The following is a 144179-nucleotide window of genomic DNA, read 5'->3' on the forward strand; positions in this document are numbered from 1 at the left end:
AATACAGATTGTATTGCAGTCTACGTCGTACCATTTAATTCATAACTATATTCAGTTCAATGAATATTATTTGCATTGAAGGTATCTTAGGTATATTAAGTTGATTGATACGACGTGACGTAGGCATTATTTTCCTTTTGCGAATCTGTCGATGTTAGTAAACATTTGCTAAGTATATCCTATCCTTGAACGAGCCCCAGTTGATATCGTTGCCTATCTAAGTAGTGACATAAATTCTTTATAAAACAGTAGACCTCGAAGTCTTATTACGTTTTAACAATGTGGGACTATTCATGATTTAAATTAGAAGTCTCTTACATCAGCTTATTTGCGCATCTATTTCTCCGATTGGAATTTTGAAATCAGCTATAATTAGACGATCAGATGCTCGTTTGCCCTTTTCTACTATAAACTACATGTAGCAGTAGAAATTACGGTATTTAAGCACATTTTATCATTATAATTTAAAAATTTACCTCTGATTAGATGGTAGAGTTTGACAATGGTAGAGAGCTCGCCCGGTGAATACCACGACCACCTAGAAGACAGGCGTGATGTGGAAGCAATTCTGCGTTTCGTCTGATGAGTGTGGTGCCGGAGGCCCAACTTTAGTCCCCTTTCCTTCCCATCCTTATGTTTATCAGAAAAGGAGGACAGGAAGGGGAAATATACTGTTTATGTTCGTTTCCACCTTTGTTGATGAAGGGTAGGTAACGCATTTCAAATTGCGTCATTGCAAATGTCTATGGGTAGCGGTCGCTTCACCATCTCCGCGGATTCAGGTGGCCGCTTGCTCGTTTGTCACTCTATGATATAAATATATAAATATATATGTGGTAAATAGCCCATATAGGCTATAGGCCACAGCTATATAGCTCAATAAGAAAACCATAGACCAAGTATTTTTATGAGATTTTTATTCATTTTAACTATTTTTATCTGTTAAAAAGGTTACATTCAATTTGATCAATCAATTTGACAGCAGTATTGTTATTTTATACAATAATTGTTGTTTTCCGTTTATTTCAAGAAGCGGTCTAAATAACAATGGTCCAACTTAAGCAGGTCTCTATGAGATTAAAATCAATCCACAATATACAAAAGATTACAAAAACAATGAAGATGGTATCAGCTAGCAAGTAAACATTTCAATATATTTAATACTGTTTACAGTGGGTTTACACCTTTGGTAAACGTTTATGGAAGCTGAGAAATAGAATAAATAGTTCCATAATTTGTTGGTCCTTGCAGATTTACAAAAGCGGAACGTGAGTTGCATGCAGCGCGTGCGTTTGGCTTCGGTCCTCGCAAGTTTTATGTATCAAGTCAGCTGCAGAAGGAAGCCCTTGATAAAAACGTGAAGAAAGAATGTGACAGTGAACCACCTCTTCCAGCAGAAACAAAGAAAGAATTAAGCAAGGACTTCAAGCCTCGCGTAATCTATATAGCTGTCACCTCTGATAGGGGTTAGTGAATGCATTACCTAAAAAATATTAAGACGGCGATATTACTTAAAATAAACTACTACTAGCAACGCTTTAAAATCCATGCAATCAAAATTTAAAAAAAACATTATCAAAGTTTTACTTCTTTAAATTGAAATTAATTTTTATAGATTATATTGCCCGTGACTACGTTCGCGTGGGATTTTAAAAAAACAAAAGTAGGTAGCCAATGCAATCGTCTATATCCCCTAGATCTTTGCCAAATGTCATTAAGATCCATCTATCGATCCATCAAAACTTTCGCATTAATAAAGTAAGTAAGAAGTTATATAGAATGAAACGCATCATGGATGTAAGATGTGAAGCTGTCATGTACTTCACTAATTGGTCTTCGGACCATTGTATCAATATAATTTCATCCATTATTAAGTGATAATGTTTATCTGAGCGAGATAGTCCCATTGACCTCAGAATGAGGCACGCGCGAATTCCCGTACGCGTTTCAACAAATAAGTACTGTTTGGTATTCCCAATAGCATATAACGTCACTATTGCCATACATTCTTACGTCATTCGGGAATGGTATACATATAAATTAATAGGAAATAAAACGAATTAATATAGTGAGTTCTTCGAGACTAAATTCTACATCTGCGTAAAATTGCCACTAAAATTAGTGTGATATATATTATTATCATATGGTAGTATATGTTACTGTTAGTTAACTATATTGTGTCAATGCAAACATCATCATCCACTTGCCCTTATCCCTTATGGAGGGTCGGCACAGTATGTGCTGCTCTTCCATACATCTCTATCAGCCGTCATAACTGAATCCACTCCTTTCTTAAGCATATCCTCTTTCACACAATCCATCCATAGTTTCTTCGGTCTCCCTCTTCCTTTGTAGCCATCAAATTGTGTGTGTGTGTGTCAATGCAAACATAATTATTATTTATACATGAAGGGAAAACTTTGTGACCTATTTTAAGGAAATTTCGCCAACAGATAAAAGTGTATCAATTAACGTGGATAAAAAGTTGTTAAAGCTATTCTGTCTTATCAATTGAATAGAAAAATAAATGTATAGTCGAATTTCGACCAATGGGCAACCGCTAATATGATCTTAATGAAGCTAATATTTTAATATTTAGTAAATTAAGCTTCGTATATTTTTTTAATCCTATGTAAAAAAAACTAGGAGTTTTAAAGATGAAAGCACTGCTATACTTAAGTAACGTTATCTTGTTACATAATCAAATGACAAGACAGTAAAAGTAGCAGTTATGTAATCTTAAGTAGTTTTATTGCAAATGGAAAGTAAACTCTAAGGAAAATTCTACTATTTGAGATAATAGATATATAAACAATTCATCACACAATGTATTTCATCACTCTCTTTATATGGAAAACAATATTAAATAATCTTCTTCTCTATGGCCATTTAATTTGTAAAGATTAAGGCCTACAGAATAAGATCATATAATTTATTTTGTACTTCTGTTTTTTACAAAGAGTATGTGAGGGACAATATGTATCGACACAAGTGTTATAGCAGTCGAAACTCAGTGTTGTGTGTTATGAGAACGTACAAAGGGTTATCAATGGTTCAGGGGCGCGGAGACACGTAAGGAAATGCTTTCGGTGTCAATAATGACGACATACTACGACTCTCAACGTATGTAAAACAGCAGACCCAACTATCGCAAGAGTAATTATAAAATAAAAATATCTAGTAGTGGCTAGTAGTGCCTAGATTTATCAGTGATTAGTTATCGGTAAATACCAACAAAAATGTTTACGATGTTTTTGCCTCTTAAGCGTCAATGGCTATGCTGCAATGGGTTTTATATTTTATAACAAACTGTGTAATTAATATCAATTGCGACGCTTACCGCCGATGGTTTCTTGATATCTACTTAACAATTAGCGCAGTCCGGACTGCTTTAGAGATATGCAATTACTTTCATTTTATAAACCGTACTCAATTATAATATTATTCAAACTTTATCCTAATCTCGAACATGATATAAACATAATTTTAAGTATCGACGGGTCTTAAGGTTATGCGGATGTGGGACACACACAGTCCATTCGTTATTACTTTCACGATCAGCCCTGATATCACCTTTACAGACATGTTCACTTATCTCGCCTAAAAGTTTTAGTCTTCTAATACCTATGATACTTATTGAAGGCTCAAGATTCAGCGCGAAAAGAAGTGTGCGTTCGCATCCATGTACACCCGTCACAACTAAATTTGAGTTCTACAGTAACATTCTTGTTGTCAGGTTTATGCGGTGGTGTCCATACAAGTGTAGCTCGCTTGATCAAGTGTACACTGGCTGTACGCAGTGCGGACTCTCCGAATCATAAGATCGTCTGCATCGGTGACAAATCGCGGTCGCAGCTCAGACAAATGTATGGTGAACATATAATTTTATCTATTAAACAGGTGAAGGTTTTGTATGTATTACACTATCACATTATGAAAATATATCTCCTGTAGTAACCATACTTCATACTAGTATTATAAATGCGAAAGTTTCGATGGATGGATGTTTGTTAGAGTTTGTAGCCTAAACGACTGAACAGATTTTGTTAAAATTTGGTATAGATGTAGAGGATAGTCTGGAAGAACACATAGGCTATTCATTTCGTTTTTTTTTTTTAATTTCACGCGGACGGACTCGCGAGCAAAAGTTGCTACTAAATATGATTTGTGATTATTTAAAAAAGGAGTAGTTGTTATTTATTTATTTATATAGTACAAACAACGGACAAGATATAATAATAAAAAGGAAAAGATTACACGATACACGAATGAAAATGTATCCATTACCTGTAAATAAAATTTTGTTAGAAGGATAAAAAACATCACGTTTAGGTTTCGATAAATATGGAAAAGAAGCAAAAAAGATAAATTAAAATTAAGTGTATATATATGTGACTTTGAAATTGAGCATATATGTTACGATTATATATATTTTGTATTAATTAACAATGTAGGTTAGTAAATAAATAATACTAAGAGTTAAAATTTTCACCAGATTGGCCGCATATCTCCTATTTTCAAAGATGCGTCAATTGTAGCGATGGCGATCACACAGTCCGGTTATAATTATGACGTAGCTGAAATATTCTATAATCAATATTTCACGCCTGTTAAGTATGTGACAACAATCGTACCTGCGTACAGCAGGAAGATTATAGAGGTGAGTAACAATAAAGCATCAAATCCATATAAATGATGAATATTGAGGTAAGCATTTAATTTAATTGTTTGAATTTCATAACTGTAATGTAGTAGTTTGAGTGTTTATAGCCTTAGCCTCGACTTTATTGGTTTTACTCAATGTAAATTAGGAGACTCTGGCGGTCAATATGGGTCAGACAAACTTAGATATAAAAAGTAGTCCAATGGTTTTAGTTAACTCATCTACCAACACCCTAACCGCACATGGCCCTTGGCTAGGGTTTAACCACGAGGCGATACTAAATGCCGAGTTGAAATAATTCTTTATTTCCAACCTTCGTCTTACTCGCTAGTCCTGACAACTCCCTCTGACATTGTTTTTCTCATCGATCCCTGACATGCGTAGACGAGTCTACGCATGCCAGTTACATCGCCACAGATTATAACCTGAAAACATCTCACCACCAGTTAGCACCCAAAATGACCGCATTCGATGACATCGAGGAGGACCAGTTAGAGAGCTACGCGGAGTGGACACTCGCTGCATTACTATACTACGCGTTGAAGCAAAGCGCCGCTTCTGAACAATCGTCTCGTATGTCCGCTATGGACAATGCTACGAAGAATGCAAACGAGATGATCAAGAATCTATCCCTGCTGTACAATAGGACTCGACAAGCTGTCATCACGAGAGAGCTCATTGAAATCATATCAGGTGCTGCTGCATTAAAATAAAAGCTATGTGAAAAATCCTCTAACGTATCGATGACAGGCTATACTATACATACCCATAGTACCTGCCATTTGGATTGACGCGTTGTCAACAAACCCACTCTTCAGTACCACGTGCCAACACGAGACCTAGTAACTCTTCGATATGTAAAATTATTTTTAAATTTGCTAAAAAATATGTAGTTAAATAAATGAAATAATTTCAATAATGTCGACATATCCTTTAATATGTTTACAGAAGTGATAATCTTTGTTTAAGAAGTAATCTAATATGATTATTTTTTTGGTAATAGAATTTAAATAAAAAACGATATTGATACAAATGAGAGATTCTTATTTACTTTTGAAATGCATAAGTTACTAACATCAAGTACATGAGTTTTGTAAGGTTACTAGTAAATAATAATTGCATTGTTTTAACTTACAAATATTGTTAACGTAATGTTTTTTGATGAACATTTTAAATGAACATTTTAATGATAATTATATCTAAATGTCACTGGTTTTATTAATTTATTGGTTCTAACAATGTCAGAATTTATAAAGTCTGTGATTACAACTTTATTCAGGTAAATTTGTTTAGATATGTTTAAAATTTGAGATTTCCATTATTGGAAATTCTCAATAAACCTGCATTTGAGTTCTACCACAAAAGACCACCAGCAACAGCTTTGCAGCTTGAAACGAGCTGGTTGTGAGAAAGAGAGATAAACAGAAATTCGTTCTACACTTTTTGGTTTTAAACCGGCAAACATTCCTTACTCTTTTATTTCTTACAAAAAATAAATTTGAATATCTATACTTTTGATTAATACACAATATCATACTCATAGTTGTAGATCAAGGTATATTAGCGTAGATTTAGTATGAAAAAAATTACACTAAGGGGTTGCTGAAGTGACCATTGAAGGATGTAAAGTGTGCTAGAGAACTTGAGATAGTTGCTAAATCAATTTTCATCAATGTGATTCTTGAAGATATTTATCGTAAGCCGCCTGATCCATCAATTTCTTTAATTCTTCTGTCCCTGCTAGCTTCAGACGGAATAGCCAGCCGTCCTCGTAGCACGACTTGTTGATCAAAGATGGCGTGCTTTCTGCTTTGTCGTTCTTTTCCGTCACCTGAATTACATTTTTGGTTAAATAACCATTTTGATTGTGAAAAACAAAAAATAGAAATGTTTATTCTAGTTTTACAAATACTTAAATTAAAAAGTGATTGCTCTCCTTTTAAAAATATTTTAATCAACGTTTGCTTCTGAAAATCGTTAGCATTTTATTATCCGTCCCTGTGAACTTTTTCTTTGATTCATTACTGACATTTAAATTCCAATGGCTCGAATATTTCATCAAAAGGTATGATTTCAATAAAATTTAAACAGCTTTGACTATCGTTGAAATTAAAAAAATGTATTTATCCAATCACATTCAGTTCATCATCGACAGTCTTTACTACCTACTGTTAGACATGTGCCTTATCCAATCTCTTCACAAAATTTAGTTGCAATTCCAAAACATTTACACTACTTTGGCATTACTTTCTGCAACTGAGATTGTTTAATAGCTTGCTAAGGAAGACAACTTAACGACTGTTCGCATATACTCTTACTTTTATAATAAGTAGGTATAAGAACTTACGATTCCTGATATCGGTGAGAATATCTCGCTTGCTGCTTTCACGCTCTCGAGAGCCCCGCATTCTTCCCCCGCGGACACTTGCTTGCCTACATCAGGCAATTGGACAAACACCACCTCGCCCAGTGCTTCCTGGAATTTAATACCTTGCTTTTTATAGCTGTTCATTTCAGTCTAGATATGTAGTTAGTTTAAATCAAACGTCACACAACACTGAACAAAGGCACACGGATCCTTAAGAGACATTCGTAATAAGTGCGTTGAAATTCATAGAAGTTGTAAGGTTATATACACATGTAGTTTAATAAAAAAATACTTATTTAAAAGACATTAGAAATACAAAAGAATGTCTTATCAGCGACCTAAACACGAATGACCCGGCCTTTGTGACGACTGCAGATAACGATGTCTTAAGAGGATCTTGTGTCAATTGATGTATTTCGTACATATGTACCCGATGCTACTGACCTCATACTTATGAACGGATGCGTACAGACCTGGCCAATACTGCGCAATTTTCGAACGCTATTTAAATAGTTAAAAGTTTATGTTTTAAACTAATTCGATATATGTAGGTACCTGTGCATACTGGGATATGCCGACAGTGCCAATGTCTCCGTTCACTGCTACCCATTCATGCTTCTTTGTGTAATATCTCGCTACAAACAAAACAATAATACATTTTAAAATTACTTAGAATGTGTAAAGCAGATATTTTACGCACAGCATAAGAATTAGTTATTCGCAACAACAAAATTAATTCCTTACATCTCTTTAGCTAAACTAGGTATCTAAATAGATAGAACAAAGTCCTACACTAAGACCAAGGAAGAACAGGTCCCCCCTTCCTACAGAATCAAAAATTTTGAAATAAGTATATAACTTTGACCATTTTAATTGTAGCTGCCCCTTCTAGACTTAGCATAGATCGTTGGTTAGCGACACCATAATAGTTAGTAAATAAAAAAATACATCGTTTTTCTGTCATCTAGGAAACGTATTTCCAATTCGTACAAAATTTGTAACTACGTAAGTTTTAGAGAAACGCTTGGTTTATTTGTTGAAGTACAAATGTGCATAGCTAAATCTAAACATACATTATAAACAGAAGTACAGAGTCAAAATCGTGAAGTTTAAATGACAAATATATAAGTTCATCATTTGGTTGAGCAACCGCTGGGCCATGTTTATGATGCTGATATTGAAACTTTAACACATAGGTTGAGAACTATTGCGCAAAAGATAACACCAAAGTTTAACATGTGTCCTCAAGATAAAGCGATCGAACTAATTATAATAACATTATTTACAGGTCTATAAAATATAAAAACGATGTAGTTAATACAAGGTGACATAACAAGTAAGTAATTATAGCGCCAATGGTCCAATGGTTAAACTTTATGGGCTATCGGACTAGCGGTCGTGGATACATATCCATTTGAGTATTGTAGTAAACCATAAACTATGTCACATCTTACTAATATTATAAATGCGAAAGTTTAGATGGATGGATGGATGGATAGATGGATGGATGTTTGTTAGCGTTTGTAGCCTAAACGGCCGAACGGATCTCCATAAAATTTGGCACAGGTTTAGAGCATAGTCTGGAAGAACACACAGGATACTTTTTATCCCGGGAATAGTTACGGTTCCCGTGGGATTCATTAAGTTAGTTTTTAACGTTTACTCGATCATTCTGTAACGGTTGAACATATCTTATTGAAATTTGACACAGATATAAAACAAAGTCTGGAGTACACATGGAATAAGCTTCATCCCCGAGATATGTCCGGTTCCCGAGAGATACGTAGTTTTTTGTAATTTATATAGTTCGTATGTTTTCTAATACCACGCGGACGAAGTTGCGGGCAACAGCTCGTTTCTAAATATATATGAGTAGTTTCAAGAAATATTATCAAGATCTTGCTTTATTTTATAATAAGAACAGACAAAAGCTTTCCTGATAAATATGGGAAGGGTAAACATGCAATATTTACGCAATAATAACAAACTAATATATAATCAATGAACTGTTACAATCATACAATCGCGTTGCAGCATTGCCAGATAATTGTGCTCTAGATAAACAAGTTTACGAAATACAGCAGCTAAAGAAGTAAGATGTTGGTTGCGTATCACCATATTTTTCTACGGATACTTGAATAGTTGTCTCTGTATGTTCAATATGAGGGCCAACAATATTTCAACACTAGTGTCACATCAATCAAGCTCATAGATCAATGTTTCGCTTACCTTTTTGACCGACTTCCCAAAAGAAGGAGGTACTCAATTCGTCGATATTTTTTTTATTTTTTTTATGTGTGTTACGGCATAACTCCGCCGCTAGTGGACCGATTTTGATAATTCTTTTTTTATCCGAAAAGTAATTCTACTTTTCATGAGTACGTTTTTGTTAAATTTTAAATTTATCGTTATTATCAACAATTGTATTCGATTTGTGTATCGCATCATTGAATTTCTAAGTTTTTTTTTATATATTATAATGTGGCAATCAAGCATGCGGCCACCTGAAACCACCGATATGGCGAAGCGACCGCTGCCCATAGACATCCGGAAGTGCAAATGCGTTGCCTACCCTTAACCGATGGTGTCTCCACCGTCCTCATAAGGAGGATATTTCCTCTCCCTAAACGTCTCCTCCACCGTCAAATTCACTTTTCCCTTCCTTCATCTTAAGAAAGTAGTGGAAAGGGAAAGGGACTAAAATTCCTCCGACTGCACACTCATCAGACGAAACACAGAATTGCTCCCACTTCCTGCCTGTCTTCTGTGTGGTTGTGGTAACTTTATTATGTATACTTTTGCTTGTTTTTGGATACTTTTAAGTTATAAGTTAGCCTTATTCTCTCATATGGTAGAGCTAATGTTATAAGAGTACTTATACAGCGTAGTTAAACTAATTGATGTACAGTCAGCTGCATAAACTCACGTACAGTTATATAATTTTTGAAACTTGTATGTAACTTCGATTTGAAAACTAGGAAAGCACGTATTTCTATACGTGTAAATTTGTGATCGGATACATTCGAATTCATAGAGCCTTTTATTTACACTAAAGGGTTACACAAGTTTCTGACTGTAAATCTACGTAAAAACTAACATTTGAATAAATAATGCTCTTTTAGCCTACCTCAACACGTTGCATATAGAAATCCTTAACAAGTAAAGGTGTTATAAGATACAAACTTTATGATGTCTCTCGCGAGGTACTCTAAGCCGCTATAAAGTTTTGTTTAGAACTGTACGTTACCTTTATTTTCAGTGCTGTACTGATGGTGTCGAATGCACACAGTTGTAGGCCGGTATTTTGTTACTCTAGCTGCTATACGAATTATGCTACTCGTCATCGTTATTAATTTTACACTCCTGTAATGAAAGGAGTATAAAGATAATTTAATAACGTAGTTAATTCATTTATCATTATATCATCACTATCAATAACAGTTATATTATAATTAATAAATTTATCATATGTTACTATGAATCACTTACTTAGAGGTTCGTAAAAAGTCTGAAGTGTGTAAATGAGTCGTGCGCCAAGCTCCGATCTCCCGGACTTAATGAGTCGCCACCCGGGGCTCAGAGATAACGATTCTACTCAATGTCACACGAATTCAACGACACCAAGATATCGCTTAAGAAAACTTATTGTCGCGTACATTAAAGTTGATTTCGTTCTTACTATACTTCATATCATACTGAGTGTTTATCCCTTACGGTGATCATTGTATTAATGAATATTCCCATCCTTTTCGTTATATTTGACGAAACAAGGACAACAAATCTCATCGCAGTCACACAATACACAGTCTTATTTACTGCACCATAATGGTCAATGTTCCTTACCCTCTGCGGTGTTCACGCGTGCACCACGGTTGAACACCACGTTGTCGACAGGGACGTGTCTTGCAATCTTCAGATTGCTCGCTGAACGTAAGTTAGGACAACCCTTATAATACTGATAATGATAGAGTTTTATTATATTATTGATTTGATAGAAACAAAAGCCTATCTGTTCTTTCAGACTAACCTCTACGTCCATGCCATTATTACATTTTATATTGTTTATTTTATATTGTATTAGGCTTCTTCAGGTATCTTTTCAAACAGAATGTTGAATTATTTGTGACTGAGGTTTGTTAAAATGTGGTGGTCTTTAATTTATAAGAAGAGTAACCTCCCTTTTTAAAGTAGACTTTATGTAGCCTTGATAATATTACTTTGGATACAGGTAGAGTAAAGACAAATAAAACCAACAATTTTCGAAAACTACCTTTATTACATCAATAATAATAAATGCTACATAATAATCAAAATAATTCGAATTGTACTCTAAGAAAGAGTTAAAGAAAAAATATGATTAAACTTTTAACTGTGCGGCCGAACTTAGATGTAAGCACTAAAAATATTATTTGGTCAGAGGACCTTATAATGCACAAGCCGCGTGTCCTACTGTCATTTGGCTTTGTAAGGCCAAATGAAAAATAACAAAACTTATTTCAAATAGCAGGGAGTTGCCTGCGCAGTGCTGAAGATGGCGCTCACGGCGGAGAAAGTAGCCGCAGCGCCCCCTACTACGCCCATCACTATTATTTCCCAGCAAATTAACTTCATCCATCCAGGTGCCTCACTGGAAGGTAAAATAAAAAAATATTTAAAAAAAACATCTAGTTTCACCCCTATAATACTTCGGAGAATTCTTGCTACAAAGGGCTACTTTTGACTGCTTGGGGTAACAACGTTTAAACTAATTGATGTTTTTACCTACGTTTTGGACAAGTAAAGAAATTATTTCAAATTAAGTACATCTAATTTTCTTTTCTGTTGATGTCAGTTTTTTATACATGTAGTCTCAGTTACCACCAGTTAAGATTGCAATCAAGAACGAAAATAGAATGTGAATTAACTTACGAAGTCACCTCTCCTTGCCTCGGGGGCTGGCTGGTGAGGTTCAGGTAGCAGTAAGGGGGCAGAATGAATGTCAAGAGAGCGACAGTTGTTCCCCCCACTAGCGCCAGTATGGTGTAGAACCGTGGCACGCTTTCACCGATGAACATGATCGCCGCCATTATGGATACACGGACAAGCGTGCGGTATCCGAGAGAATCTGTAATTAAAAGTAACACTTTAAGAAAAATGACTTTTATAGACAACTTCTATTGGTATTAAATATTTTAATTAAATATTTATCTTCATGACTGAATATTTTTCAACCAGAGTCATTGTATTTGATATTTGTATTTTAATACAAAAAAAAATGTATTTAAAAGGTCACCTCTAGGAATGTTGTACAATTCCTCCATTTCTTGACAAACAGGGTTTATTATAATGATGAAGGCAGAAAGCAGATGGACAGCCATGAAGATGTTACCAACAAGGGTCAAAGGAGTGGCGGTTAAAGACCCGGTAATGTTGGGCGCAACTGATTCACCGTAAACGGCGTAGCCTCCGATAGCTATAGGCAGGTACAATGCAAGGATAGCTGTGGAACAAACAATGGAAAACATACATTAAAAAAGTATAAGGCGCCTACAAGAATTTGACAAGCAAATATGTAAGACGTACAATTTGCCAAGAGCGTGTGTGTTTTTAAATAAACATTCTCACGACGCTTTCAAAAAACTAAACCAGTTCTACCATTTTGCTGTTTTAATGAATCATTAAGTTATTTTAAATTTAATTAACAATATGGCATTCGTTATGTTTATTGTCGAAAACATAACATAAATAAGGAACCGGATTGGTGACTTGCAAATTAAGCTAGCAATTAATAACATTAGTAATGTCTGTAACTTTTTCTATTATTATTTAATATTTCTTACCTATGAAACTGTAGTGAACACTTTTGCCGAATTTAGATTTGTCAATCATATCGTTCTGGATAGTTGGGAAAGTAGATGCCCCTCCAAATGCAAACATGATGGTACCAAAAGCGAGGAAGAAGTCTTGGAAGCCATGGATACCCCAGCGGAACACGAATGGTTTGATATCGTTCATCATTTGAATGAAATAGAGCACGCAAGCCACTATAGTCGATATAAACGCTATCACTCCCATGAATCTGAAAGTCGAAATAAATACATTTGTACTATCTATAGTCTAATATTATTATTCTCTTTATTAAAACATTCTTGAGACATTGTACACTATTTAAAAAGCATGGCTCTACTCGTAGTCCGTAACTTATAAAAGTAGTTTGAAGGTATCGACTATTTTAGACCCGTCGTTCGATATTATTAGTGGCCGAGAATACGGTCTGATAATTCACTTACACTGAAGGACCCTCTGACGGCCCTTTCTGTCTAATGCCTTGGGCGGTCACTTAACTGCCTTTTTTTTACCCATTTTTTCTACCTACTACTTCTTTGTTTTCCTCTTTCATGTAAAGTACATAAAACTTTCATTGATTACCATTTTTTACATAAATATGTTTGTCAGTATTACATTTGACCGACTTTTAAAATTTATTTTTTTAATCGCCTTCTTAATATAATATGCTCACGCCCTGTCATAAAAGGTAACGATTTTAAATCAATATTCAACTAGTTTTCATAGGATTTTAACATTTTTAGATAAGTATCTATTAAATATTCATCCGAAGTAAATAAGTTATTCATGTTTGGCAGCAAATAGGAGGCTACAAAATACTTCGTTAGAAACAAGTTATGTCATGTTTCACTTAAGTTTTAGTGGATTTAATTGGCTTATCTGTACTAATATTATAAAGAGGAGAGATTTATATATCCGGATTTTTGTATGTATGAAAATAATTTGAAAACCGTCTCTAAAAATTCTTTTACCGTTAGAATGCTATGTTATCACTGAATATAATTGTTATTATAATATATAGCAATTCCACAGAGCTTACTTTTCATAGCTAAGAAATAATTATTTGTTTTAATTTGTATTGTAATTAATAAAACAATAAAATAAGTTTTAATATTTTATCATCATCATCACAGCTCACTACGTCGACACTGAGAGGCTCGAAGCCTGCCCTAGTTAGGGGGCCTTAGCCAAACACGTTGGAACAATACGGGATGAGTGACTTCACACATATCTTTGAATTGCTTCGCAGATTTGTGAAGATTGCATCACGGTATTTTCCTTCACCGTAAGAACGTCGGGCAAATGTACATATGAAGTTCGTGAATTCGAAAAACATATTGGTACATGGCGGGATTCAAACCCAAAACCTGCCGACTTTCGGTCAAGCGCTTTAACCCCCTAAGAAAACGACGCTCTCGACGACTCAACATTTGAAGTCATTTGAAATGTAGGTGAACCGCTAGCTCGGTCCCTTTCATTCAAAATGTCGGCACCAGCACGCCTCGTGGTCGGCACGGCGGAAGCGCGACGGAAGCGCGTCGTTCCCTCGTGTGTGAACGCCTCGCCATCGCGGCAGCGGCCACTATTCTAAACTGTCCAATTCCTGTTGCTAGCGTAACTATATTTAAGTCTCGTAGTTATTACCCTTAATCCCATACTTTCTTTCGTTGTATTAAAAAGTCATATAAACATCCTTTAGTAGGAGACGGCGAGATTTTTTGTTTTATGAAACCTGTTATTTATATATTAAAAAGAGCTACAGCAGATTCTTTAAAAGCGATGATACGACACACCTAAAGGCTAAAATGAATGGAAAAAAAGGTTCAAATAATGTTAATATTGTTTTTGAAATGTTCACAAGCTAAATAAGCTCAAATTCTTGAGTAATCGAGATATTATATAAAAGAGTAAACTGATTCATTGACTTACTTACTGATATGTATATCAACACACTCCGCTAACAATAATAGGTCTAGAGACTTGAAATATAGTACACACATTTTTGTTCCTACAGAAGCGATGGACGAGTACTCGTCGTCAGCTGGCAACGAGGGACTTATGATGTTCCAAGCCGGAGCATGACTACTAGTCAATCATGCTGGCCCAATGATGGATGGTTAACTTCACACTTACTTATTTTTGAGTGTCTCCGTAGACAGCACACGATGAACAAAGAAGTTTTATTATAAATCAATTGCTTGCGTTGTGTGGAAATATAAATGGTTAGTGCTTACGGAGCGCGCTTGCGAGGACGGCGAGGCAACGCCTCGAAGTACTGTCGTCGGGTTGACGACTTCTTGTCGCTTCGACGGCGGCGTCTCGCGGACCGCGCAATGGCGACGCGCGAGAGCTCCGGTGGTCGAGTCGAAATATTGATGATCGGGTTGACGCCTAGCGGACGCCTCGCGAACCGCGCGGCGTCAACCCGTGCCAGCGAAATATCGCTAGTAAAATCCACAAAATGTGACGAAACATATAATAACGTGTCAAGCACATAATAAATCAATAATGATATTGACGTCGACACATTTCTTATCGAATTACCTTGGATGGCTGATTACTTACGAGAAATCTTTAGGTGTTGCAAAGAGCATGAGGGGTGTCATTGCGCCTGCTACAATCATATACCAGATGCAGAAGGTGACGGTGGGCACCAAAGGCAGCACCAACGCCTCTATTATCTGAGCAGCCAGTAACAAGTATACGACGGCCGCTCCAAACAACGACACGATGATCGCAAGAGACACCGCCGCACTGAAATATCAAACACAACATGATATATTCACATAAACTTTTTAACAATTCCTATATATAAATAAAGAGATGATTCGTTTTCATTTTCATATTACATATTTAATAGTTACAAACTGAATTATTTTCAGCTGCACATTATATTAAAAAAGGAAGGAATAGGGAGTGATTGTTTAAATGCAATTAAAAGATTTGCCTATTAAACGCACACTTTAGATATTTTTGTACAGATGTTCAGCATTGAAAGCCAAGAAATACGCAGCGACACTGAACCGCTGATATCGAACAGCATGTTTAGTCCATAATTATGTTCGAAAACCTTACCGTGTTAAGCATAATTATATCAAGATTCCTTTTATCCTCGACACGTAGCTTCGATTTCGACGCATATTTATGTTAATTTAAAACTAACAGGATTATCTTGATATCGTTATAGTTTCACATTAGATTCTTTTAATGTATGCAGAATAATTTACGAAGTTTATCGAATGTTATATAAAGGAATCGTGAGAATATAACCTCCATGTCTTTCCCAAAGCCTGATCAGCGATGATGGCGTACGGGTTCCTCTTCCTGCTCCTCATCTCAGGATCCCGACCCTCGATGATGGACCAGCAGTCGCCTAGACGACGGCCACTGAACGCGGCCATTGCCGCCATCAAGATGATTATTGGGACACCGATCCAACCTGGAACAGTTAAACTTCTTTAATATATATTCTATGATCATAAACTATTTACCTGTTTTACTTTAATTTGGTTTACTTTCAGATTTATTGTTAAAATAATATTAGCAGGTTATTTTTTGTCTGTAATTGTAAAAGTGAAAATTTGCCTTTTAATTTCGCTAAAGCTTATATAAACAAGCACTTAAAAGAGGAAGCCATACTCAGAATGCATACATACAATCCGACACAGCGTAAATTGGTATAAAGTGGACAAACAACATGATTGTTCAATGAAAGCGCTTGATCCTTCGCTTTGCCAATAAAAACTTACGCCAAGCAATTTAATCCAGATGAAGCAAAACATGTTGAGAGTATTATTCAAAAGCAACGCAAGAGTGTTTATTTTTGTGCATTTGTCGACTTAAATAACAAAACTTTGTCTACGAGCTCAGCTGTAAATCAATAATCGGTTTAAATTAATCTCCACCTGCGAACACAAATTAGGAATGACAGAAAAGGAACGCAAGTAATACTAATGCTGTAGTTAGAACTAGAAATGCGGTCACCAATCTCGGTCACTATGGGATTAGAAACTGTGTGATAAGGAAAAAATAGAAAAGTAACAATGCTTCAAAATAGTCACGTGGTATACTCTAAGTCAAAGAAATAAAGATTTAAAACAACTCAATTTTTATTTTTAATTATTTAAATGAGATGCATTTTACTGAAATTTTATTTATCATTGTGTTATTTGTTTAAGTCAATGACCAAATCTTATCTAACATATATAAGAAGCGGTGGGTATGTATGTGTAGCCGAAACGTTGTGCGGTGAAGGTTGTCCGGTTTCGGCTAATGAATAGTAGACGACTGAAGGACGGGATGTAATATTATACTCATATAACTTTGAGGCTTCATTCGATACCACGACGTTCTTGAATGCTCATTTAACGTTTTCTTATATTTCATTTTCTATAGTAACTTTTGCAACTCAGTATACAAAATACCTACTTTAATATCTAGATTGTGTCTCTCCGTTTACTGGTGCAATTTTTTTAGAGTATTTTAAGTTGTTTTGTTTTGGAATCAATAGATTTCATTATATAGTTCAAGAGTTAGAAATCGGAGTAATTTACAAGTCTCGCGTTTGAAGTATACTAAATTCCACCAAGAAATTATTTATTTATATATGTATTTTATGTTAAAATTATAAAAGATTTCCCGGTCTCGTCAACCGTGTTAACAGTCGTAGGGCACTTCAGCTCTAACATGTATTGTTATCAGTCTACATTAACCGGTTTAAGAAAAGAACCTTTTTAAAAACTGACCGATATAAACTCTAAGCTTTTATGAGTATGGTCGATATTCCTTTGATAAGGTTATTACATCTGTGGGCGTATTCATATTAGATAGCGATAACATTTCTTTGATTCATTAAAGTGTACACTCTGTTCACATGATAAGCATAAAGCGGACGCACAGTTTAAACCAACAAAGCTCTCATTTTTTAATTTGAACTGAAATTGAACTCAATTAAGAACTATAATTTCATTACACAATTTTCGATGCTCTATTATGTGAATTTAACTTGTGTTACTGTGTTTTTTAATTTATTTTTTGCATCTAATAACTCTGTGACATTGTGTAAAAATAAATTACCTGATTATTTGTAAAGGAGCCCTAAATTTTAAGATGTTTTGTTAGAAAACATGTGTTATTTACTGTGCTTGTCCGTAAAATAAGTTAGAATATTTATGTTTTATTGTCTAGGCAATAACTATACGTCTCTAATTATAATGTGAATAATATATCCATTAACTTATCTGAGAATTTATGACAGACAACAAAAAGACGTTAAGCATGTTTCTAACTTACACTAAAAACCTTGGATATTTATAAATAATCATATTTGTTACTTTAATATTGAAAATGCTTTTAAAACTACACCTTATAAAGCTACCGACCTTTAAGTTAGTCAAGTTGCCCCCATTAAATTAAAAACCATTTTAAGTAAAATTAACTTTCTAAAGTTAACCAATTGAGTCTTCGTAATAATAACTGGTTAGTAAACAACTACAGTTTATCTCTACCATTTTCTACATAAGTTTAAATTTGTTTTCTAAAAGTCAGCTTACTTCAGTATTAAATTCTAACATTCGTATGGTTTCGACTGTAAATGTAACAAGATATGTTGTGCTAATATGTTGGTGATGAAAATAAATAAGTCATTGAATAATTTTATTAAGAATTCTGTTACAATTATATATCAAATTACTCTTACATTATACAGGATGATAATAATCTGTTTAAAACTTCACATTAAAGTTTAAAGAACATATGAACTTGCATTTCGATTGGAGGGAATCATATCTTTGTCGCCGCTATTTCAAAAAGAATGAAAGAGACGTCGATATGTGTAGATACAAAGTTAGACTTACTACTAATCTAAATATCGTTGTTAAAATATGAAGTAGATACAAAAATGTATCTACAAAATTGACCTATTCCTAGTTGAAGTATAGGGTAAGGAAAGTTCAATTGCATGTCGTTGTGAAATGTTGCAGGTGTTTTTTAAAGTAATTGCTGATGTCCACTTGAACAAAGGTCATGTTTATAATCGATTTTAATAAAAAAAGTTCACTTTGAAATATTACAAGTTCAAAGTAATTGGTTCCTAGGAAATAATTAAAGTTATTAATTAAGAAGTTTGTATCGTAACCTAAAGTAATATTTAATGCATCATTAGTGTATATTATAATATTAAATATTTGTTTTCCCCTGAGTCTATTTCGACCATCTTACTTAATACTTTATCGTACTAATATTATAAATGCGAAAGTTTAGATAGATGTTTGTTAGAGTTTGTAGCCTAAACGGCTGAACGGATTTGGATGAAATTTGGCATAGATGTAGAGGATAGTCTGGAAGAACACATAGGCTACTCAATATTGTTCTTTTTATTACATGCGTACGGAATAGCTAGTAATACTATAAATGGGAAAGTTAAGATAGATGGATGGATATTTGTTAGAGTTTGTAGCCTATACGGCTTAACGAATTTCAGTGAAATTTCGTATAGGTATAGAGGATAGTCTGGATGAACACTTTGGCTACTCACTATTGTTTTTATAATCCTAAGCGGATAGAGTTGCGTGCGAAAGCTAGTGTATTATAATTATAAAAGTTTGGATGGAATTTTTCGGATTTTGGGGTGGAACTTAGGAACTTGATTTTATGGTAGGAAATCAATAACTTCATTTGAAGCTTCATTTATGGAATGTATTGAAAATCTAGACTGTTGAAATATTAAAAATACGTTATAAAGTTTTAAATTGGTGCATTTTTATAACAATAATTAACTAGGAATGTGTAATTTAATAGCTTTCAAGGCTTGCGTTGGATATCGATATTAATACTTACTAGTTATATGTTATAATTTATTATGAATTGAGGTCAGGAAACATGCACATATCAATAAATTGCTTTTGTTATCGAAACTTGATGCTTATCATGTTTACCTGAGCTACAGCTATTCGTAGTAAAGTTGTATACGCAAAAAAAAGAATCAACAGGCTAGAATCACACTTATATATATATTAATTCGTGGTTATCTTTCCAATGCATTACAAAGGACCCACAGATTTCATAAAATTCTAGTCTTTGCAGTGTTCTTTTGCAATATTCCCAGCATTAGCTATCAAGTTTGAATGCCGCTAAACATATATTTTTAGTATTGGTATTTTAATAATTATACTAAAAGAATATAAAATAAATAAAGCGACTCTTGGCCACATTTGGAAACTGTCATTATATCGATAAGCGACTACATTAGCATAGCGGCTCCGTCGGACATGTTTTAGTATTCTATTCCCCTCACACTTGGGACGGGAGATGAGACAGCATGTGCACTAATAAAATCTTAAGTGAACTAAACAAGCAATAAATGTTAATGTGTAAAAAAAATGTTGAAATATTCGCCTTCAGTGGGTGGGTTTTAGAATCTTAACGTGTCGGTTTAAAACTTGATTGAATAATTTAAACTTTCCATAGATTAATGGGTTAAACCTTATTTGTCACGGAACGTGAGTTAATATAATTTAAACCAAATCATTCACAAAGTTATTTCATAATTACTACTTTATTAATTAAAGCCAACAAGGGCATCATCTCTATTGCCATGCTAAAAGAATCAGCCCTTAAAGCTCAGATAAAAATCACTCAACGAGAGAACATACAAATGTTCTTACCTTATACATGTAAAGAAAAGTTTAAAAATAAAACAAACATGGTTTATTAAGATCATTTTGTCATTAATCATACTTCGCTAAAGGCATAAAAATTCGCTTTGAAATCCTTGGTAATATTGAAGCTTTGCTTGTACAAAAAAAAAACATTTGATATGAAAACGTCACCAGCACCATAAGAATATTACATGTTCATTGGCAAAACACTTATAAATCCCGCGCAGAATATTTGCCGATGTCTTCTTCTGACCACTGCTAAGTAACATGTAACGTTAGGAAGCCTTCGTAAATGCTTTAATTATTGTCTCTAGAAGACAGAGGTAACATTCTTTTATTCAGGTATTTAGCCACTATGAATTCATAGTAACATGAAAGTTAGTTGAACCAGGGTTTTTTTGACCGACTTCCCAAAAGAAGGAGGTACTCAATTCGTCTGTATGTTTTTTTTATGTGTGTTACGGTATAACTCCGCCGCTAGTGGACCGATTTTGATAATTCTTTTTTTATCCTAAAGGTAATGCTTGCAGGTGAGTCCCATTTTTTTGGTTGATTTTTGGAGTCAAAGACTACGACTTAGTTAAATCGTTTAGCTCAAAATCGCGCGATGAAATTTCGGGTCTTTTTTGCATTTTTTGCTTACGTAGCTACATAAAAATGATGTATGGAAGAATTGTAGCCCTTTAAATTTTCTTCAAAATGAACGTTACACCAGTAAAATCAATCAGGTAAGTAGGTACGTATCGCTTTGTAGGATACAAGGACAGCGTATTGGTACTTGGATGTCCTTTCGTATGTTCAGCCTATAATTTTCTCCAACTGTACTCGTTTAAGTATAATTATACGTCAGCTGGGTATAACTTCTTATTCTCACGACTGTTGTGCGGTTTAACCATGTACAGTTGGAACATTTGTCGGTGGTCCATTTAAGCTGGAGACATTTGTACGTTCTGTACAAACGATGACGCGGAAAAATAGTTAGGTGAATGCACGTTTTAATCGTATCTGTATGAAAATAGATCGCTAAGTGCATAAGACTTAATGTTTCTTATTATAATTAAGTCGTTTGCGCAAATCTTTGCTACCTAAATGGGTATTTCTAAGAAGAGGCTGAGTTTATCTCGTTGCAAGAAACAAGGCTATTTTTCTTTAAGTGGAACACAGTGAATTACCGCGACTGTTCACTATGCATAGAATCTTATGCCAATTACTTAAAGTTTTACCAGTTAAGTCGTTAACACTACGTACTACGAGTACTAAGAAAACTTCCCTGCGTCGGATGATAACCAATAAACTATGGATTTCTATACATAGTCGTAACAGTAAACATTTGGATTTAATTTATGCATTTGTTTTTTTTTACAATTGCATTTTTTAATTAAGAAATGTGTGTAATTTATACTTCCTTGTTCATTAACAGTCATGCATTTACTATCATCACATAATCAGCAACCATTGTCTAATGGATGAATAATTTGATGAATAAAAGTATACTTAAAAATGAGGTAATTATGTATCCAATATTTTTTTTTATTTTTATACACAAGCACTTCGCGTACAACGCCTCGGAGAAGCGAGATTTTGGCCATAAATACGTAATGAAATTAAATGGTCAAAGATGAAGACAAAATTAATAATGTAATTTAACAACGCTAGACTTTAAGCTATTTAATAGCTTAACAAGTTACAATACCAACCATAAAAAACAAACCCGCCTACGACGTTCTCTGAACTTCTTGGTAAAATGTTATCACTATCCGATCTATGGTGATTTATATTAGCAAAGCGTTTAGGACAAACATTAGCTATTTATAATACAAAATTTACCAGTCTTGACGAGAGCTCGGGGTAGCGCCAGCACTCCACTACCAGCCATCTCACCGGCCACCAGCAGCGCCGCCTGGTTTACCGACAGCCCTTTGCCGCCTTTTTGAATCTCTTCACCATTGTCATTCTAAACAAAATAATGTATTCCGATTAACACCAGAAAACAAAAAGCTGAGCTCGAGAAGATAGGGGTTGGAAATGCGGTAGTTATACGAAAGAGCCTTCACACAAGCAACTACATGCAGCTTCAAGAAGGTAGCATTTATCATGGAGACAATATGCCGGTAGCAACTCGCCCACAGCTTGAAGCTGCTGCTCCGGATCACTTGTAGCTGTTCATGTATGGCTGCCCTTAAGCTTATTTCTAGGAGACAAAAGGACGTCTGCCAAACAATAGTAGGCGTTCACTAAGTAAAACACAAACATATTCTTCAGATCTTAATATGTTTTTAACAAATTCTTCAGCAGAAAAATTCTGTTGCTGCTTGGATGTATAAATTGTAATTAATCTACATGTTGCGTAATCATTTTAAAACCTGATTCTCTTTAATATTACACGATCTCGTCGGAGTAAAACAGCTTCTTGTTAAAAGCGCTTCAGATTTTTTCGATATGCATTTATTTTATTTATATATTACAACTGACAGATACATTTTAAATTCTAAATTCAATTTCTTGCGAACATTCGACATACCTACTTATATAATACTTTTATACAAATAATACTTTAAAAAAAACGCCAATCATTTTCCACCCAGGAATTATAAAAATTAAAGTAATAAATCGTCACGAACTTTTACAGATCTTATTGGACGCTTCACATTCATACAATGGTTAATATAAAAAAGTAAGGATCGTAAGTAGCTCTTGTCACATAATAGCAATTGAAATTTAATTACCGACGCAGTTAATAAAGTAATTCAGTGTAATGATAAAATATTACACAATAGTTAAGAGGTAAAATAAAAGAGTAAAGTATTAGAACATGATTTTTTAATATCCTTACCGTTTTAGTTATCAGCGGAGTTGACTCCGATGCCTTTGAGGTGCTGCTGCTCATAGCTGCCTCCAGATTACTCTTCTTTGACATCTTTCAGAGATTCTAGAAAAAATGCTCATTTTGAGTTAACCGGAAAATTTTAAAAAAACTTTGTTAAGTTATTTGTAAAAATTCAAAAGAAAGTTTTCAAAACAAAAATTAATTGCGGTTCGTTAGTGACCGCAACAAAAATAATACCCGGTCAGATAAAAAAACAGGTTTCCCGTATGAGAAGTACCGATACTACTACATAAACTAAGAAATAAAAATTCTTGTTATTTGTTAAGAAAATTATTTTAGAAGTTTAATCTTACACGTGGTCTTTGAAGTGAAAATAGGGTTCCGAGGGAATACAACGTCCTACACACAGCGCGCCAACAAATCAACTGGCAAAGGCAAAGCGGCAACGGCAAGTCCGAACCAAACTGACCAGTTATATAGCAGTTAAGCCCTATTTTCACCAGCGTGATTACCCGTACGACTCCGCGCGACTCTTATTTTGTAAACTAAACAATGCACAAAGTCCTCTCTAAGCGCCATTCCACTAACAATAACACTACTTTATAACTTGCAACGTGGTCTGCCTTCTTAAAAATAAATACTTAACTTCTTACCTTTGATTATTGTATTTTTTTAAACAAAATGTTTATAACTGATTTACTATTGGTGATTTTTGATTTAAACGTAAAATATAAAAATAGTCGCTTGCGGTCGTTGTATCGCGGCTTATTATCTAATGGAAAAAGACATTAAAAGGCTGCGTGGTATTAGCGCAACTCACTCGCTCACTCCTGTTTTATTCCCTACCTTCTTTATGAAAAGTAAAGCATTGGATAATATTCTATACATATCAGTTACCTAATAAATAATTAATTTCATACAATTGGTTTTGCAGCCTTTAAATTTAAATTACCAATGTTTCTGAAACATAATGTAGAAACGAAAAAGTATTCAAGTCTAGGAGCTTTGATTTGTGACCCCATATCATATTGATATAAGCTCCGAGCTCTTAGATGGGATGGATGGATGCAGTGTGCTAGTGTCGATGATGATGTAGAAGGCATTATCACAAACCTAACTATTGCTATTAAAAGAAAGCCTCCTAAGAAGCTATCTATCTATTCTTGGAATCGCTCGTAAGAAACAAACACTTCAACAATATTGATAGCTTTATTAAAATTGAAACTAAAAATCAAATTAGCAAAGACTAAAGTAATTTATAACTGATAAAGTCAATCTTAAGTAGTCCTCTCAGTGTAGATTTCTCATACATCTTCTAGCAACAAGACTCCATTAGTGAGCATATAATAACTCTGAGTGGGGCCGTACTTTAGTGAGGTTATACATAAATAGTGCAATAAACTACAGCGACACCTCTATCTTGTTAGTAAGTGTGTCATACTTGCGTATGTTTAGGTGCATTTAGGTTACAAAGTTGGCAAATAATATAGTAAAAACTATTTGTCGGATGTAAGGTTGATTCTTAAACCTTGGTTAATCATGTATATAGCTGAAAAGACTAGAAAATCTAGAAGGAATTATACTATTCAGAACAGTTGACAAGGAAGGGAGGCGTAACAGTATGGATTTAAGGGGCTCCATTTGATAGCTTAAATTACAGTTAAATTTTGAAGATAGTGCAGAGTAAGGCGATGTGTGCTGTTGGGTTAGAAATCCCGTGTGCCATGCATCAAATGAACCAGTTTCATATGATTCATAATCATGAAAACACTGTAACTGCTTGTAAATAATTGATTAATTTTGATCCCAGGAAGTACTCCCATTATTTTGTAACTCCTCTTGGCTTCAGAATATATTAAAATTCCAGGTATTATGTTTGTCAATGCAAATTCTTATACGGTAACTATTAATAGGATTGCTAAACATATAACTTCAAAATTCTGACTTTTTTAATGACATTACTATTTGCTAATTTCTTAGATGTGTATTCCTGGAACATTAAATAATTCTTACAATTTGATAAAAGTTTGATCAAATCGGTCAAAATTAAATAGGTGAGTTCAATTATTTTATATTCAACATCTTATAAATGAGCTTCCGCTCTTAGACTAAATGACCATGACTTAGACTTAGGTACTAAGTATCCTGACATTTTTGCGCACGTCTCTCGTTCCTTCCACATAATACATAAAACATATGCATAACTTACTTTTAGACTGCATACTTTGTCATAACAAAAAACTTATTCCTCTTGCAAAGTTTTTGCGTCATGCTGGACTTAGGCACGCTAAATATTATTCGTAAACATTTTTCATGTTTTTCCTTAAGCCCCCTTCACACTTACTATTTTAACTGTACAGTAGAACTGCAGTTATAACATAGTGTGTTTAGCGGCCTTTAGATTTATATATGCTAGGAGTAGAGATCACGTCTAAGTCAACAACGATCAGTTTAGGTCCATCCATTATCTCATCAGGCGATAATTGTTGCTGTTCCAGTGTCAGTCAAACAATGCCAAGCGAAATACGTCCTTATTTTAGTTGCGAATAAATGCATGTTCAAATTATTATCAATCAATGCGAAAATCCTAACCCTACTGCACTAAAGTACTAAAGTGCTTCGTAAGTGAGCTATTCGCGCCTGTGACCGAGTTTTAACAAAACGATATCCTGTTGTGAGGACTGTCCTGATGGCTCTAATAGGACAAGTGAGCCGGACTAATATAGGCTGTTAAGATCAATCTATTGCTGCGCACATATCCCAGTACATACAGTATTCAAAATTTTTTTATTCAAATTTAAGCGTATAAGTAGTTATAACTTTTGCGTCAAAGGAGACAAAATATTCAGTATTTATAAATGCAAAATAGCAAAATGTACGATTGACGATATCAGTTGGGATCTGTTGCAGACAACCTTGAGATAAACTCCGTTCGGGAGCACAAAATCAGGAATAGATTTAAATAATAATTTTAAGAAATAAAAAACGTGCAGGAACGTGGAACAGCATAGTTCAAGGTCTTGCTTTATGGTTGTTTTTAATGTATTAGTTGTCTTAAAAAATAGTAAGCCTATTCTGTACATTACATTGGGGGACCGGAAAGTAATGTCGCTTCTGCGCATGTCGATATTTGGGACATTTTAATCTAAAAACAATTAATTTTTATCTATCCGGGATTGAAAATGCCCACTAGATGGCAAAAGGTTATTAATAACGAGGGTGATCATTTCATGACGTCAAGTCACGAATTTTTTTAAATTTATTATCCTAAATGTAATATGGTCACCATGGGCACAGAGGGGAAAAATAGTACAGTTATTGAGGTCTCGCTCGGCTTCAATTTTTCGAAAAAAAGCTCTATCTCATGAATTTGCTCTATAAAAAAAGTTATCGTATCTTTAAATTAATTAACATTCAAAAGTAGTAATAATAAAATAACAACTTAATTTTGTTAAGTACATACGAGTGCATTATAGAACTAAAAATATGTAGGTAATTTACGTTGTTTTCTTTTCATTACGCTACTCTATTTCTTCCTTTTTTTATTCCGGTTAAATGTTTATCCAGTCAGTAATATATATTGTAACATTTTTAATAACAAATTACAATTTAAAAATTGCTTTTTATATAAATAATAGTATTTAATATAGATTGCAGTCTTAAAATCAACGTCATTTAATAAAATTTAATAAACTGAATACAGCGCCATCTATTGGTCGATTACTTTTAACCACTATGGATGTGACCACTTCCAACCTTCGTGTAGTTAGCCCCTCGCCTTCTCTATTTTTACTTTTTTTTACGCAAATCGTTTGAGAATCGTTTTAGAAAAAATGAGAGAAAACAAATATCGTTTGAGAGTTCTTACTTTTTCTGTAAAAAATATTTGAAATTTCGATATTAGAAATTTTCGAATCGATTTTCTTTTTCCCGGAATTAAAAATGAAAGTAATGGACTTAGAAGGATCAAATTTTTCTCATCGTTAGAGAAACGTCTCCGAATGATTGAGAAAAGAAAAGAATCGTTTGAGAGTTCTTAGTTTTTCTGAAAATGATTTTTGAATTTTGAAGTCGATAACGTTCGAATCGATTTTACTTTTCTAAGAATTAAAAATGAAAATCATGGACATGGACTCAGAAAGATCAAATTTTTCTCGCCGTTAGGGAATCGACTGAGAACGATTGAAAAAATCGTTTGAGAGCTCCTACTTTTTCCCAAAAAGAAAGCATTTGCAAAAATATTGGTTTATACTTAAAAATATTTTGCTCAAAGTTGTTACATTTCCTATTTCACATTGCCGTGACCGAGCCCTTAATTGTAACGTGTTTTGTGCAACTGGAAATGTGGCCTTCTTGACATAAATTACATATTTACTGACGTAATAAGGAAATTACTGTGTGTACCCAGTAATATATCAAAAAGTAATTGTCGGATTTAAAACGCAGAGTTAAAACCACGGGGCATACGACATAGTTCTTACTGCGCTTTGATTGTAACAACAATCATTAAGATTTCTATTATTCTTTTTCTAACCGACAAACTAAGTCTGGGCCATTTCCTAGTTACGTTGTAAGGTACAAGTACTTGCGTTGTCGTTTTCAAAAGAAAAGAATTTCGTGGATATATTACTTTGCTGGTAACCCTAAATGCTCAGAGGCGCCATCCTGTTTATGTCAAAAAGGTACAGCAATACCCTTGCGGCACTATACTCTATACCACTAACGATTAGCCTGTATAGATCAGGTCAGCGGAAAGGTGCGCGGAGTATGGCAATTTAAATTTTAATCGATCGGCTAAGCAAGAACCAGGTGCAACAGGTACAAGTTAAGGTAGGAAATATTTTATTTTCTCTTTAATTATTACATTAGTTAATACTTTCGGCAAAATTTTACAATATGTGAACGTTCCGAATCATGCAAAGATTGCATTTACATTATTCCGAATATTATTTTTAGTGGTCGAATAAAAAATGTTCCATATTCTCACGCTAACCATTTAATATAATCGAAACGGGTATTTTTACCTATTATATTCTAAATCGTACAAATATCAGTGTATTTAAACGCAGAGAGTTTGTATGCATCTTGCATTATGAGTTATTGATTTTGATTTGCGTTTCGAGCTGCGAGCCAAGGGGCGTTGTAAGATATAGAGTGCGCAGTACGAGATAACAAAGAACGATCGCGTAAATCGTCGGACCTTTAATAGCGTGTTTTGTCTTTCTCTTACAATTGATATCACAAATTAATTATTTATAGGTCCTTATAATTTGTAACATTGTAAATGCGAAAGGTCCTATGCATAGATGTTTGTTTCCATGAATCTCCTGAACAGCTCCAGGGATTTAAATGAAATTTACCACAGAAGTAGAACATAATCTAGTACTCACTGGATACTTGTAAAATTTTGTGTTTGAATGCGCTGACACAGATTGAGCTGTGAACTAGCAATTCAGTCAGTGAACTGCCAATTTAGTCAATAAATGGCTGCTCTAAGCTTCAAGTGTATTAAATGTGTTCAATGTGTACTAAATATTTAGCCGGTGCAGAGCTGGTTTGCATTTTACACATTTTGTTTATTGCAAAAAATCCTTACATGTGTTTTTGAATGTTATCGCAATAGACACATTGTATAAATAATTATTTTTCTTAAAGTCTAAAACATGTTAAACCTCAATGAATAGTTGTATTTTTTATTTTATTTATTTATTTACAAAAATTGGAAATAGGTATTAAAGATTCAACTATCAGAATATCCATACAAAGTCCATTATTTTTGAATGTTTGGACAATAGGAAGTCCATTGCTTGCTTTATATTTATTTTTTACTTTGCATTTTTTTCAGTTTTACAATTTTATATTAGTTGAATATCAAATGATGTTACAGGTGAACTGTTAATACAAGTTAATCTGCAGAGGATAATTGTACTATGGCGGGAACATTGAGCCACTTAAATGGCCTCAGGTCTAGTCATATTCTACAGCAAAACGGAGTTTGGGACCCACAATTCGTAAGAAATGTGATTATGCGGTCATTACAAAAACTGAGTCCAAGAAATAGAGTGTAAGTATTATACATGAATTGGTAGAAATGAAATATAGTTGCTCGGTGAAGGTTCTACTAATCTGCACCCTCTGCAAGCTCCCTGGGTGCACAATATGATTGGATGTTTGTAAATTGTTAAATTTCCTTCACCAACAGGTTGCTTATGGTTAAATTATCACTTATGTGCATCACATCCTAACAACAGATTGACTGTAAATTTGTTGCCAGCAATTTAAGAAAACAATTCATATCGCTGGCTATATTCACGTATATGTATGTGCAACAAGATGAAAGGCTAATGAAAGGAAATATCCATACAATTTGGCAACTTTGGCTTGTTGTGACTATCTTGTCATAACATTTTTACTCATTTAATTTCACACTCTTCAGTTTTTAGAATAATGTGATTATTTTTTACCCACAAGTATTTGATAATACACAATTTGCATTAACTATAATAAATGATCAGTTATAAAAGAAATTAAATTGTTATATTACTTTACTTTAAAATGTAGGAATTTTGGTTATGTTATTAAAAATGTGTTATATATTGATTTAGGGCTTGTCGATTTGACACATTGATGGAGTTCATTGTGAACATCTCTCAGCACAGTGAAAATTGGCTGACAATAGTCACCTGTCTGATGGGGCACATGCCTGTTGATTCTAACACCACTGCCGCAATCTTAATTATTATGCGCGCCATACATGCCCCAGATGTGGCTACAGTCACAAATGTAAGATTATTTGTTTAATTAATTAAAGTTTATATTATTCCCTTGAACAAGAGATTAAAATGATATAATTTCAGCTCCTGACTAACCGATTCAATTTGGGCCAGCGACGCGCTTTGGCGCCCATACTGGACATTGAGATAGAGAAGAACATCTGCATTGTTCTCAACTGCTTAGCGGAGAAATTCGTGGGCAATCAAAGTACTCTAGTATTCACTCATGATGTTTGCAGCTACTTGTGCAACATCTTTGTGAGTATTAATTATAATATTAGAGATGAATATATACTTAGTTGCATGTTGCACTATATGTAGCTGGTGAGCTGAACTGTGCAGTTCAATATCATGACCATGTAGAAGACAGATGTGGTGATAGAGGCCAAATTCAACTTTTTATCACACTATCATTCTCTAATAAAGGAATAGTGCAATCCAGAGAGATTAGGGAATGAGTAGGAAAAGGTAATAAGGCAAATAGCCTGGAAAAATGTCATGAATTAAATAGGGGTGCCACTATCATTCTTATGGCAACTCCACTTTCATTAAATCGCTACTTTATTTAAGATATAAGCTTATATTTTAGGGAGTAAATGAGATGTTGTTTATTTGGTTTGTTATATAATTGGACTACTAAAACACAATTATACTCTTTTTGAGATCACAATGGTCAATATTGTTCAACTTTGCTGCCTGGTTCTAACATTCCATGTTGTGTCACACCTTTATTTCTTATTATTTTCAATGCTATTTTAGCATAGTTTTAATAAATCTTGGAAAATACAAAATACATATCATTTGGTAGAGTAATGATGCCCTTGCTACTAACGAGATGGATACGTAAATAGGGGCAGGATTGTTTACCATTAAAATTAATAAATAAATACAAAAGGTATCAACATATCTCACTGTATGCTACAAGATTAGCATTTACAGTAACATGTGTTTGTACCTTTCAAAGTAAACAGTAGCTTTTTGAATATTTTATGTTGTCAGCAAGTTAAACACATAATTTGATGTGAAAAATACGAAATGACCATTATATACCAGTAGTTTTGCAGTTCTTTCATAAACTTTGAAGGACAATAATAATGTTTCGTCTTCGGATTCTGCTGAATATCTCTGATATACATAAATGTAACTTCTCAAATAGAGCGGCGGATTATAATTCTGTTTACTTTTTTTTATAAGAGAAGGGTCAAACGAGCAGCGTGAACACCGAGATGTTCATCGACGCCCATGGACATCCGCATGGCTTAGAACACATTTATCACTACAATCAAAAAATAAATATTTAAATCACACAAAAAAAGACCACTATTGTCTATATAATATTGATTGACACTACCAGACACAACTTTTAACTTTGACAAGTAATAGAATATTGTTGCTATTATGAAAAAATTACATGATAATTTTATTTTATAGGTAAACGATAGATTTCATAATGACGCAGAATTACAAAAGATAGTTTTACTGACTCTTGAAAAATTCTCCGCCATCGCAGAGAACAAGAAAAAGGTATTAGACAAACTTGCAGAACTAAATGTCAATCATTTACCTAATTTGGAGAAGTTCTATACTGATACTTCTGCTGATGATGGAATTTGGCGCGAAATTAGATATTGCGCTCGGTGGACCCTTGATAACATCTGTGAGTAGAAAATGTTACTTTTTAGTTTGCATGTATTACTAGACTTTGGGTCGGTGAAAGAGTAATTATTATTGAATACTTTACATAATATAGAAGATTTGTGATGTTTAGTAATCAACGAGACAAGTTTTTTTATTCAATTTCGTTATAGTTTCAATTTGATTTGACTAAAGCGAGAAATGGTTGTTTGTATCAAAGACGTTACAGGACGGACACAAACATTGAAACCTATTGTTATCTTAGAGCTGTGCATGTGAGGTCTCATGTCAACCATTTAGCTTGTAACCATTACTACGTATATAAATAAATTGTAGATTCCAAAGAATTAGTATAATCTGTACTGTAAACAAGCTCAATACTTGTGTTGTATAATGTTGTTAAATATCAAATATTGAAAATATAGTATAAACAAATTCAATAAAAAGAAAATTCCAATGTTTTATCACAATCTAAGCACAATATGCTTAATAAAAGATAGAGGAGAAATAATTGCATACATACTAAAATTGTTTTTCTTGTACAGATGTTTATCTATGTTTGTAAATATAATTTGTTATGACATGTATTTCTTACAGTCCCAATAAATGGAAGACACCTATCATATGAAACGGTGGATACATCAAGAACAAATGCTATGTTTAATAATAATGAACCAAGCCAGTTTCTGAAGTACTCGCCTGACCTTATGGAAATTAGGAATGATACAATACAGACTCAAACATTATATGGGACTTGCCATGTTAAAGATGGAAAATGGTATTATGAGATCAGCTTGATTACCAATGGCTCCTTTGTTATTGGCTGGGCAATCACCGGCGCCGACATGGTTATTATGACTTTTCTATTTTTTTAAAAACTACCTGTACCCGGCAAGCGCTGCAATTACATTTTAAATAATACTATTTAATTTAGTCACAATGCTATAAGAGTTCCAATGAAGAGATAGTAATTTAAATATTATATATACAACTTTTAGGTCCCAATCCTGTTCAGAGATTGACAAACATGGTATCTTTGCTTTATACAGGCTAACTTTTTAATAAAAAAAAAACTAAACAAACAGCCGTTGCCCAATTCTAGACAGTAATTTATCTCTGTGTCAGTTTTCATCCAGATCCGATTGGCCGTTTTGAAGTTACCTGCTAACAAACATGTGCACCTACTAGTGTCAAACTGGTGCAGTTGTGATACAAATTGTGTAGGTTTTCGTGGTGTAAATAATCACCACTTTATAAAGGCAACATAAGTTGTGTTTGCGAGCATTTGGGACAGCTGTTTGTGTGAGGTTAGTCAGGAGGTAGGTTAGCGTTCTGGTGCTTGTGGTTTCAGAGAAACACCGATCACTTCGTGATAGTCGCGCAATTAGATATAAAAATACTAATTTATATTTCTTTATTATTTCACAGACTGCATCAGTCGGATTTGAGGAATTTTCAGTGGGCTACGAAGGCAGCAAGAAACTAATGTGGTATTTTAAAAATGCCTATGTTGTTGGCCTGGGTGTCTGGAAGAGGGGCGATGTCTTAGGTTGCCTTCTCGACATTACTAACAAGACGATCACTTTCTTCCTGAACGGGAAAGAATCCATCGTCACTTCTGATGATTTTTTTGCTCCTACTGAGTAAGTTTTTTTACTTGCACATGAGTTTTATTACATACGTGTATGAAATTTATTTAATTATTATAAATATATCTCAACACATCACCACGAAATATAGATTGATGTGATTAATACGATTTTTTTTCTTTTAATACTACAGAAATTGTTAGACGTTTTCTTTTAAGCAGCAAAAAGTAATCTTAACTGTGATATTTACATGTTGATATATTTCTTTCAGGGAAACAAAAAAATTCTTCCCTGCGATAACTATCGCTCCATTTCAACAGTGTGTCGTGAACTTGGGCAATAGGCCGTTCCGCAATCCGCCTGCGGGAGTAAGATTCTCAACTTTCAACGCTGTTGGAGAACTCAGTGTTGTCCAAAAGAGGGTAATTATGTATTCCTTATGTTGTTGTCAATTGTTGCTCGAGACTTCGTCAAAGTGAATAAAAATTAACCTAAGTTACTCATAAGCATAGCTCAACAACCCTCCAGTTCCAGCAGTTTTAGAAATTACCAAAAAAGAACGCGAATCTGCCGATCAACGTAAAAAAAAATTTTTTTCCTTTGCAAGTGAATGAACCGGAGAACTAATTTGTCTTTCAACCTTTCTCTTATAAAGGATGGAAAGGTGAAGGGAAGGGGAACATTCTCTTTTCATGCGTAGGCAACGCATCCGCGAATTAGTTCGCTTCGCTATTTCGGCGAATATGAGGAACCACTTGTATGTTTAAAATAAAATATGCAACTACTTGTTTTTTTTAAATTGTTTGTGTCTGTTATTAAGTATTTTACAAGGGTTTTGTCTTTTTTTTACTTTTATTTGAAGTTTATCATATTGTTAGTACGTAAGTCAATATTTTATGTAAATACTAGCTTTTGGCCGAGACTCTGTTCGCGCGGAATTAAAAAACTTAGTATGTAACTTACGTGTTATTCATTTTTATTTCATAATTCATTTTCATTACATATGTAATTATAATATAATATAATGTATTATTATAAATCGTTTGCTATTAGAAATTTAGATACGCCGTTTTTGAGAAAAATGATCATATAATATCTTTTTTTTTTCGATATTTGTGCGCAGAAGTTCGGAATACCTCGCCGAGTGCTGCAACAAGAAGGGATGTACAATGAGATTGATGACACGTGTTCCGTTTGCTACGACCGCGCCGCTAACGTCACACTGCTGCCCTGCCAACATCGGTAAGGTTTCATTTTATATCTAGCTGTTGCTCGCGACTTCGCCCGCGTGAAATTAAAAAATATAGCCTATGTTACTCACTGATAACGTAGCTTTTTAGTAGTGCAAGAATTTTTTAAATCGGCCAAGTACTTTTTGAGTTATATCAATACAAATCCTCTTTATGATTGTATAAATTCGATTAAAACGACGCAGCTTTTAAATGTGTCTGCGAAAAGTCATTTAGTGGTACACGACTAATTCTAATCTTACGGTTATTTATAAGAAGGGGCTGAGTTTGTCTCGATGCAAGAAACAAGGCATTTGTAAGTGGAACACCGCGGATTTCCGCAATTGTACGTGGCCGAGCTAATCCTAATCCTTTGAAAATTTCATCTTTTTATATGTTGACATATACTTCTTATAATTATTATAAATGCGAAGGTTTAGATTGATGAATGTTTGTTAAAGCTTGTAGCCTAAACGTCTGAACGGATCTCCATAAAATTTTATATTATTGTTTACATTTGTCAAATTATCAATAGCAAATGTCTAAATGACAGGATATGACAAACCTTGACAGTCTTGCTTCCTTGATGTTGGCAGCAACTTATGGTCTCTTTCCCACATTAGTGGTGGATAAAAACTATCCAAAATATTTACCCCCTAAGTTGAATGGCGTGATAGTATATTAGGCTTTTTTATTAAAAAAAAAAGAATTATTTAAAAATATGGTGTAATTGCTGACATCTTAGGCAATAAAGAAGTGTGTGTTTACGCTTTATTATAATATAGTATTTAGTATAGACATTTTTATCGGTTTCAGAATCCTTTGCCGTGCATGCTCAATAAGGATCTGGGTTTGCCCCATCTGCAGGTCCGCCATCAACGAACGGGTTTAAATTCTATTCTATTAATTTTTTTTGCCACATTTATATTGATTATATTACTATACCACTATGTTATATATATGATTTGTTTATTTGATAGTGGAAGGCTAAGATTTCCCTTTACTCAGTGAAGATTGGTTCTAAAAATTATGTTAAATGCAAACTGAATGCTTTGTTTATGAGTGTTTGAGTTGTATCCTGATGTATGTTATCGTAGTTTAAAATCAAAAAATCTAAGAATAATGTAAAAAAAAAATCTTTTCAATTTCGCCTGGTGGCGTTATCTAAAACTAGTTATAAAACTTAAGTACATTTTAGCCATTTAGTGCCATACCATATACTTAAAGATATTTTATTATTATTGTATTATTTAGGGGTAAGCATCGAGCCCCTCAGTGTATATTGTTTATAATTTTTTATTACTTATTATTTCTAAAAACTTAATGTTACTTAAGTTGCCTTTATGATTTAAATCTAAGACTGATAATGCTTATTATTAAATAGTTATTTTTTAATTGATTGTAATTAAATTTTTCCAATGCATTATTAATTATATACAATTACATTTGTAAGGAAAGTACATGTTCATAAAACCAATGGTTTTTCTGGTAAATTCATAAAATATTCTATTAATATGGTAAATGTAGTTGCATGGTATTTGATCTATACTTGAATAATAGCAGTAGTTTGAAACTAATCTTCATTTTACCAAAAAAAAAAACATTTGTAAGGAAAATACATGTTCATAAAACCAATGGTTTATCTGGTTCATTAATAAAATATTCTATTAATATGGTAAATGTAGTTGCAAAATATTTGATCTATACTTGGATAATAACAATATAATAGTTTGAAACAAATCTTCATTATCTCTTAATGTAAGTAGTGTATCAATAGTCATTTTTCTGATTACCTTTTAGAGTCGCCAAATTGTTAGTTTTTAGTGAATAAATATGCTTATTGGAATGTGTGACTTTTATTTCTTCTTCAATAATCAATAAAGGTTTTTTCAAGCTCTGAATCAATAAAGGTTTTTTTAAGACAGAGGTAAAGGAAGATCATCTACAACCTTGCAACTTGAAATTATATTAATTATAATCAAAACTTTGCAACAAAAATAAAATGTTTGGAGAAATAACATCCATTTAATATGATTGATAATATAAATATGTTAGGAATAAATTGCAAAATTAATATACATGAAACAATTTCAATTTACTTAGTTATGTGATAATTCAGTTTAACTAGTGTAGCTCTGACCTATTCAAAAGTTCATAGACCAAACCCAGATCTGCCTTGTGACTCACGATTTGCTGATGCGAACGCAAAACATAACTATGCAGGTACGATCTCCTTCACACGTGAGGTCTATAGGTCACCAATTTTAGTTGAGTGACTGATGTCTAGGTTTAACTAAATAGTCGCAGTTCAACTGTTTAGTTTTGATTCCTATTGTTATGATGTATGTGTATGTGATTAACTTTTGTAGGTTTTGTTTTAAGGCAAGTTTTAATCAGGATTATTTTAATATTCGGGGACTAATAGCTATGTTATAAAATTCACAAGCGGCCTGGGTCAAATTAAAGAAACAGAAAATAAATCGTAAGCATTAAACACTATAAAAACAAAAACCATGAATAATAAGCGAAACGTCAAGTTGGGCGCCAAGCGCCATTAATAACTGACAGCTGTAGGGATTGATAACTCTATCATCTATGGTATTCCATTATACACTCTTTTACCAGACATCTGTATAACGTATGATTTTAAAAAATACTGTAGTGTGTAGATTAAAATTAATGCAATATTTCACATATACGCGCATATAATAAACCAAAATCAATTAAAAACATATGCAGTTACATCTAAACATAATAATTCTGTACTTTATATCCTCTTTGGTTTGGAACGTAAAATTTTAAGGCGCGGTCAGCGATGCGCGCGCCGTTTTATTGATTAGGTTCACCTAGGGACGCTAGACTGGATACTATTGATTGGCGACCTGTTAACTAAATATAGATTTATGTGGGCGGTACATGTTTACATAGGCACCAGGACACTAATTATTGGAATTCACTTACATTTGTATATAAAGAAACGCTATTATACACCTACACAAAATTGAAAAGTACTGCATAATTTGTGTATGCATATAATTAGTAGAGCGTAAATTATATGCTTCGAGCATATATTTTATGCTCGAAGCTATCGTTTTTAATGCTCATGCCATATTTGTTAAATTGATTTTTTATCTTTCTAGTCGACATTTTTTATTGAATTACCACATTTGTCTTCTCTTCTCATATTTTACCTTTTAAATTATAATTTCGATTATAAGGCAAAATGACTGATGAGCCAATCATATAACTTTAGAACTAATTGTTTATGATTCATTAATGTTGTATTACGTTTCTGTACATGTTGATGTTAGAAGAATTTGCCAAATTAATTTAATATTGATCGCTGATTGTTAAAAGCATTCATAGTTGTATTGGATGCTGCTACAAATTATAGTAGGACAGGCAGAAAGTGATGCAAAGGGTTATATCTTGGATACCCATACCAGGTAATCTTAGCAGTGTGGGTACACAAGAAAAATAAGAAAACATGTTGAATCTCCCAAATCTACTTTATTAAAATCATCAAAAATAAATTTTACAAAAACAAATAAAACTGCTCTTCTGCAGAGAACTTGTTAGGTTTTCTTAAATTATTATTATAGTAGGTATCTGACAAATTGTTGAATAAACAATTATTAAATCCTCAAACCATTAGTTTCTACTTCTGATACATCTAAAATAATATACTATTATTCCTCTTTGTCATAAAGAAATGAAGATAATTAGTTTTTAGACAAGTATATCAGCTGTTGTAACTCAACATAATACAAAAGAATGACATTTTATGATAATTACTAAAACTTCGACTTATAAAATACAAAACAATGCAATAAACATAAAAAACAACAATGGTAGTGTCAGCAAAATACAAAAAAATATATAATTCTTAAAACAGGATAATGAGAGAGTAGAAACTACACTTAAAAGTTTAAAGTTACACTTAGTCTTAACTATGTTTTTGAAACATTTACTAAATTGTTATGACTTACACATAGTAGATGAGTATGAGCTTGGTTAAATATTGGCGACAGTTAATTGCCATCTTACACTAACTTTTTATTATATAGTAGAAATCCCAGCTTACACAAGTAGGAAATAAATAAATTGTGTCAACTGACTTCCTTTAAATTTTAATTAGTTTGAAATAAGATAATCTTATAAATTTAAAACAATAATCATTTAAAATAAAATGTTAAAATATTCTATCCATCAATTCTTGGAATCATACAGGCTAAAAACATATCAATCATTTTTAATTATAAATTAATCACAATAATCACAGAAGGAAACATAATTACAATAATACTGAATCAACATATTCTAATAATGATGCTGGCGAGGTATTGTAAGGATGCATATTAGTACAATCCTTCTCCAGCATTGCGCAATGCCCACACAAACTCTTCATATATAACTTCCCCATCTTCTTCTTCTTGAGGGGGCATCAGATAATCATTGTTCTTGTAGTAGTCCGTCGGGAGATGCATAATGAACTTCATCAACTCCAGCCTGCATGGAGTATCATCTTCAGAGCCTGAAAAATATTTCACATTAGCAATCAAAAGTTTTATAAAATAAAATTACACATTAACAAAAGAGTTAATTTTATTTACCGAAGACATATGTAGTAGGGATGAAACCCTGTTCCGGAGGGGGGCTGTCTGCAGTCGGCACAAGCCAGGTAACAAAGGCGCTGAATTCTTCTTGATAGCGAGTGAGGAAACCTCGGATCTGCGCAAAGTGAATCTGGCCACGCCCATCCTCCATTGACACTATGGCTCCTCGGCGCATGTGCATGTTCTGCAAACAAATTAGTAACTTAAAAGCTATTTTCTGTAGCTTCTAATGTAAACATTATTCATTCATCATCTCTGCTTCTGGTTTCCATCATCCAGGGTATGCATCATATCAGACTATGCATCCAATTTTTCCTAGCCATTCTCCGATATACCTTTCTGTTCAAACTTAACATTCTAATGCTTCTTTTAAACATACACTAAAAATACTTTTTTTTATCCCTCCCTTTAATTTGCTACAATGAAAGTTTATACAATTAATAAATTGAGGATTTATTAATTCTCATAGAACTTTTTTTCCATTTTATAGTATTTCGAGGTATTCCTTTTTCAAAATGGCGGTTTTCCTTTATGAAGTTTAAACTTAATATTTAGATTATGATTTATCTACATATTTAAAAACAGCTTTAAATATAATAAAATAACCGTTAAAATCAATATAAATAAATAATACATGGTTTTCGAAATGTTGCGCTTTTTATGTGCTGAGAAAATTTTAATTTTCTTTTAACCGGTAAATCTAAATCCAATGTCGTTATAGGTGATGTATTAATTTCATAATGATTGACTTACCCGATAAAATACAGATTCACTGTATTCCCCGGCAGCAGGAGCATGAAGATGTTCGAAGAACACCGGGAGCCGGGAGCAGTCTTTGCATATTTGGCCGTTTGCCCCAATACGCCAAAGTATGCCGCTAGCACTATTACAACTCACGCAAGTTGGTTCAGGCATCTTCGATATCTCCCTGTTCTCTCTTTACTTTATAGTATCAGCTGAATTCAAACAAACGCCTCCGTTCCACAGCAATCCCAAAACCTGTGTGATCGTAGACAATCTGGAAAATCAATAGATGAGCAATGAGAAACAAGAAACAATAATCAATAGCGTTATATTTGCTGGTATGGATTCAAAACTTTTTGCCATAAAAACTATAACTCATATCATAGACGTCATAAAAATATTGTAGTCAAGCAAGGATGTCTATGGAATTCTAGCGCTGTCAGAGAGGCGCTGCTATCGAGCGGTTCTGTCAGAAAACATTACAGCCTTACAAATAAATGCGGTATAAAGTTTGTTCTAATATTTACTTATACTTAGTTTATTCCCAAGTTTAACTTTATACCGCGTTTGTTTTTAAGGCTCGTAGTCTTTACCTCAACAAAGTAAATGGCATGTAATGATAGCGCTAGTGAGCTATCTTAATTTAGTTTCACTTGTTCCCGCCGCATAGAGGTCTAGAATCTCGGCGTTCATAGATATTTTCATCTGATTACTTAGATAACAATTGAAAACAAAAAGTTTTAATGCCGAGGCCGAGGTCTTCGAGGATTGATAGGTTACTTCGGAACTGGATCCAAGGTGTCGTCAGCGTTTTTCACCAGCAGCATATTTTAGAGCGCGTCAAATCTTTACCTATCTATGTATATTTATTTGTTTGGCATATATTTTGCTTTTTCAATAAATTTTAGTTAAGTAGTAACTTTTAAATTTAGAATTATCTTTAATATTGCAACATAAATTAAATTATCTTCTTAAAGATCTTATAATGGACCTAGGCAATCGAACTGTACCCTGCTTTTTTTGATGATATATCTGCAGTAAGGACTACTTAAGTAACTATTTAACGACTCTGAGTACAGCAGAAAGCAATTATAAATACTTTCAAACAAATATGTATTAATGTCAAAAAGAAAACATTTTACAGATTTTTTTCTAACCTACTAATAAAAGTGTATCTGTAAGAAACTTGTAAGGTGGAATCGCTAAATTGGTTGGCGCTGGTCCTTTGCGTGCCCGTCCCACGTTGTCAAAATGACTGCCATGACAAGGACAATAAAATCCGCCGGCCCAGTCACCTGAATTCGGTACTGGGACACAACCTAGATGAGTACAAATGCCTATAACCACAAGCCACTGAGGCTTTATCGTACGTTGCTCTGGAGTTTCGGGATCTCTCAAAGAAGACAAAGGCGTTTTGGCTTCCAAGGCGATGTCAGACTGGGTCCTGTACTTCACAAAAAGTGGCTTCCCTCGCCATTTTACTGAAAGACATTGTCCAGGCGTAACTTTCGATATATCGAGTTCTATCACAGACATAGCGATAACATCAGCTGGAGCCCCCATAGTATACACGCAGTAAAGTATATTAGCTTTTGTACCGTATGCTCCGCACATCATACCAAAGAATCCGATGGCATATAGCATTCCTATCTTATTATCTCCGGAGTGCCATGTCGTCTTGTTTACATCTTTAAATTGTTTCTTTCTATCATAATCGAAATTCGGAAACTTGATGTCACGATGTAGATAGTAAGGATTGATTTTGTGATATCGTATTTGCGTCCAATTAATTAATCCAAACGAAGTTATTTTTGTAGTCGTGTAGAAAGGTTGAAGTTTATGTGTAGACTTTTTACATTTTTCCTCTTGAACGTCTTTATCTAACAAAAAGGTTGGGCTAACAGAAATTCGATGTGGTATTTTCCGTTGTCCAAATCGTATAATGCATTTGTTTGCTATAAAATTCATCATAGGTAATATCTGCTATACTTAGTTTGTAAATATATTTTGATGGATTGTTTGACAGAAATCAATGCCAATTAGATTTTTTTTTAATCGACAATAATAAACATCAATAAATGACATAGATAAGCGACAAACCTCCTTTCATTTATATGTACATATTCCAAACTTAAAGCAAAGCCAAGAATATGAAAATCTTGGCCTTGGTGCGCTGCACCCATATGTATACCGATGGGCCGATTGATCTATTCAATGTTACGACTTGAATTGATTTTTTGCTATTTAAGTGATAATTAACTTAAAAATAGAATGGAAAAATGGAATCGATCCAATGGGAAAATCGCATTGGAGATAATCCATCTAATGGGAAACATCAGTTTCAGTCGGCATCTCTATTGTAATATATGTATGCAAAAAAATAGTTTTTTTACTTTTTTGTGGTGAAGGTTTTTATATTTCAGGCCAGGCTATACACCATGATTATGTTACTTGTTATAATAGTATTCTTTTTTTTTAGTAGATTTCGCCCGCGACTGTTCGCTTGGAATTAAAGAAAACAAAAGTACGTCTACGTGTTCTTCCAGACCATGCCCTACATCTATGCCAAACACGAACAAACATCATTCTAAAATTTCATATGTATTTATAATATTAGTAAGAATAAAAAGTGTGATAATTTTGGGAAATTAAAAAAAAAGTCAAAACGTTTTTCTTAATGCTCCGATGAGTTTTCACTGCCAAAACACAATGTTGTAAAAGACATCGTTCTTTTGAAACTCAAGTTGTTTTTATGTGTATGTGTTTCGCCAGTCAAAATTCATTGTAATGCGCATGTATAGTGTTTCATTTTTAATAGACTTCCAAAAGGAGGAGGTTCTCAATTCGTCTGTATAATTAGACATTATGTCTAAATTCTAATATTTAAACATCTCATTAAAAAGCAACGCACTTGGACCTGGCTGTGTGGTCATCCGTATATTGGTAACTTGGAAGGTTATGCAATCTGTGAAAGTTGCAATCGCCGGTCGAGGTCCGAACATAATGTGCGCGTTGTCAGTCGACATACGGGCGGTCTAGAGAATTGGTAGCGCCTAAACACTACGTGACTATCGTTTACATATGTGAATTTTCTTACAAGTGAGTTATCCTTTTTTTTTATATATATCTCTTTAACAAATACTTTTATAAATGCATAATTTGATTAATTCATTATATAAATTATCACTTACTTTTAGGTACCTTTAAAATTATGATTGCGACTTATGTAAACAATTTCTTGCAATAGCGATTACATAGTTTTAAATTGTATTTTTTGTTTTGTCTTTGCAAACTTTAAAAACTAAAAATGTGTGTTCATCAGTGCCTTATTGAAAGAAGTATCCTCGAGCATCACCTCGATCTAGTATGAAATTAGATGCAAAGAAATATTGAATATCTAAAATTCATAAAAAATAGTAATAAAACATTAGCTTCATTTATGAACACAGTCGTAATGATTATCTCAGTCCCTAGTAAAGATTTAGTATGAGAGAATTTGATACTAAGAAAACGTTACTAACATTCTCGGAAAAAAATCGTTAAAAACAAGTGTTAAATTACAGTTAAAAAAAATGTTCGCGTAATCATAACAACTACGATTTGTTAAGCACTTTTCGTAATTGTTAATTGTGATTAAAACTATTAACTTGTAACAAAAATGCTTTTGGGCGTTAGAATAATTTTAAAATATAAACTACTTTTGTCTTAAGTAAAATGTACTATAACAATGCGATATCTTTAATATACATTCCTTGTATCTGTGGAAAATTAATTTTGTTTTGCATATGAGTATATTACCACTGCGAAATAAAACCACTCGTGAAGAAAGATAGCAACAAAAATAAAGCAAAGAACTAAGAAAACTATTGGGAAGCCTTTTATAAAACACATTTTAAAAAAGAAACATGAGACAGGAACACTGATAATAGCAGCTAGGACCATACAACACATTACTACCAAAGTAATTGCTCCAAGCTTAGTTACATATTTCCCTTTTGTGATAGTGCCATGAAGGGTAAAATATCCTGCAAGAGTCAGTAAAAATGAACTAAATCCGATTAACAGTATAAGTTTCTTTCTCACACATTCGTTAATTTGTCTGTTAACGAAGTTCGATAGAATGCTCTTCTCTGCGAGGCCGTATAATATAACTCCAGCCAGTCCGGTCAACCCTGATGCGAGCTCTAAAAGAGCTATTAGAAATGTTCCGACACGTAAACTTAAACAGCCAAAACACTTCTGTACTTCAGGGGCTTTGAACTTGGCAAATGACTCTTCCTCCATATTATAATTTTTGGGATAAGCGTATGTTTATATAAATTTATTTGATAATTATCCTTTAGACATGTTTACTGATTTGTAAGAATTAATTTAGGTACCCAAAATGCGTTAAAATTATTTACATTATGTTCACAATGTCAAACTTACATGCACACAAACATAAAGGAGACATTTTTTTAAATTTCATAGTTTTTTTATCTATTTCTATAGTTTGACAACGTTGTATATAAGGATTTTGTGACACTTTTTTTGGTATTGTCAGGTTGGCGCTAGTGTGTTATCATAATTTAGTTCGACATACGCCCACCGGTCATATAACTTGGTCGGTTTATAAACATACTGGCTTTCGGCCGCGACTCCGTCGCGTGGAATTGTCAAAACAAAGTTAGTAGCCTTATGTGTTTGACCAGACTATCCTTAACCTCTATGCCAAATTTCATGCAGACCCATTCAGCCGTTTAGGCTACAAATACTAATAAACATCTAAACTTTAGCATTCATATTATTAGTAAGATATAAGTTGCATTGGTAACTGAAATACCCAATTGTACCTATTCACAGAATTGTCGTTACTTCCTTGGCTAGCTCTCAATCTTCCACACACGAACATACCATGCATTAAATAAATAATATTAAATATTAATAATAATTTTTAGCCCTCTAAAAAAAGCATTTGGCACTTTATTACTTACTTACTTAAAAAAATAATTATTCTGCAGAATGCTGTCACGTTGTCTTCTCTTTGTGTTTATTGCGGGTGCACTGTCGGCGCCAGTGGACGAACCGATACGAGTCGATCTACCAGTGTACGAAGCGTCGCAACAATCAGGTGCCCACCTAAGCGAACCGTTCGTGCCAGAGAATCATCCCGAATTTAGAATTAATAAAGAATCAATCGTCGACAATTTTCTCTCGAACAAAAACACCGCTACATTAACACAAAGCAATCCTCCGGTAAGATATCAATTGTACATTTGTTACCGTGGGTTTCTATTATTGAAATACTGGTATAAAACATTTTATCTCAGTCTAAAAAACATACAATTGTGTTTAAAAAAGAACGTGTTTTTTGTACAATTTTAGATCGGATCTGTGAATTATGGAGGTGGTTTGTTGTCGGCACCAGTGACTACACTAGAGGGCGCATTGCTCGAAACCGAAGGTTTTGGAAGCAAGACCCTCTCGGTCAATGAAAATGTACAAAATCTTGCTGCAGGAATCTTCCAGGTATCTCTTATTATTGTTAATGTTACCTTCTTACACTTTTAACGTTTCTGTAGGGTCGCAGTAGGTAAGTTTTATCCATATCGCTTCGCTATCCGTCTTCAAAACTAAATCTAAAAAGGAAGGTGATACCTGTCCTCCTCCTAGAATAAAACTTTTAAACAGAAATAAAAAAAAAAACTTCGAATAATACCATAATCTTGGTAGCTGCCCCTCCTCTACACCTACTGTAGTTTTTTCCGATTTTTTGTTCTTGTAACCAGCCACGTCTATCCAACGTAATACGCCCGTAAACTATATGTTGCTAAAAATCACGCGTATCCTTTTGGCATGACTGGCGTCTCTATCGCTTCTTCCACATCCATACTTCGACGCATACATATACCAGAAGATAACGATTTGATCGATGTATTTGCTGCAGCATCTTTTTACAATATCTACGTTCAAATAGTTAAATATTATTCGTATAGATCCCTTTTCAACTTGACACTTAAATTCTATGTGTTGATGAATAAATTAGAATCGAATTAGAAATTGCGTGCAGCACGCATGTACCCTAGAACGGAAGGAGTTCATTGTCACACAATGTAAGTGCGAAATTGCATTGTAGATTTGAACCTTGAGGACGGTACGTTATCATCACGACTTAAAAAGGATGTGCTTGCCAATGGATGATAAATGAGGCGAAACTTTGTAGTTTGCTAATTCCATTTATTATTATCTGTGCGTAGTTTCCATTGTCGATAAGCATAAAAACATGTTTTTCATTTTATCAATTACAACAAGAGGCATGAAAATGTACTAGTAAGTAGTTAGTAAATATAATTTTGTATAGATGTTGCGGTAGTAGGATACCAGTCAATACAAATCAAGCTATTCCTATACTGGAAATTTACCTGAAACTTATTTTGAATTAAAACAATGAATTCCATTTCCTGATACATTGTTACTGATCCTTCGAGCAGTTTTTAAGCTTATCGTGATATTAAAACGATGAATCCTTTAATTTAAAATAAATCTATATTAAACTTTAATGTATAGAATTAAATAATCTTTTATGTTTTGGTGTTTTGTAAAGTTACTAAGTTTTTTACTTAATTTGTTATGATTATAAATTCTATTTCAGCCAAAACCAATAGTAGATACAATAAAAGAAGAGGAAAAGTATGGCAATAATGGCGATAAATTTTATAGTGCAGGAAGGGCCATCGTCAACGGCGCAGAAAATGTTTCAAATTTCGTCAATACAGTTCTTGAGGTTTGTTGTCCAATAAAAATACTGGTCATTGGTTACATTTAGGTTAGTTTGCTTATTTAAAATAATTGTCGTCCTATAATTCCATGTTAATAATTTGCATATAGTGTTGGACAACTTGCACAAAGTGAATATGATTGTTTGTATAATCTTATTTTTTTTTAGGTTTACCGAAATAATAGCACTCCTATATTTTTTTTTTGGTATTTCAGGTGCCAGTCAAAGTTTTTAGAAACCTCACTAGGAAAGCCACGGAAAAATTGAATCATTTAGGAGGAAGACTCGTTGGTTTATAATTTAAGACTATAGAACCGAATGTCAAGTTATTTATAAGAACATTAAGGGTGAGTTGCACCATATCGCCGGTTACCGTTAAAGTTAAAATTATTTGTAACAGTAATATTTGGAATAACCTTAAAATTTACTAAGGATGAGTTACATTAACTAACTATAAACCTTAACCAGCACATTCCCGATGGTTACGTCTTCGGATGTTCATGATATTCGCTACACCAGTTTTGCGCTGGTCAAAATGACGTCATATTTGACACTAATCATAACCGCCCGATTTTGGGCGGTTATAGTTAGCGTTACGGTTAGTGTCAGTTCGGTAGTGTCAACTGTCACAAGCTCTTATCTTCAAAAGCACAAATAATGGAAAAAGTAATGGAAAAAGAAAATCTCTACTATTATCCTATACGTAATCCAGAAGAATAAAGTCTTGCGTGCTCGGAAATAATGGATTTCCAAGATGGAACTCGAAATTTGGCCAAACATTCAGTTTGGACAAATTTCGAGTGTCTAAGGCCATAGCAACAGCGCTTGTCCCTTTTCTCTTATTTAAAAAAATGTCCTCCATAAAAGGTCAATTTATAATATGCATTGACAGGACAATTTATAATATGGAAAATAAATAAGATGCATTTATATTTGTATAATTTTATTGCTTCATTTTTGCTACATATTTGAGTAGTAAAGTAAATACAGTTTCAATAATGGCCCAAACTAGTTTATTTTCACAAGAGTTTGCCATTTTCTCCATCTTCGTGGGCAAAAAGTTTATTTCACTATAAAATACCATGCGTATGATACATAAATATAATCGGCGAAACATGAATTTCCAAACATTTTAATTTACGTAAATGTCATTCTTGACACCAGCTTGACACTTTAGTGACATTCAGGTTTAAATGTTTCCATTGTAAAAACGAAAAACACATAAAACCTCTGTGAGAATATGTTTTTGCACTTGTAACCCTATTATAACTTTTACGATAACCAGCGATTTGATGCAACTCACCCTAAGTACAAACCATTAAAGATTCAGAAAATGTACAGTGGTATATTTTCATAGTATAGTCAAATAAGGATATCTCAGTCGATGACAGTGGCGCTGCTGTCGTGATCAGTGTTGTTAGAAAATATGTAAAAGATATTATAACATGACGGCTACTGCACCAAAAGGATCATTATTCTTTTTGACATTGTCAGAGTGGCGCTAGTGAGCTGTCATAATTTTGACATTACCATTGGGTCCGATCTTGTCAGTCTCTAACACTGATCTGTATAAATGGATAGATGTTATTTAGAAATGATAGCTTTTGCTTCTTTATATCGACTATCGACAGAATAGCACCTAAAGTTTGAGTTAGACAACTCTTATCGCAATCATCAGCGCCAAAATAATCAAATACTGCAGTTTATAGCCTATCCACTTATAGAGGTCAGCTAAGGTCTTTGTGTTAAGGGATCTTTTGACGCATACCACTGACATATTATAAATATGTAGGGTTTTCAGCGAAGTCGAGCGCAGATCATTTTTTTTATTGATCTGAACAATAGAATCTAATGGATGAAGACATCAACATAATTCGGTCTTAAGTGATTATAAAATTTAAAAATAAAACAAATCATTAAGAAGTACTTTATTTCATAAAATCTACTCATAACCATTTTTCTACATACATTGTATAGTCATTAATAGATAAAAATTACAATTTAAATAGATAACAAACCTTTTACGAAAACATAAAAGTCCACATACTTTAAAAACTAAGGTGACAAAGTTGCAAATACTAAATGAGGTTTAATGTTACGCTCTTGGCGGTTTCTTTAATTTAATATAAACAAAAGAAGGTCCAATAGAAAAATAAACCCGTGAACATAGATTGATTAAAAATAAACTACAAATATATCTATCATAGTACGCTACATGTCTAAACTAACAATTCTACTTGTAAGCAATTTTTATTTACAAAAATCCGTTTAAAAAATGTACTGTTCGTTTTAGTTAAAAAAAAGATTCTTCGTTAATCTTAAATATTGTAACTGTACTGATTTTATGACTCAAAGATTCGCAAACTTCTAAGAGAATTCAATGTTATAAGTAGATATTGATTATATGATATTTAAAATTACTACTGAATTATTCTAAGAATTGAAATATTATATTGATAATTTTAAAATGACTACTTTAAAAACATCCAGTTATGTGATATTATGAATTCGAAAACATTAATTCTACTGTTTCTAGGTAATTGCATAATAATGATTATTCTTACGACCGCATATATAAAGAAACTATCCAATAATCGATTATTCATAGACATCCATTAATATTCCTAATAATAAAATGTCGTAATCATAATATTAAATCGAATTGTCATATTAATTACTAAATACATATGAAATTAAATAAACAAATGGTTATAATAAATCATTGAAACTAAACGAAAGGAATATACGAATAAAAATATCTCATTTTCATTTACAATTTGTAAAGAAAAACTATAATCAAAACATAGATTAATAATACATTTTACTTATCATTATAAGTTAAAATCTAGATAGCAGTGAAGTATACAAAGATAATACATGTATTTTAAAACAGTTGATTAAATATATAGCCCTTTGGACGCTAAAATGCCGTCAAAATATCTAGATTGCACGGAAAAGACAGGCAGAGTAACCCTAATCATTTGTAAATCATCGCTAAGGGGTGACAAAGGGTTAAGAATTCATTCAATAAAGCATCACTACGTATTACATTAACCATCAATCGACATGAAACGCCAAGTAGATAAGCAATAAAGTTGATTAAAAAATCGATTTAAAAATCGATTATCGACATTCGATCGGGCGATACGTGTTTATTCATCGTTAACGTAATCGAGCACCGAGAAATCGATGTGTTTCTGGGATCGTGTGCGTCATGGACGAGTCATCTGGATTTTCTGGACAGTTTCGATGTACTGCTTATTATGGGCCTTCACCTTGTCCTTGATGTTGGCAGGAATTTCGCTGAGCAACGGGAAGGGGATATCCGGCACATCATTACGGCGATAGAACAGCATATACGGGGTGTTGCAGGGTCTCAGGAATTGTATCTGGTCTTCATTGCATTTGGTGACGGTGTCGTCGTTGAAGAGATGCCATCCATCTTCAGTTTTGGCGAGGGTGTAGTAATGTCCTGAAGACATGGAGGAGCCCTCGTGGACGATGGCAGCATACATTGTGTATACGTTTTGAGTCTGTGCGGGCACAGTGGGCAGAGACACCGAGTGGCAGTACACAGTGTTCGACATCAGTTTATTCTGAGTAAGCTTCTTCATGTCGAATCTGGAATAGAATTACTATATTAATATCATAAATGGATATTTAACCCTTAGGAGGCCTTCATCTGAGAGGGGTCAATGCAAAATTAAATATGTAAATAAGAAATTGAATATAATGCATACTTCATTCAATCCACTGACTATTAATAACTGCTGATTTTTTGGCGCTTCATACATGGCTACTTAAAAACGACACCTACATTTTGATTATTTCAAGCGCCACAAAAGTGCTCTGATCTTTATGAAACCCAGTCCAAACGAAAAAAATTGCAGATTCTGAGTACATATATGTTCTGAATATCCTTGAAACAATCAAAATGTAAGTGCCGTTTATACGAGTATATCGCCTAAAATGGCCGTTGAAACAAATACCCTTCCACCTGTATATATATTTTTCTCTGATAGAAATAAAATCTTACTTGAAGTTCTTCAATACTATGATGAGATACCGCGGAGTATACTCGATGACGGCGCGACGTTCAACATCGCGTTTGCATCCACAGGCGGGACATTTGTATCTATTATCTGCAGTCAGAAGCTCAGTAGAGCAATAATAGTCGACGAGGCTCTGTATAGTGTGTACATGATCTTTATTAGCCTCCGGGAACGCGAGCGTGAGATCACGGAAGACATCGCGTGTAGTCGACATACGACTGCAAATCAGACATCTCGTACGGGATAGTATCACACCGCCGAAGATGTGATCAACGAAAGAATCCCGAGTCTCGATAATTGGGGGTGGTTCACTTGTGCGTTGACGCTTGCGACTGTAACTATATCCCTTGCGGGTACGCTTCCTAGAAGCGGTAATACCTATAAATAAAGAAAGCAAATTTTTAACCTGTTAAAAGCAAAAAAAACATCAAAGCAATTTTGTTAAATATCAAGATGTATGTTAATCTTACTAATATTATAAAAGCGAAAGTTTAGATGGATGTTTGTTAGAGTTTGTAACCTAAACACCGGAATGGATTTCGATGAAATTTGGCGTAGATGTAGAAGATAGTCTGGAAGAACACATAGGCTACTCAATTTAGTTTTTTTATAAATTCCATGGGGACTAAATCGCTGATGAAAGCTAGTTTGTTAATAAACATTTATATAGGAAATATTACCAGTGCTGCTCCCGGCCACTGGCTCGTCATCCGCGGGTGCCGACATCTCGATGGGCAACAGTCGGACAAAATTATCATCGTGACTGCAAACGAAAATGACAGTTTACGTTACAGTTTAAAAAAATAAACTCACACTCACATACATCTTTATTAAATATCAACATTTTTTTATCCCTTTAAGAAGTCCCATTATTTTATCTTCCCCTAACACACAAATATAAAACACAGTGTAAACTCCGAGCATTTTGCGAAATTATCTACATTAATATTATACAGAAGAAAACTTCAAAACTACTGGGCCGATTTCATAAATTCTTTCACTATTAAAAAGCTACATTTTCACTGAGTAACATAGGCTATATTTTATTATTATATTTTTAATTTCACGCGGACAAAGTCGTAAGCAACGCTTTACGGTATATTCTTATTCAATTCGATAGTAATTTGTTTTAGTAAAACTTTCTACGGAGTGTTAAAATGTATCGATAACAAGGTAATCGAACCAAAGTGTGGTATTTGTAGCTTACACTGTAATATTTGTTTGATATTTAGAATTAAGGATCGATTATTGGGTTCAGGTATACGAAGACCGGACCGAATGACTGAATGAACAACTTACTTGGCGTTGGACAATGTGAGCGGCGGAGGCAGGCGCCGTCTAAAGGTCATAATGATCGGCGGCTGGGAATAATCGTGGTCGATATCCAGTCTACGCTCGTACGAGAGCAGCAAATCGAAGAAGTACCTACGAAACATTTTAGAATTTATTTAACATGTCTATTTAATTATACATGCAAATAAATAATTATTTTATTTCCAATATAAACAACACCCACCCCAGGAACTCAGAGGTATCATGTTGTATATGCATGTCGAATTTCATTGAATTCATTGTCTCATAAAAGTCGCTCGGGTCTACTTTAGTAGACACCGAGTACTTCATTTTGGCGAAAAGCTCTGCCAGCTTAGCCCAGTACGCCCGATCATTCATGTGCAGAACCACATAGTTACTAAATCTGCAACAAACAAAAAAATACTATTTGTAAGACGACCAACAACAATTTTTCCAATGTTGATATAACAGTAATTAATAAACGGGAAAAAAATAGTTCCATACTAACACAAATACACAAATATGATTACGCAAGAAAACAATAAATAACTCGCGGACGCGATCATGAAATTTCGAACATATGAAGTTATAAGGGAGTGTTCACATCTAACAAGCGACGGAACTCGCGTTTTTTTCGCGATGTCAAGTGAGTTTAACCAGTTTGAACCGGCTGACCACGTCCGCGAGTCCATATGAACAAACACATTAAACCTATTTAGCTGCGCTTTCAGTTTACAATTAAAAATAATAAACAAACAAAAATCGCTTCAAAGTGCACTGCAAGAATTTTATTCAGATAATTTTTGATCGCACAGTATACACTTAATAGAATTAGATTGTATGGATTTAACATGAAGAATAAATTTCGTACACTTATTTGTACAGTATTCAAAATAGTCAAATGTTAGCTCCTTGTAACCCCTCTTGCTGAATATTCTCATCAATGTAATGGTAACTGAAACGCTACATGTTCGCGAGCAAAGCAATTAATAAATACACACTCAGACTGTACACAAACAGAGAATTGCTATTCGCGTAGAGAAATTATGGTTGGATAAACAAAAATTAATTTAAAGAGCTAAATAGCCCGATTCGCTGAACTTCTATTAGACTTTGCGGAATACGAAACGAACGTTGCAGTAAACATTAACCTTTAAAAATAAAAGATCGTAGTGGCGCTAGAGGCAAAAATGCAGCGGAAGAGATAGCTCGCAGGGGATGTGATTGTGGCAACTGAAGAATCAGTCGAAAAGCCATCGTTTGCAATCTGCATATGTAACAAATAACAGATAGAAGCTACGCTGTACACAATAAGGATAACATTTAATCTGAGCAAGGTCCATCTTTACTGTTGTGACGGCTTTTACATACAGTCAGATGATAATGCAACTAAATATAAGAAGTCGTAAATTCCGCTATAGCATTTGGTTAGTTTATTAAAAGCGGGCGCACATTTTTGACTAAACAACACACAGCTGTTGTGAGATTGTCGATTGTTTCGCAGCCCATTCAACTGTTTAGTTGCACAACTAAAAATGTAACCTAATAGGAATCAAAGCGAGACTAAACAAATGTGCGATAGTTTAGTGCGCACGCTTTTACTCTCTCTAAATTTATAAGTAACACGAGGAACACAAAAAATATCAAAACCGCTATTATCGCATACAGGCATAATTAAAATTATCAAGCTAAAATGAATGCATATGTCCACCAAAACAGCGTCTGATAAATTTCTTAGAGGGTAATTGTAATTTTTTAAATGGAAAGTGACATACGAGCAACGTAAACAACCACGTCCATAGACAGTGGTAGCTAGTAGTACATGGTGCAGGGTCGGATAGGGTAGAGAAGGCCAGCCCGTCCGGTGCAATACAACGACACAGAATACAGGCGTCAAGTGGAAGCAATTCCGCGCTCCGTTTGGTGAGTGTATGCTGAATTTCCAAGTGGAAGAATAATTATAGTCCTTTCCACCCTTTTAGTCAAAGGAAATGATGGAAAGAAAAATTCGATTTCGCGGGTGCTTAGAGGCATGGGTAGAAGAAAAATCTGTGAATTCCTTCTCTGTTTAGCAAAGTAGTTCGTAGGCAAAGCATCTTTAAATGCTGATATCTATAGGTCGCTGCTCTCGCGGTCTAGCAGTCGCTACACTATTTTATCGAACTCTAATGTCCGCTTGCTCGTTTGATTCCTTATAAAAAATTATCATCCGGTACTACGAATCTGATATTCTACAGGAAATACATTGAAATTAACTAAGGTAAAGTTACATATACACAACATTAAAAACAGAAAAAATCACACAAAAGCAATAAATAATACCTTTACTGTAAGAGTGTACTCTTTCCTAAAATAAAGACAACGCATGTACTACTCATTACTTTTGTTTTATATATAAGGCGATCAACTACTCGTTATTTTACCTCTCTTATAAAAAATAACAAAATAAAGAATTTACTCACCCTCTAGTTGCCAGCAATGCCTGCATGACGCTGTTCACGTAGCACGTATTGCCCCTGTTTAAGAGGCCGACCTTGCGTCCGACCGTCAAATCGTTAGCCGCTGCTGCCGCCGCCCCCCAAGCCGGCAATCTCAAGAACTGGCTACTCCTACTGGCCATATGATGCTCCAAGCACGCAATCTGAATAACATTGAGCAATTTTAAAAATACAAAAAACCAAATGAACCCGATTGACCGTAGTTCTGTTACTTTCGGCATAATGCAAATTAAATGACATCTCTCTCAAAATCGGCCGCTTAGACTGGCATAGGTTACAATGAAATTGAAATATACGAACTCACATACATATGTCATACTTTCAAGTTATGCGCTAAAAGACTGTATAATTATAAAATCCTTTAGCAAGAATCGCTAGCCCGCAAACACGTAGTTCATTAAAAAGAAAATAACTATGGAACTTACTTTCGACCAAAGAAAGCGACAGAAGCCGGGCGAATGTGTACCATTACCACAAGGATTGAATAGATAGCAAAGAACTTCAAAGCAGATACACAAGTCGAAGAAACTAAGTTTGAAATTCCGCAAACTCGTGTCAGTTCTCGGAATTTTTATAGGTATAAATTCATTGCTTAAAATTTAATGCATTAAAACTTAACCAACAATTTCTCTGACAACTCGAATGAATTGAGACCATGCTTTAATAAGTTATACAAAGAGATTTCGAAGATTCGAAAAATGTAAAATAGATATAAGAACTACTTTTAATGAAAGCATATACATAAACATCCGCATCCACACCGGACCTGGTCTGACCACGACTATACATAGATAATTCGAAACATTTTAAACTTAACATGATTGAATATTCCGAGAAAATTTACACTGTATTTTAATAAAGTGTAATTATAATCAATTTATTGCATGGAATCAATTTCATTTCCGTATATAATTTAATGGAGAATTGAGGACTTGCCCTCGAATGCTCCATTATAATTACATTTCCAGTGAAGTTTCCCGAAACTATAGAATATGATATAACCGTATTAAAACATGTTCGCAGTATGTAATTGTCTACAATACGCGCATTGTCTACAATTTACATTTGTTTTTACGAATGTACATCAGAAACTGTAACCAGTGTTGAAATCACAAAAAGGTCTGTTATTGGTATGCAAATATGAATTCATCGAAACATGAAAGCCGATGTCAAACGTCCATTAATTGCTTTATGCATACGCTTCAAAGATTTTTCGATTTTAAAAATACGTTGGCATGAAAAATCAAGTTATATATTCTTATATAGAACTTACAAGGAAAATTTTTTATTTTCATTCGTATTCTTATATGACATGTGGGCGTTAAGCTCCGCTTCTAAAAATTTTACTTATAGAATGTACTTGTTTGAAAATGTTTAGTTATTTTTAGATTTGTAATTCCCAGACGCAATTGTACCTTTGATATTGAAGTTATCGACAGACTTTTCAATGAATAATATTTTCGATTCAAATTCAGTGTAATGTCTTGATATAAATAACTCCAGCAGACGTTATTACATTGAAACATTAATTTGTAATTGTTGTGTATTTTTTTATAACGATTCGCTAAAAGAAAAAAAATATTGGTGACTTAAAATTTTGTGACAAAGAGCGCGCGCGCACCTTTGATTAAAGTATCGCACATCTGTTATGCGATTGTCGATCGTTTCGCAACAAATCTAACTGTTTAGTTGCACAACTAAATATCGAGTAGTAAGCGCACCTCCATATAAGCAAATAGGAATCAAAGCACGACTAAACAGTTGTGCGATAGTTCTTTTTCCATCGAAGTGGAGAGAGATCTTGCAAAGATACCCTGCTTTCTGGCGAAAAAATATTGTGTGACTGGAGAGTCCTGGGATATGCAGAGGAACCGAGATTTATAATAATTTCCTTTTATTAAGTACTCTTCAGAAGAAAGATTTCTACAATATTTTAGTTTTTTTTTCTAAAAACAAGGTTTTTTTTCTAAAAACAAGGTGTTTTTTCTCCACAAAGCAGGGTATCAATTTCAAAATGACAAAGAAAATCATGCTATCAATTTTGTAAAATTAAGTTTTTTGTACAAACAGGCTAAGTAGCACCTTTCGATCAAATAACATTAGTACACTTGCATTATTTTACATATCAATGGACTTAAGGAGACTTAAGGTGTCAGAATATGGTTCATCAGTCGATTGCAGAGTTTCGAACCCACGACCGCTAAATCGGTAGTCCGTCTACCAGCACCGCACTACAAGAAATAATTATCTTACTTCATATAGTGCGCCAATATCCTAATAGTCTGGTAGGCGGACTACCGATTTAGCGGTCGTGGGTTCTTTCTTTTGGGAAGTCGATCAAAAATAAAATGTAATTATAATTAAATTAAAATAATTGTTAAATCAAAATAACAAAAGAAAAAACACAAAGACATTAAAACAACAAAAAATTATTGTTAGCCTTGCATTTACCGACGGACAACAGAACAATCTACAAATATGTGCCCAACACGAAGACACTTTTTAAAATAAGCCGCGAACATAACAAGGAATAGTTAATTAAGTTCTCCTGGATCTATCACGAAAGAAAATTCCTTTGCCTTAAATAATTATTGTCTCGCCTTGTTGTAAATTACCATTTAGTTTGAAGCAAATAAAATGAAATGCAATATAAAATTTCCTTTACCGCCTCGAAGTTCTAAAAACTTTTAATAAAAAGTACTGTGATTTAATTACTTTGTTAAATAGTTAAAATCAAAAATTTATTAATATCCTTTATTTATTTTTACAAAGGCCGTGAAATAACTACTAAATTAAAGAATTGGTAAAAAATTACTTTTCAATTCCATGTTAATCCGGACAACTTCACTGGAACCGCCGGCCGATACAGCAATGCACACAGTTAATTTACAATCAGCCGATGCACTGAGATATTCTATAGATTTACTACTGAAACCGTACGCTCAAAGCGATCAACACCGAGCACGAGAGGACGATCCTCGTCAACGGAGGAGAGGAAGCGTCTGCCGCTGGTGCGACGTAGTGCTTGCGAGGCGAATTCAGCGTCGACATCCCACCTACACGTCATTCGGTGCGCAGCGCGATTGCGCAGACCTGTAACTAATTAAGTTCCGACCACTACAAAAAGCTCGCCGCTCGCTATCGTTCAACTTTTATATATGCTGTAATAAGTAGTATTTAATTTAAAATTCCACGAAGCCTGACCAACTCTACAACTATACTGCTCCGGAAAATACGAATCAAATCACTCTTCAAACACGCTTCAGTCGTTTAGTCTACAGGTGGTCTATATAAATCGCGGAACGGTCATACTTTTAGAACAATGAAAAAACAATACCCTCTTCAAACTGTAAATTCCTATATTTTTTTTACTGTCTCGCTGTAAATTAATTAAAACCAGTTACCGGACGCAAAATGTCTAAAGCAACGCGGAAAACGTGTTAAAAGTTAGTCTGTTAGTAAAAGCTTAAAATACATGTACGCTAGGTCCATACTAATTGATTGTTTGAAAACTTGTGAGTTCACAACGGACAATCGAACAGGAAACCGTATTGCTCAAGTTGGAAACTGTGTTTCAGTTTTTCTATTACAGAATAAATATGGAATTTAGAAAAGGTTTTCGCTCGGTTGTCAGACCTTATTAGTCTATCCGTACACGGATAATTATTATTCTAATCTTACAAATATGTTATAAATATTAGATAGAATATTAAAAAGTAAAAAAGCTGTTAACACTATAATCTTAAAAATCGATGCTTCGAAACTAAAGCTTATCTAGATATAAAAAAATAGCACATGCAGTAACTAATTTAATGATACAAATTGATTTGTAATGTGCGCTAATGTTATCTACGTCTAAAATTATAATAAATAAATATTTACTTTGTAAACACATCATTAGAATACCAGACAGAATACAATCTCAATTATAAATGCGTAGTTAGGACATTCGAGGGATGTGTCAATGATAATTTAGACCATTCATTTCCGAGTACCGTTGGTGGTATTTTAATCAGAAATTCACTTCAGTTGTTTCACGAATGATCCCAACTCGAAATTAGTGCTTCAATTGTTCGACCAGCTTACCGCAGGGATTTTCGGATAAATGTTAACCATACTGTTCTAGTTGCCGTGAATTCCAAATGTCATGACTCCTATATATTAATAATTGTTAGCTCCGTTCTTTGTTTCCAAAAGGAAAGAGATTTAGCACTATTTTTTAATGCATGATACTTCCGAACCACTCACTGAAAATCCTTAAGGATTTTTACACTAATAATATGCGTTGTTTTATTGTTTTTCGTCCAATCTCAAAATTTCTTAACCAATAGACCTTTTTAAGTAATAAAAAATATCTATCATGGAGTAACCCTGAATAAGCTTTTTTAATTTAGCTTGTTTGAGCTAGTTGAAGACGGGAGAGATTTTTTTTGTATCGGTTCATTGACACGTCAAAAAATGTTTATGCCGAGGGAATGAATGCTGGTTATATTTTATTTTTATGTTTATAACGAAAAAAAGTCTACTTTTAAAATATGGTTATATACAGCTGAGGCAGTGTTGTAAAGCTTTATTTTAACCTACATTATGTTTGCGATTTAATCACTCACCACACCACTGTATCTGTTGTTGAACCTGACAAGGTCCTGTCCCGACAAGGGCGCTCTGAGATGGTCTACCATCGCTGTAGTTATGTCAACGACATTCTGCAATAGCTGCCAGCTCCACTGTCGGCTGTCAGCTACTAGGGCATTCAGCACCTCGCCCAGATATGGAGTGACCTTCAACGTTGAATAATCTTTGACTTGAACGATCTTTACTATACGCGTTAATCGCGCGACACTGGCGATACCCCCACTGCCATAAGCGCCGTGGACAGAGTTATGTACCTAATTAGTTAGTCCCCTTAGTTTGTGCAAAAAGGTGTGATTCCTGCTTCCGTCATAATAAAGAAAATATAATAACCATTTTACCTTATTAGATATTAATTAGAGACAAAATAACGTATCATCGGAGGGAGAAAAACACTTATTTTCCTCGAAGTCTAACAATTTCCTGTTATGATTAAAATCATTTGTCGTTAATCAAAATCGCGGGGGAACATATTAAATAACAAATGTGTGACAATATTTACAATACTCTAAAGTCAAAATTCAGTTTTAGCATGTTGACAACTTAAACTAGGCAAGTAAAAGATTATTTAAATAAAGCTTACCTTATCGAGAACGCCGTCGGTTTCGCGAAGCGAAGCCATTACATGAAAAATGACTTCGGCATTAGACTGCCTGAGGTCCGTAGGATTATTGACTGCCAATAATAGGCGAGACAAATTATCCTTGCTTATTTCGATCAAAACATCATATTGTTCGTTCTCCTGCAAGGTCCAGATTTGTTCAGTTGATCCGAAGTTAAATCTAACAAGTACATTTTAAGTGCTCCGACAACACAAGTATATTAAGATGAATTTATTCTGTACATTATTTTCAAACGATATGCTATTCTGTTAGGAAGTTAAATAAATTCTCGTTACGGAATTAAAATTCATGAAAAAATCTTTATACACTTTCCTACTTCTTTAATTATACTTACGAGTATAGAGTATAAAAATTAAAAATAGTTTAGTTTCGCAAATTCCAAACTGATAATCCCTTTTAAGACTTGGCTTATTCATTATGAAATTAAAGTTGATTAATCACCATTTCTACTATTAAAAGAACTACGTCATCCTTTAAGTTATAAGTCTTAATATTATATCCAATTAAAGAAAATGTTTAAGAAATCATGAGACTCCTTAATAATTCCTACTAATATTTATTTACTGTTATTATCTTTGTTTATCTTAATCTTACCAATATTATAAATGTGAATGTTTAGATGGATGGATAGATGTTTTTAGAGTTTGTAGCCTAAACGCCTGAATGGATTTCGATGAAAATTAGCATATAGAAGATAGTCTGGAAGAACATATAGGCTATTAAATTTTGTTTTTTTTTTCAATTCCACGCGGACGGAGTCGCGAGCGAAAGCTAGTAATATTATAAATGCGAAAAATTAGATGGATAGATATTAGATAGAACGTATATTCCGAACGGTTCAACGGATTTTTGTGTGGAAGGACACATGGGCTACTTACTAGGTTTTTTAATCATTCGCGAACAGAGTTGCGGACGAAAGCTAAAATTAGAAATGCCAAAGTTTACACTTTAGATGTATGATGTTTTTAGTGACATCCGGCGAAATAGATCTCGATGAAAATTGATGTTCGGGTTAAAATACTATCATTAGCTAGGTCGCTTGCACCTCAAAATCAATGAACTATGGTTGGTTAACCGGAATATGTAACTGAAAACTCTATTTTGAACATTTGAAAGTTCTTCGAAACTACTTTAAATAATCCATCCTACTACTTATTATTTCTAACCGTTTAAAAGCTTTTATCATAGTATTGTACCATTTTAGAATCTTGATGAGTTGCGACAGTAAATGCGCCATTAAATCCTCGATAAATTTTTATGCAGCGGCATGTCAAAGTTAAAATATTCAAAGAATTAAAAAAAATAGTTGAAGCAATTTCTTTTTTGTACTAGAAGTACTAATGTTTTGTTCCTATTTTTAATTGCTAATAAGAGATTATTTTACTAAAATTCATGTTTTTAGCGTAGTTTAGAGTCTAATTTATTGGGGTATCATATTACATTTTTTCAAAATATCTACCAGAAACAAAAGTAATTTTTTTTATTTTTTCCCAACATTTTAGATCTGTTCATGCACCGGCTTATAGATGAATTTTGAGACATGTTATAAATGAAATATCAAACGGAAATATCAAAAAATTCTAAATCATTAAAAACGTATTCTATGGCCTGTACTTCGTCCAATTTATTGAGTATTTGTACAAACAGATATACGCAATTTCGTCTGACGAAGGACACAAGTGGTGCCGTGCAGACATCCTGAATTCAAACATATCTCTGAATTGAACAGACATCGCCTCGTTATACTCTTCACATTTCCCTTTAAGTACATCACTAATGCAAAAATTTAAATAAATCATTATTATATTACATTTTAAATACTATTTTAAATATACAACTATATGAAAACCACATTGAAACATAAAGCGTATTCTTTTGGTATTTCGAAGAGACGACATAAAGACTGACAATCTATAAATACCAACGGCGTAAATTAATATTCAATTCACGAGAAAGATCAGATACTTTTTAATTGCTTGGTAAAAATAATCCCCGCAGAAAAAATCGATCATCGATTCCTATTGCAATCGTATCGGTTTAATTTGTGCCAAAAGAAAAAAATGGTAATTAGTAGTATCGCAGGTAAGCAAAAATTCAAAATCTATTATTAAAGTATAAATACTTAAGTATACTAATAAAAATATTTATTTATATTTAATAATTTTTTTTTAATAAATATTTTTATTACTATGCTTAAGTGTAGTAATAAAAATATTTATTTATAGTGTTTTAACACATTTTTCATTCACTTGGTCGGAAGCAATTGCCGGTGTGCGATTTACCCTACAGGAACACTAGGAAATGACGATAGTTCATATGCTATTGTGCTTGTTCCTCTTTACAATGTAATCGGAAATTATTTTTATACTGACTGAAGAAGATCCAAAAGGTTGATAAAACAAGTGACAAGTCTGTTTACCATAGTTAATCTACTCACAGCGAACAAGGACTCTAACAGGTCTGATTTATACTATGGAGGATAAATGTGTGTTATACTTCATACTACAGTTTGCTTTTAAAAGTTGTCTACCAAAAGCCGCACTCATTACCAAATATTGTAACGAATGTTAAGAACTTCGCTTCGTAAGCGCAGCCTATGTGTTAACAGACGTCAATTTTTAATGAATTTGGAGCATAAGCGTGGCTTTATTTATGATGCTGTTACATATAATATCGTAATGTGGTTTTACTGGTTACTTAAAAAGCCGATTAATATTGTCACCCATCCTTAAGTGATAACTTAATCAGTGGACTAGTACACATTATTGAGTAATTTAATAAATTCTACACTAATATTATAAGGACGCACGTATTTATCGTAAAAACACAAAAGCTTCTTGAAAGATTTTAAAAATGGTTGTTGTGTGTAGAAAACTGTGTAACACAGACTGTATTTAATACTAGTTTTTTTTTTTTTATTTTATTTCGCGCGGACGAAGTCACTGGCAAAAGAACAAATCAATTAAATTAACTTTATCCTGTCTCGCCAGTACATTATCACATGTTTTAGTATTGATTTTATAGAGACAGTCTATAAAATCTTTGTCAGTTTTTGACAGCATAATACTTCGACATAGACTTCATAATACTATACAATCTATCTATACATATAATAAAATTTTAGTGTCTGTTCATGAAATCAAAAGAAAAAATCCAGATTTCGTGAAGATTTAAGTTGCTGATAACCAAATCGCATTGAAAATTTTTTTTGTCTGTACGTCTGTCTGCAAGCCGCGTGTGTTCCAAGTAATCTCCGATACGGCTGGGCTGATTTCGACCGGACTTTCACTGAATGGTGGTTGATAACTACTCTTCTATCTTAATATTGCGTGGACGAAGTCGCGGGCAACAGCTAGCCGAAAGTCGAAAACCTTTTCCCTCTATCATAATTTGTCACTTGAGCCATATGGTGAAGTGAATCCTTTATTACGTCCAATTGAGCAATGATACAAGAAAAAAAATTAAAACATCGTTATGTGGGCAGGAACTTTATGTAAATTGAGGTAATTTCGACCAGTCAAATAAAGATGTTTTCTACAAATGTTCAATCAAATTAAAAACCCAGACCGAACCAGACCTAACAACGTAAAGTAAACTTAACGTTCAAAATTTTCCGTCGATGAGAGTCGAAAAAGAAATGTATCAACACAACGATTGATAATAAACCTAAGTGCTGATGTCAATATTTTGTCTGCATATTGTTGGAGGCAATTCAATATATTACATGATTGTGAATGACTGGAAATCGTGTCAAATGGTAGAGAACTTTTGTCTGTTTATAAAGGTATCGTGATTTTAAAAGGTATAACAAAAATATTTTAACCCGTAACGAGAATATCTATTTAAATAAGAAAATGATAAACAAGTATTAACATATAGGGTAAAATTCAAAATAATATAATTATAAATTAAAATAAAAATAATAAAAAACAACAAAAAAAGAACATAATAATAAGTCAGTTAATATTGTAGAAAGATATTCTGTAGTACACAAGTCCTTCCAGGGGCTTATATCAATTTGCTTTGCTAACAAGACTTCCTATCTCTGCTCGTTGAGTGCAAAAACGAAGTTGCGCAGATACTTTAAATCTTAGGTAGCATCACTATGTTATGAGACGGCGTTTAAAATCAAGTCTTTATTAAAAATATAAAATTATAACTGCACCCAGAGTAAATTAATGTTCTCTAGGCCGCTCCTTAGTGTAGATTTAGTAAGAAATATTTAAGAAATAACGAACTGCTTAAGTAATTATTAAGAGATTCTGAGTACGACGTATATTAGACTTTTGACTTTAAGATCAAAACTATGACGGTCGCATGTTTACCGGATACATGAAAATACATTTTCTTCGTAACCAAACATCCACTTAATTGATGAATTCGTTACAATAGCAAGACGTTACGTAACAAAAATAAACTAAAACTCACCTCCAATTTCTTCATGTATCCCAGGACCCAATCACTTAATGCCGGCGAGGCGTTCCACTCGGTAATCCAGCGGTAGAGGCAGTTGAGAGCGGTGCCGATGCTGGCGGGGGTGGGGCCGTCTTCCAACCAGCGCGCGATGCCGAATGGTGCCTCGATCTCAGATCCATCGAGCACAATGAGGATCACTGACATAGCAGGACGGGCATCCGAAGCTACAACAAAAATTAACTATCAGAACAATATTGTTTTCACATTTATAAGATGATTACAACTGTAAACACTTTACAATATGTACTCAAATCCGCTTTTCTACTTGAGTCTGCCGAGACCGAAGGAAGTGGAAGTAAGCCTCCGCTATTGTTATGATATTATTTCATATAATTGGTATTATACAACTACAATAGAAAGGAGCTTTAGACTCAATTGCGAATTAGAAATGAAATGAAAAATAAAAGCATTCAAAAACTGAAATGCATCGAGACAAATATTTATCTTTAACGACAATATTAAAGTATCTTTGATATGATACGAGTATATTGTTAAACAAAGCACCGATGCACAAACACTATGATGTAAAATATTGAACGTTAGAAAAATTGAAATTATATTATTCTGAGATTAGGAATACATTCATGTACTTTCAATTTACTGAACAACAGCATTTTTCGGGTCCTGTATTCCATACAAGTAGTAATGGTGTCCTTTGTGTAAAATGTTCACATCCACTTAAAACCGTATTTAACCTAACACACTACAGGATAAATCTATACTCTGAATCAACGTGAAATACTTGCTTATTACGCGAATGCCAGTCTAAACAAGGTATTTCTCAATTTCAAGAATCCAATTAGATTAACATTAAATTATACGCTCATCTAAGTTTACTTTGTTTCATTAAGTAAGAATGCTCCAGCAACCACATGTTTAATTTCGGAGCAAAAATTATTAAGTAGTATAACTTCTTATCCTTGGAAAAACGTCGTTGTAAATAATTAAATGTATATTAGTTTTAGTCTCAGAAAACTAATGTAATTACCCCGTGACTTCGCAGTTTGTACGATTTTAATAACGTTATATTAAATAGAAAATGAGCTTGAAAACTATGTGATATTACCGTAACAAACTTTAATATATTATAACCATGATATTCCTAGTCTTGCACAGAAGCCGCAGCGAAGTTTTAATACCTCAAGTAAAATGAAGAGAAGCCTTCAGAACTATCTATTTTACAATAACCTATAATCCTTATTGTTACGGTATTAATGGAGAGCTCCGACTTACGATACCAATTACAAATTTCTATAGCAAAATTTCCTTTCAAAACTTGCTATTCATCATTAAATGAAAATGGTGAGACAAGAGACATTTTATGAAAGCTTCAGCAAACTGCAACGACACACGGGTAAATATATTAACTAAAATGTTGCGATACATTTTTGCAATTCCGACCATTAACAGGTATTTGGACGAGTGAAAATGGACTAGTTTAATCTCGCTGAGTGTTTCAATTTAGGGGTAATATATTTGGTATTGCTCTCAGATGAATATTCTTAGTAATTTGGTATGTTTAAAAACGCAAAGCTATAAATGGAACATTATTATTGAACATACTAATTAGTGAGAATTGTAAAAGCTACGAAAAGCCGGCATGTGAGTGCATGCACGCCCCTCCTCCCCTTTTAATCGGATTACAGAGTTGTTTCTCTCATTGAATGCTACGAAAATCCATTTTCAACTATATAAAAGAAAAAAAAACTAAATGACTTTCGAAATTTTGCAGTGCACTTAGGACTGGTTTTTGTATCACTGGCCCTTATTAGTCTTGATCGAAAAAAAAAACCATGACACTAGATTAAAGATTATTATGTTTTAGATTATAAGTCAAAACTAAAAAAGGATGTTGTATGTAAGCATAGGAAGAAAGGCGAAATGTATACAATTTCGTTTCAATTAAATCATCGATGGAACTAGCTCACGCACGTGGAGCTTCACGTTTTGGCTTAATATCTACTGCTGCCTATTGCCAACCCTACTTCGGTAAAATATATTAATATTAATTGAAAATAAGTACGTAAAACTTTACTGTAATTAAACATTTCAGCAATATTTCACAGAAACTGCAAGGTAGTTTTACCTCGGATTTTAAACGACAAACGAAACTCTGAACTCAACTAAACTAAACAATGCCCTGTCTCGTCCTTTGTAAGCGGACCTCGTATAGAGCACTCGCTTCATGTAATTACTTTATGTTGACAACATATTACGACACATACGGCCGAATACTAGAACGACATTTAAATGTGTAACAGCCCATTGTGAATAAAAAATCCAAGCCACACTTAACTCCAATTTAAAAAATTTACATCTGTCAGATTGTAAGCGCTTACACACTGTTAGTAATCCAACACTCAAAGTTCAAATCAAACGGCCGTTGTATTAAAGTTGTACTACACCATTGTGTCAAAAATTTTACTCGTAAGAAGAATCTAGAATATTGTCACGAACACGAAAGTGTTAAATTAATTATGTAGTGGTTTTTACTTACTTGGATCGGAGACTATGGAGAAGAATTTATCCAAAATGGAGTCGATGAGATCACTGCGCAACGGGTTTTCTAAGGAAGTGATGAGACGCACGAGGTAATTTTCGACGGCCGTCAGCAGACCCCACAGTTGATCTTCTGTACCCGCAGTTTGGCCTAAGACAATGAACATTCATATAAATTTGTTTTCTTTTTGTTTAATTGACATTGTCAATATATCATCTAGCATGTAACATTGGTAGGATTGTTATCTTAGGCAGCGGTTTCGATTCGAAATTTACTTAATTTATCGCCGATTAAAAAAAATGTTTTTATTTATCTGGTGACATCGTGTATAAATAAATTTCTTTTAACCTAAATAATTTAAACAAAATCATAAACTACTAACAAACCAACAGTAAAAATATGTAGTAATAATAAAAATACTTATTACATTTCTTGGATTCATATCTTCAGTTTCGGAAATAAGCCAGAATTAACGTGGCTCGTAAAAGATTTTTTGTTCGTTATTACATACACTCCAATTGTATAGATATTAACAGTATAGATAGAAGTGCAAATAGCCAAATTGGTTATAAGTTCTAGTTTCGTCTCGCAAGTCAGTGTTTAAGTTTCTAATTGACTTGCTGAAGCTTGCGACGGTTGAATAAACCATATATTCTATATTCTAAAATTAGAGAAACGTCAAATTGGCGGCCATTACGCTATTTCAATTACTTAGTTATTCTGTGAAAATCGTAAATTTTTAATTTAATTTTTAGTCTGAAAAAACAGACAGACCAAAAGTTTTTAAATGCAATTTTCGTTATCAGCAACGCAAATATCATCTTGCCATAATCTGGAATTTTTCTTTTGATATTACAGACAGACATTCCACCTTATTATATGTGTATATAGATAGATAGATATCATATTACTTCATAAAATGGCTGTTTTACGTTAATTGAATAAGTGATGTGGGACGTTGGTTGAGCATGGCATTTACAAATTTTGTACTGGTTCAATTAACAGCTCTTAGGTATATGCGGATCGCGGTTGGCTAAAAGCACGTAACATTAATGTAACGAACGATGCCTCGCCATCATCACAGAGTTCACGACACAAATCGATAATTCAGCACATATAAATTTTAGTGCAAGCGAACCGGACATATCGACTACCTCCTGTCGTATGTCGTATGACAGTGTACTTGCGTCCGGAAATAAAATACAAACTGATTTACATTAAAAAGTTAACCATAACGTACGTTATAACTTTACAACCTTGTGGCTTCATACAGTTTACATGTAAACGAATGAAATTACGTAGTACTTTCAAGTGCATATTCAATTATTTGCTCTACTCGCTTTTACCTTGATTTTTAGACGCTGTCAAAGCTGTGTTGCGGTGGAGTGAGGTTTTTGTCGGTAAAATCAGAACTTTCCCTACAATATAATTTTCCTTACCCCTTCTTCCATATTCAAGACTAGTGAGACTAATTATAATTAACTAAAAATGTGTTAAACCGATAGTGTTAGTTATGAGTGTTGAGATACACCGGTAGAGGTAAACCTAGAAAGAGATGGATAGATGTTGTGAAACGTGACATGGTCAAGGGAGTGATGACTGAGATGACGTATGATAAGAGTTACGTGGAGGACAAAAACTTGTTGCGCTGACCCTACGGGAGTAGGAGATGATGTTGTATATTCAATAAATACTTACTTAGGCATGTTACGATGTTGACACAGTTATCGATGAGCTCGATGGCTGGTGGTACGTAGTCTGGCTGTTCGTCCATCAGCCGGATGTAGTTCGCCACCGTGTTCAGGTCGAGCTGATTGGGGTTGTCATCGACAACCTCCCGGTTTTTCACCACCATTGTGTTAGCTGTTAACAAAAGAAAATAATTAGAATGGACAAATCCGCTCATGAAAATTCTTTAACTATGTGTCTCACATTAACTCGAGTTATATTAAGCCCTACCATTTTTTTTTAAATAGATCGCGAATAGTAATAGGCTCCTCACAGAGCAGCGGCTACTTTGTTCCTATGTCTATGATTTTTAAATATTTTAAAACAGTCTGTTATGGACAGGGCTGTATCGATTCCATTTTCATTTCACAAACGAAGCAAAGGTCGTGGTAAAAGCGTCACAAGCACATTTTCCAATCTATTTTACTCCGCTCTTTCTCATAACTATCTTCTTAAATAAATAAAGAGAATAATTTTATGGCTATAGAGATTAATAATTTTTTTCATTAACCCTACCAAAGCTTAGGACATGCCCTTGTTTGCGTATTGAAGCGTAAACGATTACATTTGAGTGACAATATTCTGTTTTGAATTTTCATCGAATGTCTATTTCGATTATTCATAACTGAATGATACAGGCATGTCTACGCAAACACTAAATACGAAACAAAAAACTAAAGTTTAATCGATGGATTTACTGGTATAAAATATAGATGTGCCGTCGGCGCCGAATATCTACGACAATATTAAATAACGTCTTTTAAGTTTTCAGTTTACAGCCCGTGGCACCTATACAAAGCACTTACTAAACTTTGCTGGAGACTAACTATCGAGTTATAAACTGCAAGCAAAATTAAATTTACATGTTCTTTCACTTTTAAATTAAATGTGCATCTTAAATATATTTTAGTTAAAACATCACAGTAAATTTTGCTGTAGAGTATTGGAAGAAATAAAACAGAAGAGGAAACACGGTTTACCACGAGTCCTTTGAAATTAAGGAGCTTTTATAATCTGTACCCAGACGTTTATACAGAAATTTTCTCAGTAATACTTTCTATCAAGTATTTTTCTAAAAGGACATTTAATACTTGCACAGGTTTATATTTTTTTAGGTTTTTATTTTTTAGTTTTTCTTATAGTATAAGGTAATACTAGTATATTAAAACAGACGAGAAAAAAAACATTAAAAGGCTACATAAAAATAGCGCTAATACTTTCAAGGAAACTTCCACCTTCAAAACTCCCACTCCATTGGGCTATTTATACTCCGACATAAATCAATACGTGATATTTTTCCAGACGCCTTTGAGGTAAAATATAATTCTTCCTAACTTGTAGTGTATAATTCATATCGGAACGTAGTTAAAAATTATATTATCTTAATGGACCCCCCATTAAGATAATATAATTTTAACTTATGCTTATCTGATTTTATTTTCAAACCTACGGAACAAGACACAAAGTTCATCATCCACTTTCCCTTATCCCTTATGGAGGGTCGGCACAGTATGTGCTGCTCTTCCATACATCTCTATCAGCCGTCATATCTGAATCCACTCCATCCATCCATACTTTCTTCGGTCTTCCTCTTCCTTTGTAGCCATCCACATTCAATCTCAACACTTTCTGGTTTATGTCCCCATCATTTCAACAAGACACAAAGTTATTAAAAATATATTAATAAGAAAAAAAAAGGCGGGCGACGCCTAGTGCATCGTGTACATATTTATATTCTGTATCTATGCATTTCTTTGAAAGCACTTATTTCCTTTAAATTATATTAAATATCAGTAGACAGAATTAAATTGCTGCAGCGTTTAAGTTTAATATGATAAAGCCAAAACGTCAAAGGACATGTAAGATACAAAGGAATGAACGTTCTTGGTAGAGGTACAGGTTTACAAAGTGAATGCTCGGCAGATCTAAAGCCCGTTGGAGCGAATACAGAATTGAGTGGAAAGACAAATTAATCAAATACATTTAAGAGTGCATCGGATGCCACATCTTAGTTTTTTTTGCTAGATGAAAAATACATCTAAATAAAGGAAAACAGTAAAAGTCTATAAACTTTGATCTTTTGCTCCTATTTCATTTTAGTCTTGATCGAAAACTCATCAAAACGAGTAAACAGAACATACACGAATTTTATACATTACAAACAAATACATTCTAAAATAGTTGTGATTATAAACGAGTACTACATATTATATACCATGCATTATTTTTTTTTACGAAGGTAAAGTAAGATTATTGATCTTTCAACTAAGTATTTTTTTTACATGTGCCGGGACATTACAATTTTTATGGTGTACCGTTCCGCATATTTAACAATGTACACAATCGCCAGCACTGAACATGTTAAAACATTTAAAGAATCAAAACGTAACTTAAGAACATTATTTTTATCTTAATTATCTAGCTTTCGCCCGCGAATCAGTCCGCGCGGAATTAAAAACAAAAAGTGAATAGCTATGTGTTCTTCCAAACTATCCCATCAAATTTTACCAAATTTCATCGAAATCCGTTCTGCCGTTTAGACTACAAACTCTAACAAACAATCATCCATCCATCTGAACTTTTCCATTCATAACATCAACTAGCTGTTCCCGTGCTACTTCATCCGCATAAAATTAAGAGAATTCTATGTTTACATTTGTCAAATTATCAATTGCAAATGTCAAAATGACATGACGATGACAAACCATGGCAACCTTGCATTCTTGATGTTGGCAGCAACTTATGGTCTCTTTGCCACATTAGGGGTTTTATCTAAAATATTTACCCCCTAAGTTTAATGGCATGAAAATATATAGCTCAAAGCGTGACGTAAGTGACGTAAGCTTTTTATTAAAAAAATATCTATTCAAAAATATGCAGTAATTGCTGACATCTTAGGCAACAAAAAAATTTGTGTTTACGCTTTATTATAATAGTATAGATATGAAAATACAATTATGTAGACTATTTAAAAGAGCGAGAGCTTATTAAACTTTAGAATAGGTATCAACAACGCTTATGAGTAGTTAAGTCGAGGAGCGTGCCGGCGTTAATGTTTGTAGGATCGAGTCACATCACAGTCATTTACTATCGAACACTGCATTTTATTTAAACACGAATACAAATGATAGAAATCAAACAAATCAGAATCACATCACGAAGCGGCGTTTGGGTCTAAATCTAAAGAGAATAAATATTACTATTCGTTATTATTTAAATTTGTAACTGTCATTATATGGGGAAGGCCTATGTTCAACAGTGGGAGACAAAGGCTGCTGGTGATGATGAGGTATGACACTCACGGTATTCGAATCGAATGACACCGCACTAAATATACTCGGTTCAGACGATTGTACTCCGATTATAATCGCTTAAATATATAAATTTTACAAATTAACATAAGCCTTCTAAAACATAAATGATAATAATAATTTGAAAAAAAAAATGTGAACATATAGAGATAGTTTTCACGAACAACATTAAATCCAAAAAAAACCTTACCCTCTTGTCAGTTAGATAAAAACTAAATCACAGCTGAATAAAATAATCATTTACCATTGTACTCTTTTCCTATAAATCTAGGACCAACATTTCTTCCTGCGAGCAGGTACGTTTCAAAGTCAAAGCAACGGATATGTGCGTTTGATATAAAATCCGCTTAAACTGAATTCAATGTAACAAAGGCGACTGCAGTTTACATTTTTAAATGTGGTGTACATTAAATTTTATCCTTTAGAAAAATATCTTTCATATATCTGACTTTAACATCGAACATACGACTCAAGACACAACGACAATTAATATTTATTTATCAAACGTTTTACCTACAATTCACATAATATTTCATCAATTTAATATAATTATATGATCCTTTGTTATATCTTACTAATATTATAAATGCGAGAGTTTAGATATAGTCAAGTCAAGGATAAAGTAAAAAATAACCTCCCAATTAGATGCCCGTTATTATATAAATATGTACTTGTTCCAAAGTCAGACGAGGACGGGGTTACAAGATAACTCTGAAAGACATGCATACAAGTAGCGATATAGAGATTTTGTTGCAGAAGAAGCGACAAAGATTTTTGAGGTCCTTTAATCTAACTGACCTATCTAACGTCACTGAATGCGTTTTGTTCGTACGTGGAAGCTATATTTCTGTATATTATTTAGTGCTATTTTCTCTTTTAAAACATAATGTTATCTGCGTTTATTTAATTAAAGGGAGGACAACATTAACTTTTAGTATAAATTTTTGAATCTTATCAATCTACCTGTTCTTGTGCGCCTTCATCCGCATATTTATCATAAAACTTTACTTTTCGTAGAAATTTCTAATGAAGGAAGACATGGCTGAGACTTTAGGTAACCATGGAAATCTTGATTATTTGCTAGTTTTGGCTTGTTGTTATCGTCCTTTTAACGCATAGCAATATTTTTCTAACTTACTCATAACTAAATTAAATATAGTGAAAATATATAGCTTCAACCGTTTTGTTAGAATAGGATTTCTTATTAAAAATAAATCAAAGCAAATTTCCCTGCAATATTTATATTTTCTAGACGAACGATAATATTTGAAAAATAATTCATTTAGCGTAAACTCAATAACTGCATTCCGGATTTAATAAAGTCAAGTGGATTTTTATCTAGAAAGTGGAGGAAATCGTTGTTAAGGCTGTGGCATCTCCTTCGAATATTAAGTTTGTGCTAAGAAAATATTGGAATATTTCACTAGATACTGAGAGTTCAAGCGATTAAAGAAAATTTATTACAAAAAGTATCTATACTATTATAACAAATCGTAAACACACATTTCTTCGTTGCCTAAGATCTCAGCAATTACAGCATATTTTTGAAATTATTCAAAAGGATTACCTTTTTTTAATAAAAAGCCCTACACTTACGTCATCCTTTAGGCTCTACATTTTCACGCCATTAAACTTAGGGGGTAAACATTTTCATAAAAATCCTAATATGGGAAAGAGACCATAAGTTGCTGCCAACATCAAGAAAGAAAGATTGCTAACGTTCGTCATGTCATGTCATGTAATTTTGACATTTGCTATTGATAATTTGACAAATGAAAACAATAAAATAAAATTTTCATAATTTCATGTGGATGAAGCCGCACGGAAACAGCTAGTATTATATAATTTATATTTAAAGGAACTTGAGAACATTAGCTAAGTAAATTAGATCCCAGTTCATTTAAATGTTAAAAATAGGTTCCACCAATATCTATTACCTTTCATATGTCCATTTATAAACAATATAAAGGCATTTTTATGTAAATATATTCAATAACGACTTCGTTAGCGTGGAATTAAAAAAAAAGGTCGTCTATAACATTCGTGCGTGCATCTACTTCCTACCAGCTACCTCCCCGTCGAAATGTCGTCAAAATCGGTTAGGTAGCGAACTGGTCGCGATTTTGACAGCGCGAAATTTAAAAGTAATAGTAAAAAAGTAGTCTAAAATGTGCCAGTCCATGTCAGCTACCCTCCAGTAAAAATTCCGTTAAAATCAGTCCAGCCGTTTTGAAAACTACCGACAGACAGACAAATATTTTTTAAATGCGAAATTCGATATCAGCAATGGTATTGTATACAGACACTCCAAATTTATTACATCTATACAATATATAGACAGAAAATATATAGTTAGATATGGATGTATACATGGGTTGTGACCTTTGGTGTGCCAAAAAGCGACTCCTCACTATAACCAAGTCATTGTAACTGTGTTAAAAAGAATTTTATAAGAAATAATCCCTGAATAACTATTCACACTAATTATAAGTACAAAATAAGCAGTTAGCCGATAAAATCAGAATCTCCTTACGAAATATGTAAGTTTAGAAGTAGGTTAGAATTTATCGCCTAAACAGCTGAGTGGATCTTGATGAAAGCACAGATGGAGAGCAAAGTAAGCCGGAAGATCACATAATTCAATTTGATTTTTTTTATTCCCACTCGACAAAAGCTAATAGATTTTCTACAATTACTTGATACCACAATTAAAAATATGCAAATTATTACAATATATCTATTTTATAGACTACTTGAAGAATAGAATTGAAGTGATAACAAGCAATTACTTGAGGTATTGGCAAGGCCCCTCGGTGCAATACAAATGGGTCACAATAGACTCTAACCAATTACTCCTTGTTGCACTGTAATGCCGAGTTTATTGAACTTCAAACTGAATAAAATTCTGCGGTAAGACTAACTTACAGGTATGTTTTAAACTAGAATTCCCAATTTATCTGTATTCTACTTTTATGCCTATTTAACAGTCAATTAAGTTAATTAGATGTTTTGCAATATGTTAGAAATCTGTCAGTTATTTAATTTTATCTGTTCTGTATTTTTATTAGTATCCCAGACTCACAACTCAAACAAAGCTGCGGACAACAAAATTATTCACTCATAAAATTTCATGGTGACTTATAAATTTTAAATATGGGTTTCAATATTGTAACACTTGTATTATTGTCTCCGTTTTATTAAAGGGAATAAGAGAGATGACAATATGATCTAATATGTATGCCTCACAGTCGAAACCCACCTTCCGATTATTTTTTGTTCATTGTCATTCCATTTTTATATGCACGAGGTCAGAGCTTTGTAGCATCCATTTATATTGACAAATAACAAATGTCTACACAAAAGAATAAGTCTTTAAGAATTTATGGGACTTTCATATAAAGGTTTTGCCATTTTAGTCCTATATAAATGATAAAATTCATACTTTATTAAGATAAATAAAAATTTGAATAAACATGAACAATACGAAAATAACACCAGATCAAAAACGAACCCCCAAAATAGATAAAATATACTATAAACAAAAAATATAGGAAGGCATACTTACAATAATATTTACTTTGGTCACAATGTCATTAAGGATTCACCATCACAATTTTTATTTAAGATACTTTTGTTTAATACTTTAAACTAAATGCAATTGCAAATATTATACACTTACAACAAAAAGTTCAATTATTAAATACAACACAAAATAATTCATCAATAAGACTCGCGACATTTGCGAAACCACTGCAACAGTGTTGCCATCTGACAGTGACGTTTACCCTGCGACCGTTCCGAAACGTTTGACAGTTGGTCTCGACGACGAACTGATCGATAAAGTTTATTTTATTAATTTCGTTCAAAATAATTACAAACCATATTGTAAATTGTTTTACATTCATTGCAAATATTTAATCATATTAAAGTCGTAAAGAAGAATTAAAAACCAGTCTCGCAGTATTTTATGCATTGGCATCCCCAAGTGATAATTTAACACATGGGCTACAATATCACGATATGGCGAAGATTTGAGCCGTTGCCACATCTGGAAATTTGTCCTATCGCTATTTATCTTGACGAATACAAATATACTTCGCATCGCTAACGTTAAATTGCCGAAGATCAAAGGTCCGTCTTGTGACTGAATGGCCACTGTTTGCCTTGAAGAAGCATTTACAGATTCACCGGGCTTGAAGTGGCCGAGCGCAGATGGCGCTTTGCCTAAACCTCGTTTATGAGTAATTAAGCTGGAGGGCTCCCGCAGGAGCCTCGGATTTACTTTGTACTATAACTATAGGAGCCGCGAGTCGCGAATTGCCCGATGACTCTCAACTCACGCAAATCATACCTCTATGCAGGTACAAACCGTGAGATCTGCAGGTAACCAATTTGAATTATTGCGGAAATTATAGACAAATTATTGATTTGTGGCCGAGGAATTCCATAATGAATTATAGCTCACTAGCGCCCTGCTGTCAATGTCAAAAAAGTATCACAATATTCTTATCATACTGAGCTGTCGTACCATGTTTTGTTCTTTTATGCAATTTTGTATCTAGATTTAGCGGCGCCACTCTAGGCTAAGCAGACATTATTGTCTACTTCTATTATCACTTCGAATCCTTACGCAACGCAACCGCAACTGTCAGCGCCATAATGAAAAAAATCATATAGGCACAAAAAACACATTTTATAGCCTGGCCATTTAGAGATCAGTGGCAGAACAGATCTATCAAGAATAATTAGTCAGAGGATCAGATTTAAAGTGTTAAGACCATCTTCTCTGAAAATTATAAGACCAAGGAAAAATAAATATCCAAGTACCTACTGACCCTTTAATAATTCTGACATCATGATGTTTTGTACAATTAATCAAATACTAGCTGTTGCCCGCGACTTCGTCCGCGTGGTATTAGAAAACATACGAACTGTATAAATTACAAAAAAACTACGTATCCCTCGGGAACCGGACATGTCTCGGGGATGAAGCTTATCCCATGTGTACTCCAGACTTTGTTTTATATCTGTGCCAAATTTCATTAAGATATGTTGAACCGTTGCAGAATGATCATGTAAACATTAAAAAACTAAATAAATGAATCCTACGGGAACCGTAACTATTCCCGGGATAAAAAGTAGCCTATGTGTACTTCAAGACTACGCTCTAAACCTGTGCCAAATTTCACGGAGATCCGTTCAGCCTTTTAGGCTACAAACGCTAACAAACATCCATCCATCCATCCATCTAAACTTTCGCATTTATAATATTAGTAAGATTATTAATGAGATATTAAAACACACACACAGGCCAACAAATAGGGAACAAAAACAGTGTTACAGTCTGACGAGTTAATAGTTTTATCCACCCATAATATAATACTGTTAAGAGCATGGGGATAGAGTTAAAACACTTTGATAATTCCTCATTAACTTATTCTTGACTTACAGTAACAGGGATTCATTTCCCTTTTACAATTAACTGTTAACTGTACAAGACACACACAAACACAGCACACTACACTACACTAGCACTAAGCACTTTACAAGGCACCAATGACACTATAACACTAGCACTTTCACTTAACGGTCACTTAATCATCTTTGCAATTCACTTAAGACTTCTTCACAGTTCACTTTCCATAGTAAGCTCCCCGAGTCATATCCGAGTCCCTTGGTATCCCCCAAATTTTATTTTTTTTGTTGATTCATTTGTCATTTTATTCCAGAACTTTTTGGAAACAACTGGATTATTCCACAGACATGAATTCCGCTACTCATTAACAGATGAAGACGCGACACCACTACATTAGCACAAATATCTCATCCCATACAATGAAATTGAACCTTCTTAATCTTGACAGTGGAAAAGTCTATATTGTTATCACAAAGCATTAGATCTCTGATCTTAGTTGAATTTCCTTTTACAGTAAATTGTTGAAATTCAGAAACAATAAATCTCACCAAAAAAATGTGCTTGGGCGGGGCAGAACAGAAAATGTTTTGTTAAAAAGACTGAAATAGTAAAATCAATAGCATCTCTCTTCAAGAACATATGTTTCAATTGAATAGAAAAATAACAATCTCTTCTTCAGAATCCAATTTAACATAAGGTTTGAGATGATTTAAGTTTCCTACTCACATCAAAATATGATGTAGGAAGACAAAAATAGAAAAATCAATAACAACTTGTTTTCATTAATAATTCACCATTTTCTCTTTTGTTTTTTGATATCTACATTTTAATGACAAAATTACTTACTTGAGGGTTGATTAGGATCAGGGTCCCTTTGGCTAGGGATGGATATCTTGGATCCTTCAGCTTTCTCAAAAACCATCTTGTGTCTGACAGACTGATACCAATAAGGGACTATACTAACTTCATGGATTTGTTTGCTATTCACTGGGTCAAACTGACAAGAGGGTAGGAAGTACTCAAATGTACATCTTTATTATTTTTATTAAGCCTTGTATTTCATTAATTACTTGCGAAATATTAAGCCTTTTTTATTTCGTTTGGAAATTACTTGCAATCCACATAAGATTACGAATTTTCCATAATAGGCACCCCATATTCGTTTGACATGCGCATACCGATCTTGGTCGTTAAGCATCTACTAACCGTGGCGAAGTTTACTATGTATATCAAAAATGGCTACTTTACCGCACATATATAAAATAAACGATAAAAAGCAATATTGCAATACTTACATTAAAATTAAACAAGCTGATCGCAGAATAATAAACAGCTAAGCACGAACCACATGCCAATGTTCATATAAACTTTTTAACATAGTCTTTAACAACACTAAATAGTAAATACATGACGTAACACTGTATTAACACTTTACGATAATTCACTCTTTTATTGAATTCGAATTAAGAACGCTTCTGTCTAACTTCTAAGTGAGGTAACATTTTAATTCTTGAACAAAAGGAATTACATACTTGATTGTTACAATCCTAGAACACACCTATTTTAACTATGAAAGCCTTTTTTACGATTAGATATTTTTGTATTGCCAAGATCAACAATAAACACAAAGTCAATATTTCTTTAATTGTAGTTTCACAAATTGCAAAGTCAATTTAATTATCGGGTACATATTCAGGATTCATATCTAAAATTGACCACTCCAAAAACTTTTCACAGATAACTTACTTTGATGCAGTGTAAACTAAGATAATACAGTATCATTACCTTGTGCTCTATATTCGACTTGTCTGTGGTTTAATACGGATTTACTTTAGTTTACTGACCATCTCGAAATAATTTGATAAAATTGAATTGAATTTGCTTTAGTTAGGCTCCGAGCCCCTCAGTAGGGAAGTACAGTAAGGTTATGATGATGATGAAAATAAAATTTAAATGTCAAGAGTTATTTCCGGGCTAAGAATAAGTTGAACAAATCAGCCCAAGTCGCAATAAACTAATGTAATTTAAATAACTTATTAGACGTTTACCGTCATTCCAATGCAAATCGATATATTTCGCATACAGGTGTTAGTAAGATAGCCATCTCAATTATTTTATTCCATTTTACAACGCCAAAAAAAGGTAGTCTACTTCTACCGGTATCTTAAGAACATCGGCGTCAAGGGCTAGAAGCAAAAGGCCCAAACCAAAATACACAGAATAGATAGAATAAAATAATAATACCAAAATAGAATAATAGAATTTACTGGACCAGGCCCAGGCCCACCCGCGGCTGTATAGCCTCAGATGCTGACTTCTACCGGTAAAGTAGATTTATTCTGCGCCTTTGGAACATCTTCCTAGTTATTATGCATTTTAGGAGAGCTAAAAAACGGGCACGTTTAAGAAAAACTGAAGGTGTCATAGATAGATTTTTTTTTAAAGTTGGATTATTGACTACATAAAAAGAATCAAGATAACTCGTAAATGGTTAACTTTTGTGTGATGTGTTTAGGGGTTAAAATTATCACAAATGTTCCCCTCTACTACCTCCCAAAGGAAATACGTTTAATTACTAATAACCCTGTACACTTCGACGTGTATTTTCTAGGAAGTGATGTAGGGGATCATTTGTGACAATTTTGACCACTCTATGCATAATACAAAAGTTTACCATTTTTATTATACCATGGTTTTTAGTTTTTTTCACTCAACTGAATAATAATTATGTTTTGCATCCTGCATATAGGGGTCATGATTATCTTAACGGGAATAGGTACCTACATACATCGAACTTCTTTGTATGATAAATTACGATGAATTATTAAAAGCTTCTATGATTGTATCTATGGAAGTTAAGATGGCCGTAGACAAGAATAACATACCATCAACCATTTGCATAGACCATTTGACATCAACTAAATATATTTTGTAAATATCTACTAAAAACATTATCAACAAAAGCTAAATTCATTATTCATGTAAAACAAAATGTAACATTATCATCCAAACGTTCTACTAACTGCAGTTTCGTACTATTTACGAATGTTAAAATTAACCGTTTAAAAATGAAAGCACGGATATTTACATACAGTACAGTTTAAAGATAATGGATGATTCAATTTACTTAAAAAAAGATTCCGAAAAATTGAACACAGAGTTTAATTTATTTTTTACTCTTGAAAATTGTTCTTTTCCAAGCTCATTAAAACACAAAAACACTGTTATCAAATACACAAAACTGCCAAACTTTGATGCTGAAGGTATGGTGTTCAAACTCGTTGTACATCTTGATGTTTATTTTTATATTTATGTTTGTGCCAAGCAATATTTGATATATGTTGTTAAACTTACCTTAATTTCATTGAAATTTGTGAAACTTTATTTTAGGTTATTTCATTTATTGAGGGTGATTTATTTTCAGAACCATGGTGCAATCGGAATTCATTACATCCAAGATTCCGCCGTGTTGTAACACTCGACGACCAACCAATTCAATCAACTAGGTCGCTAAAACAAAACTTAGTAAACCCAACAAGCATGTCTACCAGTTGTCCTAAACGGAAGATTAAAATTATTAATATAAGAGATGAAGAGGAAACAAAGAGTTATTCAAATATTTGTAAGTATTGATTTTACTTTGAGGCATAAGATTGTAAGATGCTCATCAAAATTTAAATTATTATGGGGGATTGGAGATTTTATGTTTTTGTGGAGAAAACCTAACTGGAACTCATCGATCACCAATGCCTAAACAAATACACAGTATAAGGTGAACTGCAGACATATTGCTGGTACTAGTTTTTTGTTTGAAAGGGAACACCACAGTCTAGTTAATGGCACTGAACATGTAAAGATAAGTATAGAGTCTGTTAATTAATGGCCACAAGAATGTCTTAAAAGACAGCAACACATCTGCGATTTCTCTGGCATTGTAGATGGACATTGGATCAAGAGCATAAGGTGATCCGTTGCTTGTTTGCTCTCTTCCACTGAATATATGAGCTGGCGGTGGTTCTTACTAGCAATTTGTTTTTTAAATATTATATTAATAATATAATATTTAAAAAACAAATAGCATTAAGTGTTCAGTAGCCGAAACTTGGAATTAACATTATGGTTAAAAATATTTATTGTGGTTTTTACTTCAGCTGGAAAGGATGTTAAGAAGTCATCTCCAAAAACATCCAGCAGGCTTGTAGGAACTGATCAGAAAGGTGTTGATCCAAAGTCAGAAAAATTGGACTTGATGAATGCAGATTCAAGAATGAAAAGGACAAAAAAGTGTATGTAACATTTTATTATAAACATTTAATGTGGATGCATACATAAATATTCTGCCACAAAATATGAAATACATTTTTGAATACCATTAAATTAGTAGTACTCGTATATATTTCTTTACTTCAGGTTGCATTGTTTTACAGTTTTCATCTTTTATTACTCTTACAAATTACAATCTATCTAACTAACCGCGGTTAGTGGATTTCATGTCCGGTTGTATGGGTTCGGAGCAATGCTTATGCTGTTTTTCTTACATTTTAGATTCAGAAGATTTGAGACAACAGTTAGCAAAAAATAGAGATTTAAGTAAAGGAAATGAATCAGTCAAAGTTAACATTAATAAGAGCAAGCAGTTTGATAACAAGCTTATAAAAATTGCTGACAATGACAAAGCAAGATTAATTAAAGAAAAAGGTTTGCTGCTTTTACTATTTCTCTATGATATTTAATGAGCAGTCATATGCTACACAATTAATGAGTTGCAGATTCACTAGCTATCTTAATTGAAATAGGAGATAAACATAAAAAAGTGTTTGTTCTCGCACATGATTTGGGACCTTTCTATTTGCTGACTTACCTGATTTATATTTCGTTTTCAGATATAGAGAATAAAAAAAAGAATATCAATAAATATTCTAAAAATAGCTTAAGTAAAAATATTATTATTTCATTTGAAAATGAAAAGGAAGCACATTCTAATAAAGAAATGTTATATGATGAATTACAAAAAGGAAACAACCCGGAAGATAAAAATAATCTGAAGAAATTTCAACACCAACAGAATAAATTACAGCCAGCAAGTTCGGTGAATGTAAAAAAAAAGGCGCCGACTAATATACATGTATCTTACAATGAGAAGATACAAAAACCATCCAAAAAAGAACTAATGATAGATCAGATGGTTCAAGTTAAAAAGAATGCTTCAAAACATGTATCTGTAGAAACAGACCCACCGATACGGACAGATCAAATTACACAGATCGATAGTACCTTTGATTCATTACTTGTGAGAATGGAAGATAAGATTACAGAAATGGATTTAATAAACGAAAAATTTGACAGTCTTCGTATACCTGACGTTACTCTAAGAAATGAGCGAAATTCCACTACAGAAGAAGTAGTCAATTTATATAACACATTACCGAATCTCAAGACACCAAGTACTGATATTATTACATTAAAAAGTGATAAGAATATAAGTGATTCATGCATCAAAAGTTCATCTTATATCATTGGACGTGCAACTGTCACATATACAAGGGAACAAAAAATTGACATTCATGTAGTTAATAATGAAGAAATACATAATAATATCGCGCCAACATTAGTTTACCCTTTAAATGTTGTATCGCTATATAAAAAAGAAATAAAAAACAAACAATCCGATGATTTCTTAGTAAAATCAAAGAAGAAAGATAAACCACGATCTAATTCTAAATCCAGAAATGATATCAATTTTGATAGTAAAACAAACTCTGTTAACAAATTAATCAAACCATCGGACATAATCAGCACAATTCGGCTTAATAATAGTCTGTTACAAAGTGATTTTCTTTGCAAACAATTCCAAAGGGAACTCAACTTTATTGATTCCTTTTTTGAATCTCTTAATTATTTAGAAAAACTGTCTGAAAAGTATCTTACAGAGATAAAATTCAACAGTTTAACATGTAGTAAACAAACAAAATTGAATGATTCTGATTATATCTGTAATTTAACGAAGATTGATGATAGTTGTTATGTTGATGATAGTGAAACAATGGCTTCAAAGAGTCTTTGTCAGGTGAGTGTTATTCTTTTTATCTGTAAACATGTCGAGTGAAGCATCAATTATACCACAAACCTCAATAAAGTGCACTTGTAATTTGGTAATTGATTACTGGTACAATTATATATATTACAATTAAGTGCTGTAATTACAATTATTAAAGTTGTTATAATTTTATTTTATTTCAGCTTAATTTACTCATTCACAATGAGCAAAGAAGAGCGAGGGATTTCTTATTTGTGTTGAAGATGCAAGAGGATGTTCTAAAAGATTACATAAAATCTCAAATGCTTTGGTTAGAAAAGAAGAAAAAGCAAGACAATATAGATATTTCAACTCTCAAGAAAAAGCAGCGTGGTGCATTGCTGAAATTGCAGCACGAATGTGGTGAAATGCAAAGGATGCGAAAAGCGTTACTGACATTATCTGAGAAACGTAAGGTCGCCCTCATGAAGACTAAGAAGAATATTGAAATGAAATTGACCAACAATGTGGATGTCGAACAAATAATTCTTGGTAAGAAAAAGTTGAAGCGGAGCACATCTTCTGATCGTATTTTGGCACCGTTGAAGTGTTTTGATCTTTCGAGTAGTGGATGTGAAGATTCCACTACATCAAAGGAATTGTCAGAAAGTGCTTGGTATAGCACATTGACTGCTGACAATCCTCTCCATCAAGTTGCATCAAGTGCAGAGAAAAGTATACAAACGGGTGATAGTATCTTAGTAGCTGACTTACCCGCTCAACTGATAGCCACTACAGCTGAAAACTGCATTGCCGTCGATGGTGGCTATTTAAATATTCTATTCCATAATTTGTCACTACCACAAATCTTCAGTAACGGTAAACAATATGAAGTGAATGAGGAGGCTTTAAAAAATATTGTCAATACCTCGAACTCGGATAATAATTTGTCAAAAGACACTGATACATTTGAAAAGTTTATGGAGCATATAAAAAATCCTGATACTGATGGATCGAGTTCTGTTTCCACTGCGCATAGTCTTGTCGAAGAGTTTGATCATTATTACAAATGTCTCGGTGATCAGTCGCTTACTAATTCACCGGAATATGATAATGAAGTACACAATGATTATGAAATGCGATCTAACAATGAATTAAATAGTGATGTTTGTGATCATAACAGTGTAACAATGATAATGGATAGTGATGAAAGTATGTTGAAGAGATTAAGTAATGTGTATGGGATTGATAGTACATATAATTGTGAGCCTATGTTATCTGTTGAGATAGAGACAGGTAGTAGGGAGGTTGGTGTAAGTGTTGCAGGGCCTTTGCCCGTACCTGCAGGGGCCTCTGACCCAGTCGATGATCAACCTATTGATACTACTTGGCTGTCAAATGTAACTGTTGAAAAAGGTTTGTTTTTTCTTATATTCTTATTACGTACTAAAGAGTGTATAACAAATTAGGTTTTTTTTTTTATATTTTGGTGTATAAAAAGGAAAGGATAGAGACACTTTCAATAAATTTTAAATTCTTATAATCCGTGAGAATTTAATTAATGTTCTTTAGATAATTAACACAATTTAAACACCCTGTAAATGATGGATTCTTTTGTTGTGAATTACCTAAAAGTGTACATTACAGAGAGTACAAGCAGAGATCAAGTATTTTCTTCAAGCATCACATCCTCGTCACAATATGCATCACCAGTTCTCTGTGAGGCTGAAGAGTTAAGAAGACAGCAGTTAGCTATTGAAAGAGAGGTATATTCATTATATAATGTTACTATTATGAAAAAAATATATACCATTAAAAAATATAATAAAATGAGAGCATTACACATAATTACTCTCGTTTTAATTGGGATAGTACTTGATTACTTTATTTGTTATATTCTTATTTTAGCGTTTTATTCTAATATTTGGGCCCTTTTCCACTTGCCTGTCCATCTTTATTTCCCTCTTTGATCAAATTTCTTGCCACTTCTCGTACTTCGTTTTACGAAGGTTGTTTTGGTCTGCAACGTTTTCTTGTACCTGATAGGTCATATCATTTGATGATTTCTATGTTTGGAAAGATGAAAAGTAGGAATAAAAAAGAAAAATCGTACTTTATGACGAAACGATATATGAAAATAAGAGATCCGAGATGCGCAGAGATGCGCCGATTTGTTACGCACTATCAATAAAGTGGTAACGGGCGGGTCACATCGTAAACACAACAGGTGTATAAGATTGATTATTATTAATTACCTAATATTAATTAACTCGGTACCTAATTGTTTTGATTAATTTAAATTATGATAATCACGTAATTATAGTGTCGCGGTTACAAAATCGATTTTTTGATGATATTGCTAAGTATCCTTTGTGAATCTAATTGGCCGTTAACTATAAGAGCACAGTGACGTATAGAAGTAACATTATTATGTTAGAATACAAAGTGCAAAGATAGTGTTGTTTAATAATAGTAATTCACCTACTTAATAATTATTATTTACTGTTATGTAAGTAATTTACTTGCAACGCAATATTGAAAGTGTCAGATTTCTATTAAAATTTAACATTAACAGAATCTTCACGACGTGCTAAGTAGACCTAAACACCGAAGTGTTTAAATTTTATTCATCATTTGCTAACAATAAAAGTAGCTGTGGATGAAATTTCATTCATTTTACTAAATTCGATTAATGAATAAAACAACATAGATAGTTCAGTTTTTAGGTTTTTAATCGATTATTATAAAATAATTTCTATTTATGTGCAAAATTACTGCACATTTGTAATATATACGTTTTCGTTTCCAGATAAAAGCATTAGAACAGCAACAGTGTCAATTGCTAGTCGTTCGTGAGATACCGGACAAACCTCCGCCGCCTTACATACCTCCGAGCGAGGTTCGAATGCCGAAGCCGCCGAAAATGTTCTTACCCGACCATATCTCTGAAGATAAAATACAAAATACCATAGAGCCGAGAAACGAATTATTGGACATAAATGATCCATTCGATGCGTTCTTTAAAGATTTCTGCGATGAAAGTGTTGAAGGGCAACGTATCGAGAAAAGCAATAAACCATGGGATGCTTGTAATTTGTTGCCACAAAAACCCACACCGGATACTAAGAAGATAGTCGCTAAAACTTGTACGGAGATGAAAGAAGTTCTGTCAGGTGCGACACCTTCTTTCGTGTCAGGTAAGATTGAATAAATAGTTTTTGCCCTTTTCTAGATCTGTATTTTTATTATCATAAGGTGACAAAAGAGAAGCCACATGAATTCGCCAAAATGGCGAAGTGACTCCCTATAGATATTCGCAATTGCGTTGCCTTCCCTTAATCGACTGAGGTACGCACATAAACGGGATATTTTCCCATATACGTCTCCCACGTCAAATTTATTTTAATTTCCATCCTTTTATCTTAAGAGGGAAAGGGAATAAAATGTAATAATCTATAGGCCTAATATCTAGACTTTTTTAAATGTAATAAATGTTTTTACAGGCATCAGTTCTAGACGGACAGATCATATTGATGATATATTATTTGCGGAATGGAGACGTTGTGAACCGGAATGGACATCGCTACATACAGAAGAGGCTTCAGTAAAGAACCAACTGTTCGAGAGCATATTTAATAAACTAATCAACGAAACAGTAGATGAATATAAGAAAATAGTTTCTACAGATAGTAAAGAAAAAAAATAGCTTTCTTGTTATCAGAGGGACAGAGGAATTCTTGTTTATTGTTAATAAACTTTAAAGTGACTTCAGGGAAGAATACAAAAGTATTGAAATATATAGCTTTTAGGCTATAAATTTACTACAAGAATACCACACAAGTGTCAGTCGAAAATTAGCCATATGAGCTATGATTTTGCTATATTTGTTATTGTTAGAGGCTAAGAAATCTTGTTGAGTTGTGTTGTAGAAAATATATACCAGCAATATATTAGACGTTTTTATATGTTAGCTTTTAAATATTGTATGCCCAGAACTGAGCGATAGTTCATGCACGAAAATGTCATAAGTTAAAAGCGACATTAAAAATTATTCTATTGTATAAGCAAATTGACATCACAAATAAAGACAAGAGCGACAAGAAGGTTATGTATTAATTTGATAAACACAAAGTATTAGTATTTGCGAGATAGTTACAATTACTGTTGTTATCGAACTGTCGGTTTTCGTGGTTTTTTTTTAGTTTTAATAACTGAACTTTGCACGTGTACCTTTCGGTCTATATTTTGCAACTCTTGTATTGTTAATGTAAATAAAGTATAGTCAAATTTAACCTACGTTAGTATTACGTTATTTTAAAGAAAATTAGGTCAATTAATTTTATCTGTTATCCGTTAGCAATAGTTATTTAGGATGTTAACGAATATCACATTCTTACTAGTAATATAGATGACTAGTAAAATATACACGTGAAATGCAAAGTTTTTTTTTTGCAAATTATACTACATGTATACAAAAGTATATCTCAATAAACAGTAGAAAAACATAAGACTTTTCTTTTATTACTTAAGGTAACAAAGGAGAAGGGCGGTCACATGAATTCACCAAAATGGCGAAGAGACTGTTGCCTACTCTTAATCGACAGAGATTGTCTACATAAAAAGCACATTATCTCTTCCTATGCGTCTCCTCCGTCAAATTCATGTTCCCTTCCCATCCTTTGCGTATAAGATAATGGTGGAAAGGGAATGGGACTAAAATTAGGTCTTCGGCACTCCATACTCACCGGACTGTACGAATTGCTTCCACTTTACGCCTGTCTTCTGTGAGTTCGTGCTATTATACCATGCGAGCCGCTTCTACCACTGTTAATATCGAATATAATTGAAATTTAACTGCCTTCCTGTGAATAAAATATGAAAATCGATACATAATTTTAACTTTCCTATTAAATAAAATGTTAAATGCAAGATGGCTGACGCCACAAAATGGCGGATAACATTTTTACCCATATTTATCATTTTATTACTAAAATGAAACGCTATTGATATTTTCAATTATTAAATATTTATTAATAATGAAAAAAAAATATCACATAGTCCTTACATTTCATACTGACTAAATAATCTGTTAATATTAGACAATTTCGTAAGCGGTACGTACATAATGTGTAGCAAACATACATACATTACAAGAAAAGTAATATTTTTGAAAAGTAGCACACCTTTAATATTTAGCCGATTATTAATTAGCCTGCAATGGCAACAATAAATCATAAAGTTGCGAAACATGATTAGAAATGCGTAAACACAATCACACAACATAATTAAGAAATATTGAACTACATTTAAAACACGACTATAAAATAAAAGCTACCTATAAACACTGTTTTATAAATTAAATAAATCTACCACCGAAATCATGTCTATTGGATAAAATGTTTAAAAAAAAAATCTTTACAAAACATTGATATTGAAATAACCGTTAGTTTCCACTGTCGTTATACGTGCGTAAAAGTCAATTCTATTTTTTTTCGCAATATTGCAAAGAATTGGCGTCGCCAGCTAATGATTCAAGGGCGGGGGGAATCCGATCTAGGGTGGATGACGATGGGGTCTACTTATTAATTTTAAAGAAATTGAGTTTTTAAATTTTCCTTAAATAAGTATTTCGAATCTTACTCTTAAATTCAAAACTTAGATGGATGGATGTATCTTATAGTTTGTAGCCTAAACAGCTGAACGGATCTCGATAAAATTTGGCATAGATGTAAAGTCAGAAAAAACGGTAGGTAACTTGTTTAATTTCTCTTTAATTTCAAGAAACCAAATTAATTTACAAAACATGACCCTTTTGGCGACACTCACGCGACGAATGTTTTTATATTCCCGGTGAAAGTCTCTCTTCGAAGAGAATAAAACAGGGTTTTTCATATTTACTTCTTCAGTGGAAACGCACGGTAACGTCGTAAACATTTCGTGAACATTGAAGAATTACATACTCTTTAAGTTAAAAATTAGATATACATATAGAAATATTTCGAAACGACCATACGAATTGCTTAACACTATTGACTATGGTGTAAGTACTTTCTTAAAATCTCAATATCAATGTTTCATATTATATTTTAATGTAACTTCATTTTAATTGTCAGATTTAATATACATATAGATTCAACGCTTGATTTGGCCCGTGGCAGTTTACTCTTGTATTCCACGTGCCAAATCAATTGCTACTAAAAATCTACTAAAAATTGTGCTTGTATATAGGAAAATGATTTTAATTAATTGATTTTTCTACTTTGAAATAATTGAAACAGTGCAAGACTAGCAGAATCTTACATTCATTATGTACTGAATAAATAAATGATCTAATTTTAATAATAATAATAATAATGCCCGGTTTCTGAAAGGGTAATCAATTTGAATTACGAATAATCTATGTACATAGAGTAACGGCCGAATACTGAAACGAGATTTCAATTTGTAACAGCATCTTAGATAACAGATCGAAGTGGTACCTATGAAGCTAATTGTTTTAAGTTTCGTTTCAATATGCCTCCGTTAGAAAAATATCTGGCGCGGTGGGAGAAATTATATCGTAATTTATAATAGAAAATAAGACTCATATAAACAATATAAGTAAATGACACGTAAAATCAAATGACTATAGTCCAATAAAATATTGTAGTTTAGTATTAGTTGCCCACCGAGTCCTGCCTGTCGGACTATTTATATTTTGATTAATTAATTTGAGTATAGTGTGTTACAAGTGTTTCAGAAACCGGCTGTTAGCCGCAGCAAGTTAACTTGTTTAACTCACAAAGCCACCACACTGGTATAATCATAGCCACACTGCTGTATATTTAAATATTGAAAACTTAATCTTCCGCCTTGAGTATCGATTCCAAAGGATTTGGGCCTTTTCTTCTTGGATTGGGAGGTATTTTTGTAGATTCCGCTGAAAGGTAATTTTAAAATAATTAACTGTAATGTAACATGAAACTTATGTGGTAATTTATGAAATTTATTATCATGATTCTACAATTATATTGTTTTTGAAACGAATTTAACAACTTTTTAATATAGATATATCCATTCTTTTTCTGATGAAGTTTTTTGTTGAAAAAAATCTATACCTAAGTCTCACGGGTTTTTCTCTAAACTACTTCAGTTAATTTTTTAATTAGTTGGTCCTCACTAATTGAGAACTGAGTAGTTACCTAAGTCTTTATCGAAAACATAATTATGCAATTATAGGTCCTGTAGTATGTGACAAACGAAATAATTCACATTAAATTATATTATTTTTTGGAGTTTCATTAAAAACATATAATATTTATAAAATAGTAGTATTAACGTGTGGCTAAATCCAAATGAATCTCCATTTATCGTTATATCATATTTTCCAAAATATTCACCCCTAAATTAAATGAAAATATATACATATATAAATATATATTTTTTATAATAAAGGGGGGCAAACGAGCACCGAGAACACCGAGGTGGTCAACGACGCCCATGGATATCCGCAACACCAGAGGAACTACAGATGCGTTGCCGGCCTTTGAGGAAATGATATATATAATCTATAGCGTATCGTAAGTGTTAGGCTTTTTATTCAACAAAGAATTATTAAAAAAATACGCTGTGATTACTGACATCCTACGCCACGAAGTAGTGTATTTGTGCTTTATTTTATTAGTATAGATATTTATTTTCTTACTGGAATGTCCTTGAGACGCTTGTAGTACTTCCAAGCAGGCCATCCATTCTGTGATACTTATTTTAGTGTCATGGTTTACGTCGCAATATCTCGGCAATTTCCTTCCACATCTCCTTAATTGTTCCACATTTGTTATAAGTTGATGGAATGCTTTCCATTCTCGTCTCTCCAACGCTTTATTCTTGTCCTTGTCTAACATCACAAACGTCCAAGTAGCTGCTTGTTCCTCTTTTGAAGCACCCCATTTTACCATATCACTGGAAAAAATTATTTACTTTCTAATTTTGATTTTATCTGAAACGTGTTTTAAAAACCAATTGTTATACGTACCCGGGACCTGTGCCGTTACTGCTAGCTGTCATTTTTGTGATGAAAAAGTTCATGAGATCGCGTAAAAAAATTGACTTCATCGGCTCTGGACATCCTGAAAATATTTCATCAGCTATGAGTGATAGTGATTTAATTTGTTTTTTTTTATATAATATAAGGTGGCAAACGAGCAAGCGGCCATCTGAATACACCGAAATGAAAAGCGACCGCTACCCATAAACATCCGCAAGTGTAGATGCGTTGCCTACCCTTCATTAACGGAGGAGGAGCTGCACATAAAGAGAATATTTCCCCTTCCTATGTGTCTCCTCCACCGTTAAATCCACTTTTCCTTTCCATCCTTTCCTCTTAAAAAAAGGGTGGAAAGGGAAAGAGATTAAAATTAGGCCTCCGGCACCACACTCATCAGACTGTGCGCGGAATTGCTTCCACTTCATGCCTGTTTTCTGTGTGGTCGTGGTATTACACCGGGCGAGCCGGCCTATTCGTGCGAAGATGTTAAAACGGGCTCTACCACTGTTAAACCTAAATAATATACGTGATATGGCCCTCTAAATTATACTAAAGACTTTATAAATTAGCTCTTATTATATTGCTGACAAAACAAAGAAGTGTGTGTTTACGCTATATTAAACTTTTAATAACTTTTTCCCATGACTTCTGCATGAAATTTAAAAAAAAGCAAGTGATTAACATAGGCTACGTTTTTTCGTAATTTTTTTAATTTCATGCGGAAGTCGCGAAGAACAGATAGTGCTATAAGAAAGAAGTGTGTATTAAAGTTTTATTATATTATTATAGTATCATATATACCTCTCATTGGGCTGGCGTGTTGTGGTGCGGAATCGCAGTCTGGTTTGCGATCTTTAACCGACGAGCCGGGTATTGGTTTGCCGGTGTCTTGATGTACGCACCAACAATAACCAGTGGAGCGGTAACACTGTGCGCGAGCGTACCTACCGTCACCGGTACACTCCGGCACGTAAAGCACTGCGCTGCCGTTTTTCTATACAAAATACATCGTTTATCTTACTAATATAAATGCAAAAGTTTGGATGGATGTTTGTTAGAGTTTGTAGTCTAAACTGCTTAACTGATTTGGATGAAATTTGGTATAGATGTAGAGGATAGTCTGGAAGAACACATACGCTACTCACTTTTTTTTTAATTGCACGCGAACGGAGTCGCTAGCAGCTAGTCTATACATATAATAAAATTGGAGTGTCTGTTTGTGAAAAATGCCAGATTTCGGGAAGTTGTTTGCGTTGCTGATAACAAAAAAGCGTTAAAAAAATTTTGTTTGTTTGTCCGCAAGCCCCGTTTGTTCCGGATGTACTCCGAAACGACTGGGCAGATTTCTACCAAACTTTCACCGAAGGGTAGCTGACAGAGACGGGAATATTATAGGCTACTTTTTTAATTCCGCGATGTCAAAATGGCGACTGGAACCCCATCTCTGGAACGGTTGGACCGATTTAGACGAGACTTTGAAAGGTAGCCGGTAGGATGCACGCGGGAATGTCATAGATGACATTTTTTTAAATCCGCGCTAACGAAGTTTGCGGGCGACAGCGAAATTTTTCGTATTTTTTTTATAAAGATAAGTGTGATATAAGCGTACTATCTAAATTTTTAGATGAAACGGGTAAAAAAAGTCCTTTACTAGGTTCTTTAGGTCAAAGAAAATAATGCATATTAATTTAAAATCAAGTAAACACGGTTAATTTTGAACTCTTTTGATAAAAACAAAAACAAAATAGACATTTAAACAATAAAACAAGTGCAAAATCGCTCTGCAATAATACAAATAGCGTTGCGTGTTAGTCGCATATGCAATGGTTATAAAAACGAAAACATAAAAATGGCGGTAATCAGTAGGAATTGGTAGAAATTGAAATTCGAACCTGTTCTTCCAATACCGCTTGTCGATCAGTCAAACAGTCGTTAGCCTCGTCTTCACGTCGGGACTCCGAATCGGAACCATCAGGTGCGAAAGAATTTTTCATAATTCCTGGCAACACTGTAAAAAAGATAAAAATTCATTGTTATTTATTTTATCAACTGTAGATTAGTGCTACTAGACTTTACCCCAGGTCACATCTAACCTAGGGTAGGCCAGAGCCAAACGACGGGGACAAGTTGTCGATAAACTGTAAAAAACAAAAAGAATAAAACAACGATCGTTTACGTACGACTAAAACGAAACTGGCGTTGGCCGGAGACTTGTACCGTCAGTAGTCGCAATTCGCTTAGATGTCACTTCGATTTCACAAAGTATTTCATTGGTTCTCAGACTTATCAAAAGTAAAAAGCGATTAAATCTATCTATAAAAATATATAGGATATTGCCTTTTGCGTGCAATTTATTTATATTGTCTTTGGAACGCATACTCTATGATACTCTATGTATCATAGAGCTATGTTACTCTATGGTTGGTGTACCTGAGCTAGGGTCCGGCGGTGGTTCCTCTTCGTTGTAATCGACCTCAGGGTCCGGCCCGCTGTCGTCGTCTGCATTCAACGACATGAAGAAACGGAGAGAGACTATATATTATTATTATGTTTGCGCATACATTTGGATTGTTTATTTATAAAGGTTTTTAAATAACCTTTGCATGCATAAAAAGTCTCTACAAATAAAATTAATAGATTTCGTATGTTTGACTCAATCGTAATCCATGTCCCTAAATGTATGTTTAGTTCGGAGTGACCACAAGTTGGTGACCGCAGTATAACGTGGTAATATTCTTATCTTTTGTTGCCACTGATTCGTCATACTCCACATTCCAGCGTAAACTGGTGTAATATGTATTATCTGTATTAATATGAAGAAAAAAATGAATGTTTTAGTTTGTGCTCCGACCACAAGTACATTATCAAATTGTTATAAAATCGAAATAAGTTATCGATTAATTTACATATATACATTTTTTAATAAAATAAATCTTTGACTTATGAAGCCGTTACGTACGCTACTGTAAGGTAACTTATTGACAATACAGTGACTCTGGGTACTGCAAATTTTCTTTAGTAACTTATATGCGAGTATAATGTTTACCTATTTTCAGTTGTAAAGATTAATGGATGAAATATCCTCGTAACGTTCAGATAGTATAGTGGTACTCACAATCCGGTGCAGGTGGGTCAGGGTTGGCGAGGAGACAGGATGCCCATTCTGCACGAGCGATCTCTCCGTCACCATCCCCGTCGCAACCGCGCGCCCAAGCGCGTGCGCAACGCTTCGGTTTTACCACCTGCAATGTTACAAAAAACATCGTTTTACTAGCTGTAGAAATAAAAAAGTAAAGCGAACCCAACGTGTTCTTACAGACTATTACATACATGCTGAATGAATTTTGATGAAATTTGATTTACTTACATTTATATCAAATTCCATTCAGCCGTTTCTGCTACAATCTCTAACAAACATCCATGCATCTATATAAACTTTCGCATTTATAATATTAGTATGATTAACAGCACTTTAATCGTATTAATATATTAGTATTCGCATAACAAAACGGATAAAGGAATAAACATTGCTAAGCAGAATTTCAAAAGTCTTACAAGGACATTTTATTTAATCAATTCTTACATATCGTTTATCAATTCGTTTCAAAGACCAAACTTCAATAGAGCATTCGAATTCCAATCAGGGTATTTAATATGATGACAATGTTTCATACAGTTATCGTTAACTGTGATTTTTATTTAAATAAAATATTGCTTTAAAAAATTAAAACTTCAAATCTGTAAGAAACATATCGTGGTTTCTATTCAGGACAAGTAAAAATCCAAATTTCCGTCCTGTTTCAATCTCTATTTTTTTCATATTGGGAATGGCCTAAAGAAGGTTTATGAATGAAAACAATTACATACAGCTATATCCCATGTAAAGACACGAGATTTTATATATACAGGTAATACAAAACAAACCTTTTTAATCAGTCGACGTAAGCCCCTGTATTCGGACTTCTGTAAGGTTCCGCTTCTGTCGCGGTCGAGTTCTCGAAACTTCCACTCAGCTACAGCTCTCGGCTCCAACGATGCACTTCCAGTTTCCGCACGCACTCTCTCATATTCACCACTGAATATCTTTATCAAGTTCCCATTAAATTGTACGCGGTCTATCCTGGTGCAACCTAAACAAATATTTATTAAAATCAGTTATTGATTGTTCTTTATAAAAACAAGAATATGAAATACTAGATAATTAAAAAAATATAGCCTATGTTTCACACAAAAAAAAAACACTTTTCTAACGGTGAAAGAATTTTTAAAATCGGCCCAGTTTACGTGAATCGAATACATACGATAATCCAAAAACACAAATCTTTCGTCTTTATAATGTTAGTATAGAAGTATAGATTAATTTTAACAGCGAATGTAACTTATCTGCGGCAATGTACGCGCACTATCGTCAAGTAATGTAAATTGAACTCAATAAATCAAACGAGCAATAAGTAAAAACGCAATTGTCAATCGGAGCCCAGACGAGATAATAAATTGCATAAATAAAAAATGTCTGATGTAATAAGTGCGCTACATACTGTCTTGACGGTTTTTTACTAGATGAAGTGCAGACGTGTTTTCTCCCAGGAAGTTGTTCAGTATATTCATTAATTTATGTACGTATTTAATATAATAAATAAACAAAAACTTGCAGATATTAAATCGAACATTGCTTTGATTTCTCATTCGAATAATTTTATATAAAATTATCCTTAAAGTAAACATTTACCTATTTTGATAGGTAATGTTTAATTTTACGACGGGTTTATATGATTAAAAAAGTATAGTATTATTTAGTAGTATGAATAGTATATTTAGTATAGTATAACTATTTGCTTTAGCACAAGATGGAAGTAGTCGTAACCTGATGGTATCTGTATGGCAAAGGTGAACCACGAGTCGAAATACATCTAAATCTTCACAACAATGGAAACATTGTCGTAATTATAAATATATTTTCGCTAACATAATGAACATCCTTAAATATTACAAATAGATTAAAATAAGATTATGTCTTTACAATACATTGTTTAGTGATATTGAAGAATACAATCATCGTTCGACAATATATTGTTTGACTACAATAGATAGGAACAATAAGTTTTAACACGAGTTCCCTTTAATATGTAAAATAGTGTTCGCAAAATATATTCATGTTAGAACTTACTTCTTTTGTTACGTTGACCCCGAACTGAGGAGCGCCGCCTCGTGTGTGATTTACCTGCGAAAAATAAGACGTAAAAAGTCCGGTCTGTTTGTGGAACCGTCAGGAAAGCGACGGCGACGCACTGCATTCTATACATAAAACATAAAGGACCTTTTTAAGCTTTTGCGCACGCGTCTGCATTTACATCATTCGCTGAAGGTCAATAAAGAATAAATGCGTATTAAAATGTATCAAGGACAAAATTTTAAGTCAACAAATAAAACGAACAACGTAGTTCCTGCAATGGATAATTGAAATGGTTTAAGAATTGTTCTAAAGAATATTTTAAATTGGTATTATGTTATGATTTTAACTAAGCTATAATTCAGTATCTTTTTAATGCAGGCCTTTTGTTGCTTCAGGGCTTTGGTCCGAACTCCGAACCTATGCAAATCTGTTGTAAATCGTTGCTTGGAGCTTCGTCGATTTTAATTTACTATATAATAAAATCTTTCATTTATACAGTGTTGAAGGAGATAGGAAGATACCGGTACCTAACGTAAAGGTCTTACGCCAGTCGTAATATTAATAAAAATAGATCGTAATATTAATAAAAATAGATACTTACATATCGATTACAATAACAATAACTATTTAATGAGTGCTTATTCTACTATTTACTAAGACATTTGCCTATATTTTAAGTTATAACTACGTAATAATGTGGAACGGATGAACTGGTTATCAAAAATGCCTATAAAATAGTTCTAATTTATTATTATGTTGTTTTAATTTCTGTAGAGAGGAGGTTAGTATCGAAGTTATTTGGTAATATGTTTGCGTGACTCTGAGTGCAATTTATTTCCATGGTTTATTTATAAGTGTAGTAAGCGGTGTTGCGGGCGCAGTCGCGGGCGACAGTTGGTTATGATAGCTGGGCACTTAAATCAACACATATCTAGGAACCCGAGCTGGAATGTTTTAGCGAGATATCTCTAAGGTACGACACGCAATAAATCTTTACTCGCAGCTTATTATTATCGGAATTGATAAATCGTTAGCGAGGGGCGGGCAACGTGACTCCTTTCGTTCACCACATGCAAATTAAAAGGTACTTCGCCAAGGGCCAGACGAGCTTGAATAAACACATTAATTTTAATGGCTTGCGACTTATTTTCTTCTCCACATTTATCAAAGAATTGAGAACTTGGTTAGTGTTTTGTTATATGCTACTGTGTTTTACTAACAGATAAATGTTATGTAAACAATGCATTAAGTCTTTCATGAGTAATATCGAAATAATACCTCCGATAATTTGGATCCTACAACGTAAATCTTTTAAAATTAATGAGAATTTGTTAAAAAAATGACAGATAAAATGACTAATTAATGACGTATAGCTTGTTTATTAAGGCAATTGCTCATGTTAATTACTTTGTGCGCTTTGACTTATGCTAATTTAAACATTGCAGATATTGTAACTAAAATTTATAGATATACCACCTAGTCTTGATTGTGTTCATTTTGACCCTTTTAGTCAAGAGGTCGTATATTTGAATATTATAAAGATACGAGCTGTTGCCCGCGACTACGTCCGCGTGGTATTAGAAAACATACGAACTATATAAATTACAAAAAGCTACGTATTCCTCGGGAACCGGACATTTCTCTGGGATGAAGCTTATCTCATGTGTACTCCAGACTTTGTTTTACATCTGTGCCAAATTTCAATAAGATATGTTGAACCGTTGCAGAATGATCGAGTGAACATTAAAAAACTAAATTAATGAATCCCACGGGAACCGTAACTCTTCCCGGGATAAAGAGTAGCCTATGTGTTCTTCCAGACTATGCTCTAAACCTGAGCCAAATTTCATGGAGATCCATTCAGCCGTTTAGGCTACAAACGCTAACAAACATCCATTCATCCATCTAAACTTTCGCATTTATATTATTAGTAAGATATACTAACATACATATCACATAGTGCTGTGCAATTGGTTAAACGTGTAGAGATTAAAAACATCTTAGACAACAATGATTCGAGATCGATTATGGGGATTGGCTATTAGTATAATGGTGTTATAATGGTTCATCTTAGAGATAGAGTAATTTGACGCAAGCCGCATGGTTACTGTATCCTTAAGGGCGTGTGGGATGCGAGGAGTGAGGGGAGCAGTCTACTCAACCGGTCTAGTGATGTGACCTTTGGTGGAAACATAAAAACCTATAAACAAAAAAATACTGGCAATTACAAAGATAAAAAAATAAACCATTTTGATACGTATAGGTTATAACAAGATAATTAAATGTATTACTTAAATCACATTTAAAGTAACATATCACAAGAAACTAAGAATAAAATAACTATCCAGCAATGCGTAATGTTATAAAAATCACACGTATGGAGTCCCGGGCGAAAGCTAGTTTTAAATATTATATTCGGATTCGAACCGAATAGTGAAAGGTCTAAGATATGTGCTATCACTGATTATTTTTCAGATTTTATCACTTATTTTATGAGAACATTATTAGTAAAATAGAAAATATTATTGGTTTCAATAAGCCCCCATTAAATGTTGTAGAACTAAGATTCAGTGAACTGATTTTTAAAAAGTTTGACAACGGTTATAAATCGCATGATTTACTGGCATAAATGGTTTTTACTATAAATTGATCTATATAAAATGATTATAAACGTTGGGCGCAATATAGCGCTTTGCGAAGTGGTTTCCACGAAGTCTTGATTTAATTTGTTGAAATAAATTACTAATACAAGCGATGTTATACCGTGACGGCAACTTTAAGGTAAAGATAAAATCTCTAAATGTGTCGTTTTAACATTAATTAAATTCAGATATAATTTTATCACGTCTCTTCCAAACCAATTTAAATAATCTTTGAATGATTTTAATATCTCTACCATTTAAACGATCAGTGCAATTACAAAAGATTTATATGCTTCAAGTTTAAAATGCGAAAATATTAAAATCTAGATAAAGCTTGTGCTTTCCAGTCAAAGGCAACCGAAACGAGGAGTATTCGTAAATTAAAAGAAAATCAGTATAGTGATTTACTACATTTTTTATTCATCACTACATTGACTATAACAATATCAAAATAAAAATATATGGATAACAAGAAAATAAACGTTAACCTAAAACTATTACAGGTTATTCGAAAAAGATTTCGAAACACGAGCGTTCCAATTTCGTTGCCGAAAAACGATCCGCGTAACCTGTAACTCTGCCTTAACAAGATGATTATGTGGCACAAGCAGGTACCTAAGCTAAATATAAAACATCAAAGGTGCAGCGAACTATCCTGACAACGCTATTAAATGGTGTCTGGGTGTTTTTTTTTCTATCGCCTCTTGACACGGCGGGTACGCTTCGCGTTGTTACATAGACAAAAAACTGGACACCATTGTGATCCGGCGTCGAGCTGTCTGACTCCTACGATCCGCTGTTTCCGAGAAAGTCAACCAGACACACCATAGCACACGAATGCGTTCTAAAACAGATTCACGCGCGCGCCATCTAAGCGGGTTTTAATGTCTTTAACGCCATGAATTGAGAGAACGGATTACAATTTGTTAAAATAGTATAGACGTTTTTGATGGTTTGTGAATGGTGTTCGTATAATAGTCCGTTAGGATCTGTCATTTGGTTCAAAAGTTTTAGTTTTTCACTATAAAATGCATTTGCAGGTTGTTTCCTGCATCAAATGTCAATAAAAACAGCAAAAGCATATCCTATGTTTCTTCTACATAATAATAAAGTACTCATTTAGTGATATTTGTATCTGGTAGATATGTGCGGAAAGGATTCATATCAAATAACATTTTGTATGAATTTATATGATTACTAAATTATTAAGTACTAACTATGTGAGTTTATAAAATAGATAAGTCGCAAAGCTAAGGAATGTTCTACTTCAATGGAATACGAAAGTGCCGTAGACAATAAAAAAACATGAGACGAACATTCCGAGAACAATTGTTTATGGCGTTATTTCATATTGCACTTAGGTGCGTATGGATTTCATTATTATCCACATTTATTATGGATGCACCTCAGAGCCGGCGAACCTCTATTAGGAATTCAAAGCGGGAAACATTAACAATATTCAACGGTAGACAATAAAATTAACTTTAATAAGCGTTTGTCGATTTAATACTAAATATATTTACTTAACGTAGGTTCAGTAGTTTTTTTTTTTTAACAAATAACTAATCGAATCTTTTTACCTCATTGTATAAATAGCTTAATATTATTTTTATTAACAATTTAAAGTGAGTGTATGTGAAGTTTATTAAGATCAGTAATCGAATGGGGGTTCGAATCTACGGCTTTATTTCGTAGTCCGTAGTTGTCATACAATAAGTAAGGATTTTTTTTTTATAATTTTAAACACTAATGGTTTGAAAATGATATATTAGTGTTCTCTAATTATGTCGTGTATCGTTACTAAAAAGTGAAACCTAATCAGTGATTATAATTTGTAGTGCATGAAAACAGAAATGATTATAAACCGTCTCACGTTTATAACGACACGCATATTTCGTTTGAAAATTATGAATCTATTCAGTTATTACAATTCGACGAATTTTTTTTTGTCCATTTGCACTTAGTTAAATCCAATGTTAATGTCTTTGTAACGTATTTCTCAAGACATTTTTTTAATTGCTTTCCGAAATCGCCTAATTCCTGTTTTACTCTAATTTTATGAGTAAATAATACAGAAATGTTTTTACGATTTTTATTTTTAAGAGAGATTTATTGTGCGATGACGTAATTCTTATCAAGTTCTTAAAAGCGAATTGATTGTAGTAACATTGAAGGCGTCTGCGCCGCGTAAAACGGCTCTGCGTGTCAGACAGTTAATTGCGGTCGTTTGCGAATCTCAAAAAGAAGATAATCTTTGTCCTTTTATAGAATACAACGTTGTCTTTAGAAACGGAAAGCTGCCACTTCGAGACGTTAATTCGATTTTAATCCGATTATATTTTAAGGCTGGCTTAGAGAGTTTTAAATTGCGTGTTATATTCGAATGTGTTTTTTTGTAAGGATATCAATTTTACTCTCGCCGTCTTTTTATTGTACTTTTTTAACAAATAACTGTTTTTTAAATGATTTAACGTTATTACTTTCACAATCGATATTTGATTTATTTTTCATCATCTCCAAACACTAAAAAACTGTTTGTCTATTAGTAATTCTTCGGAGTATTATGAGTGGATTGAATCGAAGTTCCCCTAAAGAAATGAGTGCAAAATCGAATCGTGTTTCGATAGATTAGTCACTCCAGTTTTTACCTGAGTTTATTTTCGAATCGAAAAAAAAAATTAAACACCGCAGCGTAGTATAAAACAAATTCAACTCGCTAGGTTTGCGTGTCTGGCAAGTTGACTAATAAACTAAAAACTTCGTGAATAGAATTTTTTACACTAGAAGATCTTTAATACTAAAGAAAATTAAGGAGTAAAAGGTTGGCGTAAGGAGAACCTTAGTTATGATTGTAGCGGGGTACGAGAGAAGTAGGCCTAGAAAGAGATGGATGTTTTTCGTGAAAGGTGACACGATCAAAAAGGAAGTGACGATAGATTTGACGGAAGATAAATTACCAGGAGGACAAAAACCTGATGCGCCGACACTACGGAAGTAGGATAAGGACGGTAGATGATGATGATAGGATCTCCTATTTTCAACTATCTGAACCCACCATTCCTGGCAGTGTCAGGCAATAAATGTAAAAATAATATCGAAGCAATCAAAAAATTCGATATAACCGAAAAAGATTTAGATTTTTAGACTTTTTCGGGACGTATAGAGGACAAAGATTCAAATATGCATTTTTACATGTAAGTATGGATTGCAACTAATCCAGACGACTCCGTACAGCACTAGAAGCCTTTCTTTCATAACTGAACATTCAATAAAATCGGATTCTGGTATTTTTATGCGTTCGTTGTGATTCAACTACAATTCTAGAATGCGGCACATCCTGTTTGATTGGCGCGCGAGACAACACTAACACGATGTTCTAAGACCAATTAAAATTTTAGTACTGCAATAACTTTTTATGTAATTTCGATGTGGCATTATATTTGAACATAGGTTGTAAATTTTAAATGATAAAATCTAACGGAGTTTACATTTTATTTCATCTATTGCGAACAAGAGTGTAAGACCGGATCTGTGTTTCGTAATGTTAGATTTGACTTCACTTTTGTAAAGAGGAAGGTTCATATTTATTGAACAGCTTGCAATTCGTAAGATTAGATACGTTTCTTTACAAAAGTTTGAACCACTCATTCACTTAAAAAAATCAATTGTTTTAATTACAATCATTCTTTTGTGCTTTGTCTGAGGAGCCTAATGATATAATAATAAATTATTTGGTAATTAATGTATTTTGTAAGTCAACTGTAAGTTGCTAATGGTAGACAAATTTGTGCGAGTACTTCATCTATGTAAAATATTTTTATAATATCCTGGATCCGTTTCTAGCAGCCGTTTGTTTTGTAATGCCAGGCAATTTGGCTTTAGGTCACTGCTCCATCCTAATCAGTTATCTTAAAGTCAGTGATAATATTCTTCGAATTAATCTTCATAATGACTTCGTCGTGATGACCAGGATGGCCTGGTGAGTACGCATTGTAGAAACATTCGTGCTAAAACATATAGTCATCTCTCCCTGCATCTATAAAACGAACTGAGATAACTGTCACTTGATGTCTGGATGTTTCGGCAGTGGAAATTCACAGCACACAATCTTTATTGAAGTTGACTCATTTCGTTGTAACGTCTCGTGCCCGACTTCCTTCTCGTTTCCGTCCGTGATTATTGCCCAATTCGTCACAGACGAACACACGACATAACTACATATGTTCCGAATGGTCGTCATAGTTATTTAAAAATTTAAACTAAAACTAAACTAAAGCTAGACAAGGTTAGACCAGCGGCGATCAATTCCAGATAACCTGTATGGAACAGAGACACTAGACTAGAGTGGACCTAGATTAGTCGTAATTAAACATACTTCGTTATTACATTACATTCATAGTAATAGTGATTTTATTTCATGAGTAGCTAGTAGTAGTAGTAGTATTTTCCGAATTTATTAGCGTGTTGCAGACGAAACTCGGCTAAGTCTGAACACTATATGTATATAAATACACACTTGACACGAACAAATAATACTTTGACTCAGTTTTTCAGGCGCATGTAGGTTGTCGTAAGGGTTTGTGTAAACAAAGACAGTCGTAGATTGTTAGTGCAAACTCAATCTAAAGACTATCTTAAAACTGGTATACTTTAAGTTTATTTTCGTATACACAAATGTTTATATTATCTTAAGCGTGGTGCTCACTTGTATAAGTAATCTTTAGACGAATGCAATGTTGTTTCTTTGTAATATGACATGTCACCCATGAGGACAATAACATAGCATCACAATACGTCGCATCTTCCCGTTTGCATCAATGTCCTTTAATAAGATAATAGGTACCTGCCTAGTAAACAAGTCGGGATTGGAGTCTTCCGCCTTTGTAAGCCCCTGACCGTTTTATATCTTGCGTACAAACTTAATATTTTGAAAGTGAAATTAAAATAAAACGATTCTTTAATCAAAACATTAAAAAGTGTCGGAAACTTTTTTGTCATGATCATGATCAAATGATTTCATACAATATAGACAGAATGTTTATCTTAAAGTGATAAATTTTCTATAAAATTTGTTCGTTTAAGCAATGTATTACCACTAACAAAGATGCAGTTGTAATTAGTTACTGCCAAGACGATGCGTATAAAATAAACATATAAATGAAGACGCTGAGCTATAAAAAAGCGAGCTCTTGCATCTTTTAGTTAAAATAGGCTAGACTGAAATGGGCAGACGGATTGCAGAAATCCAGATAGATAAATACTAATCTTTCATACTTTAAGAATATAACATTATTGTTATAAATATCTGCGTCTTCGATCAATTTTTACAGCTTTCATCATTCCGAGTTGATGCAGCAACGTTTTTTAATAATCTTATAACAAAATCTGTTTTTACCAATTTATGTAGACGCAGAATTTATGAGTATTGGAAACAATTTACTTTAAAAGATTAATCATCAAACTCTTTAGTTCTGTTTAATATCACAACCAGTCGAATACTTTACGTTTCTAGAAAACATTATGCAGACATTTGGTAACGCTCTAGTGTGTAATAACAAATAGATTCTACATATTTTCGAGTATATCAGTATACTACCAAAATTTTGAAATTTCGAGTAATTTGGTAAGCGATATTACCATTGCATGTTTTTATATGTGCCATTTGTCCCCCTTGCATCACGTTCATTCACACATCATTCTTATCACGATATCTCCGAAGAGATCATATTAATCGTACTGTAGGTATACGATATTCTGAGAGCGCAAGCAGTGTAATGTAAACTACAGCTTTCATCTGCTCCAATGTTTACCAACTATCCCGAAACCGTTATTTACAATACCGCGTTAAATGGAACAGATGTTCAATATCATAGGTGAGGTTTAGGCTATTTTCTAAATACAAAACTTTTGATCAAATTCAATAGGAAATGTAAAGTACTTATTAATCAGGTCTTTACATAATACGAGTATTCAGCATGTTTTTTACTACATTGTGATTGAATTTTAATCCTTTCAAAAATCAAAGATAGAATACTTAAGTTTATATGTACTTTTCCACAAATAATCTAAATTTAACAAAGCAGACAATATCCTTAACAAACAAATGCAATGTAAATAGAAATCTTAGCAAATATCTCACGCTGAAAACATTGTTTGTCGAAGCGACTGTTGATTCTAAAAAAAATAACCTTATTACAATAAGATAAGGCACACAGTCGCGCTGTATTGTTTCTATCTGCGGACTACATTTTCAATTAAAGCAATTAACATACAAGTGATATCGTGTGCATCTTGCAAACAAGTCAGCTCGCGCGGCAAAGTAAATCAGTGAAGGAATTACGTTTATCGCATCGCAGGGCCCATCAAAGTTACTCACCGGTTCTTGTGCAGTCTGGTCTACCGTTTCTGACGGCTGTGTCGGGGAGAGGCTTTCCCTCAGGAGTGACACACCAACAGCCCGCGGCAGCGCCGGCGGCCGCACACTGCACCGACGCGTAGGTGCCGTCGGCACGGCAGCGAGGCACGAACGCAGCCCGTCGTCCGCCTTGAGCGCTTAGCGCGTACCGCTGAACTATCAGACATGTTGACTGACCTGTTACAATACAAAACCACTACAACTACACGATCAAGAGTATATATGTACAATTTTGTAAAATCCTAGAAAATCCATTGTTGGTTTTCCTTTAAAAAATGATTTGCGTAAATTGATGAAATTATTAAACCGCATATCATTTGATTTGGAAAAAAATAGTATCTATTCCTCGATACTTTTAAAACAGTCACCATACGTATCTCATACATTTTAATAACATAGTAATGAATTGCTTCGCAGCTTCGTTGCAAAACAAATTTACCACACTTTTGCTACAAGCAAACTTGTCCCGCGTAATATCAAGCCACGCGTAATAATTTTATTTCATAACTAATAACACGCTTATTAATAAATGTAATGAATTATAAATAAATTATACGTTTGTAGAACAAAGATGAAACTAATCATAGGTACAAGATGATAATGTATACACCTAAGTCCTTTACATTGTAACCTTCTGAAGAAATCAGAGAAGGCAGAAGTCTGAAGCAAGTTTGAAGACTGTCATACGATTCGTAATATGACTGTGGACAAGAACATTCAGGGTTCTCCAGGGATAAAGGATGATTAATTAATTATTTATTAGATTTACCAGATAAGGTTGAAAAGTCCACAGGGTGCAAAATAAATATGGCTATTGATTTGTGTTTCTTTTCAGACAATTACTGATAGCGATGCTTGTTATCTTCGACGTCATCGGTACCAAGTCGTCTCTAGTCACCATATATGGATCAAATCGTATAAGGTGTGTATAAATATCTATGGTCCGCATGTTATACTAATTATCAAGCAAACTGTTTATAGATTTACAAGCTTTTTTCTAAAAAACGGTGCTGTTTATATGTCAATCCATAATAAATAGGGTTCTCAGAGATAATCAGCTTGGAAAGGTTAGCTTATTTCGATCGAAAAAAATAAGTCTCGTGTACTGAATGTAAAAACGTGTAGAATTTTGTAATAAAGATAATTTAAATTAAATTATGAATTATCATCACTTAAACATGTAAATTGATCAATAAAATTAGAATAAAGAATTGTAATTACAAAATAAAAATTAGTAATGGTTATGAATTTTTTTATGATTAATTAAAAATTATATTTATTAGGTAATTAAAAGTGTTTTCTTGATTAGATAAAGTAAGCCTATATTTATAAAACCCATACGTTTATTTCTTTCTAAAAACATGAGCTATTTTTGTACCGTTAACTCATTTCTGTTGACTTACTCGTTATAAAGAACATAGGTGGTTCACAATGCATTAGTTGTAGAGATACCAAAAACAAAGCGCCATTCATTGATTAGATAAAACGGGTTAAAACTTCCTATTCCTTAGAGTAGAGCATAGACATGTACAAGGACAAGAACAAGACAAATAAAGTTATTCAAGTAATTCAGTTCAACTTGATAGCGCATATGATATAGATAAAAACTAAATAACTAGATATTATGCACTTTAATGTAGAGTTAGTTATAATCATGTTTCCAGCAGGTCGTGAACTTCGTCAGTCTAAAGAAATATAGACTGTTTAAAATTTTTTTGACGGCTTTAATGCCATACTGCGCAAACGGACGGCTTCTCTTTTACGCAGAGTCCGGGAGAGCACCAACAGCATCCTAAGAGGGCTAAGTGATAAGCCCGACTGCCCGATCACGAGGCATTGGCTGCGCGGACACGTACCTAACGTAACATGACCTAACATACCCTGCGTTAGGTCTTGTTTTGTTTAAGAATACATGTTATTATTGTTCATTGTATATATTGTAATTATGTGTATTTAATTTTACACGATTTAAAAATAAATAAATAAATAAATAAATAAAATATTTCACATGTACAAAATATGTATTTGCCGACCCTACATGAATGGGATAGAGGAAGATGATAATGCATTAGGTCACTTTACCGTAACATGAATTAGAAATTATTGTCGATCAACAAATGCACGTAGGCACTTTCTACATCAACGAACAGCGATTGAAGAGTTTTGGGTTATACTTGCGTCAATTCCAAAACAAATAAAGAATGACATTTAAATTCAGTTAAAATTTGTCAATTGAAACAAGAAGTGAAAAATAATAAACATGTTAGTTATGCGTACGAAAAGTGTGAATTCAGATGATGGCTGAAAGAGATGTATAGAAGAGTAGCACATGCCAACCTTCGGTAGCAATATAGGCAGGACGATGATGAAACAAGAAACATATTAAAAAAGATTTAAATATTAAAGAACTCACCAACACATGGTCCTTTATGTGCGATAGATATCGGTTCACCAGAGCATTGGGCTCTTAACAGGTGACATTTGGTAGGATAGTTCCGACCGTCGGTACCGCACACCGGCTGCTGTGAACTTCCCGTGTTCGTTTCGCAGGACGCGAATCGGGTTGCACATGTCACGCTGTTTTGGGTATTCTGTTAAAAGAAATTTCACTGTTATTTGAGATTCACAGTTTTAAGTATATGTATCATTTTTCTTTTGTTGCTGCGCTAATTCTAAAGATTTTGTTTCCTCTACTTCATAAACAACAGTCGAGTTATATTAATTACGAAAATTTAATTTGCCCGACTATTATATCATACATGAAAATGTAGCAGTAGCTCTTAGTCCTAGTTTCATAGCTCAATAAAACTCAAGAAATCGACTCAGGCGCCAGCAGTAATGAAATTGCTAATTATAATTTTACTACTGTTAATATACGACGATGCAGGCAAACCTGAGGCTAGGTATCGACCAATATATCGTATATAACATGAGAGTATCATGGTAGAGAACACTAAAGACAAGTATTATGTATTTAGTTTGCGTTATTACGTTTAGAAGTGGTACAAACGGAGAAATAAACCAAGTGAAGAATGCTATCTACCTTCCCGACTTTTGGTATGCGCATTGCGGTATCCTCAATCAATTAGTTCTGATTCTCACCATACTAGACATCCTGTCTTATAAACATTGTCTGACAAAATTTATGGACATAAGCTTGCATTTGTCTCAAATTTTCAAAGAGAAAAAGACAGCGTTTTGACAGTAGTAATACACGACAGTAGTAGTAATAGTATGCACGACTGTAATGAAGAAAAACAATTGCAAAATTTTTTTTATCCCAACCCGCAAAATATACATAAATTTATAACTACCAGTCAATCGAACTTAACAATAGACGTCGAGGATATTGTAAAGCACTTATTATTTTTCCTTAAACAAATGTGGTCGTATTAATAAGCCATTAAAATTCAGTCCGCGACAATGTCTCGGTGAAGGGATTGCTTGGTGACTTGGTGCCAATTTTCGTTTGGCAGCAACAGGCCTTGCTTCTATCACATAATATTCAAATTATTTTCATTACATTTCATTCAAAGATCAACCAGCTACGTATAGTCGCTTATCGGCTTATTATTTATACAATACTTTTCCTTGTATGTATTAAAAATAACAACTTATTCTATAATTATGAATTCTGTGAAGTAATCTCATTTTAAAGAACACGGCTTTTTCATGATTTTGCATTTGCCAGAAAATGTAGTTTCTCCTAGATAGAGTAATTATGAAAAAAAAAACAAATCAATACGAAATACGAATTGGGTTAAGTGATTAAAAATCAAAAACTGTAACCTTGAAAATTGTTTAAATATACAAATGTAAACTCTATGAAACATAACTTAAGGAACAGGACATTTTGCGACGTTGTAGCGCACTCCTTACGTTGTACGTATACTGAAGTCGAATGGAGAGAAGTCACAAACAACAAAGAATTTAGGCAACGTCGTGATCGTGAATAATTGTTTTGATAGAAAGACACTTAAATAAATATTCTATTGTCAAACAATCCCTAAAAGGGGAATACAAACAAAATGGTCGCGCGTCGAAACGTTTCGTATGAACATAAATTTAAATAATATGGCCATTAATGTTCTTGGATGCATTTCGTCTATTTTTGGAGTGATCTATTTGTGGTTACGTAATACGTTATTTATCTACCTATTAGCTGTTGCACGCGACTTCGCCCGCGTGAAATTAAAAAAAAATGTAGCCTATGTTACTCACCGATAACGTAACTTTGGTAAAATATATTTTGAAATCGGCCCCAGTAGTTGTTGTGTTATTTTATAATATTATACTAATATAGATAATGTAAGATGAGACCACATGGATACCCGTTCAACAGAATTGTAAATAAATTGTTTTTCTTTTTGTCCCTATCGATGTCGTCTTTTAAATTGTTTATGCGTGGGAAGATATTTCCTGTTTCGTCTGATTTATAGGTGCATCTTCTCGTCACTTTCTTTATACGTTTCGAGATTAAACGGCTGTTTCCGTTAACCGACATCGATACGTAGGCGATTAATTCCCGGCTATTCTTTCGACATTATTAATCTATTAGATTTGATTAAAGAAAGTACCGAGGAGGGTAGATTGTCAGTTGTAAATAACAATTTCGCATCAGTCTGTAGCTGGGATGCAGGCAAACTTACACAGCGTGCCTCTTCAGTAAACCAGTTTTGGCAGCCAAACATCTTAGCGGATGTGACAAAAAGTGATACGAAAGTTACAATTCCCTAAATGCTCCGTCATAAAATGACACAGTAATTACAAAGTAGAGTAAATATTACTATTAATTTTAACACAGAACCATTTCTACTGCGATTAACTGATTTGGGACACTCAAATTTTAACTTAAACTACACATTAAAGAGAATGTGATAAAAATAAGAAAAGGTAAAGAGTATGTTAGTAATTAAATGAATATGACTTTTTAGAGTTCTCGTTATGTGAACCATTGTCTTAGTTTATAAAAACTATATAAAAGTAATAAATAGGTCATAAATAAAATCAGTTCCAACGACAATAAGCGAGATTCTCTATCGATTTTTTAGAATAATATTAAAATGTAATACATGAAACCTTAAGTGCCTTTAACGATAACGTAAAAGTAGTTGTTGAATCCTAGTAAAGCTTTACTGACTGACTATAATTAAAAAAACAAAACTAGATATAGGTTACGGTGCTAAATTAAATTAATTCAATTTCATGTTAATTAATTTGTCATGAATTTATTTTTTGTAACAAACGATTAATACTGGCACAAGTAATTATTAAGATAAATGAGAAAAAAATCTACGGCAAATAGATATATTAAAAAGGCAGGTGCAAATAAAAAAATTAAAAACCTATTCTAAAAATTTTCGACACAAATTAATACACACAGCGGAATAACAGTATTTCATATTTATCGACATAAAAATTCACAATTACTTTAATTTTTTTTTCTTGGTTCGTGTTGATATAAGTATTAATATATCTTAAATCTTAATATGTGTACATACTGAATGTTTAATCTTATTTGTAATTATTCAGTAGAATTAAATGTAACGTTTAGTTATTTTTTAATTTGAATGAGAAATTAAGTAACAAACACAATAATCTATTTACGAAATATTAAAAAATTATTACCTTTATTTCAGTAGCGGCTCCAGTAACATAATAAATGATATTAAAAATAAATAAATGAAACACTAATTCATATTTAGTCATAATGTACGTTAAGTTTTAATATTTTACAAAGTATTAACTTAATTTAGTTAAAACTTTTATTTACAAAACACGTTCACAGAGCAAAACAAAACAGCTAACAACAAAACTAGGTGTTAAAAACTTTTTTAACAGCATATCGGCATTTTACTCGAGAACTCTAACAAACGTTTGTAATAAAAAGTTATAAAGTAATTTATAAATTGTCGCTGAGACGTTAGAAAGGAAACAACGTTATGAATCGAATAAAATACAATAAGGAATAGGTCCCGGTGCGGCACCGTGCCGGGTTGCCTTGCCACAAGCAAAAAGCGCACACGCACCCCGCCCACCGTACAGCTTTTTGTTTCGTCCGTCACTATGCAGTTTAAAATAGTGCTGTAGCCAGCTGTAGCTCTAGCGCAGTGTCGATACTGATGCATTCTATTGAATGATTCTTTTTTCTGGAATAAAATATATGGAATTCTTCTTATAATGTAAAACAAGTTCTACTTCTAGATCATTATTTTCTAAACAATTAATTTACAGTTGCGTTTATTTAAACACATTTTATTACTGCCTTTCTTAATTTTAGTGCTCTCTTTCTTATTTCAGGCGAGTACATTAAAGTAATATTATTAAGAACAGTTAAATAGGTAAGTAAAATAGGGTTAAATCAATTTTGAAACTTATTCGAATTGGTGTACACTATCAATCTGTGACGATAGCTGCTACTGATAACCTTAATTTATCTGTGATCAACAGTCAACAACAATTTGTCTCCCTGACAGATGTCATGTCAAGTACCGCGTACTAGTAATGACTCAACTGCAAAGATGACCTGCAAATCAGCTCACGGCTCAAATGGGTGAAAAAGATCAGTGAACCCGTTCAACTCAATATGGACTAGCATTGAAATACGATCTACGTGAGCTGCAACACTACAGTTTGTAACTCGTCGGCCCTCATGGTTATAGTTCATCAATTTTAGCTTTGTGTTGTGAAATTATCAAATTTAGTCGTTGAGCTGTCGCTTAATAGTCAAGGGCTATATGAACTGATCTGAACAGGTACAGAGTTAATTTAACGTCTAGCACGTACACAATATAACCTATTCTATTCTAAGTAAAATGTTTAGAAACCAACAAACACTTTCTTATCACAAACAATGACAAGAAAGTATACTGACTTTTCAGGTAATACATATTTTACTTTTGATTGATCTATATAAAACTAATGATAATTATATCGTATTATCTGTAAAAATATGTAAATGAAATTGTTTTTTAGATGAAGATGTTCATAATATATATTTCATTAATTACAGTCATCGATTGAAAGCGTTATAAAAATGTACAATGAAAAAGAAACACAAATGGATGCCATACAAGCAGTGGGATTTTGGAACTTATGTTTGAAATAGAAATAATTGGTGTTTTTTTTAAGGTATGATTTTAATATATCTATTACTGTTTGTATGATTCTGAAAACAAGAAAGGAAATTGTTTTTATGTCAAATGTATGTAGTTAATATTTTATTTAATAAATCTTTTTATACTTTTTTTTATTGCTGCCAAACAATAACAGTTTCCAATAAAAACTTTAGTTATGTTAGTTTCTTGAAGTATGGAAATATTAAATGGATGGTTGAAATGTGTACTATTAGTAATTATTTTTAATGTACATTGTTACAGATGTACGAAAAGTTCAGAAGGCCGCACTGTGAAGACAACAAAATACAGAGTCTTCTCCGGCCCCACAAGAAGTATTTGCATGCAAATTGATGACACATTAAAAGGTGCCAAATTACAAACTACTTACAATACCACATAAAGTATAATGTAATTGTAAATTATAAAGAGGAAAGATTTGTATTTTTTAATTTTTGTATGTATTCAATTCATGTAAAAAACTAATGGGCTGTTAAAAAAAAATCTATCACCATTAGAAAGGTAATTTATCTGAGAGTAACATAGGCTGTGATTATTTTATTAATTTCACATGGGCGATGTTGAGAGGAACAGCTAGTATACCATATTTTTATAGACTAGTGACCCATTCTAGCATCCCTCGGGTGGTATAAGTGGCTATGGTAATAAAGTATAAAATGAAAGTTTTAGTTGAAAATATTCAGACAGATTTTTTGCAAAACACCTTATATTGTGGTTTTTATAACAATGTGACAGTTGCATGTACAATGTCTAATAAGTAAATGTAAATTAAACCTTATGCTTGTATAATTTTATTTTCCAGCAAGACACAAATCATGTTTCCTAAGACCGGACACAGGACCATGCAGAGCTGACTTAATACAATGGTATTATGATGTGAAGCAAGGCAGATGCTTTCGGTTCTTCTGGGGCGGTTGTCAAGGCAACGGCAACAGATTTGAAACTCACGAAGATTGCAAAGACTATTGTAAACTCAATATCACAGAACATACAGGTAAATAAAATAGATAGTCAGACAAATAGTTTCATCTTAAGAGATTTCTGAGAACTTGGAGGATCAATTTGGCATATTAAAGTAAATTTAGTCTAAAGTAACTGTTTTATGGCTCTTATCAACAACCATCTTATAAATTTCAGGGTTCCTTAAGCAGTATTAACTTGCTTTTTAGTAAGATTCTTTTTTTGCCTATCTCAGATATAACTTAAGTAATATTGTTATTTGTTTGTTTTCAGCACACATACCATTCTTTTGCTCGGTTTTGTTTGACTATGGAACCTGCTTTGGTCATTACTTCCGCTGGGGTTGGGACAAGATGACAAAGTAAGAGTTCGTTATTGTTTTATTTTTTAATATGCCTTTTATAAAGATATAGTCAAAAAAGGATATCTAGTGAGTACCTGTGAGAGTGGTGTTGCTATTTATTGCTATCAGAAAATAGAACACAGAAATTGGCATAAAAGAAAAAAATTACAAAAATCAATAATTACAGATACAGTCATAGACATGTATAAATAGATAGGTGATTGGAAATTACAGCTTTAGCTTTATTTCGACATGAACGCGCTTTTTGATGCTAGTTGTAGTTAAGTCTATATCATTAGTTCTAAAACTCTTTACTTCGACAGTACGCAACAGTCAGCGTCAAACTGATGAAAATCAAATAGACCCATAAAAGTTTATAACCTGTCCATTTATAGAGCGATCTTAATTGTTAGTGAGCTATCTTAATTTGTGTTTTTTTATGTCTAGTAGGTGGCTACTAAAATATAAAGATTCCTTGATCTGTTCCAGGACTTGTAAGAGATATTTGTACTCAGGCTGTGGAGGAAATCAGAATAACTTTCAAACACGTGATGAATGTTTCAAGACATGCCTTATACCGCCGAGCAACTCAATGAAAGAAATAAGAACTTTCACGACTTGCATCCCAGTCAACTATATACCTGCGAGATATCCAAGATTTTAAAAACTAAGTCTTAATATTAATAACATTTTTTACTAAGAATAATTTTTTTATTACTCCTATAACTTTGAATGAAAAATCACTATAAAACACGATATTTTTCAATGGTTTCGGTGCCATTTTGTGAAAATTAGACTTCATATCTTACTAATATACGACAAACTGACAGACTGGTTCGGTGTCTCGGTGGGTTTAAGCCGGTATCTATTCCTCCTGGTAATGGATGCTTTGACATTAAACATACAGGAGGAGGCACCCTGGTGTATGCTTTATGCCGATGACATCGTGCTTGTCGGGGAGGATGAATGCGAGGTACAGAGCAGGTTGGAAGAATGGCGGGTTAAATTAAATGTTTGCAACTACGTATCTTATAAACGGCTTAAAGGATTTTAATGAAATCTAGCATAAATTAAGAATATAGGCTACTTAGGATCTTAATTCCGCGCGGACTGAGTCAAAAATGTATCTTAAATTACTGTGTGGTAAAGTAGGTTTGTTTTGGGGAAAGACTTTTTTTTTAGTTTATTTGTATTGAGCTAATAATTTGGAACAGGGCGACCTAAGACTGTTAGTTCCGCCTTTCTGCTTATTGATTTTATTTTTTATTTATTTGTTGAGATGAACCAATAGGACAAGATTATAACACATATTTCTACACAATACAATAAGTAACAGGCATGTATTTTGTCCAAATCATAGGTTTAGACGACATACATAGAAAATTAACAACACTAGTAACAATAGTAAAACAGTAAGAAGAATATGTTAAATGTAATTTCCTATAAAAACTTTCGTTTAAGAGATATATTAAAGAATATTTATTCGATGTACCAGAGCTATTAATAAAAATGAGACTTTTATTACATGACTGCTTTTCTATTGAAGTTCGGAACATTACGTTTTAGACATATTGAATTCTTACGTTACTTTATGTGATCTGGTTTTAAAATACTTACAAACATTTCGTTTACAGATATTTTGCGAAATTTTACATAAAATTTCACAACAATTTTTATACTCTGTTGATAAATCTAATATGCAGTAAAATCACTTTGTTATTCTGTAGGAAAAAGTCGGCGAAGCAAAAGTGAACACGGGTTTATAGTAAAGATGAAATATTTTCCGATTATGTTATCTTTTTTCATCGCAATTCTGATTTGCGTTCACTTTGTTAATGCTGTAAGTAACTTTAAAATGTTATGTTTTGCTCAGTGTTTTCATATATTTTATCATGATTGCAGTAGTATTCATTAATTAGCTTATTGATGATTTTAATGTTAGCACTGATAAATTGCTCCAAAACAATTGTTAGGCGTTAAATTTTCAAAGGTTTATTTCAATTTGAGACAATAAAAAATATATCACACTAAACAGTACATAGTAATTTAATTATACTGAATCTATAAATTTCTTATTAAATTAGGCGACCTGTGGACGATGATTTAGTAACGGGTAATAAAAAAATTTGCACTCAAAACTGAACCTTAGAGCCTTGGGTTAAGGGAGATATTTTGGATTTCCATTTGACGCGATCCTAACTCGGGTTTTGATTTTTTAAATCAATTGAAATTAATAGTAACGAGGCTATAATGTACCTCAATTTAAACAAACATGAAACTATCTATAAAACATAAAAAAAAATGTTTAAAAATCCTTCATTGATTCGAAACAGTTTTGTACAGTCAGCCGGACTCCTAAGCTAGTAGAAAGCTAATAAAAAGTATGTCATAGAGTCAATTTGTTATTTTGTTGTTCGTAGGATGAACACAAGAAAAAGAAATCTCGTAGCGTCATGGGAATATTCAGAGAAAAAATGAAAAAAGTCAATGAATTCTTTAAAAAATCCATAAAAAATGTAAAATCTCGCGTGAGGAAAATGTTGTCACCGGAGAAATTAGCAAATAAAGAAGTGACATATTCAGTGCATTAAAATTATTCGAGATAAAAAATGTTTTTAATTGGAATAATAGATAATATTCACTATATAGTTTAGCATATAATATTTAGTATCTGCAATATGTTTTATAGCTCAGTTTTTGTTGTTATCATATCTATCATACTTCATACTTATATCAGAAAGGCTAAAGTTAAGATGGATATTTGTAGAGTTTGTAGCGTAAACGGTTGAACAGATTTCGGTGAAATTTGGTACAGATGTAGAGGATAGTCTGGAAGAACACATAGGCTACACTTCATTTTTTTTAATTCCACACGGACGGAGTCGCGGGCGACAGCTAGAAAATAATATATGTTGACACATTACCGAGAAAAACATTGTCGTAGTCTTTGCTATGCTTTAAAGTTTTTCATCGTATATTTTTTAATTTATCAAATGAAATCTTGTTTCAGTGTTCGGTATGTTCACCTTATGTATCGAAGGGAGTTCCCGGAAATCCATTTTATAAAATGCCAATGCCAAAGAGAAGATTTTTATTTCGTGTTGCCAATAGTCCTTCACCATACTAACTTTTCTTGGTTTTAATATCTAATCTTTATAATTTAAAAATATTTACAATTTAAAAATCTTTAAAAGTATATGTTTTTTTGGGGGATGGCAAACCATCAGACGCGTCGTCTAATTGACAACGAAGTCTATAAAGATCTGCAAACGTTAAAGAAATCAGAGATGGTTCTCGAAAAAATTAGGGTAGATAAGAGTGTGGCACAACAGTTGTAAAAACGAAATACAGAAAACAAAACTCCTAGATGATTTTAATAAAAGCATTTCATGTTACATCTGTTTACTTTCTGTATTTTGTTTTAACACGATCTTAATTAACAAAGTGTAATATCTGACAGGGAAAACGTGAAATAAAAAAAGTCCAAAATCAACGAAGGAATAATGCCGAAACCACTCTGTCACCAAAAATAAAAGATATCATGTTACAGCTTAAAGACAGCAGTTTGCTAAAGAAGAAATCAAATTATAAATTGATTCTGAAGGAGTTAAAAGGCATTTTTCATAAGGACGAGACAACTGTATGTGCGAGGTGTAAACTATAAAATTGGAACACATTAAAAAAGCGAGTTTTTATTGTACCTATCTATATTTTTTAAACCAATGAATATCTTTTAATTGAGAAAATACGGATTGGAAATACATAAGAAACATTATTATCTTTCCCAATCTAACAAATGACTAATTAATAACATAACCTCGAATTTCGTTAAAAGGTTATAAAAGCCCAAGAAAAAGGTTCGATAAGAACAAAGTACTGAAAAATAAAAAAAATACTATTATTTTGTCATTGCAATTATTTGTAACAATAATGTCATTTTTGGCACTTAGTAAAAAGTAATAATAAAAATCGTAAAAATTTTTAAAAAATGTATTCGAACGATTTCCGTCCGTATTATATGCAGGTCAAGAAAGAAGAAGAGAAGGGCGACAAGTTTGCGAGAATCAACATCGAGCTGAAACGCATCGCTACACAAGAGCCTTTAAATCCATTCACAAAGAAAACTGTCTTTACACAGACCTATCCCACGATGCTGATACCAGCAGCACCAAGAAAGGCTTGTTGCTTCTACTGTAGTTAACTACACATCGAGGCCGCAACAATCGAAATAGAACTTTCAATAGTGCCGTTAAAACGTAATGGAAAACAATTTACAAATTGCTCAACAAGGTAAAAAGACGTCGCTTATACAATTTTTCTGCATTGTATGCGCTAGATATCTAAGTGGCGTATTCGGAGCGTCAATAAAATTAATTTGTAACCACAAGATGTCTTCTAATCTCTATTTATTTTGTTTACAATCTTACCAATACATCACTAATTATATGACATTGAGATTCACTGATTTACACGAGCTGGAAAGCAGTGAAAACAAAGACGTCAGAGTCTAGGATTAAATGAATTGTTTAGAATAAATAATATACAACAGTTTATGCTTTTTTGTGCGTGACGAACACTGTTATGTTATACCAACAGTCTCGTGACCAAAGCCCTACTCTACAACGAAAAGCCAGTTAAATCAAACTTCAACAGATACGCCATATAGCATAACACACTTTATCATATGTGCTTATTGTAAATCAGTAAAACATTTTCTGATAACTCATCATCGTGTCTTTGAAGATGTCATTAATAAAGGTTACATTCGTTCGAGCGTCGTTGGCTGAATTGTTTAAGCACTAGCCTTGTAATCTACAGGTCTTGGGTTCGAATCCCGCCATGTACCAATGTATTTTTTGGAATTATTCGTCTATAATAAGTCAACCTGCACATATTGGCGACGAAATTCAAAGTTATGTGTGAAGTTAATTAACCCGCAGTGGGCTAGCGTGGTTAACTATGGCCTAGTCACCCTTACTTAGGGTTGGCTCCGAGCCCCGCAATGGGAACGTATAGTGAGCTGGTAATGATAATGATGATAACATACGACAATGATGTCTAGAGTCGTTTTACGAATGTGTTAATATTGTATAATAATGTTTTCACCCGTTACGCCAATCATGAAATTGAAGGTGAGACCCGCTCGAAACATCCTACGTTAGTAAATTACATTTCCAGTGTAAGTATAATAGAATACATATAGTTTAAACATAAACGAGTCATAACAAGTTCAAGATATTTTACAAACTGTTATTAGAACTAGGAGTTAGAGCTTTTGATTTCACTTGAATGTTAGGTATTGGTACAATCGAAAAAAAATTAGGTTTAGGTTTGGACTTAGTGTTAATGTTTGTTAGTCTTCCAAAGTCTATAAGTAAAATGTGATTCTGTTTAAATTAAACCATCGGAAATAATGAATTCTATCCCTCGATTGCAAATAAAGTAATCGATAAACAAGTATTTAATTTCATTGAGCACGTGCAATCCTCATATCGGTGATAATAAACATCAATTGCTAAGTCATATAAAATTGTAGCACCTATACTTTGGACATTGGTTCCTTATAATAAAGCCTACAGTGGCATGTTAAAATTAAAATAGGTAATAGGTAATGAACGTTTCAAATTCAGGAATGCAACGTGTCTAAGTTTCATGTTCGGTCAATGATTTATTTAATGCTTCGAATTAATATTGCAACAATCATTATTCAGTTTGTGTGGTGCCTGTCGTACAGAATGGAAGATTTTGTAGAGTTTTTCCAAAACTATGAAATCATGGAATGGCGTAGGGCGCCTCGGGTAAGTGATAATTTTATACAAATGCCTCTTGATACTTCAGTGATATGTTCAGGCAGTTTATTAACGTATTAGAGATGATCCTCGACGGTTGATGGTATCTGATATGAACCCATGTCTACCTTATGTCTAGTATCCCTTAAGGAATTTACATTAAATTAACATAATATCTATCTATCTATCATCTATCTATATCGATACATATAATAAAATTAGAGTGTTTGTTTGTGATGTCAAAAGAAAAATTCCAGATTTCGGGAAGATGGTGCATTTTCGCTGCTGATAAAGAAATTCGCATTTAAAAAAAAAATGTCTGTATGTATGTCTGTCCGCAAGCTGCGTTTGTCCCGGGTAATCTCTGAAACGGCTGGTCAGATTTTGACCGGACTTTCACTGAAGGGTAGCTGACATATACGGGCATATTATAGGCTACATTTTTTTTTAACTCCGCAATGTCAAAATGGCGACCGGACCGCTATCTCTAGAACGGGTGGACCGATTTGGACGGGACTTTGGAAGGTAGCTGGTAAAAAGTAGATGTGCGCCAGGATGTTATAGACGACCATTTTTTTAAATTCCGAACTAACAAAGTTTGCGAGCGACAGCTTGTTATTAAGTAAAATAAAATAGTTACGTTCAGCTGGATAAACACGTGAATGTAACGGTAAATGTAATTAATTGAAAATTAATAATAATTACCAATAGTAGAGGTAAAAGAAAGAAATTAATCATATTTACCGGTTATTATTGATAATGTAAACTTAGTACCGGTAAATATAATAAACGGTACCAAAAACTTGTTAAATTGGATTCAGAGAAAGATTGTAATATCAAAATCAAATTGGATTTACTCGTTTTAAGTTAGATCTACATAATTTTAAATTTAGTCGAAAAGTCACTTAACAGTGTTAGAGCCCGCTTTAACATCTTCGCACGAATCCCGCGGTGTAATACAACTATACAGAAAACAGGCGTAAAGTGGAAGCAATTCCGCGTTTCGTCTGATGAATGTGGTGTGGACCTAATTTTAGTTCCTTTTCCTTTCCACCCTTTTCTTAAGAGGAAAGTATGGAAAGAAAAAGTGGATTTGACAGTGGATAAAAAACTAGTCTATGATATGCCCGTCTATGTTAGCTACCCTTCAGCGAAAGTCTGGTCGATATTGGTCCAGCCGTTTTGGAGGTAACCCGAAAAAAAAATTAAAATGCGATTTTCATTATCAGCAATGCAAATACACTATCTTCCCGAAATCTGGAATTTTTCTTATGATATTATATTACAAACAGACACTCCAATTTTTATTACATGTTATGTGTAGATGTAGATAAGATATTAGTAAAATTTACTGAGATTTGCTATTTCTATAGCGGCAGGCGCTTCTTGACTTTTAATCCATGTGGTCATTACATACTTGTATGATGATCGTATATTTAACAAGTACAGGATAAATACAGAGTTTATTTGTATAACTTTTAGCTAACTTAGGAATTCTAAGCTGTAGGTAATTAGTAAAATGTTATGCACACAATAATTACTTCGTGGAACACAAACACTTTATTTCGAAGTTAAGCTTATTTCTCTTTCCTATTTGAATTTCAAATTGGCATCGCGCCAATTCTTTTGTTGTATCATGTACTTATTTATAGGAAATGTGACTGTGTACTGTTTTCACTGCACCAACACTTGTACAGAAACATGTCGCCCAAATTCTGAAAAAACCTGAGTTTGAACAGGTGTTTCAGCTTTGTAAAGTCTCAGTTAAGTTTATTCATCATATAAAATTGCCTACCACAATAATGATTTACTTATAAAAAGTGGAATTTTAGACGTTTCTTTGTTTGGATTTTCATTCACATTTTTATAAGCTGTGTCATGTTAATTTTAGTTTTAGATGTATTAGATTGATTTTTTGTAGTAATTTATCATTCATATCGAAGACTATTTTTAAATGTAGTACATAAATACTTTTAAGCATTCAAACGAACACATCTTTCTGTGTTATTTTATTATGTAAAGATTTATCTTAAGGCTGTAAAAGAGATCGACACTGATAAACAGGTCCTCGTAAAGTTTATAACACGACCAAGCATTCTAAAAAAATACAAGTGTACAACAAAAATTCGAAAGTCGACAGCTGCAAGTCTATTAATGATGTCAACGAAATCTTTTGTTGAAATTGAAAAAGTTACGATTAAGGAGGAATGGATTACGACGCAATGCAACTGTTTATGGACATAAGCAAGTGATTGCGGCAATCTTTGTAGCTCTCGCCGTTTTGCTGTCTTGATAATTATTATCAACTCGTGAGTTGAACGCAGGCAGTGTCGCGCGCTTCGCGTATTCGCGCGCTTGTCTTCTTTAGTGTGTCGCGCGAAATATGCCATAGCGCGTATCTAGTTGTCAAATAGTACTCTCGTTTTTAAAGTGTTTTCTTGACATACAAAATATAAAACTACAAACTGAAGAATGGAGGCTAAAACTACAGGGGTTGGTACTTTCATTTAAAAAAAAACAATTCAAACGTTATATTTTCCTATATTAATATTAGTTTGTGAGATTGTAAATTTCGCTTTACACGCTATGAAATTTTTAAAATGTTTTACATTTAGAGACATTTTTATCAGCTGTGCGATTTAGAAACTAGTTTTATTTTCTTTTATTCGTAATGTTATATTATATGTGTGTATGTAATATGGCTATAAAAACCGGAACTAAGTTGGTCACGTACCAATGTTGTTATTTATATACAAGTGTGAAACAGTAAAGTGATTGTAATAAAACATCGCACATTAAAACAGTGCATGCCTTTCTTTCGTATTATCCCTTTAAAACATAACTACTCATATCTTATACCTTTCGTATCTGCAACGAAAACTCATGATTACGCACATGAAAAGTATTGTATTTTATGTGCCTGGAACATGTAAAAATAATGTTTAATTCTGATGTATTAATTTTCACTATTGTAAGTTAGAGAAAAAAAAAACATTTTTTTAATTGACATTTGATTTTATAAGTAAATGATTTTGTTTTCTAAAAACCAATCTTTATTTTTTTACCTAATTTTGTCTTAACTTAAGCTTTGCGATTTGATTTATTTCTCATAGGAATTTAAGACTTATTGAGTTTGGTGATTTTTAACGAAAATCTCAAAAAAAAAAATCTTAACCAGATAATGTAAATATTTGTAAGTTGAATAACAGAAAAGATCGTATTAAAAATAAGGACACAAATTATTTACATACTTAATAACTGCTGTGCGTTAAAATCTTTGCTATATTCAATATTGGATAACTACACCTTTGTGTAGTTGTCTAATAGAGGCTGAATTAGGACAAAATCAAGCCTAACTGTCACCCCGCGACTTCGTTAGCGTGGAATTAAAAAACCCTAATTATTACTATGTATAATTCCAGGCTGTATTATCCCTATTCCAAATTGCATACAGATCTGTTCAACCATTCTGGTGTTGCATCACAATCGATACGTCTAAACTTTCGCATTTAAAATATTAGAAGGTTTATTACAATGTTGACACTATTCCATACTTGTTTTATACATTTGAATATAAGTAACAGGTAAAGCGTATTTAATTATAGTTCACGTTAGTCCTTGTACGAATTTCTAAATGGTCATAGACAGTTTAAATACTTTAAGAACAAGTGTACTCGCCTTAACGATTGCTTTAATCTCTATTTTGAATGTTACATACTCGTATAGAGATAATACAAATCGTAAATCTTACTAATATTATAAATGCGAAAGTTTAGATGGATGGATGGATGTTTGTTAGCGTTTGTAGCCTAAACAGCTGAACGGATCTCCATGAAATTTAGCACAGGTTTAGAGCATAGTCTGAAAGAACACATAGGCTACTTTTTATCCCGGGAATAGTTACGGTTCCCGTGGGATTCAATAATTTAGTTTTTTAATGTTTACTCGATCATTCTGCAACGCTTCAGCATATCTTAATGAAATTTGGCACAGATATAAAACAAAGTCTGGAGTACACGTGGGATAAGCTTCATCCCCGAGAAATGTCCGGTTCCCGAGAGATACGTAGCTTTTTGTAATTTATAAAGTTGGTATGTTTTCTAACACCACGCGGACAAAGTCGCGGGCAACAGCTCGTATAATATAAAGAGGAAAGATTTGTATTTTTGTATGTATTGAAATAACTCAAAAACTACTGGGGCGATTTCAAAAATTCACCATTAGAAAGCCACGTTATCAGTGAGTTACATAAGCTACATTTTTTATTATTTTTTTAATTTCACGAGGGCGAAGTCGCGAGCAACAGCTAGTCGTAAATAAAACGAATAATCACGAATAAAATAATAATACGTTTTGGAGGAAAGGGGTGAAGGACCTTTGAAATGCAAAATACAGGTTTCATGTTTTTCAATACATTTAAATATATATTTTTTACATCTGACGGTGTTCTTGATAGCCATATAAATCAGATTTTATTGCATTTTATAGGTAGATATATCTATACGATTCGTATTAACTGCAATTATTATGTAACGGTTTAGTAAATTTTTGCTTTTTAATTTAAAATGGATTTTAAGATAACTTATCACAATCATTATCTTAATTATAATTTGAATTTAAAATTGTATATTTAACAATGTTTTAACAACGAACACGGCTTGTAATGATAACCTATTATTTCTAACGTATATTTGCATAAATATGCATGTCTATACATTTTTACTTTGTATTAACATATTTTTACAGAAGTGCGTAATTTCGTAACTCTATGTTCGTTAGTAAACATTGTTGTATGATACAGTTCTATCTCAGCCAGACGACAAGTAAATATTACGTAATTGAATTAGCTTCGAACATAGTTTCTGCAATAAGTTACACGTGTTATTATTTACATTCTATTATTCTGATGTGTTTCCACTGTTAACAAACGTGTATAAAAACATATTTTCTTGTTTGGGAAGGAAGATAAAGAGAAAAAGTCATTAGTAAAATTTCTCGGTGGACATAAGTGAAACGAAATTGCGACTCGCGTACGGAAAGACAAGTTATTCGATTTTCGTTATCAGCAACGCAAATCTGTCATTTCGAAATTTTGCATTTCTTCGATATTCTTCTTTTGGTGCCGTCTCCTAACGAAGGTTGGCCATCAATACAGCAACTTGAAGTTTCGACATAGCAGCTCTCAATATAGAACACGTACTTTTGTTGTACCATTGGTGAAGATTTCTAAGCCACGTAGTTCTCCTCCTTCCTGGACTTCTTTTCCCTAGAATCTTATCCGATTTTTTCGATATGCTCACCAATTTTATTAACTGTAAAAATATTTTGTTTAATTACTTTTTACCTACGTATACAATATTTTTTCTAAAAAAACATCTTTTTACAACTGGAAATACCCATTGTTTATATAAGCTAGCTTTGGCATGCGCGAGGAAAGGAAGGAGAAAATATATGTAAATATTGTAGTCCATTTATATACAAACTGCATTACAATTTACAAACAAGGACCGATATAGTGTATTATGACGGCATACATTAAATGCAATACTATTTATACAGCGTACAACGAACGCGTGTAACCAATTACGTTAGTAGGCCAAAGCTTGCATTCTTTACCATTAGGAAGTTGCCTGATCTCTGCTGGAAATATGCTTTCCCAGTACTTAAGTTCACGTTTATAATACTATCCTGTTATTTAGGTAATCATCTAAAAGAGGGCACGATACTTTCCTGTTAATGTTACTTGCCCCATATAAACCATAGTATAAGTGGTATATGGGATTGTGGTTTTTTGTCAGTCAATAGATTTATCATTTAAGCTTTACTGTAGTTACTTTCAATTGTCAACTGTTATGGTAAAAATGTAGAAAGCCTTACGTAGAAATATCACTGCATATCTCGGCTGACACCGACATCAAAGTAATAATAATTGTACGATATAGACATAACAACTAATAAGGGAGGTTTACTATTTCCAAGGAATTATTTCGTTACTTTTTAGTGTATTGTTTTTATGAGAAAATTTTGTTTTTAGTGTATTTTGTTTGGAAGTCGGTTTTGTTTTTTTGAGTAACTAAGTTCCTCAAGAGCCTCGGTACGGGCTGTTATTTCGTTATTATTACCGGTAACTAGGATGATGTTTACAATATGTATAATAATTTGTATAAAAGAAAGGACGGTATGTAATGTTTTAATTTAAACACGAAGAAGTTTATTTCAACGAGAAAGTAACGAAGTCGTGTCTTAACTGAGTCCAATTAAACTGGTAAAAATTTGGATCAATTGACTTAATTTGCTTGTCAATTGATGACTGTTTGATCAACGATTTATTCGAATAACAAAAGTTTGATATCGCAACGGAGATAAAATCCCTGACGTTTGTTCTGATTCTCCACGTATCTTAGTATCCATTATGTAACATGTTCTAAATCTTTCTTATTTTTTGGTCATACCTACGCCCTGGAGCATCGCTTCTTTTGTGACCTCCGGCAAACGAAACGCCTTCGTATAGGGTTATCTTACATTCGGGGTTATCGTCAATGCTAATTTTTTGCATTTATTGTTAATGACATTAATAAGAAGATATTGACAGACGCTAATGTTTGTAAATAAAGAATAGTATGCAGAAAAAGTCTATTGAACATTTATTAGAGCGTAAAGCTAACAACGATTTGAGACAAGCGGAGCACATAATGACGCTTTAAAGTACTCCAAACAATTCAACATGATACAGCTAGTTTATTTCATTGATAATTAGTACTACAATTTTACTAAAATAGCCTATGATTTTTTAAAACTATACTTAAACCTACGATATTTCAATTCTTTATCACGTTTAACTGTTATCCATACACAATACAATTATGTACATTTTACTAAAATCTAACCTCAAAGTTTAATAAAACTTATTAAAGCGACGCGTAATTATGAGCTAAACATGTTTGTACTTGGCTCCCTGACTTTCACTATCACAAACGCAAATACTTACGCGACTGAGATAATCTCATCCAAGTTGTTGAAATGATATGGGAAATTTATACATATCAGATTGAAAAGTATAGCTTTACTAAGAATGTAAAAATTCTTAACCGAGAGTGCTTTTATCGGCTTCTAGGTTTACTTTATAATGCAGAATAAAATTAGGTCCTTATTTTTTCGCAATATGGCTAGGGTCATTGCATTTCTGGACAGATTATAGAAGCGTTCGCAACCTAATATAACCATAAAACACTAATAACGGCAGGACAGCACCAGAGCCAAAATCTTTAGTCGTCATACTAATAGTATAAATGCGAAAGTTTAGATGGATGGAGGGATGTTTGTAGCCAAAATGGTTGGACGGATTTCGATGGAATTTGATAGTCTGGAAGAACACCTAGGCTATTAGCATTTTTTTTCAATTCCGCGCAGACGGCGTCGCGGGCTAAAGCTAGTTTTAATATAATTTAACTCTTGCAAGTTATAATGTCAATATAAAAATATTCAATTGCAAACACACTAGTACGTCAATCAATCATGCTGTTTTTAGTAACGCGTATTAACACGCGTTACTAATCTCTTGGGATTTACCGCATTTAATTTGCCTCTATAGTCGTATTAGATAATTATGACGTGTGCTCTTCGCTTATACGCTCTTGTAGCGAAGTGAACATACGTTTCAAAGTAGTTACTATTATATACCTTACTGAAATAAATCAACGCACTTTAAGTTTGATTACTATTGCAAATCAATGTTTGTTAAAAGAATGTTATTGGGTCTAATGAAATAAAAAGGACTACTGAAAGTTTTGTTTCCGCGCCAATTGCATTTTGATGATTTCGACTTTTGACTCGGGGACTTGCAACACAACACTGGGCTCCGCTAGTTTTATATAATTAAAGGAATTTTTATTCCTTTAATTCTAGTAATAACGAAATGTAACTTCACGGTTCTGGTCCTTTAAATATGTTAATAATTAATTAATCAAATAAATACACAAAGACACATAAATCTTGGTATCATTTTATACTTTTTAAGGTAAATTTATTTGTCACAATCTGAACTAGTTTACGAAAATGATCCTTTCACAATTAAGCAACAACTTTCTCAAGCTACGGAATTAAACTTAAGCTATATTGCATCTTATATATTAGCTGTACCAAGCAAATATACATATGGGTTACAATGCCAAGTTAATACATTATTCAACTAAAATTTTCAATTAAACGTGATAAAATAGAGGTCTAATCACCAATAATTGTGAGAAAGCTTTCGTAACGGCATCGAAAAAATTGCATTAGAGCCTCCGCACACTACAGACTAATTATCGACCGAAAGTTTAGTTGTAGGTTCATACTATTGGTGTTTTATACATGAATTTTTAGTTCTTTTAATTTGGTTAAAATCTCAAAGTAATTTTAAAACAGTGTAATTGCCACGCCCGTAACTAAGTAAACACTGAGTTAGCAATGTTGTCCAGATTAGTCTGCAATTTATGTTGCGTATACTCCGGTAAATTAGAAGTAAAAACTACGAACATAAGCTGAGCGAAGTAACATGTTTTTTGAATAGTTTGTTGCGCATATTAACCACGATCAACACTACACAGACCTAAATTGTTACAGCACTTGTGATAACACTCTTGCACTATCTTAATAATTTTCACAACGAAAGAATACAAAAATAACATTACCTAACTTTAGACGACATAGTTTAACATATATCGTAAAGATTATAGTTAAAATGTAGTTGTAGTTAATCTTTGTATACTTTAGTTATAAAGGAATCGAATAATTAACCCGGGAAAGTGTGTATTATTCACGATTAAAGAGCTCTTAATTTACTAGTAATCTTTCGTCCGCGACTCCTTACGCGTAATTTAAAAGAAAACTAAAACAAGTAGCCTATTTTTCCTTTCAGAATATCCTCTCCAACTATCTAATCCAACCAAACTTTCGCATTTATAATATTAACTAGTAAGATTACTTCGATATCCTAAATAGACAATCAAATCTCGGTTAAAATAAATCAACATAAGCAATATCATTGTTTATTTCTTTGTCAGTCGTGCAAAAATTTGATGCAAGTCATTCAAGATACAAAAGAACTCTCATTACAATAGCAATAGCGCGGAACTTGTAGACAGCGCATTTTTTCTTTGCATACTTCCAATACATCGTGCAAATGTAGCCAGTAGCAGTTTGAACGCAGGGATTGCCAAGTGATTACTTATCTTGAATAATAAATACATGTTTATACCTAATACCAGGCTATTGCAATGTTTACCTTCACGGAATTCAATTTCGTACTGAGATTGCCTTGACACAGTCGGCGGTGCAGGGGGGAATGGAAAAGTAACCTCCGTGCATAATCGGTTGCTTTTTATAATGGCCTAAATACATTTATCTCTTTTTGACCGACTTCCCAAAAGAAGGAGGTACTCAATTCGTCTGTGTGATTTTTTTATTTTTTTATGTGTGTTACGGCATAACTCCGCCGCTAGTGGACCGATTTTGATAATTCTTTTTTTATCCGAAAGGTAATGCTTGCAGGTGGGTTCCATTTTTTTTTGGTTGATTTTTGGAGTCAAAGACTACGACGTAGTTAAATAGTTTAGCTTAAAATCGCGCGATGAAATTTAGGGTCATTTATGCTTTCTTTGCTTACGTAGCCTAAACTATAAGACTTACATAAAAATGATGTATGGAAGAATTGTAGACCTTTAAATTTTTTCGTAAAAAAATCCGATCATACAAAGACAGGAGTTGGACTGTAAATATAGCTGAATAGATAAAACTCCTTCCAATCTATAAAGAGAATAGTGAGGTAATTTAAGTTACAGCTTTTTTAATATCATGCTTATAAGCTTAAGCTAATGACGAAAGTTGTCGTTTCAATAAATTATCACTATACTAGCTGTTGCTACCGACTTCGCACGTGCGAAATTAAAACATAATAAAAATATAGCCTATGTTACTCACTGAAAATCTTTTTGAGTTATTTCAATACATACAGAAATACAAATCTTTCCTCTTTATAATGTTACATTATATTAAAATAGGACGGGTAGACGTTAAACCACCGAACACAAGTTGTAGTCGATATTCAATTATTCAATTTAACAATTTGATTCTGAAAATTAAACATGGTTGTAGCGTTGAAAACGTTTATTATTTTACGTGTATCAAAGGCAAATATCGCAACATTCATGCGAGGTATTAATTTGTGGCCGACCGCTGCAGTAGCCTTCGGAATGGCTTCTGAAGGCCGCAATATGCATTGACATTGTCGCCGCTCAGTTGCTCTTTGTAATTGTGGTCATTTGTTCCCGACATCTTTTTATATAAAGATAATTGTGAAACAATTATTTAAAAATAATTATATTTCGTTATTAACAGGCGATAAACTTTTCAATACAAATGAATTTCGCATAATTCAACTACGAAAATTTTTAGTAAAATGCTAGTTTATTACTTGGCTTTATGAGCTTTTAAAACAAAACACAAAAAAAAAACAGTTTCCGTTTGTTTTATTTTTGCGTCGCTGTGATTAACATTGATGAACAAAGTCGAGCAACTTTAGTAAGTTTGCTAGTGCAATGCTTTATGCAAAATGGCGTCGTATCATCGCGATCTTTATTACAAAAGGATTGGTAAAAAATTAAATTAGTTCAAGCCATTTATTCAGAAATTATGTCGATTGATGATAAGAAAAAATCAATTAAAACACACCCGCTCTGTTTTCTTGCTACATATTTTCTACAAAACATGTGTACAGAGCAAACATCCCTCCATCCGTCCACCTAAACATTGCATTTATAATATTTTTAAGAAGTAAGATTACTTAACCCTTAAATGCATATTGTTGCCAAAAGTCTACAAACAAAAGTATAGTTTTAATTAAAACCAAGATTTTTTAAATTATTCTTCCCCTAATCTGTGACTGAAACGTATATTCTGAAATATTTATTTCATAATTAAATAAAAATCATGCATTTAAGGGTTAAGCAACTGTTAAAGGGTATGAGAATCTCAGGTTTATGGGCTGTAAAGTTGGGCAGGTTTCAAATCAGTAATTACACTAATATTATAAATGCAAAATTTTAGATGGATGGATGGATTAATGTTTGTTGAAATTTGAAGCCTAAACTGGTGAACGGATTTCGACATAATTCGGCGGTCTGGAAGGGCACATAGGCTACTTACTTTTGTTGTTTAAAACCACGAAGACAAAGTGACGGGCGAAAGCTAGTTAACAAATAATTTATGTCCTGATGATATTACTTACGTTGCGAAAGTAAAGTTTTAAATGTATAAAAATGCCCCAAGACAAAAATCGTAGTAAACACTTTAGTTTTAACCTCAACTACTTTTATCTCATCTGCCACTCTAAACTGATATCATTTTATCTTAATCCACTTGTATCATGCATGTTACAGTAAAACCTTGATATTTGTTTACAGAATATAAAATAAAATTATCTATTTATAAAAAATAAACTAGCTAACTGGCATAATACAAAAAACCCAAGTTACTGGGTTCATAAATTAGAAATTTTTTTTTATAGAAGTGTTTCTAAGTATGCGGGCGAAGGGTTTGCTCAGCTATGAAATCTATAGTAGGGTATGAAAAAAAAAATATAACACAAATAGTAATAAAACAACACAAATTAACGTACATAGTTACATTAGCAGACGAGTTCATATATTTTGCTACATCATTTCTCATCGATCAGAGATGGGACAGTTTAAAGGACCAATTGAAGTGGACAGTGGTAGAGCCCGCTTTAACATCTTCAGTTTTAGTCCCTTTCCCCTTCCACCCTTTTCTTAAGAGGAAAGGATGGGAAGGAAAAGTGGAATTGACGGTGAATGAGACGCAAAGGAAGGGGAAATGTCTTTTTGTGCTTCTCCTCCTCCGTCAATTAAGGGTAGACAACGCATCTGCAAATGCGGATGTTTATGGGCAGCGGTCGCTTTCCGTTTCGATGGATACAGGTGGCCGCTTGCTCGTTTGCCACCTCATAATATAAAAAAAAAACAAAAGGTTTCATTAAATTTTTTACATATTGGCTCGATTGTGTAAGCAATCTTTTAAAATATCCAGGTCAAATAGCGCAACAGCAAGTGGCTATTGTAGAACAATCGTAGCAACAGATAAGGTATCAATACTTTCGATGTATCTTGCGTATCAATGATGCTCGTGTTTCTTTATCCCGCCTTGAGTGCATACACGTACTTCGTTACTATCGCTGTCATACGTATGGTTGGCACGTAGTACATCGGAAAACGTTGACCATAAATTTATATTAGTCTTCCCGTTATTTTATGCTAGCTTTTGGTAGCAACACTGTACGCGTGGAATTAGGACCTAGTACCCTTTGTGTTCTTTCAGATTATTATCTACATCTATGCCAAAAAGAAAAGAAAAGATCCAGTAAGACACTTAGTAACAAATACCCAAGCATCCATCTTAATGCATATATATTATTATAACAAGATTCTTACAAACGTATCTGTGATTATCTGTTTTAATTTAACTTTTAATGAACTTAATTATTATATTTTATTTTGTGTTTAAATTCTAGTCTGAATTTTACTAATTTAATTTTATTGTTTTTAATTAATATTAGAAAAATTGGGATATTCCTGTGATATAGTTAAGATTTAGGTGTTAATTTAGATTTAAACTTAGTATACTTTGAAATAAGAAACAGCCGCACCACAGCACGCACAGGTCCCTGATCAAAAAATACGTCAGGGGAACGACAGGGCGGCATAAAGTCGGCGGTCGGAAGCGACAATAATTTTATAGTTTAAGATATAATAGAACCTAATCTTTTCTGTACAGCTCTACTAGTCTATTCATAATGATCTTCAAAATTAATTGGGATATTTACAACAAATGTCTGTAAAATTCAAATAAACGTATAACTAGGGCGGTTGTCAAAATAACAGTCACTATGGTTACAGTCGTTACTCTATGGTCTTTGCCACTTTACAACCATTGGAAACGAATACAAACCTTCGAGTCACATATCGTATACGACGTCATTTACTACCAATAACTTTTGGTTCATTATGATAGTTCATTGACCTTAAAGACCGATCTCAATGTTGCTTTACTCGAAAACATCTTGTTAGACGATAGAGTAAGGCAATACTGTTCTCCAACGACAATTAATGTCTCTGTTTTTAAAAAAATAGACTATAAAATGTTTTTAATGTACTAAACGATACTTTATGGCATTAAAAGTGCTTAACGTAATTAATATTTTAATTATTCGAAAGAGAAATGAATCGAATTATTAAAAAGCCTGCAATATTAATTTTTCGTAAGATAGTACTTTTTGACAAACTTTCTAGAACAAAGTTCTAGACTATAGGGACACATTTTATCCTTCTGTAAGATGGACAAAAGGCAGAAGTAACTGTTAATAGGTGTACATAAAGGTTTATATAAATTGTAGTGGCACTAAACCGTAAAATACAGATTCTATGTACAGCAGTGTAGTAAAATAGCCAATAAAAATATTGATGGGTCTTTCCCACGTTGTAAGGATGATGCAATCGACTCATTGTCTAACTATCTAATGTTAGTACCGGTCTTAATATTTACTGATGTGGTACCTATCATGTATCGATATGAAAAAGATCGTGAACTGAGCATTTTGGAGTGTCATTTGCAAATTAATTTGCCAAGCGCATTATACATTTTTTCCTCAAGCGTACCTAAATCTAAAGATTGAATACTGATTTTGGGTCCGATGTATTTAACATGTTTATCATACTCCATACAATTGTTATAAAAGCGAAAGTTTAGATGGAAGGATTTTTGTAGCCTAAACGGCTTAACGGATTTCGATTACATTTGGTACAGATGTTAAGAATAGTTTGTTAGAACAAATAGTCTACTCACTTTTTTTTAAATCCACGCGGACGGAGTTGCAGGCAAAAGCTAGTAACTAATGATTTGTATTGACGTGTTAACTAACTCAACACAACACTAGCAACATGGTCCGATACCGATCACTTGAATTATCATTAATTGTCTCGCGGCTCGTACAAAGAATGAGTATCTGGTTCATACCAGTTCTCAGTTCGTAACACGAGTATTTTAATGAAAGGAATTCAGTATCAGAATTGCCACAAATGTGACCTAATAATTGATAAGGTTTCAATTACACTTTTACATTTTTTTAATATCAGTGATGTTTTGAATTAAAGATATTTGAAGTGTTTTTTTTTTTATTATTTAATATAAAAAGGAGGAAAATGCATGTTTTCCATTTTGTTTTACGTAGTTACTTATGTTAATAAAAGGTCATTGCGATATAACTGGTTTGTAAACTGGGACGAGTATATATCTGATGAGAGGTGCTATTTTACCGCCTCGCTAAAATAACGATTTTATTCACGATTGTACACAAATTCCTTTTTACGAATAAACTTGAAAAATAATCTTTGCTGTGATTTTTTTCATATAAAAATTGGCTTTGTTTAACCTTTCTAATTACACATTCCTATCTGACTAATATTAAAACGACTGAATAATTATTTATGTTTAGTAAATATGTGGAGGATAGTCATTAAAAAGTATGTTACGTCCTTTTCAATTCCACGCGAACGGAGTCGCTGTCGAAAGCTAGCTAGATAAATCTAAACAATTTAATAGCAATGATGACTCGTCTATTTTGCTTATACAAATATGGTAGTGTAGCGGAGAACGTAGGATGTGACGTCACGAGAGTCGGATGAGGCTGCGCAGTGATATTGATCCGTTGGGTACAGGCTGCGAGTAATTTGAACCACGGTTTTTATTATATAAACAAATTCCATAGCATACAAGATTAAACTAAGGGTGTGCATGATTAACTAAATATTTTCTTACTAGCTTTGGCCGCGACTCCGTCCTGGTAGAATTTAAGAAACAAAAGTAGCCAATGTATATAAGGCTATTATCTATGCTAAATTTTATCAAGATCCTTTCAGTAGTTTAGGCTACAAACTAAACAAACAAACATCCAACTAAAGTCGCTTAACATAAGTAAGATATATTATGAAAGTTACTGAAATGGAATAAATGGATTTAAAAATAAATTAGACTTAAAAACTATTTTAGCTTTCTAAACTTGTATCTAGTTAATACATTAAGTATTTCGGCCTTGTTATTTGTCAATACTGATAACTGAATCAGTTTGGGAGTTCCATTTAAAGACAATCGTTCTCACATCGGCCTTGGCTTTATTTATTATTTAGTGCAAAAACTATGAATAGAATCACAAGGCCGTACACTAATTCATTTAGGTTTTCATACAATTGTTCTCGTTGTACTGATTGTATCGAAGATTTTTGCTATAATAATATTAAGTATCATCAGAAATCGATAGGCTTATTGAATAACTTTTTATGTTTACATTAATTAAATATGTAAATATGTCTTATTTTCTTTTTCAGAAACTTCCATACCCAAAAGCAGTTGGGTTTATCGTGACAAATGAATTCTGTGAAAGATTTTGCTACTATGGGATGCGAAGTAAGTTCAATAAACTTTATCTACCTCTGTCGAAATAAAGTTTCTGTTTTTCGATACACCGGCACATGTTGAATGTAAGAGCGCGCTCACACCTGTGACTAAACTATCGCACAACTGTTTAATCTCGCTTTGATTACTAGCTTATATGGAGCTTATACGATTTTTAGTTGTGTAACTAAACAGTTGAATTGGCTACGAATCGACAATTGCACAATAGCATTGCGAGAGTTTAGTCAAAAGTGTGCGCCCGCTTTTATGATTGTAGTTTCATTTTTACTGCGGCTTTTTCGATCTCTGTCCGAATTGGCATGTCATCGGTCACGAACGAAATTCAATTTTCATACCGACTTTTATGCCAATATTTGAGGTTGTTCGACTTTCATTGTTATAACTTTTTATCATTGTTTTTGATTACATGTGTTTGAATGCCGAATGCAAAAAAAGGTATCTCTTGCTAACTCGAATAACAGGTTAGTCGTCTAATTTGCAGTGAGTTTGATTGTTAGTGAGATTTTAATTTCAATCGAGTTTATTTTAACTTCATAACTATCGATTACTAATGTCAAACTTTATTAGCTCACTGTACTTTATTTATTAAAGTAATTCGTAGATTCCAAACTCAATTTCTTCTGAAGGGTGATCTTAACTTGAACGTATCAGTCAACGTAAAGTGTTAACTACTCAACGTATCTTAAGAGATATCCTTGACTATATATCAGTTATTCACCTATATTTGACAAGTGGATTGACAACCTATATTATTATGAAGAACTCTAACAAACATCCATCCATTTAAACTTTCGCATTTACAATGTTAAGGTAAAAGTAGGTGATCCATGTTAAGGTTATAAATTCATCTTGTTTCCCTGACCATTAATTGGAAGTAATAAAATATCTAATACAATGTTAATTGTACAATTTTCCTCAGGGAATCATGTTAGTGCTAACCTCGTCCTTGCTTAGTCTGTCCTATTTACTCTTTATATTGCTGTAAGGAAAAACTACGGTAATATTCATATTATATACATTTCTGATAAATAATTTTTCAAGTAATTGTATGTTATTATATTTAAATTGTAAATTTTTATTAAGGTAAATAAAGATTCTTAAACTATAATTTAAATTGATATTGTTTTGTATAAACATTTTATCGAAGTAAACAAATATTGTGATAATTTAAGTAAGAATAAGTGTTATCAGCTTGTAAGTGATTTAAGTTATTAATGTTGCATAAGAATCAGTCGTAATTGTAACGATGTTCTAACAAATAGAGCATTGTTGTTTGAACAATACTCATTTAATTTCGTTTTAAATTACTTTTTAGAAAATAGATTTTACGATAACGTATTCAATGCTAATACATTACGAATTCAAGATACATGTGTTTTAACGACGAGTTTTCGCGAGCTAAAATCTCCTTACAAAAATGAAATATTGTTATCTCACTTTTTGAATGGGAAGGAAAGGGATGACTATGTTTTTGTACATGTATTTGAAAAAAATTACATAATAACTTTTATTGCACTTACATCGCTCTCGAGGGGAGAAATTTGTAAAGATTTTCTGACTTATTAATTTGTTACAGCGATTCTGTCATTATACCTTCGAGACAAGTTGGGATACTCGGACAATGGAGCCACCGTCATATACCATGTTTTTACAATGTTCGCCTATTTCTTCCCCTTGATCGGTGCTATGATCGCTGACGGATGGTTAGGCAGATTCAGGTAATTATCTGTTCCATATTTCACTATAATTCGAAACTTTTACTGCAATCAACACCTTATGTTAAGTCTCGTCTTTAATAGCGTGAGTAGCTGCTCGATTCGTACAGAGCTCAGTTGGGATTACTATAAGTAGTATCGTCTTATTTCGCGGCCTTGCAGTGAAAGAAAAATTGCCTATCAGTACATTCAATCAGCTCAAAGTCCGCTAAATGAAATATTATGATGATTATGTAATATTTTATAGTCTAAGCATGAAGCAATCTCGCTAGATTTGAATGAAAACAAAGCCATAAACGGGATCATACATTGACTAAAATCTATAGAAAACGAAATGGCCTATAGTAGAAAACATTTACACTTCTTTTGATAAAACCTTGGGATGCTTTTACAAATTTAATACACAAATCTAATGTTACATTTAATTGTTTCATTAATATAAACAAGACTTTCGAAATTAAACAATTTTATAAAAATATTCTATTATCTACTTTAACAAGTGTAAAACGCAAGCTAACACGTAATTCTTTTATTCGTGGAAATAGCTCGTAACGATAACTGTGGATTAAAAAAATGCCGAAGGCAAAACGGAGATGATTAATTTTCATTAAGCAATTAATATGCATTGTTTGCTGTAGCGGTAAAGAAATAAATTTATTCAATAGACAAGGAAAATTGACCGTCCTTTCAACATAAACAACTAATTTTCGCCCGCGATTCCGCCCGCGTGGAATAAAAAAAAACAAAAGCAAGTAGCCTATGTGTTCTTCCAGACTATCTTCTACATCTATGCCAAATTTCATGGAAATCCGTTCAGCTGTTTAGACTACAAACTATAACAAACATCCATCCATCCATCCATCTATCCATCTAAACTTTCACATTTGTAATAATAGTATGATATGATATGATTAGTATTGTTATATTGGTTCCTATTGTATTTAGATAGATATCCACGGATACAATGTTCTAATAGACATTGTGAAATTACTAACTAAAATAAACTTTTTCCGACAAAATAATTACAATATGATAACTAGTAGGAAAATGTAACAATAACTACAAAGTCAACGATAATGTCGACATTCCGGGTTAGTGCTAAGGTTAAATTGTAGTTTAGATCAATCAGACCAAGCTAGATTTGACTTAGGGTTATCATTTTAATCATTATATAAGAGATTTAATTTTTGTTACATGATAATGTAGAAACATTAAAATTTAATTTTCGCCGTTTCTTTACGAAAATGGGCCCTAAATTATGGTTCAAAGAGTTTGTTTTTGAGATTTGTATATATTTTATTATATTTTATTTCAGAACAATTTTCTACCTGTCTCTAGTTTACGCCACGGGTAGTGTCCTGATATCCCTAACAGCAATGCCACCACTGGATTTGCCAAAATTGTAAGCTCTTGTATACCTTTATAATTTTAAATCTATCTTGATTTTATATGGACCTAAAAGCATTGAAATTTTGTGTATTACACATTAACATTTTTTGTTAAATTTGAACGTAGCTGATAAATAAATTGAATATGTACTTGAAGGGTATTTACTTTTAGTATTTACCAGACTTTAGAGTTGTCGTGTCGATAGTACATAAGAGTTTTGTGTCGCAATTGTATGAAGACACTTGAACACATAACGATGTGTACGAGAACAATTTATTCAAGATCAATAAGATTCAACGTCCTGTCTCCCTGTATAGTAAGATTCAAATTTTATATCGGCTCGTGGTGGAACGTATGTTAGCAGCTAAGTGACGGATAACCACAGCGGGTGGAACAGTGAAGTGTTGCTCCCGAAGGGTTGCTCCATCATAGTGCCTTTACTTGCCGATGCTTATAATTGTTTTCTGTGCAATCATCATTACCAGCTCACTATACGTCCCCACAGAGGGGCTCCGAGGCTACCCTAAGTTATGGGACTTCTGTATAATACGCCAGCAATACAAAATTGCGAGCCGGCATAAAGTTTGGTCGATACTATACACTGCTGTATCCTTTTATTGATGGAAATTGGTGTCCTTGCTGCGGACATTTCTTGTCAATTGTGGTCCCCCTTCTCGTCTCTTCATTGTATGTATGTATTAATCGAACGTTATTTTACAGGGAATTTACAATCTTAGCTCTGCTTCTTATTGCATTCGGTACTGGTGGTATAAAGCCGTGTGTGTCAGCATTCGGTGGGGACCAGTTCAAGTTGCCAGAGCAGGAGAGATACCTCGGCTACTTCTTCTCTCTCTTCTACTTCTCTATTAACGCGGGCAGTCTCATCTCTACCTTCCTAACTCCGATCCTGAGAGCAGATGTGCACTGTTTCGGAGAAAATGATTGCTACTCTCTTGCGTTTGGTGTTCCTGGTTTACTAATGATTGTTTCTATAGGTGAGTTTATAAGCTTTAAGTTGTTATATTATCATATCAAGAGTTTTAAAACGGAATAATACGTTTTCTTATTAACTCTGCTATGTCGTTTCATTGTATTATGATTGAGAAAAGTAGATAGGCTGTCTTTTCGCTTTTGATAACTCAAAAACACATTTTAATGTTCGAATACTACTTTGTTTAATTTTGTAATTCATGTAAGAGCTTAGCTTTTTAATCTTAAAGGCAACAATAGTGTTACAGCTTACACAAAACCGCCTGATGAAGTGTAACAATAAATAGCAAATAAATTTAAAAGTTTGCTTTTCCAGTGTTCTTTGTTGCGGGAAAACGGCTTTATATTATCAAGAATCCCGCCGGCAACGTGCTAGGCAACGTCTCAGCTTGTGTCGGAGTGAGTAATAACTTCCACTTTCCTATTAAAACTTTCCAATACCGGTCTTAGAGGGTTTTAATTAAAATCCCGTCTATAAACGACGCCTGAAATATCAGCTACCGCTGCCTACGTCTATTATGCGGCATAAATTCTAGTTAAGCCCAACAATTGGTTGACTTTAGTTTAAATTATTCTCACATAATATATTGTAGTTAAAATTATTTCAACATTGAATAGACTTCACGTATAAATATTTATATACAATCAGAAAATTCGTTGTTGTAATAAATAAATTTGAGTGTACATTTAAAAGATCTTAACTTCCGACTGTAAGGATGCTAAGTAGGAATGGATTGCTGTTTCTTTTCGTTCGGTATAAAGTAAACACTTATTTGTATAGAACCTACTCCTAAAGAAATTTCTCCTGAGTGAAGAGGGACGTGATATTTTTTTATAAACACACGTGTCTTGTTCAACAGCATGCGTTAGTCCAATCTAAGAAAAGCAAGGAGAAGCGAGAGCACTGGCTGGACCACGCGGATGACAAATACGATTCGAGTCTCATTGAAGATATCAAAGGTCTGTTAAGAGTTCTCGTACTCTTCATTCCTTTGCCGATCTTTTGGGCGCTCTTCGATCAACAGGTATTTACAAGATTGTTTTTTGAATTTTGCCCGACTGACACGAGGTTATTTGGCCGCTACGCATGTATGTTCTTTTCCATGTGATGGGATAATTTTGTTTTGTTAAAATGTGATTTTAATTTTTTAAAAACAGTAATTGATTTGCATTAGTTCGAATTTGATATTTAAAACTAGTATAGTTTAGAGATTAAATTAATTTTTACTTCTTGGTAAGTTGCTGGCTTGCGAAACTATCGAGTTGAATGACAAGTTGTGAGCTATATATGGATATTTATTATTCGCATAAAGACGTTATAGAATATCAGCGATAACGTTAATTATAAATCTTGCTAATAACATTGAATCATGTGACATCCTTTGGCATAACTCTTACACTAATGAGCTATTCTGTAAAAATTTAAATAATCATCATTAAGAATTATAAAAAAAATAATAATTTTCATTATTTGTAAAAGAACGAGACTTAATACCACCGGGTCACTTAAGTTAGTGGAACTATAAGACAAAATTAAGAGAGAAAAATGTGTTTAGATCGTGTCAAATTAATCAGTAGGTGAAATTTTTGGTGCTCTTATAGTATTTTTTTTAATATAGTTAATTTGATTTAGGGTTCAAGATGGACTTTCCAAGCTGATAGAATGTATCAGGAAATCGGAAGTTGGACCCTGAAAGCGGATCAGATGCAAGTGCTAAATCCTTTACTCATTTTAGTCTTCATCCCTCTCTTCGAAGTGGTAAGTTGACAATATCTCATTGAAATACTGACATTAAAATATGTACATAATAGAAAGTTTCTACTACCGAATGCCTTATAAACATGATATTATCTCTGTTTTTTTCTAAAGAGATGAGAGACAGTATCATAACTTCTTACAGTGGTAGAGCCTGCTTTAACATCTTCGCACAAATGAACCGGCTCGCCCGGTGTAATATCATAACCACACAGAAAACAGGCGTGACGTGGAAGCAATTCCGCCTTTCGTCCGATGAGTCGCCGGAGGCCTAATTTTAGTCTCTTTTCCTTTCCACCCTTTCTTTAAGAGGAAAGTATAGAAAGGAAAAGTGGGTTTGACGGTGGAGGAGAAGCATGTGAAGGGGAAATGTCCTCTTTATGTGCGTCTCCTCCTCCGTCAATTAAGGGTAGACAACGCATCTGCAATTGCGGATGTTTATGGGCAGCGGTCGCTTTCCATTTCGGTGGATTCAGGTGGCCGCTTGTTTGTTTGACACCTTATATTATAAAAAAAGAAATATCGGCAATATGGAAATACACTATAACTAGTATAAAGAAACAAGATCAAGTATTAGTGTAGAGAAAATCTAATAAATAATGTATCATTCTACAAAACATAGGTTAATTGCTTCGATGCAGAAATTTAAACGTCGAAATAAAAACTTTAGCTCGCGAAATTATAACCGAGGTATTATTTTAAAAAGTATATTGTTAAATGCAACGCCGTGTTAATTGTAGCGTTACTTTTTCATTTCATTTTATGTTTTTTTTAAACTTGCCCTATTAATTCATATTTGTATTTCCTCAACACTTTATTATTATTGAAAATGTTTACATTTCTGTGCAATAAATTTGACTTCGTAATTAAAATCATAATATTAACAATTGACAGAGCCAAAACTAATTACTACAGCACAAAATTAATTTCACAAAACACCTGACGGGTGAAAAGCTGCGGTCGCCTGTAGTAATTGCTAATTATGCAACCAATTAATTGACTGGCAAAATTTACAATTGTTATATTAAAAAGGTTCACTTAAACGTTTAAAATTATTGACAAGTACAAAAAAATACGGTTTATTCCAATTCATTGCTTCTTTTTATTTAAATATATTTATTATTTCAGTCAATTTATAATACTGTCGTACTCAAAGCTGTTATCTGGCTATTAAGATACGCTCTTAGATTATACTTTAGAAATCTACACTAAGCGACTAATTAAATAACCTTTATACAGGTGGTAGTTAGTCATATTCAATGCTTTAATCGAATCAAGAATATTGATATAGCCACTCGTATGTGATCTACATTTTTAAACCGTACTTCTAGTTTTCAGTTTTTTTTTCTTTTTTATATACTTAACCCTTATAACAGGCCATTTATCCGTTCCTGACGTGGTGCAAGCTGATAAGGAAACCTTTGCACAAAATGATCTGGGGTGGTATTCTGGCTGCCGCCGCTTTTGTCATTTCTGGGATTGTTGAATTGAATCTTTTGGTAAATAATCTATTATTTTTATTGGTTTATGTAAATAATCAATTCTTGCTAACATGTTCTTCTTCACTTCTTTCCAGCCTACTTACGGTACACCAGTATCGGACGGGTTGGCACAACTTAGAGTTTTTAATGGATTTAATTGCAACATAACTTTAAATGTTTACAATCCAGCAGAAAACACTACCGATAAAGTTATAATAGATGCTCTGGGAGTTTATGAAAAACTGGATATCGAAGCACATCACCAAATAGAATTGCCTTACTCTCTGAGAGGTGGAAATAAGAGCGATTGTATGGACGTTAATTATGATGGAAAACTGGTATTAAAAGAGAAAACCGCAAATTCGTTCTTCGTCTCAAATTATGGTGTTTCGCAATATGATGATAATAACGATAAGGCTATTGACGGAGTAAAAGTTAGGTGAGATAATGTTATGTATAGTAAAATGAAGAGTATTTTGTCTTGCTAACTTTATTTAAAAATATCAAGTCTTCATTGTTACAAGTACTAATAGAGGAGGTAACATACCTACCTATATATTGTAACAGTTATTTGCTAATAACTGATTACTTTTTAAATTATAATTTTTAGATCAGTACTACAACTCGTCGTGGAATTTTTCGCAATTTTCTTTAGCATAAAATTTACTGTATATGTCATTCCAAAATTTATAGGCACTTTTTTCTATTTCAGAATTAGATAATTTGTTTTCTTTACCAATAATAAAGATGTTATCTTCTTTTATGGACATTGGAAGCCACGTAACATTGCCATTACTGTTGTGATGTGGGTCACCAAATTTTGCAAAGTTCGCCCACATCTTGGCTATTTGCTGGATTAAAATTCTATCTGGGTCGTTGATGTCGTGTCTCAACTTAACGTAACTCTCCCAAAGTGGCTCGCATTTTAGAATATAACATATTTCATCACCTCCCGCTGCACCTTTTATCACTGTATTCGACCCAGTTAAAGAGTTTGTTTTCATAACATTGAAATTTCCTTCGTAGTCAAATTTGTATACGTAAAACTTCTTTTGGACAGCTAAATAATTTTGTATAAATTTGTATATCGGATAGATTTGCAGTTCATTAGCGTAATAAAGAAAGTCATGTATTGACTTCTCAGAAATCCCTTTATTAAAATATCTTTCTCTTATTCTTTTCGCGACTCTTTTATAAGACTTGGAAGTCAGATTAAATTTACAACCGCGAGTAAAAGGTACCATATATTTGAAAGAAGAATTGAGGGTTCTTAAATAACGGGAATTATGTATAAGTGGCGTGACTTCAGACATACTTTCCTGGCTATTAAAACCAATCAGAATTGGAACACGAAAACCGATTGTTTTGCTTTCTTTATACATGTCATAAGAATATTCAGATATCACTGACCGGTTTGATTTTTTCTCGATTATTGGCGTAAACGGAACAACTGGTTTTTGAAAGTTGATTACTTCCTTTTTCGTATAAATGTTCTCTGCAACTAAAGCTATATCTTTGGTAGACGCTTTAACTATATTATTAATACCTTTATCTTTGAGTTTATTTATTAGCCGTTTTCTTTCTAAATCATAATCAATTTGAAATATGGACG

The 144179-nt window shown here is 33.2% G+C and overlaps 13 protein-coding genes across 20 annotated transcripts in view; 6 read left to right on the forward strand and 7 right to left on the reverse strand.

Moving 5' to 3' along the window:
- The first annotated feature begins 977 nt into the window (after window positions 1–977).
- On the forward strand, window positions 978–5409 carry LOC106102700 (ATP synthase subunit gamma, mitochondrial-like). Its single transcript, XM_013282253.1, has 5 exons — window positions 978–1139; window positions 1252–1466; window positions 3737–3900; window positions 4496–4660; window positions 5110–5409. The coding sequence occupies exons 1-5, from the start codon at window positions 1048–1050 to the stop codon at window positions 5374–5376; spliced, it is 903 nt and encodes a 300-aa protein (XP_013137707.1). The 5' UTR covers window positions 978–1047; the 3' UTR covers window positions 5377–5409.
- A 556-nt stretch (window positions 5410–5965) lies between these two features.
- On the reverse strand, window positions 5966–10674 carry LOC106102690 (glycine cleavage system H protein-like). The gene is made up of 5 exons (XM_013282243.1): window positions 10521–10674; window positions 10279–10394; window positions 7587–7666; window positions 7011–7139; window positions 5966–6494 (listed from the first exon to the last, which is right to left on the reverse strand). Exons 2-5 carry the CDS (start codon window positions 10373–10375, stop codon window positions 6333–6335), a joined length of 468 nt encoding a protein of 155 aa, XP_013137697.1. The 5' UTR covers window positions 10376–10394; window positions 10521–10674; the 3' UTR covers window positions 5966–6332.
- Window positions 10675–11287: 613 nt separating this feature from the next.
- On the reverse strand, window positions 11288–23789 carry LOC106103119 (lysine histidine transporter 1-like). Its single transcript, XM_013282790.1, has 9 exons — window positions 23696–23789; window positions 23349–23444; window positions 22343–22469; window positions 16128–16296; window positions 15423–15611; window positions 12851–13089; window positions 12304–12510; window positions 11940–12135; window positions 11288–11658 (listed from the first exon to the last, which is right to left on the reverse strand). The coding sequence occupies exons 2-9, from the start codon at window positions 23430–23432 to the stop codon at window positions 11523–11525; spliced, it is 1347 nt and encodes a 448-aa protein (XP_013138244.1). The 5' UTR covers window positions 23433–23444; window positions 23696–23789; the 3' UTR covers window positions 11288–11522.
- Window positions 23790–28068: 4279 nt separating this feature from the next.
- Window positions 28069–36414, forward strand: LOC106103281 (RING finger and SPRY domain-containing protein 1-like). Of its 2 annotated transcripts, none has more exons than XM_013283008.1 (10): window positions 28069–28172; window positions 29230–29406; window positions 29948–30125; window positions 30200–30373; window positions 31547–31772; window positions 32348–32598; window positions 33179–33393; window positions 33611–33761; window positions 34463–34581; window positions 35385–36414. In XM_013283008.1, the coding sequence occupies exons 2-10, from the start codon at window positions 29273–29275 to the stop codon at window positions 35458–35460; spliced, it is 1524 nt and encodes a 507-aa protein (XP_013138462.1). In that variant the 5' UTR covers window positions 28069–28172; window positions 29230–29272; the 3' UTR covers window positions 35461–36414. The 2 variants fall into 2 exon arrangements, with proteins under 2 accessions (XP_013138462.1, XP_013138467.1); XM_013283013.1 differs by lacking the exon at window positions 28069–28172 and adding an exon at window positions 28371–28528.
- A 1644-nt stretch (window positions 36415–38058) lies between these two features.
- Window positions 38059–40320, reverse strand: LOC106102591 (GATA zinc finger domain-containing protein 1-like). The gene is made up of 3 exons (XM_013282119.1): window positions 39938–40320; window positions 39182–39368; window positions 38059–39102 (listed from the first exon to the last, which is right to left on the reverse strand). The coding sequence occupies exons 1-3, from the start codon at window positions 40097–40099 to the stop codon at window positions 38927–38929; spliced, it is 525 nt and encodes a 174-aa protein (XP_013137573.1). The 5' UTR covers window positions 40100–40320; the 3' UTR covers window positions 38059–38926.
- Window positions 40321–41024: 704 nt separating this feature from the next.
- Window positions 41025–41951, reverse strand: LOC106102740 (cytochrome b-c1 complex subunit Rieske, mitochondrial-like). Its single transcript, XM_013282308.1, has one exon. It carries the CDS (start codon window positions 41897–41899, stop codon window positions 41081–41083), a length of 819 nt encoding a protein of 272 aa, XP_013137762.1. The 5' UTR covers window positions 41900–41951; the 3' UTR covers window positions 41025–41080.
- Window positions 41952–42891: 940 nt separating this feature from the next.
- On the forward strand, window positions 42892–52064 carry LOC106102884. 3 transcript variants are annotated; one of them, XM_013282506.1, is made up of 7 exons: window positions 42892–43027; window positions 44472–44593; window positions 44929–45163; window positions 45293–45436; window positions 46560–46691; window positions 46901–47032; window positions 51996–52064. In XM_013282506.1, the coding sequence occupies exons 3-6, from the start codon at window positions 44930–44932 to the stop codon at window positions 46982–46984; spliced, it is 594 nt and encodes a 197-aa protein (XP_013137960.1). In that variant the 5' UTR covers window positions 42892–43027; window positions 44472–44593; window position 44929; the 3' UTR covers window positions 46985–47032; window positions 51996–52064. The 3 variants fall into 3 exon arrangements, with proteins under 3 accessions (XP_013137960.1, XP_013137943.1, XP_013137950.1); XM_013282489.1 differs by lacking the exon at window positions 44472–44593 and having other exon boundaries at window positions 42893–43027; window positions 51996–52062; XM_013282496.1 differs by lacking the exons at window positions 44472–44593; window positions 51996–52064 and adding an exon at window positions 47995–48583 and having other exon boundaries at window positions 42893–43027; window positions 46901–47031.
- On the reverse strand, window positions 48599–78962 carry LOC106102862 (ubiquitin carboxyl-terminal hydrolase 35-like). Of its 3 annotated transcripts, none has more exons than XM_013282462.1 (12): window positions 78510–78962; window positions 68458–68622; window positions 66757–66909; window positions 64212–64423; window positions 59744–59902; window positions 59139–59309; window positions 54493–54671; window positions 52254–52433; window positions 52037–52162; window positions 51418–51500; window positions 50722–51115; window positions 48599–50306 (listed from the first exon to the last, which is right to left on the reverse strand). In XM_013282462.1, exons 2-12 carry the CDS (start codon window positions 68612–68614, stop codon window positions 49898–49900), a joined length of 2223 nt encoding a protein of 740 aa, XP_013137916.1. In that variant the 5' UTR covers window positions 68615–68622; window positions 78510–78962; the 3' UTR covers window positions 48599–49897. The 3 variants fall into 3 exon arrangements, with proteins under 3 accessions (XP_013137916.1, XP_013137923.1, XP_013137932.1); XM_013282469.1 differs by lacking the exon at window positions 78510–78962 and adding an exon at window positions 75364–75432; XM_013282478.1 differs by lacking the exons at window positions 59139–59309; window positions 59744–59902.
- Window positions 78963–80100: 1138 nt separating this feature from the next.
- Window positions 80101–87715, forward strand: LOC106102503 (putative leucine-rich repeat-containing protein DDB_G0290503). The gene is made up of 10 exons (XM_013282006.1): window positions 80101–80477; window positions 80639–80836; window positions 81366–81500; window positions 81760–81912; window positions 82098–82129; window positions 82184–83281; window positions 83455–84646; window positions 84878–84996; window positions 86040–86427; window positions 86734–87715. The coding sequence occupies exons 1-10, from the start codon at window positions 80324–80326 to the stop codon at window positions 86934–86936; spliced, it is 3672 nt and encodes a 1223-aa protein (XP_013137460.1). The 5' UTR covers window positions 80101–80323; the 3' UTR covers window positions 86937–87715.
- Window positions 87716–88233: 518 nt separating this feature from the next.
- Window positions 88234–111541, reverse strand: LOC106103102 (SPARC-related modular calcium-binding protein 1). 2 transcript variants are annotated; one of them, XM_013282771.1, is made up of 12 exons: window positions 111115–111541; window positions 107900–108077; window positions 105448–105663; window positions 96424–96477; window positions 95181–95386; window positions 94372–94498; window positions 93687–93788; window positions 93149–93264; window positions 92058–92250; window positions 91245–91338; window positions 90915–91171; window positions 88234–90149 (listed from the first exon to the last, which is right to left on the reverse strand). In XM_013282771.1, exons 1-12 carry the CDS (start codon window positions 111193–111195, stop codon window positions 90070–90072), a joined length of 1704 nt encoding a protein of 567 aa, XP_013138225.1. In that variant the 5' UTR covers window positions 111196–111541; the 3' UTR covers window positions 88234–90069. The 2 variants fall into 2 exon arrangements, with proteins under 2 accessions (XP_013138225.1, XP_013138233.1); XM_013282779.1 differs by having other exon boundaries at window positions 93687–93755; window positions 111115–111540.
- Window positions 111542–112049: 508 nt separating this feature from the next.
- Window positions 112050–114622, forward strand: LOC106102622 (kunitz-type serine protease inhibitor A-like). Of its 2 annotated transcripts, none has more exons than XM_013282171.1 (6): window positions 112050–112241; window positions 112499–112617; window positions 112866–112969; window positions 113425–113616; window positions 113856–113943; window positions 114415–114622. In XM_013282171.1, the coding sequence occupies exons 3-6, from the start codon at window positions 112945–112947 to the stop codon at window positions 114587–114589; spliced, it is 480 nt and encodes a 159-aa protein (XP_013137625.1). In that variant the 5' UTR covers window positions 112050–112241; window positions 112499–112617; window positions 112866–112944; the 3' UTR covers window positions 114590–114622. The 2 variants fall into 2 exon arrangements, with proteins under 2 accessions (XP_013137625.1, XP_013137618.1); XM_013282164.1 differs by lacking the exon at window positions 112050–112241 and adding an exon at window positions 112254–112367.
- Window positions 114623–122016: 7394 nt separating this feature from the next.
- Window positions 122017–144179, forward strand: part of LOC106103249 (peptide transporter family 1) — a 24931-nt gene continuing 2768 nt past the window's right edge. The window contains exons 1-10 of the mRNA XM_013282957.1: window positions 122017–122207; window positions 135149–135227; window positions 136813–136954; window positions 138267–138353; window positions 139061–139335; window positions 139647–139729; window positions 140191–140355; window positions 140964–141089; window positions 142463–142585; window positions 142663–143006. Of these exons, the coding sequence (XP_013138411.1) occupies window positions 122187–122207; window positions 135149–135227; window positions 136813–136954; window positions 138267–138353; window positions 139061–139335; window positions 139647–139729; window positions 140191–140355; window positions 140964–141089; window positions 142463–142585; window positions 142663–143006 (1445 nt within the window). The 5' untranslated portion in view covers window positions 122017–122186. The remainder of the gene's footprint in view (window positions 122208–135148; window positions 135228–136812; window positions 136955–138266; window positions 138354–139060; window positions 139336–139646; window positions 139730–140190; window positions 140356–140963; window positions 141090–142462; window positions 142586–142662; window positions 143007–144179) is intronic.
- Window positions 143016–144179, reverse strand: part of LOC106103259 (esterase E4-like) — a 2125-nt gene continuing 961 nt past the window's right edge. Inside the window, exon 1 of the mRNA XM_013282970.1 lies at window positions 143016–144179. This exon is cut by the window's right edge and continues 961 nt beyond it. Within this exon, the coding sequence (XP_013138424.1) occupies window positions 143185–144179 (995 nt within the window). The 3' untranslated portion in view covers window positions 143016–143184.

The sequence above is a fragment of the Papilio polytes genome, unplaced genomic scaffold (genome assembly GCF_000836215.1).
Source record: "Papilio polytes unplaced genomic scaffold, Ppol_1.0 DF824292.1, whole genome shotgun sequence".
Taxonomy (NCBI): Eukaryota; Metazoa; Arthropoda; class Insecta; order Lepidoptera; family Papilionidae; genus Papilio; species Papilio polytes.

Excerpts from the sequence above, each read along its gene's own strand:
- LOC106103102 (XM_013282771.1), bottom strand. The coding sequence starts at position 111,195 with ATGACTAAATATGAATTAGTGTTTCATTTATTTATTTTTAATATCATT. Across the intron at positions 96,478-105,447 it reads ACCAGACTGCACAAGAACCG|GTAAATCACACACGAGGCGG; the intron begins GTGAGTAACTTT and ends TATTTTTCGCAG. Across the intron at positions 93,789-94,371 it reads TGACCCACCTGCACCGGATT|TCTCTCTCCGTTTCTTCATG; the intron begins GTGAGTACCACT and ends AATAATATATAG.
- LOC106102622 (XM_013282171.1), top strand. The coding sequence starts at position 112,945 with ATGCAAATTGATGACACATTAAAAG. Across the intron at positions 112,970-113,424 it reads AATTGATGACACATTAAAAG|CAAGACACAAATCATGTTTC; the intron begins GTGCCAAATTAC and ends TTTATTTTCCAG. Across the intron at positions 113,944-114,414 it reads GGTTGGGACAAGATGACAAA|GACTTGTAAGAGATATTTGT; the intron begins GTAAGAGTTCGT and ends GATCTGTTCCAG.
- LOC106102690 (XM_013282243.1), bottom strand. The coding sequence starts at position 10,375 with ATGACGAGTAGCATAATTCGTATAGCAGCTAGAGTAACAAAATACCGG. Across the intron at positions 7,667-10,278 it reads GTACAGCACTGAAAATAAAG|CGAGATATTACACAAAGAAG; the intron begins GTAACGTACAGT and ends TTTTGTTTGTAG. Across the intron at positions 6,495-7,010 it reads TCTCACCGATATCAGGAATC|GTGACGGAAAAGAACGACAA; the intron begins GTAAGTTCTTAT and ends AATGTAATTCAG.
- LOC106102503 (XM_013282006.1), top strand. The coding sequence starts at position 80,324 with ATGGATGATTCAATTTACTTAAAAAAAGATTCCGAAAAATTGAACACA. Across the intron at positions 81,501-81,759 it reads AATGAAAAGGACAAAAAAGT|ATTCAGAAGATTTGAGACAA; the intron begins GTATGTAACATT and ends CTTACATTTTAG. Across the intron at positions 82,130-82,183 it reads AAAAAAAGAATATCAATAAA|GAAGCACATTCTAATAAAGA; the intron begins TATTCTAAAAAT and ends GAAAATGAAAAG.
- LOC106103281 (XM_013283008.1), top strand. The coding sequence starts at position 29,273 with ATGGCGGGAACATTGAGCCACTTAAATGGCCTCAGGTCTAGTCATATT. Across the intron at positions 31,773-32,347 it reads GTGGACCCTTGATAACATCT|TCCCAATAAATGGAAGACAC; the intron begins GTGAGTAGAAAA and ends TATTTCTTACAG. Across the intron at positions 34,582-35,384 it reads CTGCTGCCCTGCCAACATCG|AATCCTTTGCCGTGCATGCT; the intron begins GTAAGGTTTCAT and ends TATCGGTTTCAG.
- LOC106102700 (XM_013282253.1), top strand. The coding sequence starts at position 1,048 with ATGGTCCAACTTAAGCAGGTCTCTATGAGATTAAAATCAATCCACAAT. Across the intron at positions 1,140-1,251 it reads AAGATGGTATCAGCTAGCAA|ATTTACAAAAGCGGAACGTG; the intron begins GTAAACATTTCA and ends TGGTCCTTGCAG. Across the intron at positions 4,661-5,109 it reads ACAGCAGGAAGATTATAGAG|TTAGCACCCAAAATGACCGC; the intron begins GTGAGTAACAAT and ends TCTCACCACCAG.
- LOC106102591 (XM_013282119.1), bottom strand. The coding sequence starts at position 40,099 with ATGCCTGAACCAACTTGCGTGAGTTGTAATAGTGCTAGCGGCATACTT. Across the intron at positions 39,369-39,937 it reads GTGAATCTGTATTTTATCGG|AACATGCACATGCGCCGAGG; the intron begins GTAAGTCAATCA and ends ATTTGTTTGCAG. Across the intron at positions 39,103-39,181 it reads CCCTACTACATATGTCTTCG|GCTCTGAAGATGATACTCCA; the intron begins GTAAATAAAATT and ends AATATTTTTCAG.
- LOC106103119 (XM_013282790.1), bottom strand. The coding sequence starts at position 23,432 with ATGTCAAAGAAGAGTAATCTGGAGGCAGCTATGAGCAGCAGCACCTCA. Across the intron at positions 22,470-23,348 it reads CTCCGCTGATAACTAAAACG|AATGACAATGGTGAAGAGAT; the intron begins GTAAGGATATTA and ends TATTTTGTTTAG. Across the intron at positions 12,136-12,303 it reads ATTGTACAACATTCCTAGAG|ATTCTCTCGGATACCGCACG; the intron begins GTGACCTTTTAA and ends TTTTAATTACAG.
- LOC106102884 (XM_013282506.1), top strand. The coding sequence starts at position 44,930 with ATGCTGTCACGTTGTCTTCTCTTTGTGTTTATTGCGGGTGCACTGTCG. Across the intron at positions 45,164-45,292 it reads TAACACAAAGCAATCCTCCG|ATCGGATCTGTGAATTATGG; the intron begins GTAAGATATCAA and ends GTACAATTTTAG. Across the intron at positions 45,437-46,559 it reads TTGCTGCAGGAATCTTCCAG|CCAAAACCAATAGTAGATAC; the intron begins GTATCTCTTATT and ends ATTCTATTTCAG.
- LOC106102740 (XM_013282308.1), bottom strand. The coding sequence starts at position 41,899 with ATGATGAATTTTATAGCAAACAAATGCATTATACGATTTGGACAACGG.
- LOC106102862 (XM_013282462.1), bottom strand. The coding sequence starts at position 68,614 with ATGGTGGTGAAAAACCGGGAGGTTGTCGATGACAACCCCAATCAGCTC. Across the intron at positions 51,501-52,036 it reads CTCACATTGTCCAACGCCAA|TCACGATGATAATTTTGTCC; the intron begins GTAAGTTGTTCA and ends TTTCGTTTGCAG. Across the intron at positions 51,116-51,417 it reads AGTGGCCGGGAGCAGCACTG|GTATTACCGCTTCTAGGAAG; the intron begins GTAATATTTCCT and ends CTTTATTTATAG.